Source organism: Prionailurus bengalensis, chromosome A1, assembly GCF_016509475.1.
Source record: "Prionailurus bengalensis isolate Pbe53 chromosome A1, Fcat_Pben_1.1_paternal_pri, whole genome shotgun sequence".
NCBI lineage: Eukaryota > Metazoa > Chordata > Mammalia > Carnivora > Felidae > Prionailurus > Prionailurus bengalensis.
The window spans coordinates 6,917,738-7,060,111 of record NC_057343.1 but is presented as its reverse complement, the minus strand read 5'-3'; the positions used below and the strand labels follow the sequence as shown (position 1 = coordinate 7,060,111).

The window sequence follows — 142,374 nt, the reverse complement described above, 5'->3', positions numbered from 1 at the left end:
TAGACGAGGGGCGCCTGGGTGGCGTAGTTGGTTAAGCGTCCGACTTCAGCCAGGTCACGATCTCGCGGTCCGTGAGTTCGAGCCCCGCGTCGGGCTCTGGGCTGATGGCTCAGAGCCTGGAGCCTGTTTCCGATTCTGTGTCTCCCTCTCTCTCTGCCCCTCCCCCGTTCATGCTCTGTCTCTCTGTCCCAAAAATAAATAAACGTTGAAAAAAAAAACATTAAAAAAAAAAAGAAGAGGGTAGACGAAGTGTGAGCATTTTCCGCTCGCTTCTGAAACCCCAATAAACAGACTGAACGGACATCTTCCCCAAAAGCACATTATCCCAGAAGGACAAGAGAGCAAGAGACAAGATTGCGGCCACAAAATTTGGGACGCTGCGAGGCAAGAAATTTGGCTGGTGACTGATTCGGCAGAGTCAAGAAGCCAAAGGGAAAATTAGGTGGGTTAATGCAGGGTAAGTACTCAGAACGGTCACATGCAGTGAAACCATTTTGGAGGCTCTTAGGCTGAGAGAGAAAGAAAATACTTGGGCGATCATGAGATAAATCCAGACCTCCTTAAAAAAAGGACAAGTACCAGTGGACACCGTCTAGGAACTGGGGGGTGGAGGGGTGAGGGGGTAGGCTAACATTCCTAATGGAAAGCACGTTGTGATCACGTTAAGTTGGGGGGGGGTTGGGAAAAGGACCATCTTCATACAAACAGCCAAAGGGAGTAAGTTGTATATTCAAAATTATATATAAAGTTTCACCACCGTTGTACATGGGGGGAGGATTTCAGGCAGTGCACCTCCCGTCTGGAGGCTGACGCCACATGGAATCAACACGGATCCAGCACGCGGAGGGAAGCCCAGGGCATCGGGGACTGGAGTGAGGGATTTCTGATGGGGCTTCACTCGCCCAGGAAGGGGGCTGAGGTCGCTGGCTCGAGTTGCCGGTCCAGCTTTGATAATGGTACCCACCCACCCCCACCCCGCCCCCACCGCCCAGGGCTCTCCCTCTTTGCCCCCCCTGACTTTGCCCTGGAGCCCGCGTTGCTCCGAAGGAGAAATGGTACAGAGCCACCTGGTGGTGGAGAAAAGACACACAGGCTCCGGGTGAAAAACCACTGTATTTTATGACATCAGCTGGTGGGAATACACCTGCATAGTCGCGTACCCTTGATCCCTCCCAGGCGGGCAGGCAGCGTTTTAACACGGTCAGCAGATGTTTACAGCGATCTGTACTTGTCCCGCTAGCACAGTGACCACAGGTAATTATCTTAACTACCTGATAAAAACGTAATTGGCATGTTGTAATGCCAGCTATTGTCCGAAAAGCCTTTGACTGACCGTCACTTGTGACGGCTCCTTCGTTATCTTTACAGGCACATCATCGAATCCAAAGTTGATCACTAGTTTGTGCCTTGGTTAGAGTCAACAGCCAAATCGCGTCATCGCGGTCCTGAAAGGTTGGCTATCTGCCTCAGCCATGCGGTTTTGATTTTGATATTGCTAGGAAATAAGAGGTTAGTCCGATTCCTGCCAAACGCCCTGCAGCCACCCCTCTGTGCCAAGGATAAGCCTAATCTGTCAGAGGCTGCACGGCACGGGTGTCCGTTTGCAGGCTGCCTGGATTCCTGTTGCCTCTTCCGGACGCCCCGGTCATCTCATGCGGGCCTTTTGTCACGTTGCAAACAGCAGCGACGCACGGCTGCCTTCTGAGAGCGCGTGGAGCGCGACATCCGGCAGCCGGGACGGGCTTTCGGAGTGTGGGCGGCCAAGCAGGTGCTTCCTGAGCCCGGCCACCCGCGGCTGCAAGTCTCACCTGCGTCTCCAGGGCTGTTGCGAACAGGCCAGGACGGCGACAAAGGGCTTCCTCGCCCGGTCATCAGCTGTGACTGCAGACGCACGTGCGCTTTTCCGCCTTCAAATCTCAGGCCCCGTGGAAGCAACCAGCCTCCTGCCCAAGCTCCGGGGGATGCTCCCATCTTGGATGCTCAATGAGACAGAGACAGAGAGACAGAGAGACTTTTTTTTTTTTTTTAATGCGATGACCGATGAGGGTCTGCCTCAACTTGCTTACGTGCTTCCGCCGATTTGGGCGATGTCTCGGCAGCCTGCCCAGCGTTGGGAAAAGGTCAGCTTCTGGGCTGTGTTTAGGAAAGCCAAGACTCAGGACCACACACAGCAGCACCGTAAGAGCCTCAGCATGGTGAGAGACATTTCCAGGCGCTACGGAACAGCCCCCGACCAGACGGGGATGATCTTCTAGAAATGGCTTCGGCCGCGCTCTTGAAGTCAGCGAAGACAGAATTCGGCGCGATCCTTAAAACCGGCACTTTTCCCCATGTCCTCAGGGCAATCTGGGATGGATTTTCTGCTCATCTGAGCTCATCCAGCCGCCACCCCGCACCGACCTGATCTTTGCCCAGCAGACACGCAGGCGCCTTCCTGACCTCAGCCCTTGGCCCTCGAGGGCCTCTGAGCCCGAGGACTTCCTGCCAAGGCGTGCCAGCCCAGCCCATGTGTTAGCTCCCGGCTCTGCTGGTCTCATCCTGCCGTCTCATTGTTTCACGAGTGCCCCGGAACACCCGTGGCTGCCTGGGAAGGCAGGGGGGGGTGGGGTGGTGAGTGCCGCAAAGACAGGGGGGCAACAAGTGTGAAACGGGTGAGAGGATTCATCTGGTCGTTTGCCAAGTCCTCACCGAGCGCCCGCTCTGTGCCAGGCGCGCTCTAAGCGCTGGGATGGCCGTGATGAACAAAACAGGCCAACGTCCCGCTCTCACGGAGTTTCCGTTCCAGTGGGAAGACGACGAACCACGATGTAGAACCCGAGGCGCGGTCCAAGGGCACCCGAGAGTCCAGGGGCCAGACAACGGGAACAACGCCAGAGCCTCCAAATGATGAAAGCGAGTCGGCCTCCAACCTCAGCGGGCACCACTGTGCATGATGTACACGCATCAGCCCGTTGGCAGCAAGGGATGGGCTCTGGGAAGTGAGTGCCTTGCTGACGTGTTGGGTCCTCTGGTCTCAAATCATCCTACCGGAGGGACGTGATGAGAGTGGTCCTGGGCATGACAGGGCTGTTTCCGGCCGCCGGGTAACACTTTGCGGCGCTCACCTCGACCCAGCAGCCCGGCAGCAGGAGGAAATCAAGGTCATTTCTGCTTCGGAGTTCACATCACCCTTGGCAAATACGGTCCACTTTATAGAGCAAACAGGATCACCCAGTTAACTTACGGGGCGAAAGAGAAAGAACTTTACTCACCATTAATGTTTTACTACCTTTCTCAAAAAGTATAGCCTTTAACCCCCAAATCAACCCGGGACCGAGGCTGAGGAGATCGGGCCGCTGGGTCAGTTCCGGGTGCCGTCTGTCACTGTTCCATCAGGAGAACAAATAAACAGAAAGATAAGCTCTTTAAAGCGCACCATGAATGAAGCAGACCCAGAATTTCCCAAGAGGAGATAACCGTCCGCTGGGCCCTCATCTGATAGGGGCCTGTCTGCCCAAGCGCCTGGCACGGACCCGGGCCTTTGTGGTGACCGGAGGGAGGGTCCCCTTCCGCCCGCCTGGGGAAGAGGGTGGCCTCTCGGACTTGGCCCCAGCACCAGCTGACTCTCCGAGGGCCTGACGGAGTTGATGTTTCCACAGAGATCCCCGCGCCCTGCCAGTAACTACCAGCAAGGATCCTAACAGAGCACGAGGACTCCAAAGTCTGAGTCGCCCTTGGTGGACAGAGCATGATCTCGGACGCCACAGCGCTCCCTAGGATGCGGGACGTCTGGGCTCACCTTGTCACGTGGCCCTTGTGCTGAGCCAGGAACTGAGGTGACCAGTCAGTTCCTTTCTCCCTTGTAAATGACAGGCACTTACAGTTTGGGTTTCTTTTTTAACATTTATTCATTTTTGAGAGAGACAGAGCATGAGCGGGAGAGGGACAGAGAGAGAGGGAGACACAGAATCGGAAGCAGGCTCCAGGCCCCGAGCTGTCCGCCCAGAGCCCGACGCGGGGCTCGAACTCACGGACCGCGAGATCATGACCTGAGTCGAAGTCGGGTGGCTAATCGACTGAGCCACCCAGGCGCCCCAAGACACTCACGTTTTTATAGGTGACTAATGCCTAATTATTTGTGATCTAAGCCACGGGTCACCAAGAGCGAGCATCGTTTGTCATTCACAACCAAAATTAGCACAGGACTGAAATATACTGACAGGTCCCCTCCGCTCCTCCCCAGGGCTCTGGCTGCCCAGCAGGGATTAGCATGTGCCGCATAGCTGGGATTCCTGCAGTTTGGGGGACGCACGCTTTGTTATCAGCACCGCCTTGAGTTGGTCAGGCTTTACAAGTGCGGCCCTTTTCTTGGTCTTAAATTATAACCCACTGTTGGTTTCGCCTCCTTACCGTCAACTTGGCTTGTTGTCGGTTGTTTGATGAGCCGGGCTGTGTGGGGTGGGCGTATTTCAGCATCCTTGTCTACTTTCCCAGTAGTTACACGCACACACGTCAATGCACTGAGGTTCAAATGTAAACCACCCATGTCCCGATTGCTAAATCAAAAATGCGCATAATTCTGCCGACCGCACTCGAGGAGATCTTTTTCTACACCGTGCGGAAACTGTTTGAAGTGGGCAGGCCACGTTCTTTCGCTTGTCAAAGTGGGCTGCTGTCCAAAAATTTCTCAAGCCACTGTCCTGGGAGTCTGGAGTCACAATGCACCAGTGTGCATGTGTGTGTGTGTGTGTGTGTGTGTGTGTGTGCGCGCGTGCATGGGTGTGCGTCCTATGTTCAACATATGGCTTTATCACAAACGGTACCGATGTACAAGTGTGGTACACGACCCCAACGTACAAATAAGGAAACACACACCACTCCCCATCGGAAATTCCACAGAGCCGGTGGGTTCTCACAGAAAGCTTTCAGTGGATGTTTCTTGAACTCTTGTACCCGGGACCAAACTGTAGTCGCAACCAAACAAATGCGGTTCCAACACACATGTTGGTTGATAGGTTTTAAGAGTAAGACGGGAGTAAAACAACAAAGACTCTGTCAGAGCGTCAGTCATCTACCAAGGATGCGTGTGACTGCTACATCAGGTAACGTTTTCGAATACCGGAAGAACAGATTTTTAATTTTTTAGCTATCCGCAGCTGCGCGGCTAACCCATTGACGCACTTTGAAGTTTAATCCGCGTCATTGGCGCTTTCTCCGTCAGCTTCTTAAGCCTAGACGATCAAAGAAACAATAAACCAAGCGCTGATTTACAGCATTTAGCCGACTTCCATGGCGAAAACGCTCCCGTCGTGGCTGATTTCGATCGACAGTGCCGTGACGTCACTGAACTAGCGGGTGGGAAGATACCCGCTTATACACCCTCAGAAGGTGTCTACGGTGCAGCCACAGCGACCCAAACAACCTGGGGGACGCAGATGATAGTAAAATGTAGTAAAAGCCAACCGGGAAGTGATGATCTTTGAGTATTGTTTGTCCTTTGTTTGTACGTACTGTAGTTCCCAATAACGGTTATGTTCAGTAACCGGTTTGATAGCTGGCAGGTTCCTGCGAGCCTGCACCAGCCGTCCTGGCGCACCAGGGAATGTCCTGCGCGAAGACGGCTGTGACTTAAGGAAGGTTAGTTATTGTTTTCAGACACAGTGATTGTATTTTTCGTTCTCGCTTCCCTCAGTTTGTAATCTGGCCAGCAGCTAGGCCTGGGCTCACCCCGCCCCTCAGCGTCAGCCCCCCACCTGGAGGCCCTGGGTCCCCCCCCCTCCCCGAGGGCTGCAGCCAACCCTTCTGCAGGGACATGGGCCCAGGCAGGTCCGCGCTGGCGCCCTGCCGGAAGCCCAGCCCCCCACCATAAAGAGGAAGTGTTAGAAGCAGTTTGAGAATTAGGAAGAGAGTGCCAGCCAGTGACTAAGAGCCTAGTGCAGCCATAAAAATCTGCCCCGGGTTATGTCTTGAGAAACAAGGTGTTGGCTTTTAAAGTGTTTAATTTTCTTTCCCTTAAAAACTGAACCAAAAACTTCAATTACAGGCAGATCGTAAAACCCCAAATTCCAGTGTCGGGGGACACGTCTGAGGATATGTCTTCTACATGTGACACAAGTCACACAAATGACTTCTACGTTTTTTTGTAAGGCTTTATCAAATCACCAAACATGTCCTTCTTTCTTTTTTTTTTTTTTTAATGCTTTTATCGGTCAAGTGTGGAATTTGTTGCTTTTCATTTTTCACAAGATCTAATTCTCAGTGATGACCTTAAATGCCTTTCGAAAAGGGTCCATTCGCTTAAAAAGATAACAAGACAAAAGCATTTCTCCACCCCCCCCCCACCCCTGCTTTTTTGTTGAAACAAACGAAGATTCTGGGGATCCCAGGGGAGGCTACATCCCTGCCCTCCTCCCATCTGGGACCGTTTTAGATCTGCTCCCAGTCTCCCTTCCTACCCCCAGTCCGGTAAGGAAGTCTCCTAGACTTTGAAACTATTCTCTTCTCAGAAGAACCCTCACCCTGACCTTCTTGGGAGAAAAAAGTTCAAAGAAACAAATTATTTGATTTGGAAGCCATCGTAGAGTTTTGAGCACTAAACTCTGCCCTTTGAAAGGCACGATGGGAAAAACATATTGAGATACGCGTGCTAATAAGTAATTCTATGCTATAAGCACCTTTACCCAGAACTGATATTTCGTAACAGGTGGGACAAAATGAAAATAAGAGCAAACTCTACTTGACCCAAGAACCCGGAGAAAAGTAGGCAGCCTCAAAACTTCCTTTTTTTATTAGGGGAAAGGGCAATGTTGAGATAGAATGATCTGGTTTCCAAGAGGCACCCGGAGAGGTTGGAATGCAGGCAGCACTGGCTGAACACAACTGTCACCTGCGGTTTGAATAACTGTAACGCGAATAGCATTTGCGTACATTCGGATGAACTCGTTTCTTTGTGCCCAGATGGCGTATTGACATAACCTCGTTGACGAAAAGGTCTTTTGACGACAAAAGCATTTTCGTTTTAGAAGGAGGAAGCGTTCCTCGTTGGGCTTAATTGATGAGGTTTAAAGGTCCCCTTTTTTCCTAGTACATCTAGCTCTCAACTCGTGTCCTATTGTTAGTGACCAGCGTGCAGGGTGCAGGGGACAGGCAGTGAGGGGTTTTGTAGGGCGCACATCTCCCTGGCCTCCCTGTCTTGACCCACTTGGGTCTGCCCCCTCTGTATCATCTGTTTGATGGGAACCCAAACGTAGCAGTCACTTCCCTCCTGTTCCTGGAGAGGCTGTGAGAGACCCGTAGGAGAGGGTGTGTGGGCATGCATCATCTGGAACAACCTATGGCGTCCATTCTTTCTCGGATTTCCCGCAGCCCCAGCCCAGGCGGGGGCGGCGTTCTACAACGGGCCAAGAACGGAAAACTAGCTAGTTGAACAAGGTCTCGTGAGCTTATGCAAGGTGTCTAGTGTTGGGCCCCCGTTGGTATTTTGTCTTTATTTTTTCATTTTTATTTTTAACATTTTATGTGTTTATTATTTTTTGATGTTTATCTATTTTTCAGAGAGAGAGCACGAGTTGGGGAGGGACAGAGAGAGAGACAGACAGACAGACCGACAGACAGACGGAATCCAAAGCAGGCTCCAGGCTCTGAGCTGTCAGCACAGGGCTTGATGCGGGGCTCGAACTAACCGACCACCGCGAGATCGTGACCTGAGCCGAAGTCAGATGTTTAACCAACTGAGCCACCCAGGCGCCCAGTATGTTTGTCTTTAAACACCAGAAGTCAAGTTCCCTTCGGAGGCTGGTGGGTAAGGAGGAGGAGGGGGAAGCTGGAACTCCTTCCCCAGCTGTGGAACTGAGTGAAACAGTCTACTAACAGCGCCTTGGGGGGACTAGCTGTGAATCCTAAAACATCATTTGTTTAACGACGAGTTGCTGACTCATCGGCTGGGAGGCTCAGTTGGTCAAGCGTTGGACTTCTGCCCAGGTCATGATCTCATGGTTCCTGAGTTCAAGCCCGAATCAGGATCTCTGCCGACAGCACAGAGCCCGCTTTGGATCCTCTGTCCCCCGTTCTTTCTGCCTCTCCCCTGCTCGCCCTCTCTCTCTCTAAAAAGCAAATAAACATTAAAAAAAGAAAGAAAGAAAGAAAGAAAGAAAGAAAGAAAGAAAGAAAGAAGTTGCTGACTCGATAATCCTTAACCCGAAGGAGAAACCTGTCCTCTGAACATGTGCCCTCAATAATTATAGATCAAATGGCTAAAGTAGTTGGAAGAAAATTCTTACTGAAATGTTCCCATCTACATTTTAGCCAGATTTCACCTCGGAGGATAAGATGATGTATTATACCCACAACGGCCTGGATGGATAAAAGTGGGGGGGGAAACTTGAATGGTCACCGGAGATTTCTGTAACTTTTCGGAACTCAGAAATGTGGGAGATGTTAGGTGAGACATCACCTCCAGGACCTGGAATTGGGAGCCTTTCCTAAGACATTAGGAGTAGGTAGATCATGGCCCGAGCCCAAATCAAGAGTCAGACGCTTAGCCGACGGAGCCACCCTGTTTTCAAAGACAACCACCCGGACTACAAGGACCAGCACACAACAAAAATGGAAGTTTAATAAATATTTGACACACATTTTTCATGCTAATGCTAACAATAAGTGTTTCTACGTTTGGATCAGCATGGTAAAGTACCTATAGGTGTCTAGCCGCCGAGAGATCACCAGTTTAAGGTGCAAAGAAATATAATACTTCACATCGATGTGTCTACAAGATACACTATAGGGCTCTCACACTCTCTACATATGTGGGCATATATCACACTTTGTGCTTTTAAAGCACAACCCCATACATTTGCACTTTATACAAAAAAACCCAAACAAACAAACTAGAGAACCTGTATGATTCCCGGTTTATAGATAAATAAGTTCAGATACGGAAGGTTTTCTTAAATGTTGAATGAATGTGGGGGAAATGATTTCCCGGGAGCCACACAATTCTGTGGTTGAGCCGAAATGATAACCCGCATCTCCCGGCTTCGGGTTCGCTGAACTGCCCACTCTGCCTCGGGGGTGCTTCAAAAGCACTCCCCCGAGATCCCTCGCAGGCAGGTGGGGGCCCGAAAGAGATGTGGCCCTCCCCGCACCCCCTCTGACTCATCCAGTGTCCGCTGTCCTGGGAATCCAAGCCAGGAGGGCAATGGATTTCACCGGAGACAGTTACAGGGGCTCCTTGAAAACGGGACCCACAAAAGGTGGGTTTTTGCAGAAGGAAGCCATTGATCACTGTAGCTGAGATGATGCATTTTATCACCCTGGTGACTGAGAAGTATTTGCCGGGGATTGCGTGCGCACACACATAACAAGGAACGGAGGAGAGTGACGGGCGTGGAAGACGAGGGGGGCGGGGGGGGGGGGAGAGATGTTCTGTGGAGTGGGAAAGAGCAAGAGGAGGAGAGATTAGGAAATTCACACCACGCGCTGGGCTCCAGACATCGTGGGCAGCAATCACCACCAACCACCTCCAGAACGTTCTCATCTTGCAAAACTGAAACCCCGCGTCTAGTGAACACGAAGTCCCCCGTTCTCTCCTCCTTCCAGCCCCGGCAATCACCATTCTCCTTTCTGACTACTTTAGACACCTATATAGATCGCGCCTGGGTGGCTCAATCAGCTAAGGGTCCGACTTCGGCTCAGGTCACGATCTCACGGTTTGTGGGTTCGAGCCCCGCATCGGGCTCTGGGCTGACAGCTCGGAGCCTGGAGCCTGCTGTGGATTCTGTGTCTCCCTCTCTCTCTGCTCCTCCCCTACTCTCGCTCTGTCTCTCTCTCTCTCTCTCAAAAATACATAAACATTTAAAAAGTATACAGGTACTTATATAGGTGGAATCATACAGAATTTGTTGTTTTGTGACCGGCTTATTTTACTGAGCATAATGCTCTCAAGGTTCATCCATGAGGTCCGTGTGTTAGAATGCTCTTTTTAAGGCTGAATAATAAATATTCCATTGGATATGTGCCACATTTTTGTCTATTCGTTCATCTGCCAACGGACAACTGACTTATGTCCACTTTTTGGCTATTATGAATAATGCTGCTATGAACATGGGTGTATAAATATCTGTTCAAGTCCATGTTTTCGATTCTTCTGGGATATACCCTAAAGTACAGTTCCTGGATCATACAGTAATTCTATTTTTAAAAAATTTTAATGGTGGTTAAGAAAAAGAAACCCACAAAACGTAGAATTTATCACTTAACAATTTCTAAGTATACAGGTCAGTAGCGTTAATCTGTCTCTAATTTTTTGAGAAACGACCATACCGCTTTTCATAGTCTCTCATACATCCTTGTAGTCGTCGGCAGCAAACGAGATAACACGAATGAAGGTCTCCTAAGAGTAAATTGAAAGTCGATACATATGAACTCACAATAACAACAGCAACACGAAAAACAGTAAAGACGCAATTAAGGGACAATTTACAGGGGGTTTTTATTGTGGGCCACTGTGCCAGGCACAATGGATCGTGTAAAAACATAGGGCACTCTCTTCGCCTTCTCCCTAACTATAAATCTCCCCGGAGAGACAAACTTGTGGGCATCTAACTCATAATTTAAGCAGAAGAAACACAAGGACACGCAGAAATGTGCTGGAACAAGGGCCTGGCTGGGCAACAGCCCATCTTATCAACTCTGGGTTCAGTGACGTCTCAGTGGTGGTTTGAAGTCAGCCAGAGTGTTTATTCCACGAGAATCACAAACACTACAAATCAGGGCTCATTCTCTACCCATCCCCCTCCCCCCCCCCCCCCCCCACTGCCGCCAAGATCTGGTTGTTAGACATTTGTCAGCCTACCAGTGAGCACACGTAATTGAAGAGCCCAGAAAAGAGCATTTTTGGACTGGGGGATATCGAGGACTTTCACCGAGGACAGGATGTTTGAACTGCATCTTGTAGGCAGAATGATACGTGTTCTTGGCGAAACCTACTCATGGACTCCGCTCTCTCTTGCCATTTTTTTTTTTTTTTTTTTTTTTTTATCCATGATGGATTTGATTGATTCGGCTCTGAAGGAGAAATGCCAGTAGGAACAGATCTTGGAGCACCCAAAACTCTTGCATGTATCCCTCTGAAATCAAGCCAGAAGTGCTTATTGAAGACCCTGTGCGCTGGGATCAAAGTGCTTTAAACTAAGAGCGGACCGTCTGGAAGGTGAGAGGAACACAGCAAAGAGCTGATAAAAAAATGCAGCGCTCGGACGGAAAAAATTCTCCCGCTCCTGGACATTTTCCGTTCAGTTCAACCCAAATTACCAAAATCACTAAAACCACACTCTCCCTTCAGAGATGATCGGATTTAACGATTTGCATTAAAAGAAAAGAGGCGTCTTCAAAACCGTGCTGTTGCAAAGATCGCGTGAGCTGACCGTACGTCAAAGAGAGTTACAACTTGTAAAGCGCCATACAAAATCAGAACCCCGATAATAACATATTTGTGAAAGCAAACAAACGTGAGGGTCCACATTCTTCATTAATTTCCTTTCCTTTTTGCTTTACTTACATAAACTGCTTTTAAAACAACTACGGAACCCATGATACGTTTACGAAAGAGAGCTGGTGGCCGAATAAGACGCTGTACCGTTTCGTCTGGGACGTGCCCGGTCTTAAATATAAACGCGGAGAAATCACAGTTAACCTTGGAAAAATGTGAAAAGCACGCACGCTTATACATCCTCAGCCAGAGGGGTTCTAGCCAGCTGGAGCGTCCGGTGAGATGGCTAAAATGTTCTCAGTAACCACCCATATCTGACTTTGACTTTGGCACCTTTTTAAAAGTCAGAAGAGGCATTTGCAAGGAGCCATAAAAAGTCATTACGTATGCAGAACAGTTGAGGCTCTTCAGCATCTGGGGAAGGAAACACATCTGCCTTCTGTCTGTTTCTTCCCGAAATGTCTCCCTGAATCGACTTTTATGGGGGTGGGGGAGGTAAGAGGAGGTCGTAAATATCCCATTCTATTGGAATCCAAGAGTTAACAATACCCCTGTGACTATAAACACAAGATGTTGCATTCAGGAAAGAGGTGCAGTCAAGTAAGCAGAGATCTTTGTGACAGTGGTCCCGGTGTGGGCCACAGGCCAGCTAATCACATTACCGTGAGAGCCAAGAGGTGGCCTGCCGACAGTGAAATAAAGAAGAGGGGAAAAGCAAGACTAATCTCGTTAAAAGGAAAGCTAAGATAGACGCTGCGTTTACATAGCTGCTTAAAACGCCCCGTTTTCCCAGGACTGGGTCACCTGTGCACCCTCGGGGGCTCGGGCTGGTTTCGTGGCATTGTTCAGTTCGGCCAAATGCTGGGGCCTCCTGGGCTCACTCAGACCTCGTCTTCAGAGTATTCTTTTTAAGAAAAAACAGACATCACCCCCTCTCCCCACCAAAAAAGCCTTAAGGAGGTGCCATTTTCTTTCATTACCGTATTTTCGGTGTGCTATCCCCTGCGCTGCCTAAGAGGACAGAGCCCTCTAAAGACCTGGACGAAAAGTCAAGCTTTTCCTGTGCTCTTGCAACTCGGAGGAAAGAAGAACATAAATGAGACGTGAGGAAAGCCACTAGATCCGTGGTTCTCAAAGTGAGGTCCACGGATCCTTGGGGGAGCCCTCACTTCCAGGGAGTCCTCCGGGTGTCCCCCCGCCATGGCAGTGGGAGGTTGGGTTTCCTTTCGTATATCAACCCAACCAACAGATTAGAAGAGACTGACGCAGGCACGAGAACCCAGCTGTTAAAAGAGATTTGCAAACTAGAAAGCAAGACATTTAAGGAGACTTGGAAAAATGGAAAAATGGAAAATGGAAAAAAAATGGAAAGCAGAGCTACTCTTTTCACTAAATGTTAGGTTGTTTCAGAAAATGGAACTCTTTTCGGTAAAAAATACTTACGCTAAATTGTAAGGGATCGATTCCTGTTATTTTTAAGCGAATGAATACAATATTTTTTAAATGCCTTGGTTTTTGTTTTAATATGGTAAATATGAGTAGGCAGAACCCAATATAGAGAAAACTCCTTTGGGGTCCTCAGTAACCTATAGGGATCTAAAGGGGTCCCGAGACCAAATAGTTTCAGCACTGCGCACGAAAAAGACTCGAGAGCATTTCACTGTAAACATGGCTCGTTGCTCCAAATCTCCATTTTTAAGACGGTGGACGAAACCGTGGCACGTTTCCTCAAACTTCTCCTCAGGCTCCCGACAGCCAAAGCCTTAAAATAAGCCTGAAATCAGAGACACATGACATACAGAGAAGGAAGGACTGGAGAAGTCCAGTGAGCCCGGGGAAATGGCAAAAAGCCGGGTAGGTCATTGACCAAAAAAGATGAATCTCTGGGGCTCCATCCAAGTTGCTGTGTGTCTCCGTGGTGTATTCCTTTTTTTATTGCCGAGTAGAATTCCACGATACGGATGTACCTGGTTTGTCTGTTCGCTTATTGAAGGACATCCAAGTCGGTTGCAGTTCGGGACTATCACAGATAGACGTTGGCGTCCGGGCTATTGCGTGAACGTAAGTCTTTATTGCACCGGGATAGATTTCCAGGAGTGCGAGTGCTGGGTCATAGGTGAGTTACACGTTTAGTTCTTACGCCAAACTGTTTCCAGAGTGGTGGTACTATTCTACGTTCCCGGCAGCAGTGGGTGAATGATCCAGTTTCTCTGCAACTTCATCGGCATTGGGTGTTGGCACTGAGTTTCGTTTTTACCGTCCTGGCAAATGCAGCGTGGGATCTCACTGCGATTATACTTTGCACTTCCCTAACGGCTAATGACGTTGAGCATCTTCCCATGGGCCTGTTTGCCATCCGTACGCCTTCGGTGCAATGTCTTTTGCCCACATTTCAAGGAGATTGTTTGCCCTTTTTCACTGTTGAGTAGTAGGGGCTCTTTATGTATTATAGATAGTAGTCTTTTGTTTAGATCTAGGGTTTGTAAATATTTTCTCCCACTTTGTAGCTGGCTTTTGCATCTTCTATTTTTTTTTTAATTTTTTAATGTTTATTTTTGAGAGAGAGAGAGAGACAGAGTGCAAGCAGGGGAGGGGCAGAGAGAGAGGGAGACACAGAATCCAAAGCAGGCTCCAGGCTCCGAGCTGTCAGCCCAGAGCCCGATGTGGGGCTCGAACTTGTGAACTGTGAGATCATGACCTGAGCCGAAGTGGGACGCTTCACCGACTGAGCCACCCAGGTGCCCCCTACTGCCTATTTTAACTTTTTAATTGAGACATGCAAACCATATCCACAAAGGTGCATATAAATAAATGTTCAGTTTAATAAGTCTCTTTACATTGTAGACCCATGCATTTACCAACCAGGATGATCAGTTGGACCTTTCCAGAACCCCAGATGTGTCTATGTGTCCTTTCTGGTTTCTCTCCCCCTCCCCACAAGACGACCACTATCCTGTCTTCTATGATGATCACATCCTTTGTAGTTACTTATAGAGTTTAACACATTTCTATTTTTCAGTATTCTGATCACTGTTTTCCCTACTGTAACATCTCTGCGTGATCCGCCAGCAACTTGGTCCAGAAATAATTCAACTATATTCTTGTTTGTCTCGCTTCCTCCCCCAACATCACTTTTGAACTATTGATCCGTGTTACTGAGTGTAGCCATGGTTTATTCATCTTCCTTGCTGCGTGTTTATCCAATGCATCAATATTCAAGTATGTATTTATCCTTTTCGTTGCATTTATATTGCATCTTCAAAGTGTGTTTCAGGAGCTGGGTTTGTGGGTCATCGTATCTCTGTCTTTACTATCAGGCAATACAGAGCTATATCTCAAAGTAGTTATATCGATTCCTGTTTAACAGGTAATATATGTAGCCAGGATTAAATTTAAAAAGGAATCAAAGGGAATGTATTTATTTCCCTCCTCCCTAATTCCAACTATCCTGTTCCATCTGTTTTTTTTTTTTTCCTCACACAATCTCTTAAGTTTTGAAAAGGACTGGCAAAGTGCTAACTTCTGGCGAGCTAAGACCTCAATCTCCCAGTCCTCAGACTATGCAATGGACAGAGGGTACCAATCAGTGGGATTAAATGCTGGTTTTAAGCATTGAACAAAAATTGGGGCGCCTGGGTGGCTCAGTCGGCTGAGCGCCCGACTTCGGCTCAGGTCATGATCTCACAGTTCTTGAGTTCAAGCCCCATGTCGGGCTCTGTGCTGACAGCTCGGAGCCTGGAGCCTGCTTCGGAGTCTGCGTCTCCCTCTCTTTGTGCCCCTCCCCTGCTTGCACTCTGTCTCTCTCTCTCAAAAATAAATAAGCATTAAAAAAAAAAACACATTGAACAAAAATCACCTAAGTGCTGAAGTGTGGAAAGGATAAATTAGGAGGTATACGGTCTACAGCTTATGATAGCTCTTTGTTTTGGAAAAATACGTCACTGAGAAGTAAAAAGAGTTCCATAAAAGGGACACTTATGACATCTTATTTGTTCTGTCCTTTTGAAACACTTACAAACTTCAAGCACCACCCAAAGCGAACGTCTGGGCCACATGCGAGGCTAACAGAATATTTAAACCCAGCTTTTCGGGAGCTCATCGGGTGTGTGCATCTGACAGGCCTGTATTGGACCTTTAAGTCCCAGGAGAGGATGTAGTTCAGTTACAGGTAAATGTTTAATGGCGAGAACGACTAGCAAGTGTACCTGACCCTGGGCCATGTTAGCACTCTGCCCACTGCAAAGCATTTCCTCTCTTCTTGCGACTTGTGTCGTACCCACTGCTGACTGCAAATTTCCTTAGACAGAGTGCCCACTCTTTGCTAAATCTGATTTTTGTAAGTCATATATATTTTTTAAGTTTATTTATTTATTTTGAGAGAGAGAGAGAGAGACAGAGAGAGAGCGAGCATGAGCAGGGGAGGGGCAGAGAGAGGGAGAGAGAATCCTAAGCAGGCTCCGCACTGTCAGCCCAGAGCCCCATGTGGGGCTCGAACTCACGAACCGTGAGACCACGACCCGAGCCAAAACCAAGAGTTGGATGCTTAACCGACTGAGCCACCCAGGCGCCCCTAAAAAAGTCCTACACTGTTCCACGCTTCAAAAAATTCAGAACTTGAAACCCCTTTCTCTTTTTAAAGCTTTTTGTTATGGGAAATTTTAAACAAACATAAACATTAATAGAATGATAAAGTGAGCTCCAAGTACCCCTCACTCAGCTTCAATAAGCATCAGTTTATGGCCATCTTAATTCATCTATCTCCCTTCCCACCACCACCAGGATTACTTGGAAGCCAATGTAAATCACGATTTAATCTGTCATCACAGGAAAAGAACTAAAAAAAAAAAAATAGCTTCTCAATACCATTATCAAACACATACACACACACACACACACACACACACTCCTTAACTTAATTAAATGCACAGCATGGGCGTTCCCCTGGTTTTGATACAAACCTTTTTTTTTAATAATTTTTTTTGTTTGAGTGAGGGTCTAACCAAGATCCGTGTATTGCAATAATGCAAATCCTTGTTAAAACTTTTAAAAATATGGTTTGTACACAGGCAGTAATAACTGGGAAAACGCTGGAAAAGATCCACACTAGGGAGAAGACAAGAGTAGCCTGACCATATAGTAGGGTATATTATAAAGCTTCTATCATAAAACAGTTTTAACTTGGGGCCAAGAATAGGTGGGCAGACCAAAGAAGTAGGAAAGAAAATTCAGACACGGATCCAACTGCATATGAGAACTTAGCCAACTGTGATGGAGACATCTCACATCCACAAGCCAGAAAGTTCCCTAACTCTGATTTAAACCCAGAAGTACTAGACGACTGGTAAATTTGCTTATACAAAATAACAGCAGTAACAAAATACTTTTTACGTCGCATGAAACCCTGTCATAAAGTAAGAAGACAAAAGGAAAAACATTTACACCCATATCCCAGAGGGTTTCGAGGCCAACAAGTCTATGGGAAAATGGAGGGGAAATTAGAACTCGTTTCCCAAGAGCCTCAAGAGGCTCTCAGTCATCCAGCGGCCCCCCACCTCCCTCGTACGCAGAGAACCTCAAAGTTGAGTGGTGCTGAGACATAATCTCTCGGCCAGCAGGTTAGCAGAAGTTCATTTGCCACTATGCAATGCTAACAAGGCTGTGAGGAAACAGCTTCTCCTATACTCATGGCGGGAGGGGCTCGGGAAATGTGTGGGGGAAAAATGACACGCGTTTACCTTTGACCCAGCAATGTCCCTTCTACGAATCTATCCCAAGAGCAGACCGGCCAAAAAAACGAAAATATATATGCACTATTTGTAACAGCAGCGATCTAAAAATGACCCGGGGTGGGAGGGAGGAGAGGGTGGGTGATGGGTATTGAGGAGGGCACCTTTTGGGATGAGCACTGGGTGTTGTATGGAAACCAACTGGTCAATAAATTTCATTAAAAAAAAAATGACCCAAGTGTCCGCCAGTGGGAGATTGGTTGATGGAATTATGGTACCCTGGGCCAGCGCAGCCTGCAAATGAAAGAGGAAGTTCCGTACCTCCTACCACAGAAGGATCCTTAGGGTGCGTTAACACAAAAAACAAGGCAGAGAGAAGTGTTTGTTATATGGCGCCGCTTAAGACAAGGTGACGCACATATATTATAAAAGAATGAATTTTGTGGCATGTAAATTATATCTCAATACAGCTCTAACCAAAACATACATATAAAAGCACGTAAAAATGGAAGAATAGGGGCGCCCCGGTGGCTCAGTCGGTTAAGCGTCCGACTTCGGCTCAGGTCATGATCTTGCAGTTCGTGAGTTCGAGCCCCACGTCGGGCTCTGTGTTGATGGCTCAGAGCCTGGAGCCTGCTTCGGATTCTGTGCCTCCCTCTCTCTCTGCCCCTCCCCTCCTCTCGCTCTGTCTCTCTCTCTCTCAAAAATAAGTAAACATTTTAAAAAAATTTTAATGGAAGAATAAGCCATCAATTTTCAACGTTTACCAATAAAGGCAGGGAGAGGATAAGCTATAGAATGCAGGGATAAAGGTCGACTTTTTGCATACGCCAAGTTCTCCAAAACTTATTTTGGAGCTAGAAGTATTTTATGTAATTTTACAAAACAAATCAAAAACCAATGCTGAGAAACTGAAAGAAAAAGGGAACAAGGACCAAAGGGACTTTTAAGTGCTGTCATTAAAAAAAAATTTTTTTTCTTAATGTTTATAAACTTTTTGAGAGAGAGAGAGACAGAGTGCAAGTGGAGGGGGGAGGGGTGGGGGCGGAGAGAGAAGGAGACGCAGAACCCGAAGCAGGCTCCAGGCTCCGAGCCGTCAGCACAGAGCCCCACACGGGGCTCGAACCCACGAACCATGAGATCAGGACCTGAGCCGAAGTCAGACGCTGAGCCGACTGAGCCACCCGGGCGCCCCCGTGATTAATCTTTAATAAAGAGCACAAGTCTTCCAGCTCTGTCCATAAGAAAGGCCTGGACACAAAAACCTGCCCCGGGGGGATTAGCTTTCCCAGCACTCAGACTGTAATCTCTAGGTAGACTCACCCACTAAAAATAACCACGAATCCTTGAGGAACCCCACTGCAGGGCTGGGACAGAAAATGTACCCTATTCTTTCATATCAGAAAGCAAAGAAGCTATCAAAGTCTACTCAGGTGACATCAAAGTGCTTGGAACCAAGGTTGAAAAGGCTCTCATTGGCCAAAGATCGGACAGTTTAAATATTTCTGGCAAGGATGAAAAGTGCAGTAGATTGAAGTGGGTCCCATATGCTTAAGTCCCTGAGCTCACAGAGTCACAAAAGCCCAAAGCGGTAACTTGTCCTTTATTTCCTACACAAGCTGGACCTCAGGATAACCAAAGAGTGGATGAGGGAGGTCTTGCTTCGTAGTACGCCAACCAGTAGATGAAGGAAAGACGGCATTTGAACAGCAGCGTTTTACAACTCCAAATAAGTCAATAAGTCTAGACAGTGGTCATCGATGGTTAGTGACACTTCACGAGGAAAAGAAAATGAGGGGCAGGAGAGGTTGTGGGGACCTACGGATTACAAGCTACGTAAGAGAGGTATCTCGATGCACTGACGTCACGTGGATCCCAAACCAAACACACTGTGAACGAATTCTCAAGGAGTCAGAGAAATGTGCACACTGACTGCCTATTTGAAAGATACTGGGGGATTATTATTCACGATGTAGATATAATATTACTGTAGCTATGTTCTTGGAGAGTCTTTATGATTTAGAAATACTTATTAAAATATTTACAAACGATGAGCTCCCTGGGGACCAGCATAGAGCCTGATCAATACACATGCAAACAAATATTGAATGAAGGAATGACCTTCAAGGCGGTGGGGGGGGGGGTTGGAGATGGGAAGCCCACTTAGCATATTTCAGTCAAGAGATAACAGATCCTTAACTGCTCGGATAACAATCTCAGCTCAGCCACTGAGATGCGTTACTTAGATACGGGAGCTGATTACAGATGAGGTAAAATAGGTCAAAGTTGCCTTAGAGATAGATACCAAAAACTCGGTTTCAGCTTTTAGGTGCTAGAAACAGCACTTGCTGCCCCTGTTCCACTGTGCTCCCCCTCCCCCTCCACTCTTCCCCTCCCCCTCCCTCTCTCCCCACTCCCAGTCTTCCCCACTGTGCCTTCGTCTTCCCCTCTCCTCCTCTTCCCCCCCTCTCTCTCTTCCTCCTCTCTCTCCTCCTCCCCTCCTCCCCCACCTCACCTCTCCCCTCTCTCTGTCCCCCAGTCTTTACTCACACCCCCTGCCCACATCAGCAGGGGCACCATAGCCCGGCCCCCTCCCCTCCTCCCTCCACACCCGGGTCCTCAGCCAAGATGGCAGCAGGGAAAGATATCCAAGGACCTTTTTTACAAACCCGAGAGCAGGTGTCTGTTCCTCAGCCTTTTTCTCTCTGTGTATCTGTTTCTCCTTAGCATGTTTCACTGAGGGTCCAAGATCAAAGGGGAGGACTCTGTTGTCCAGGAACGGCGCCTCGGCCCCTCAGCTCCGGCATCTGTTTGTCTCTCTTTTCTTTCCTTCCCCTTTTTATTTCATGTATTCATTTTTTAAGTTTATTCATTTGTGTTAGTAATCTCTACACTCCACGTGGGGCTCCGGCTCAAGACCCTGCGATCGAGAGTCGGGTGCCCTTCCGGTGGAGTCAGCCAGACGCCCTCTTTTTATTTTTATTTCTATTTCTTTTACGATTCAGGTTAGTTAACATACAGTGTAGCCTTCGGGATAGAACCCAACGATTCACCACTTCTGTGTGACACCCAGTGCTCATCCCGAAAAGGGCCCTCCTTAATGCCCGTCACCCGTTGAATCCTCCCTCCTTCACGGCCCCCCATCACCCCTCAGCTTCTTCTCTGTAGTTAAGAGTCTCTAATAGTTTGCCCCCCTCTCTGTTTTTGTCTTATTTTTCCTTCCCTTCCCTTATGTTCATCTGTTGACTTTCTCAAATTCCACATGTGAGTGAAATCTTACGATACCCTGTCTTTCTCGGATTGACTTATTACGCTTAGCGTAATAACCTCCAGTTCCATCCATGTTGTCGCAAACGGCAAAGTTGCGTTCCTTTTCATCGCTGAGTAGTATTCCAGTGTGTGTGTGTGAGTGTGCGTTTAAAGCCACTGGTGTTACTGCGGCTGGGACGGGCATGTTACAAATGATCAGGAAAGCCACGCTGAGATGCTTCAGGACTTGGAGTGGAACCCCGTGGGCTCCAAGGGAGCAGCATGAGGCCGTGAGGATGTGTCCCCAAGACCATCCTTGGCTTCTGGGCTGCAGACACCCACTGCTGTCCATGCAGAAGAAGCCAGGCAGGGCAGAGGCAGAAAGCAGCTTAAAAAAAAAAAACCAAAAAACAGGGGTGCCTGGGTGGCTCAGTCGGTTAAGCATCCGACTTCCGCTCAGGTCATGATCACACAGTTCGTGAGTTCGAGCCCCGCATCGGGCTCTGGGCTGACAGCTCGGAGCCTGGAGCTTGCTTCTGATTCTGTCTCCCTCTCTCTGTGCTCCTCCCCCACTCGTGCTCTGTCTCTCTCTCTCTCTCTCAAAAATAAATAAAGATTTTTAAAAAAACAACCCACATGACACTGCCCCCCTCCCCTGCCCCAGCTCCTTGATCATCACACACCGGTGGCTGCAACCCACAGAGCTTATGGTTACGTGGCTGAATCGTGTCCTCCCAAAGTTGGCACGTTGAAGTCTTATCCCCCGGTATCTCACAATGTGACTGTATCTGGAGATAAGTCTTTCAGGAGGTGATTAAGTTAAATGGGGTCACGAGGGGGCCCCAATCCCATGTGACTCATGTCTTAATGAGACGCGGGCACAGATGCGAGCCAAGAAAAGATCTCACGACACCCGGCGAAAAGACAACCACCTACAAGCCGAGGAGACGGGTCTCACGTGAACAGAACATGCCAGCACCTTGATCTTGGACTTGCAGCCGCCAGAACTGTGTAGAGAGCAAATGTCTGTCGTGTCAGCCATCCGACCAGTGGCACCTCGTGACGGCAGCCCGAGCCGGCTAATACGACGACACATCGGCCACGCACGGTTCGGAAGTTGACACGAAGCTGGTGACACATCATGTGATTTCGACGACGTTGGACAACTCGGTCAACTACGCGGAATTGCTAACCCACAGAGCAATGAGCACTCATTCTCACAACAAGCCTGTCGCTGAGGGACCCTTTGAGGAACGAGGAAAGTAAGGCCCAGGGTGGTCCTGGAAGGTCGCGTGGCCAGAAAGTGGCGGAACCAAGGTCTGAACCAGGCTTCGTTCCAGAGTTCATGCTCCCAGCCCTTCGCTACTCCCATGGCCAGAGGCGGGTCCCCACTGCCACCCTCACCAAATCCGGCTCCGTGCCCGGCTTCCCCGCTTTGCCATTAGCCGTTCATCTCCCCCCACCCCCCCACCCCATCCCCTGCAAAACAGCCCTTTCTCCCCTGCAGCCTGCCTCTTACGGTCCCTGGCACACATGACACGGTGAGAAGGCTGCCTCCAACCCAGAATGCCCACCCGCCTGTCCTCGCATCACCCTCCTCCCCTGGGGAGTGCTCTTATGATTGCTGACCCCCAGATCTCTTGCTCTCCAAAGTCCCCTGGGGTTTGCTAATGGTTCTCACATCATTCAGCTCTTGGTTAAGTCACCTCCATGCCTGATCCCCGCTGATGTGTGCGTCCTGCGATGCTCAACTGAGCGTGTGGGCCGATGGCTCTGACTCAGAGGTCCCGGAGCGGGGGACCAGGAACACACTTTGGGTACAGAGAAGGACACAGCCTGGGAGGGCGCCAGGAGAACTCGAACTGTCTTTGAAAGATTACGTTTCATTTTTAACAGCCACGTTCACGTGGCATTCCAGTCTGTAATAGAGGTACGTGTGATTTCATATAAAATGTAAGTTTACATCATGTGCCAGAATGAAAAGAGAATCGATCAAAAGTTAATTTTACACATCGTTCGTGGAAATTCACCCCCTCATTAGCCGGCTGGCTTCTGGGTCCCCGGCACAGTACCCCACGGCACAAATATCCTGAGGAGTAGACAGCGCCCCGCTCGGGAAGCACTGGGTAGGCTGTGCAGGCAGGGTCTGAGCTTGGCCCCCCGGCTGCCCCTCACGCACCAGGTCTTGGGGACAGCTCTCTCCAAGCCCCAGCTTTGCCGACTATAGGAAGGCCCACCCCCATCGCCAGGGTCCATGTGACAGTTAAGCGGGATCGCACTTGGCTTGTGTAGATAGATATTGATAGATATTGGATCTCACTAAAATTGGATCTCACTAAATCTTGAATCTCTTCGTTTCCTTCTATCCCCTGCAGCTCATCGGAGGTCAAAGCACAGGCCGGGACCCCCAGAGGAGGCTCAAGAAAAGAAATCACCATGTGAAACATGGTAGAAAGTTGGCCAACGTGAGGCAACGCCTCTGGGTCAACGCCTCTGGGTCAACGCCTCCTTGAGAATATCAAAAGCTGGGGCGCCTGGCTGGCTCAGTCGGTTGAGCATCCAACTTTAGCTCAAGTCGTGATCTCGTGGTGTGTGGGCTCGAGCCCAGCTTTGGGCTCCATGCTGACGGGACAGAGCTTGCTTGAGCTTCTCTCTATGCCAGTTCCCCCTGCCCTACTCTCTCTCAAAATAAATAAATAAACTTAAAAAAAAAAAAAAAAGAAAGAACATCGGGGATGCCTGGGTGGCTCCGTTGTTTGAGCGTCTGACTCCGGCTCAGGTGATCTCATGGCTCGTGAGTTCGAGCCCCGAGTCGGGCTCTGTGCTGACAGCTCAGCCTGGAGCCTGCCTCGGATTCTGTCCGGGTCTCTCTCCCCCTCTCCCCTTCGCACACTGTGTGTGTGTGGTGTGTGTGTGTGCGTGTGTGTGTGTGTGTCTCCCTCCTTCTTTCTCTCCAATATAAATAAGCGTTAAAAATATTAAAAAAAAAAAAGAATATCGAAAGTTGTCATCTAACCTGCTCATCCTGACCCCACTCCTCCGTCAATTCTGTAGGGAGAGAGTTTCACTGCTATGCTAAGCACTAGTCCAAAGCTTCCCCAGAGAAAGGTCGCTGCTGCCTCACGAGACCCAAATGTTGTGGCCCTGATGGTCTATATGTAGGGTCAGTGGAGGAATACCGGCCTGCAAAGGAGGGTGCCCCCTAAAATAACTTAGTGGCTCAAACACTAGGAGCTCTGGAAATGAGAAGTCGCACATCCTCGCCACGCCTTTTAGGTGCTGCCAACGCAACACCAGCAGCTTTGGCTCTCCAGTCAGCTTTTTGCTTATTTATTAGAACTCAAGCCCCGATGAGAAAAAGGTCACTTTCTTATTCCCTCTCTCGGCACCACATCTCCACATCTGGGCGGTTTCAAAAATAGGAATCCGGCTAACGTTTGTCAAGAGGACTTACAACCGAAATAATTCCTACCCAATCTCCCAACAAGTGTTCCTAAGTTAGCCTTGCTGATAATGCATTTGACACACCTTGAAATTTTAGAGATTTCTTTTCGTTTTGTTTTTTTTTTAAGTAAGTAAGTAAGTAAGTGATTGATTTATAGAGACAGCAAGTGTGTGATCAGGGGAGGGGCAGAGAGAAGGAGAGAGAGAGAGAGAGAGAAACCCAAGCAGGTTCCCCGCGCTGTCGCCGCAGAGTCTGACGCGGGGCTCCAACTCACGAACCGTGAGATCGTGACCTGAGCCGAAAGCAAGAGTCAGATACGTAACCGACTGAGCCCCCCAGGCATCCCTAGAGATTTATTTTGCACGGAAGGCATCATTTTCTCCAGAAGATTCCTAACCAGGAGCCCCATCTCCCCACCCCCAGTTTTACCCCCAAGCGAGGAAAAGTGGCCCCCTGCTCCAATTCCTCCAAAATCCTTTGTGCCTTTAAAATTTGCTTCCGTTGGGGCGCCTGGGTGGCTCAGTCGGTTAAGCGTCCACCTTCGGCTCAGGTCATGGTCTCACGGTTCGTGGGTTCGAGCCCTGCATCCGGCTCTGTGCTGACAGCCCAGAGCCTGGAGCCTGCTTCCGATTCTGTGTCTCCCTCGCTCTCTGCCCCTCCCCGACTCATGCTCTCTCTCTCTCTCTCTCTCTCTCTCAAAAATGAATAAACGTTAAACATTTTTTTAAAGAAAATTTGCTTCTGTGTTCATTTGTCTTGTGGTTAGGGGCCATGTCAGGGTTCTGTATCTCCACTTTCTACATCAGGGCGAGCACAAGGTAGGTACCAACGTCCCAAACCAATTCCGTTCGGATTTTATGGGAGAGTGAAATTCGATCTCACTGATGAAGGAATTTGACGGGTTCATAAACAGACAAGAAGGGCTCACCTGTTGCATTTGGTGCTTCGATTACCATCATTTTTTCATTTTTTACCACCTGTGGGGAGGGACACTAAGTTCTCCGTCACTGGGAAGGAGGGAGGGAGGGAACCAGGGGGGAAGGGAGAAGCCATAACGCCCGGAGCTTCACCTACATCATCTCACCTAATCCTCATGAGACCTTGGGTCCCGGAGGAGGGTATGACTGCCCTCCTGGTACAGATGAGAAAACAGAGGCTTTGAGATGTTGAGTAACTTGTCCCGTTGCTAAGTCCAGGGGATGGGATTCAAAACCGGCTCTCTGATTTCAAAGCCCCTGCCTGTTTCCTCCTCCAACAGAGAATTGATTTGTCGGCACTGAGGGGGCGCGATCCCCACGGACTCGCTTCTCTTAAGATCTGAGCCCGGTGAGCCGACCTCCATCAGGGCCTCTTGATGGTGGCGTCCTTCCCTGGTCGGCGGCTCTCCGCCTGAGCCACCTGGTCCTGGATCCCCGCACACCTTTCGTAGGAAACCTCGATGACTCGGCCTCGTGGATGAAGGACCCGCGGGAGCCGCGCCTCGTGAAACCCACCGGACGGTCCCCTCCGGAGAGACAGCTGCCGTCACCCTTTGGACCTCAAAGTTTAGGGAGGGAGGGTCTTGGGGCCTTGTCCCCCCGGGGGTAGCTGACCTCTGGGAGAGCAGAACAATTTGTATCAAGCCCTGAGACGTGGGCACCCGTCCTTCCGGCTTCCGCCAGGCCCCCAGGGACAGTTGTGTGTTACCCAATGCCCAGAGGGTGTGAAATGCTTCCTGCAAGTGGCCATACGGTGATCCCCCCCTCCCCCCCAGTACAGTCAATCTCGCTCCTTTATTTACTCAGAATCTTCCTTGCTCAGTTTGGTTGTTTCCTGGAAGGGAACCCACAGATCATAGAACAGCCAAGTTTACAAGTGAGAAAGGCAGTCCTGGGGAAAACATCGCAGCGTCTGAAATCCATTTACAGGAAACGAAGGCATTCGGCAGACAGGACACGCTTCGTCGCCACTTTCTTTGCCGGTTCCCCTGATGGGGAGAACGTCCTGAGTGTCACAGAACAAGGCTCCCCTCTTGAAGTGGCAAGACTGAGCCAGGAATGGAGGAGAAAGTACACGAGTGTCAGAAGAGACCTCTTCAGCCGGCCTCTTGCTCTCGGGAGGACCCAGCTTCAACACATGCTGTCAGCTGAAGGGTTACAACAAACGTGTAAAGGGAAAAAGGACCCACCCGATGGATCTTCCTGGTGACTCATTTTCCTTAGTATGAAGGGGACCTTAGTGTGATTTTTTTTTTATGTTCATTTATTTGTGAGAGAGAGAGAGAGAGAGAGAGACAAAGCACAAGCAGGGGAGGGGCAGAGAGAGAGGGAAACACAGAATCTGAAACAGGCTCCAGGCTCCGAGGCATCAGCACAGAGCCCGACGCGGGGCTCGAACTCACGGACCGCGAGATCATGACCTGAGCCGAAGTCGGACGCTTGACCGACTGAGCCCCCCAGGCGCCCCCTTGGCGTGGTTTTTCTGCAGAAGAGTCGGGCGGCCTTAACCTTGTGAGTGTGACAGCACAGTGGACCGCCAAGAATCATGTTGGCTTTGTCTAGCACTGCCATTCTCCAAAAAGAAGATGACAGGGACGCAAGTGTCCTTGGGGCGAAAAAACCCGGGATGCGTATGGGCGGGGGATGGCCCACCTCAGGTCAGGGACCGCGTCCTATACCTGCGTGGCCCCCGCCCCGACTCCCTGGCCTACGGTTCGTGTACCATTGCATTTGGTGAATGAATGACTACACGATGTGTATGTGTTGCAGGCCGGTACACAGAGCAGGGGATGCAAGCCAGTAAAAGGCGTTCAAGGCCCAAGAGGCGTTCAAGGCCCAGTCCGGGCCGAGGTCCTTCAGCCGTTTCAGGCATCACCACCTTCTGCCTTCACAAACACATCTTGCTTGGGCCTCAGGGCCCGCAGCCTGCGAGAGACTGCCCTGAGGAATGTCTCTCCCTGGGGCCACACTCCCCACCTTACGCCTTTCCTGCCTGATACGTTGGGCCCAAGAGGCATTTCTTCCAGAAAGAACTGCCCTGCAACCCTCTTATTAATGCAACCCCCTCGAGTCCATTATAAAGGAATTCGCAGAGGAGTGGAGAAGCTGACTGAGCTCGCCTGGCCCCAGGCGATGACTCTCTGGAAGTCACAGAGGCCCGGCACCCTGCCCTCTTCTCTCCCCTAGGTCGAAATGGGGGACCGGCCCCCGGGGGGGGGGGGAGGAGGAGCACCCGCCCCCTCCCCAGCATCTGCCTGGTGTTCCCGTGTGTGATGTTGGAAGGGGCCCACGGAAGCCCCTTCTCTGAGCGCAGGCCAGGCTGCCCAGGCCACAACTCCCCCCGCCGGCCCTGGCCAAACAAGCCCCGCAGCCCTCCGCTCTCCCTCGCTGTAAACACTTTTATTTTCACTTGGGTTTATGGCCTCTCTTTCCAAGGGACCGCAACTTGTTTAAACCAGCTCTAAACAAAGGGCTCTGGTGATTACAGGCATGCTGCTGGTTTTATGGTGGCCTTCCTTTGTCTCAGTTTCCCCCCACCGGCTTCCTTCCTCCCCACCCCCCACCGCCAGGTACCCGGTCTTCTAAGGAGAGGCCTCCAGCAGCTGCTGGCCAGGGGGTTCCCACCACCCCCGTCTGGTTCCCCTCAGCTGCAGGCTGGCGGCCGTGACAGGACGTGGCGGATAAAAGGCCCGGAGCCTGAATGTTTCCGAGGTCAGGCTCCAGCACGCCCTGCCCCCAGTCGCGGGGGGTGGGGGGGACCTCTGGCATCTCTGCCCGCTGCCTGGGGGAGCCCAGACGTGCCTGCATAAACAGACATCCCAGCCCGATGCGGTCCCCTCATTATCCTAGCAAACCCACGCTCCCCTCAGCTGTTCGCCCCAAGGTCAGCTGGGGACTGTGCCCATGGCGGGGACACCCAGCCTCTGTCGCAGACACTGGCACAGGCTCCCCCCGGAGTGAGCTGCAAACTGGCTCCAAGCCGGCATCCTTCCAGTCGTGAACTGGCCTTGACGATTTCTTTCAGGTCAGTGCGAATTCCCTTTCCTGGGCTGCCTCTTGGTGAGGTGGAAAGGCAGAAGGTACTGAGGGAACCTGAGGGTCGGAGGATGTGAAAGTTCCCTGGGGTCGCTGGGCTCACCAGCACTTGGGAGAGTGGACCCGGGTAGCATTTGTGGCTCTGGGGGACACCTCCCACCATGCCGATGATGGGGGGGGCCCCCTCCGGGGCCCCAAGGATGCAGACAGAAGGAAAGGCAATGACCCATGAAAAGGAAATGTTGTAGGGTCCCACCGACCTCCCTTTGTTTCAGCCTGGGGATTCCTCTTTAGCAGAAAGTATTTGTTCAAGAGAGTCCAAAAGAGGGCCTTGGTAAGAAGGGTCTAGGGCTGAGGGTGGTGAGGGTATGGAGAGGAGGCTTCAGACCCGCAAGGTTTCTGACCGAGCTTGACTCCGAGAGGAAGAGGATTGTGTCGTGTGGGCCCCAGTCCCACGAACACACACAAACGGCCCCCGCTCAACTCAGAACACGCTCCAGGGAACAGAAGAGGGACAGTCACGTGGGAAAAGAAAGTCCTTTCCCCACGGGCAGTGCCTGGTCCCCTTCTCTCCGGCTGGGACGTTCTCCACGGAACCCGTGCGAGGACAGATCTACCCAGAACTGGGCCCGGCACACGGCAGGCGTGGTTGAAAACTAAATCGTCATGCGATTCCGTCCTCAGCGTCCAGGCTACGAAGGGAAAGATGTGAGCAGGCCAACCCACGAACGTCTCTGCGGCCCCTTCTCACCCTCTCCCTGAACTGCGGCCCCTGAGTTGGAAGCCAGCGTCAAGGAAGGAGGAGCCTACCGTGACCAGATTCCAGAGTTGCTCCCGCATTTTGAAACCCATGTGGGCTGATTTTGCCCCAGTGCCTGCATGCGTTTCTGCTCTTGGTATAAGAAAAGCCCTGAATTTCTGTAGTAGTTTTGTTGTTTTCAGTTGGCGAATGCATGGTCTCCTGTCACGCTCAGGATTGCTCCGTGAGTATTGTTGGCTTGTGTTTTGGTTTTTGGTTTTCGGTTTTGTTTTTGTAGAAGAGGAATCTGGGAAAAGGAAAGGCAAACGGGTCGCTCCGCGAACGGATCTATGGATCGGTATAATCGAAACAAAAACACCAGCGGTTCATTTTCTTTTAGAAATCGACAAGATGTTGGGGCGCCTGGGTGGCGCAGTCGGTTAAGCGTCCGACTTCAGCCAGGTCACGATCTCGCGGTCCGGGAGTTCGAGCCCCGCGTCGGGCTCTGGGCTGATGGCTCAGAGCCTGGAGCCTGTTTCCGGTTCTGTGTCTCCCTCTCTCTCTGCCCCTCCCCCGTTCATGCTCTGTCTCGCTCTGTCCCAAAAATAAATAAACATTGAAAAAAAATTAAAAAAAAAAGAAATCGACAAGATGCTTCCAAAGTTCATGTGGAAATAGAAAGGCCCCCAAATAGCTAAGACAATGATAAAGAACAAAATTGGAGTCTCTACGCTACCAAGGGTCAAGACTTATTGTAAACATACGGTATTTAAGATGATGTGGGATTGATGGGACAATAGAGAACTAGCCAATGGCACAGAATACAGTCCAAAAAAAAAAAAAAAAAAAAGATCTACACATCAGTAGTCACTGGATTTATGTCAAAAGGTCCAGCCCAGAAGAGTGGAGAGGATGGTCTTCTTAATAATCAGTGCTGGGACAACTGGATATCTATATTTTCAAAAAAAAAAAAAAAAAAAAGGAACAAATTTCGCTTCTGTCTCACACCATACGCAAAAATCAGTTCCAGATGGATTGGCTGTCTAAATGGGAAAAATAAAACAAAGTTTCTAGAAGAAAACAGGAAAATATCTTCCTGACCTTGAGCTAGGGGGAAAAAAATTGTAAGCAGGACACCCTAAAGGAAAATCACAAACCATAAAGGAAATAGATAAGTTGAACTATGTTAACATTAAGCAATTCCGTTCGGGGCGCCTGGGTGGCTCAGTCGGTTGAGCGTCCGACTTCGGCTCAGGTCATGATCTCGTGGTCCGTGAGTTCGAGCCCCACGTTGGGCTCTGTGCTGACAGCTCGGAGCCTGGACCCTGCTTCAGATTCCGTGTCTCCCTCTCTCTGACCCTCCCCCCGTTCATGCTCTGTCTCTCTCTGTCTCAAAAATAAATAAACATTAAAAAAATTTTTAAAAAACAACAAATTCTGTTCATTGAAACATAACAGAGACTGAAAAAGCAAACAAGCCAAGGGTATAAGATGATATTTGTAAGCAAATAACACATAAGAACATGTATCCTTAATATATAAAGAACTCCCACGGATCAACAAGAAGAGACAGACCACTTGTCTGGCCCCCTAATGTAGGGTAGCACTGGGATAGGGACAGGCACTTTGAGGGTCCTGCTAAGGAGAAGTTGAGTAGGGATAGCTTTATCTGGGTTTACCAGATGTATCTCTGTGGTTCCCAGTCATTTCTGGTGCAGTACTGTGTATTTACTTCTGCGTAAGCTTTTGCTGGCTCTCCTGGTTCAAGAATGGCTTTGAACGATATGTTCACTTCCCACTGTATTTATGTGCTTAGCATCAGGACGCAAAGGTGAAACATTCTTTTGCTCACCAGGCACATAACATTTTCAATGGAGAAGTTGGTTCGCAGAGACACCGAGCTCAATAAGAGTCCTCTCCGCTCAGGAATCTACCCAATAGCACAGCTTTCGGGTATACACCCAGAAGAAGTAAAAGCAGGGATTGGAAGAGGTGTTTGTTCACCCAAGTCCAGAACAGCATTATTCACAGCAGTCAAAAGGAAGCAACCCAGATGTCCATGGCTGGATGAATAGACAATCCTACAACAGAATATTCCTCAGTCTTTTTTTTTTTTAATGTTTTTTTTTTAACGTTTATTTATTTTTGAGACAGAGAGAGACAGAGCATGAACGGGGGAGGGGCAGAGAGAGAGGGAGACACAGAACCAGAAGCAGGCTCCAGGCTCTGAGCCATCAGCCCAGAGCCCGACGCGGGGCTCGAACTCACGGACCCCGAGATCGTGACCTGAGCTGAAGCCGGACGCTTAACCGACTGAGCCACCCAGGCGCCCCTATTCCTCAGTCTTAAAAAGGAAGGGAATTCTGGCACCGGCTACGAATAGATGGACCCTGAAGGCGTTATGCTAATTGAAATAAGCCAATCACAAAAGGCCAGTATACTGTACGATTCCACGTCTAGGAGGTCCTTAGGGGAGGTAAATTCACAGAGACCCAAAGTATCTGGAGATGGATGGTGATGACGGCTCAATAGTGTGAAAGGACTTAATGCCACGGAATCATACACTTAACTACGGTTAAAATGTAAATTTTATCTTGTGCATATATTACTGCAATTTTTTTTAAGTTTATCTTGAGAGAGAGAGCAGTGGAGAGGGAGGGAAACACAGAATCTGAAGCAGGATCCAGGCTCTGAGCTGTCAGCACACAGCCCGACACGGGGCTCGAACCTACGAACCACGAGATCATGACCCGAGCTGAAGTCAGACGCTGAACTGACTGAGCCACCCAGGCACCCCTACGATTTTTTTAGATGAAGGAAGAAGTGTTATAGAGGTATATTAGCTAGTTCGTTCATTAAACATTATGTTATTTTCCTGGATTTTTGAAGTGTTTATGGTATTGATTTTCTATGATTTTATAATTTTTATGATTTATTTTACAATTTTTATGATTTCTTTTCTGATTCTAAATAAATTTTCACTTCTGCCTCATGGTTTTCAGCGTTGTTTATTATTTATGTGAAATTTAGTTCCCTCTTAAAAACGAGGCCAATAACATATCTTACAGAGTTAGTAAGAATGTTGAATGAATTAATATATAAAATAAATATAGAATACGTGTTGTGTAAAATACCCAAAATTTAAAAATGTGAAAAATAGATGCAAATATTTTTAAGACAGTCATGCATGACTTATTGCCAAGCACTCCTTTGTGTTATGATAAAGGAAGAGAGTTATAAAATAAAAACAAATGCCAAAAAAAGTGCTGTGAAACCTGATGGCTGAGCCCCCTCTTGTGTGATATTTAAAATTTCCAAATCCATCAGCAAATACATTCTCAATATATTGCTTCCATGCAACCTTGATCACGTTTCTTTGGAGGTTCCAGCTTAGTTGAGGTCCCCTGTATTTGTGGACAGCCTCTGACTTACCACACTGTGTTAGACATTGGAAATACACAAAAATATAAGTCCTACACTCTCCCTGAATGCGGAGACAAAGAAACCGTTTCAATACAGTGGTGTTGATGGGCTGGGTTTTATTTCTTCTGTTGCTCCCCAAAACCTTCATGGCTAGATCACAGCCTGGATGGTTAACAAGCAAAAGAAACCCTTTTGTGTGAAGGTACTGGGGAAGGGGGCAGGGAATCTAAGGGGAAAGGAAGGGAGGGGGGGGGGTCTAGGGAATTAAAACAGAAGGGAAGGGGCGCCTGGGTGGCGCAGTCGGTTAAGCGTCCGACTTCAGCCAGGTCACTATCTCACGGTCCGTGGGTTTGAGCCCCGCGTCGGGCTCTGGGCTGATGGATCAGAGCCTGGAGCCTGTTTCCGATTCTGTGTCTCCCTCTCTCTCTCTGCCCCTCCCCCGTTCATGCTCTGTCTCGCTCTGTCCCAAAAATAAATAAAAAACGTTGAAAAAAAAAATTAAAAAAAAAAAAAAAAACAACAGAAGGGAAGAGTGGAGCCATCTGGTGGGGAGATGGGGTAAGAGCTGTCAGGGAACGTTTAAGGCCCATCAGCCCATCCCGACATAAACCTCTGGGAAATCAGAAGAAAGCTGATTTTTCAGGATTCTCTTTTTTCTTAGAAAGTGGTGTTGTTTCAACACCCACTCCCCTCTCCTGGTCCTAGCATGTCAGCTTATGGCTTGCAAAACCCTTTTCCACATACCTAATTTTATATCATTTCTGCTAACATTTGTTTTACATCACTGAGCGCATTGGCTAGCTTTTTTTTTTTTTTTTACATAAGTTTAATGTCATACGCAGTGCAGAGCCCAGTGCAGGGCCCAACTCACGACCCCAAAGCAAGAGTCAGAAGTCCAACTGACCGAGCCACCCAGGCGCCCTTTTTTAAAGCTTCTTTGTTTTGTTCTCGATAATCAAAATCTTAACGTTATTCTTACCAAAATTTCTTCTCTCCCATGTTAGGCCATCATAGAAATTAGACACAAAACTGAAATACTGTTTTCTAGTGTTTTTCTTCAGGAAATCTGGATTTTTTTTTGAAATGCCCATGAGATATTTTGTTTTTATACAGTATATTTCTTATTGTTCGCAGTACCTACACACACACACGCAGTTAAAGCTTTATGTTATATGGGAAAAGAAACCAATTTTCAGATTCATTGAGGAATTACAGGAGTATAAAGAGTTGGTGTCACCATCACCTGCTGATTCCACGCAAATCCTTACGTCGACTGTCACTTCGGCCCCAAAGAACTAGTCACCCATCGCTTTAACCAGACAAGATCCTGCTGAATGCACGACCGTGACCCTGTGAAGGAGGTGTTGTTACACAGCAGTTTCATCCGGATGTTCTGGTCCAGATAATAGATTCGGTTCCCGACGTCCGTAGAGCCCGGCTCCACTGTGCAGGTGGAGGGATGGCCAGGTCGCAGAGGATCGGGAAAAGCCTGTACCAAGAAGCCCCTGGGGAGATGTGGCTACACCGTGCTCCCTCCTGGTCACTGCAGGAATACAGAAAGCCTAGAGGAAGTAAGGACAAGAGCGTGCTGATTCCCGAGCCTGTAAGAAATAGAGACGGGCTTGTGGCTGGACTATTTTTTCTGCACCCTATGAGCATAATGCTCCCGGGGATTGGCTGCATCTATAAATACGTATCAGATGGAAGCCGTCAAATCAAACGGGAGGCTCAGGGCAGGTGCTGCCTCCACTAGAGCGGGGTCTGGGCTAGAGTCAGGGAGAACAGTCCCGTTGTGGCTGGAGAGGCCTGGCACCCGTTTGCTCACTGGGTCGGGAGCTGATTGAGTCAGCGACCGCAGCTTGAAACTAACCCTCTCTTCGCCTTTGCCAGGAAATGACACTTGCAGGCACCAGAATGTCTAGGGCCAGCCTGGAGAACCGGGGCGTGACAAGCCTACTGCCCGCTGACAGCTGCCTCACCTTCCACTCCTTTCCAAAGAAGATTCGCTGGGGCGTTTCCAAGCCCCTCCCTGGCCTGCCCGCCTGGCCGAGCCTGCGGGATACGGCTTGTCCAAACTGCACACAATTCGAGTCTGAGGACGAGTTCGCCACCCTAGTGGGCCTGGTTCGACGAACTCTATTCTATCGTGCTGCTGATGAAAGCTTTGCAACGGTCGAAGGCATTGCCCGCTGTCCCTCGGGCAAGATCCCCAGAAGTCTCCCGGGGAGAGCCAGTTTAGCGCAAGCTATCCGCCTGGTAGGTTCAGGAGGGAGCAAACCTTTGTAAACCCCAGGGAGTTGCACAAGCGTAAGAGTTGTGGGAAATACGGACAGACGTTACCCTCCCTGGGCCAGAGAGCAGTACGTTTGCACAGGAGTCCCCTGGGACGAGAGACCAGAAAGGTCCCTAGGACGCGGTGGGGCCGGGAGAGGGGCCGTGTTGGATACTCGACGGGGATAAATGCGGCAGAAATGAGACCAGAACCAGAATGCCGGCAGCCAGTTGTCTTGTCCTGTCTTGCCTCTGGGCGTAGGCCTGTTCCAACCAAACTGCTACGTCTAGAGGTCCTGACAAGCATTTCTGGCCGCCGGTTTCCTGCCTGGAAGGATCCTTGAAGCTGGAAATAACCCATCACCACCGCCACCACCACCCAAAGCCTCGTAACTCAGTGTTGTTTTAGCTCGCGGAAAGACAACTAGATTAAGTATCTAGTGAGAATTTATCGTGTGCGAGACTCTGTCCTGAGCACCTTAACGTTTTGGCTTATATATAGTCCTCCCGACAAGATTCTTAGCCCCATTTTACAGGTGAGGAAACTGAGCCGCAGAGACGTCAGGTCGCTCTCAGGGGGCCCCGGGATACGAATATGGGCAGCCTGGCTGTGGAGACTGGGGTAAACGTCTCTTTACCCAGAAAGAGGGAAGGGCTTCTGGAACACGGGCCGGGTGCCTCCCACCTGCACTTATATGACTGTGCTTTGCACCGTGTGGAGGTGTTTTGGGACGCTTTTGCGTGAATGCTTGATTTCTTGGTATCTGCTTTTGAAATGCTGCACCGAGGTAGCCGTCTGATAAGGAGAAGCCAGGAAAGCCTTCCGTGCGCCTGCTGCTTTGGTCCCGGGGCCGGGAAGTACCCTTCCGTGGCTCGTTCGGGGCGGTCTGTTTGCCAACAACACACAGTGCAAACAAGGGCCCCGGTGGGGACGCGAAGGGAGCAGCTGCTCAGTGTCTAGGAGAGCTCGAGTGTGGTTTGCAAAGCAAACGGACTCTAATTTGGACAAATACCGCCGTGGCCCGGGACCCGAGCAAGATAAGGCGGCGAGGGTGTGTTGAGATAGATATTTCCATGGGCTGACGTAAGGGAATAGAGCGGTGGCCCAGGAATGTGAGGGGTCCTCTCTCCTCGAGAGCAAGCTCGCGGCTGGCAAGGACCCGACGGCCAGGACTGGAGGGGAAGTCAGTCTGAAGCCCCCAGTGTTGACGGGGGAGGGCGTCGCCGGGCGGAAGGCAGAGGCCACTTGGGGGCGAGGTGGCCTTCGATCCAGGTGTCGTCGAAATGCTTCTATCAGCTCTGCGGCCTTGCAGGTCGGTAGGGGCTCGGGTCTCAGGCAAGCAAGCTGGCGAGAGGAGATCACACCAGTAAGAATTGTTCAGAGAGAGAGAGAGAGAGAGAGTCTCAACGTGCACCATCCAGTCCAGAGCATCGCAGACTACTCTGTGTGTCTGTCACCCGGGATAAAGGCAGGCAGGTCTGGGTCTGAGCCTTGATGCTGCCACCCCCTAGCTGTGTGTCTGGGGTAGGTCACCTGGCCTTGCCGGACGACAGTCTCACCATTGGTACCTGCCTCCCAGGGTCTCTGTGGAGACAGACCGAGTTTGTGCCCGTGAAAGGCAGCTGGCTCTGTTTCCTACATTGTTGTCCACAGGTATTCCCTCCACAAACACGCAGCTCTGCGGTGGAACTTCTGGGTGCCCCCCGAGCGCTCCGAGTGAGGGCCACCTGCTCACACAGCCGCTCCCTCCCCCGGAGAACCGCCCTCCACCGAAGGGAACCGAATCACCTGGAAATAACTGGAAGGTTGCACCCCCCACCCCGACTGACTCATCCAAGGGCCCCGCCCCCTCGCGCCCGGTAGGATGACTTCGTGGCCAGGTTCATGTGCCAGAACTTGTCATGGGAGCCGACGGAGGCCGGACTTCAACCGAAGCCCCATTTTTGCTCGCGTCTCTCCTGCCTCGTCTCCCTCACCTCCCCGTAGGGTCCCCCCCAACCGAAAGCGCTTACTCAATCAGCACGGCGCTCGCCTCAGACTCTGCCTCTCTGGGCCCTGACCCAGGTGTCGACCGTTGCCAGGCACAGTGACACAGCAGTGAGGATGGGGGGGTCCCTGCCCGAAGGGGCCGATGTTCCGTCGGGGAGGTGTGACCACCTGGGAGAGGTTAGAGGCAGACATTTCACAGACACAGCTCTGAGGCATCGTGAGAGCTCAAGGCTGGGCCTCCACCACAGGAGAAGGGCTTTCGGGAGGAAGAGACACCTAGGCCGGAGTCACCGGGCCAGTGGGCATTAGGCCAACAAAACCTGGATGTGCTGGGAGGAGAGAGGTCCAGGGAGGGAGCTGTAAAGATTTGAATGGATCGAAGATTTGAATAGTGGCCCAGGAACCAAGGAGGGCATTTGCCAGCTCCAGAGTTACCCATAATCCTTTCTTCCAGGACCGCCGAAGTCACCCCCTGAGCAGAGTCACCGTGGCAGAACAGCCGTCCCTCCCCGAGGCTGTCCCGTGGGACTATTCGGTCGGGATCACGTCGGTGCAGCCAGCGCCCTGCGCACGGTTATTCCTTCCCCAGGGAGTGTCCTTCCTGGGCTCTGACCGCAGTGAAGCTCTGCCCTCCTTGCTCCCCACCTCCCGAGGCACAAATACCGTGTGTCCCTCGAGCAGGCAAATTCAGAGAGACCGAGAGCAGGTCGGGGATTGCCAGGGGCTGGGGACAAGCGGGTGGGAAGTTAGTTTCAGGGAGGCAGAGTCCCAGTCGGGAATGATGAGCGAGTTCTGGAGACAGCGGCACAACAGTGGTAATGTACTTCATGCGACTGTCCCGTGCACTTCAAAGTGATTAAAATGGCCGGGGCGCCTGGGTGGCTCAGTCGGTTAAGCGTCCGACTCTTGGTTTCGGCTCAGGTCGCGATCTCACAGTTTGTGAGTTCGAGCCCCACATAGGGCTCCCTGCTTGGGATCCTCTCTCCCTCTCTCTCTCTCTGGCCCTCCTCCGTTTGTACTCTTTCTCTCAAAAATATACATATAAATAAACTTAAAATTTTTTTTAAGTGATCAAAATGGTAAATTTCATGCTATGTATATTTCACCACAATAACAATACTGAAAAGAATAAAGCTATTGCCTAAATCTAAACTCCGGGCGTTGAGTGGTGCTGTTTCTCACGGTATCAGACTAAGAAGTTACTTGAGATGAATTTGTATTTATGTATTTTTTTTGAGAGACATTTTTTAAAGCCCCATTCGGCACCAGAAAGTGGATGATGAGATGTCTTCCTAGAATCCGCGATAAGGAAAATACTAACAGTGATTCCTACTTTGAGCTCCCAGAACATCTATGTTATATTGGGAGGTTCGTTTGCTACATCCAGAAGAGAAACAATGACACTATCTTCCTGCAGCCCTGGGGGCTCCAACAGAGCCGGGGCAAAATCCTTATGATCTCAGCCCCCAGCCCACCCCCAGTCCACCACAGGGACTGACACACGGGAGGTGCTCAGGGGAACGTGTCAGAAGGACAGAAGGAAGGAGAAGGGAGGAACAGCTCCCAGAAGGCCCAGCGCCTAACTCCTCCTTGTTCAGATAAATCTGGTCGAAGACCGAGAGGTTAAGTCCAAAGCCACATGCTTGAGTTAGGTAAGCGATGACCCTGGCTAGGGTCAGAGCCAGGCCTCCTGGTCCCTGATCCAAGACCCCCAGAACGTTATCCTAAAACTTGACACTTGTGACTCCATTCGATGACTTTGGTTAAGTCTAATGAACTCCCACCTGGAATAATTGAACTTTTGTGTTTCTCTTATTTGTTTCTTTGATACCTGGTGTTTGCCCAAGTAAAGTAAACTTTTTAAAGATACGGGGCAGGGTCAGAGGCCTTGCTTTTTACACAGTGATAAGTATAGGAGAGTGACTGTGTCTCCGCAGGGTTCATTTGACTAATAAATTGTGGTTTCGTAGATCATGCGGTAGTCCAAACTGCCTCCCTTGTGTTTGGGCCAAAGGGGAAAACAAGGAACAAAAAGCTATTAAGCTTTGCCAAATGTTGGCCCTGCGACGACACGACACGGGCTTTAATCCTCCTGGAAATCCAGGTGTGTCATTATCTCCACGGTCACAGGCGAGGCAGGTGCGCCTCGAGGGCCTTCGGGAACCAACCCAGACTCACCCGTGGTTGCCTTTGGGCGACTGGCGTGGCTGGAATTCAGGCAGCACGATGCCTGGCATTCAGCGGGCCCTCGACGAATGTTGGTTGAATGAATAAACAAACGTATGTCCATCTGTCTGCAGACCTTGGAGATTGTCCTCGGTCCCGAGCATCAGGGTGACAATGGGGTCAGATAAGAGATAAAAACACCTGAAAGAGGAAAAGAATAAGCAAAATGGGTTTTATTAATCATTCCAACAGTGAAGAGGGGGAGCAGAGGTGCCGCACAATTAGCCCGTTAATCTGTGTGAAAAGATCAAATTTTGAGGCAATTCAAAGATAAAAGAGCATGGCACCAAGCAGTCATTGCTTCTGTCGCAGAGGGGAAGGACCAAGGATGCTTTAAGGCAGCAAAGCAGCCCAGGCAGGGGGATAACAGACAAAACAGGGGTCCTCTGAAATATCGCCCGTGGTTCTTACCTTTCCCCACTCCCTGGACAGAGTTCAAAAGAGTAAGAAGTTTCAGGGCACCTGGGCGGCGCAGTCAGTTACGCCTCTGACTCCTGATCTCGGCTCAGGTCGCGAGTTTGCGAGTTCGAGCCCCGCATCGGGCTCTGCGTTGATGGCGTGGAGCCTGCTTGGGATTCTGTGTCTCCTTCTCTCCACCCCTCAGCCGCCTGTGCTCTCTCTCTCTCTCCAAATAGATAAATACTTTCCTTTTTTTAATAAAATAACATAAGATAAAATAAAAGAGAAAGACGTTTCGTAAAGACTTTGAGGTCTCTCCAGCTAGAGAGGCTCTCCAGGCCTGCTCACTGCCTTCCCACAGCAGGGATGCTTTCTGTTTCCAGGGCTCTGGGGGCGGGGGTGGGGGGGGAACCTCCGGGCTCCTACTGAGGTTTACCGTAATACTGTCCCAGGGGGCGGAGAAGTGATCCATCAGGGAGAGCTACCTCGGCCGCCTACCAGATGTTCCTTTCCTGGCTGCCCTTCCCCAGGACTCAGCTATTTATATCCCTGGCCTCAGGCAATCTTGGCAGAGTTATTTCAACTGAAGGAGGCTACACGCCAATTCCGGAGAAACCTAGTCAGGACCAGGAGCCAGGGGAGTTTGGCAATGATCAACGACCCCCCAGGGCAATACTTTAAATTTGTTTCAAAAGTGGGGTGGGGGGGGTGGGAGAGATGGTGAAATCAATGCTTCCAGTTCATTCTGATTGGACGGGCTGTGTGCGTTCTTTTTCACCCTAGCCGTTGTCTTCCAAGCTGTTTATCGAAAGGTTGTTGCCAATATGAGGCGTCAGCTCCCGGGCCTTTAATAATCCACGGGACGGAGCCGGCTGCATTCCAATTGATTTTTGAGTTTGGGGGGGAATGGGAGATTTCTTGGTGCAGAGATGAAAGTCCCGGGGGGGTCGACACCGCAGTGGGACACGTTGCCTCCGCTGGCACCGGTCCTACGGATTCGGGAGACGGGACATGACAGCGGCACCATTTGCTGTCCATTCTGAAGGAGCCCGGGTCCCCGCAGCAGCTCTGCGGAGGGAAGGAGGAGTCGCCCACAAATGTTCGTGTGGCGGGGCCGGTGCAGCGAGTCGGGGGGACTCTGGCCCTGCCTGCCTACCGATGGCGAGCCAGGAAAAAAAAAAACCCAAAATGGGCACGCGTGAGAAGTGAACCATTAATCCCAAACCTCTGCCCCTCTGTGCAGTCCCTCCAAAACTGTTAGGCGGAATATCCTGAGAAAAGGGACGGAAGGAAAGCGGTAGGGGGCGCTCGTGAGAGGTGGCCACTGGCAAGAGGGTAGCTCAACCTTTGGGGCCTCACGGGATGTAACCTGGAGCAACTGAATCTCTTTGATGTCCTATTACGGTGACTGTGAATTGAGGACGTCACTAACAAATCGCCTGTTTCAGAAAACAAGATTTTGTCCAGTTAAGAACTCGTATTCTTAACAGGGAACCCATCAGACCTAAGGTGTCCAGAATGTCCCATTCTACGGCTCCAGAAGCAGGCCCGACATCAGAAATTTCCAAAGAGGGGTGTCTGGCTGGCTCAGCCGGTGGAGCGTGTGACTTTGGTCTCCAGGTCGTAAGTGTAAGCCGCATGTCAAGACCTCCCGGGCACAGCCCTCTGGCTCCATTAATTCAACAGAGTCACTGGCCATAGGTCCACCGGGGAAGCTCGCCGAGGCTGCTGTCTGCAGGTCACTGTCCCCATGTCGTTCCCAGCGGGGAGTCTACCTTGGGCACCACTCACGGCCATTGCTATGAACGGTCACTGCCCCTGTCCTCTCTGTGGGTGTTCTATGCAAACCCCTTCCCATCCACCACCAATCGCCTCTCGTATTCTAATTTCCACCCTGGGTTTTGAGGTATTCGCTCCCTCCGGGTGGGCCAGGGTAGAATTAGCAATTTACAAGGAACCTACAGAACAAGAAGACGAAGACTGGGCAAAAGGTTGACATTGTGGGACTCCAGAAAGAAGACAGCCTCAACTGCTCAACTCTCTTGCTTCTTTTTCTCTTTGCAAGGGGGGAAATGAACTCGAGGAGCCAAGAATGGGGCACACGTGACACAGCGGGTGAGGGCAGAGCTTTTTTTTTTTTTTTTTAATTTTTTTTTCAACGTTTATTTATTTTTGGGACAGAGAGAGACAGAGCATGAACGGGGGAGGGGCAGAGAGAGAGGGAGACACAGAATCGGAAACAGGCTCCAGGCTCTGAGCCATCAGCCCAGAGCCTGACGCGGGGCTCGAACTCACGGACCGCAAGATCGTGACCTGGCCGAAGTTGGACGCTTAACCGACTGCACCACCCAGGCGCCCCAGGAGAAAATACTCTTAACACATTGATCTGACAACTTGTATCCAGACTATATTACACACCAATAAAAAGATAACCAATTTTTTTTTTTAATTTTTTTTTCAACGTTTATTTATTTTGGGGACAGAGAGAGACAGAGCATGAACGGGGGAGGGGCAGAGAGAGAGGGAGACACAGAATCGGAAACAGGCTCCAGGCTCCGAGCCATCAGCCCAGAGCCTGACGCAGGGCTCGAACTCACGGACCGTGAGATCGTGACCTGGCTGAAGTCGGACGCTTAGCCGACTGCGCCACCCAGGCGCCCCGAGAAGAGCTTTTTTTACTCGAGGCTCGGCCCCTTACTCCCGTAGTCCAAGGCCCGTAGGGAAAAGACAGGAGTTGTCCTTTGACCAGTGTCTTCTGTATTCTAGATGCCTCGTGCATTTTCCCAGTCAGTCCCCACCCCAGAGGAACTCTGATCCCATATTCCTGCTGAGCGAACGGAGACTCAGAGAGCAGGGAGCCCGTTGTCCACGGTAGCAAGCGGGGAGGCGGGTTGTTTAATTTCAGAAACTTGGCGTCGGGGGGACCTGGCTGTCAGCTCAGCTGACCCCGTCCCTTTTGTGTGGGGCTGATTTCGCTGCCCTGGGCTCTTGGAGGGCAGAAACCCTGGCCTGAGCTCAGAGACCGCACCTGCGCTGCACCGACCAGCCCAGGCCTGGAACGGAGTGGGCGTTCGACTGGCATTTGCCAAAAGAACAACGTCATGCGTAATAGCCAAACGAAAGTGATTTTACACCATGCGAATAGAAGCCCCAAATCCCAAGATCAAACCGTGGCTAAGTTTGTGTGTAAATCTGGGCAGGAACGGTCTGAGATGTGCCCGGAGGCCGGCAGCCAGGATGGGCACAGGAAGGGACTGACTCGGGTCTTCATCTGGTGAACTGAGGTCCCGTTAACGTGGGATGACAGAATAGAGCGGACTTTCCGCTTCCAGTACACTTTTAAAATACTTCTTATATTTTAACGACCATGAGAGAACCCTCCTGTCCTTAGAAACAGAGGTCTATGACTGTTAACTCTATCGGCCCAAATGGTTTAAAAATCTCAACGGCAGCTTTACTGAAAGTAACGCTTTTGCTAAAAGTACAAAACACGAATAAGTTACTTTATGTCGTAAGTTTCCAAGTAAAGTAGGTGACCTTAGATGTCACATCCCCTCTCAGGGATTCAGTCTCCTTTCTTGTCCTAGATTATCTAGGGGCCCTTGTGAGTTCCAAGATTGTAGAAATCAACATGAAACGCACAGGATCTTCCTTACTGAGGACAGCATTCTAAGCTGGGAGACGGCAAAGAATTAGCTCTCCTCCCTCCCACCTACCTCCGTCCCTCCCTCACCTCTCCCTCCTCCTGCCCTCCTTCCTTCTTTTCTCTTGCATCCATTTCTCTGGCTAGGGACATGTATTGTCCACGAGTCAGGAATACAGACGTTCTTTCTGTAAGCTTCTCTCCTCCAGAAGATGTCTGCGCCCTTGGGGTGAGCCTCGGGTCCCCTCAAGCCATCCATCCGATCGGATGTGTGGTGGGGCCGGGTGCAGGGCTAGGATGTGCACGAATGGAAGCAATGCAGCAAGCTGGGCTGAGAGCAAGGAATACACCTGCTGGCAGGGCCCTCAATGATATTCATCCGCAAAGGAAGTCAGACACTGTCCCGCCCCTTTCTTCAAGGACCCTCTCGATGTCTCTGCCTCTCAGAGACCCTTTTTGTTTAAAGTTTTTTAACGTTTATTTATTTTTGAGACAGAGAGAGACAGAGCATGAACGGGGGAGGGTCAGAGAGAGGGAGACACAGATTCTGAAACAGGCTCCAGGCTCTGAGCCGTCAGCACTGAGCCCGACACGGGGCTCGAACTCACAAACCGTGAGATCATGACCTGAGCTGAAGTCGGCCGCTCAACCGACTGAGTCACCCAGGCGCCCCTCAGAGACCCTTTTTAAAGGCGACTGAGCCAGGAGTGACTTTCCTCCAGGCTCAGAGCTACCTCGCTCTATCAGGAGCCATAAGAAACCTGGTCCATTCTTAAATGTCGATGCTTCCATGATCTTAAGCAAATGTGACGTCTATTAGACTTTCGCTGCTCTACCTTGGAGAGCTGTAGACCCTAACAATGGATTGTCTTTGGGGATGTCTGTTTAAAGTTAACCCTGGAAGCATTATAAGGCTCATGAAGGGGCCCAGAATCTAGTGAATGTTTCTAGGAAATGTGTCCTCTTACATCCATTTATTGCTGCAGGGGAGGTGGGGAAGCAGTTCGTCTCAGACCTACCATCACCCATATTACAGATGACAGGGGTGGACACACCGGAAAGCCGGGGCCGTCCCTTGGAAGCCTATCCTGGCATACCCGTCATGGCCCAATGGCAAGGTCACTGGGGCGAGGCCGCCCTGGTGCCTCGGACTCTTGGTGAACTTCGTTAAATGGCCCCATCACCCACCCAGTGCACAGCTTATCAGGGGAATGAAGATCTGACCTCCCAGGACAGGGCAGAAGAGTCAGGGACCCAGAAACCTCAGCTCCCAGAGAGCTGCCCGCAGGGACTCTTCTCCCAGCACAGGTAGGGTGGAACCAGATGTCAGTTCTACGGTTCGGGGAGGGGAGGGAAGTCAGGACATACCCGGTGGGGGTGGGGGTGGTCTTATGAGATGGTTCAACACATGGGTTGTTGGGGACAGACATGTGGATCTGCCCTCCGTCCCCTGGCCCACGGAAGCACCCACCAGCACCTGAACCTACATCTCCCCTAGGACATTGTATCATGACGTGTATGTTCCATAAGTTGTCAGACACGCAGGACAAATTGCCAGCCATGAGGGTCTGGAGGCCCGTCAGGCCTTAAGCAAGGCCTTGACCCGGGCAACCAGCTTCCTCTCCCTTGCAGGGAACTTGCCCCAAGGAAGGAACAGCTCTATGAGAGGCAGGAAACAGTTCCTCGGATAAGACAACACATATGACTGGAGACAAGGACGCCTCTGTCTGCAGAGGGGAGTCTAACCAAGTCGCAGATAGCAGCGACGTCCGGGAGGGCCCTACAGACCTACAGGCAGGGAGGACCCTGTGACCACGCAGCTCGTCTGGGTGGGCTCCAGGCAAGTCCCAGCCCCGACGGCAACCAGGTCAGCCCCCTGCACCGGTCAGGGCTGGCCGCCCCCAGAGAAAGCGGTATGACCATCGCAAAGAAAATAAAGGCAAGCACATCCACATATAAAATTAAAGTAGAAGAAAATAAGAATAAAACCTACTAAGCTAACTGACCGACGAATCCTGACTCCCGGGAAGTTAGCAGACCAGATGTGGACTCATTTCCTTCGACAAACTCCGGGAAACGAATGACCCCAAAGAGGCCCTTGCTCAGGATCGGCGTCTCCCAAGCATCCTCCCCACCCCCATCCCCAGGTTTGCCAGTGGGTCCGGGCGCTTCATGTCTTGTGGAACGGTGACATCTGCTGGCGGTCGCTGTTACTAGAAGCAAGTTCTCAGACGTGTGTGTGTGCGCGCGCGCGCGCGTGCGCGCGCCCTGACGAGCCACGCCCTCTGTGTAGGGTGAGGGGAGGAAGGGCATTTTGTTAGGAACACACACACTCACCCTCCGTATTAGAGACAGGAAAGGCCCAGTGATGGCTGATAACGCTTGGAAAAGGCTATTGAGAAGGGATGTGAATGTCCTCCCAGCAGAAGCGAGACCCAGCCTCATTCACTGATCCAGAACCATCTGCTCGGTGACTTAACAGTGAAGTTCGTGATCTCTCGAGAGATAAGCCAACCCACGTACTCCAGGCTCTCACTGCTTCCTGCAAAACAACTGTTTGAAGGAGATCACGTGTTTTGGCACTGCTCTCGCTCCCTGGTCCCTGAGCCAGCAGATGGCAGGGAGGGCTGCGGAGCTGACAGAGGAGTCCGGCTGTGAAAGATAAAACTAATCACTCGACCAACGGTTGTGGAGCGCCTCTACGCCTAGGCGCCTCGCGGGGCCAGGACAGCGGAGGACAGGACCCGTCATGGAAATGGGAAATGTCGACGACGCTCTAACTGCAGTTAGGAGGGAGACGCCCAGGAAATACCTAGACAAAGATACTTCCTGACGTTATAAGGGACAGTAAATATTTTGTGACAATCTTAGCATTGCAAGGGGTCCCCTGGTTTGGTGCAGCTCGGAATGACCGTGAGAGGCCAGGCAGGAAGGGGGAGACCATTCCCAGAAGACCAGCAGGTGCACAGAGGTGAGGTGGGAGAGCACCCCTGCAGTGGGGCACGAAATGACTGCAAGCAGGATACCCGTGCAGGAATCATCCCAAAAGGTTTATTTTTTAAATAAAAAAGAAACGGGCACCGCCCCCCCCCCCCCCCCCCCCCCCCCCCCGCATAATAGGGAAGAGTAGGAGACGGCGTCAGATTTACGCGTCCAAGTGCAATTTCCCCTTCTGAAAAGAACGTTTCGCCCAAGATGAAAATCTCATCAGCACAGGAATGAATACAGTTTTTCAGGGCTAATGGTTTCCTACAGGGAAAGAAAATTCAATGTTGTGTTTAGTCTTGTAATCATGGGCAGATTCTCGCAAATTCAGGGATGGTCTGGGCTAGGACAAGATGGATGGCTGTGTGAGCATGCCGCCACCAGGTGGCGGCGTAGACTCACAAAAGCGGGGCATGGTCCTCCGCCCAAGAAAATGGAGCCTGGAATCCGCATCTTCTTCCCTTTCCCCAGAGGGAAAGCTGAAACACATCCCTCTCAAATATTAACACAGGCTTGCTTTTGCCTTTTCAAAGCACATGAATTCTTTCTATTATTTTCTTTTTTCTTTTTTAAAATTTACATCCAAGTTAGCATATCGCGCAACAATGATTTCAGGAGTACATTCCTTAATGCCCCTTCCCCATTTAGCCCATCCCCCCACCCACAACCCCTCCAGTAACCCTCTGTTTGTTCTCCAAATTTAGGAGTCTCTTCTGTTTTGTCCCCCTCCCTGTTTTTATATTATTTTTCTTTCCCTTCCCTTATGTTCATCTGTTCTGTGTCTTACAGTCCTCATATGAGTTAGGTCACATGATATTTGTCTTTCCCTAACTAATTTCACTTAGCATAATACCCTCCAGTTCCATCCACGTAGTTGCAAATGGCAAGATTTCATTCTTTTTGATTGCCGAGTAATACTCCATTGTATATATTTACCACATCTTCTTTATCCATTCATCCATCGATGGACATTTGGGCTCTTTCCATACTTTGGCTATTGTTGACAGTGCTGTTATAAACACTGGGGTGCGTGTGTCCCTTCGAAACAGCACACCTCTGGGGCGCCTGGGTGGCTCAGTCAGTTAAGCGTCCAACTTTAGCTCAGGTCATGATCTCTCAGTTCAGGAGTTCGAGCCCCGTGTCAGGGCTCCGTGCTGACAGCTCAGAGCCTGGAGCCTGCTTTGGATTCCATGTCTCCCCAACTCTGGGCCCCTCCCACGTTCATGCTCTGTCTCTCTCTGCCTCTCAATAATAAATAAATGTTAAAAAAAAAGAAAAGAAAAGAAGAGAAACGAAAAGAAAAGAAAGCACACCTGTATCCCTTGGATAAATGCCTAGTAGTGCAATTGCTGGGTGGTAGGGTGGTTCTATTTTTAGTTTTGGGGGGAACCTCCATACTGTTTTCCAGAGCGGCTGCCCCAGCTTGCATTCCCAAAAGCACATGAATCCTTGATTTTCCTCCTTTCATATCACCTCGTGTCCGGAGGCCCCCTCGGCACCAGCAACACCGGCCATGTGTCCCCAGGAGTGGGAGGGAATGCGAAAATGGGAAGGTTAATGAAATCGGCCCTTCTGGCCCCCTGGTGAAAGCCTTGCTGAAGCCCGCTCCTTGGGGGGGGGGGGGGGGGGGGTAAAGAGGTGTGAGGTTTGAGCACAGAGTCCTTGACAGAGAAGAGTTTTCTGTAAGAAGCATTTGGGTGGAAGAGAAGAAGCAGGCATCACCGGAGCCCTTAACATGCCCAGCACGTTGTTGATGCTTTGCAAACACTACCTCTTTGTAACTTTATGACTCCATCAGTTAGGTCCTGTTAGTGGCCCCAGTACAGATAAGGGATCTGAAGCTCCAAGAACCACAGTCACTATCTGACCCCAGACACTCTGACCCCAGAGCCCAGTAAATCAACTACCCCATGTGGAAACAAGGACAAAGCAGGGTGTTTTTTTTTCTGGGTACAAACTGAACGCAGGCTAATAAATCAGCTAATGCACTCCTTGTGCAGAACAAGAGATACGTTCGCCCCCATCAGACACATGCACGTGTGCACACACACACACACACACGCACGCACACTGCTGTTAACCACATTCTCTGCTGACCTACTGCCGTGGCTTGGGCTCCACCTCTCATTCATAGGGCTGCACTGATTTACCCGCGTTTCTCCCCTATTTACTGAGAGTTCAGGGATGGCGGGTGCCGTCTTGTTTATTTTTGTATCCCCAGGTATCGATGGGGGGTATCCATCAAATTAATAAATTAATTCCGTTGGTTAGATTTATTAATTAAGGGTTAAATTTATTTCGGCGTGTGGTAAAACACACGTAATACAAAGTTTACCGTCTCAGCCATTTTTAACCTCACAGTTCACAGCCTGTGGTGTGACCGTCACCACCGCCGGTCTCCAGAACTGTTTTCATCTTGCAAAACTGAAACTCGGTCCCCATTAAACGACAATTCTCCATTTCCCCGAGCCCCCCGGGAACCACCCTCCGACCTTCCGTCTCTATGAATTTGACTCCTGTCAGTACCTCGTGTAAGGGGAATCATACAGTGTTTTTGGTGACCGGCTCCTTTCAATTTGTTCATGTGGTCCGGGCTCATCCATGCTGGAAAGGAGATACTTCCTTTTAAAGGCTGAGTAATATTCCATTTATGTATATGACATTCCATTTTAACTTCTAATTTCATTACGGAAAATTGCAAACATGCACAGTTTTCTAAAGTAATTTAACAGCCCCACATGTATGTATGTATTACTCCGTTTCAATAATCATCATGTATAGATTTTTTACTGTTTATTTATTTTTGAGAGAAATTAAGAGAAAGAGGGGCAGAGAGAGGGGGACAGAGGATCCAAAGCAGGGCTCTTTGCTGGCAGGAATGCCCCTGATTGAGTCTCAAACTCACAGACCATGAGATCATGACCTGAGCCCCGGTCGGATGCTCAACCGACTGAGCCACCCGGGTCACCTAAATGTTTATTTATTTTTGAGAGAGCACAGGTGGGGGAGGGGCAGAGAGAAGGGGACAGAGGATCCAAAGCGGGTTCTGAGCTGTCAGCACAGAGCCCGATGTGGGGCTTGAACTCACAAACCATGAGATCATGACCTGAGCCCAAGTCGGACACTCAACCGACCGAGCCACCCAAGTGCCCCTTCATAGCACATAATTTTAAACAACAACAACAGCAAAACAAACATCTATTGAATGTTACCGGGTTGTTAGTACTGTTCTTGACGATTTTACGTCCATTAACTGACTTGAGCCTCATAACAGCCCTGCGTGGTAAGTGTTATTGGGGTCCCCGGTCCCAGATGAGGAAACAGAAGGCCGAAGTTGCATCATCAGTAAGGGGTAGAGACAGGATCTGACCACAGGCTGCCTCACTCTGAATTCATGCTCACCATTGTCATTGTCACGTCACATTGCTTGTCTTAGAAGGCTTGAGGAATGCCTTCCGAGCAGGATTGAATCGAATTAAAATTATGCCTTAGCAAGGACCATAAAAATAAAATAAGGTAACCAGCTTGGTCACAGTCATGGGAAGGTCGCCTAAAAAATACTTAAGGGATGTGCAAGCGGGAAGTTGAAGAAGATAACGGAACTGCGCTCGGAAGAGGCATGCGACCCCTCGTGTGGGGCTACAGTGGGGAGAAGCAGGAATGATCCAGGAATGTCGCAAGATTCCCGGTCTGCGGGCGGGTGGATTAGGAGACACCCAAAGTCCCTCCCAACTGCAACAATCCGCAGCGTGATGCTCTGTGTGTGTCAGGGTTGAGGGGACGCAAGGCGGGAGGAATGTATGGTGTAGACCTCGGTGCCTGGAGGGGAGGTAGCAGGGCCGTCCCCGGAGACAGGTTTTGGACAACTGTGTTCCCTTTGGATGTTTTTGTTCCCTGAAGTATTTTAGGAGGTCTCCCCTGGAGGTGAGGGCTGAAGAAAGAATAGAGAAAGGATGGGAGAGAGGAGCGGGTCGGGAGGGAGCCCCGCCCGGGCAAGGCTGAGTCTTCCCTGGGTAGAAACGGCTTTGGTCAGCAGTCTGCTGTCATCGGCACGCTGCTGTCACCCCCCCTGCCCTGTCCCGCCTTACTGCTGTCTGCGGCCTCTGAAACTTTGACTTTCCCACCTGGGCTGAGTCTACAGAGGCCTGCGCTGGTTAAAGGAGAGGCTAGCTGGGCAGGGGTGGCGGGGGCGGGGGGGGGGGTGGGGGTGGGGGCAGGAAATCTGCCCAGCACTGGCTGGCTCTCAGGTGACAGACAGTCTTGGGCACCAATCATCCTAAGCCAGGAAAGGGTTGGAGCGGGGAGCTGCGGGGTGCAAACCAGCCTTCAGGAAACAATCCGGGGGTTGGGTCTCAGATTGTGGGGCCAGACTGGGAGCTGGGGGGGGCGGGTTCCCAGAAGGATGAGTGGATTAGTGGTTTCATGTCCGTGCCTCTCCTCCTGACTGAATTGCCCCCCCTCCTGCCCGGTCTGCCCTCCCCCCTGGGAAGCCCCCCGTCCATCTGGAAGATTCGGCTGAGGCTCTTCTCCCTGGAAAAGCCCCAGCCCAGCTCCCAGGCGCCGCCCGGCCACAGCTTAGCCCGCAGAACTGCATTTCTTATTTTTTTCTTTAAACAAGTCTATCTCCTTTCTGGACGGTTAGCAGCTTGAAGACCGGGGCTGTGTTCTAGCTCTGTGTGTCACCCTGGGGCTCAGCGCTGAGCGGATGGAGAGTGATGAAGAGGGGAGGGGCTGGGGGAATGAATGAATGAACGAACGAATGAATGAATGACATGTCATGCTAACCACCCTGACTGGAGTGACGTAAGGATGTTCAGGAGCGTGGAAGCTCTTCCCGGTCCCTGTGTGACCGTCCTCACAACCGGGTCGTGGCCGTCCTTGGGCCGGGTGGTTCCGGGCGACAGGCAGACAGCAGCAGCAAGAAAGCAGAATGTGGCACCTGTCTGTCCTCTGCGCCAGGACCCGGAGCTGCGGGCGGACCAGGATTAAACCAGCTCGTCGGTAACAGCTCTGTGCTCCCCGCCAGGGCCACGGGCCGTGTGACTTCCCCACCTCTGGACCAGTGATTTTCTTTTAGGAGACAAATCTCAGCCACTGCTTCTCATGTAAACCATCGGTTGTCCGCCTGTCCCGTTTAAGCGTGTGCTGTTGGCTTGTCACACACCCGGACGCTCTCTACCAGTGACACCAGTCTGCATCGACACGGGCCTGTGCTTTATCCGACGGACGCTCCCTGAGCCCTGGAAGGTACGGTTGGTGGGTGTCTGCATCATTTCCTTCTCTGGGAAAAACAGAACACCAACACGAAGAAAACTCCAGAACAGGATGTGGCCTTAAAGGGCACCCACGGAGAGCTGTTTCCCTAGTTACTTAGCCTTGAAGCCTGCCCGCTCGGGAGGAGGACTGAAGTGGTCAGTCCATCCCAACTCTGCTATTCGTTGGCGGGGTCACGTTGGGCCAGTTACTTACCTCCTCTGGGCCTCGGCTTTGTCAGCTGCCAGACTGAGGTAATGACACCCACAGAGAGACCGTGTGCGGCACTCTCTCTGACGGTTCTCGAACGCGGATCGCGGCGTCTGGGTTTGTCTGGCAGTGACCCCGGCTTTTCCTCCGTTCACCCCAGCGTTCAATCCGGGCGCAAAAGACCTCTCCAGGACACTGTCCTTGAGAGGTTGGGGTCAGGCCTCCAAACCCACATCTTTCCGTGAGAGAGGTCTCGTTCACCCCTGCCCCTAACCGCCTCGGACCTTATTTGCTTTTTCAAGCCGGACGGCATGAACATGAGATTAGATGGCAACCGGCCAAACAGCGCCCGGTCTGAGGCACACCCACGGCCCGGGAGCATCGAGAACACGCAAAGCCCAAGGACTCTCGGCAGATATTTATTAAATGCATCACGCTGATGGCACAGGCCTTGACTGCAGCTCTCTCTGGAAAATCATTATTATTTCCCCAGCCGGTAAGTCGGCGTGTGTTTATCTTCCGCGTATTTTTTAACCGAGATACATTACGGTTTCCCTTTATGGTGGTTAATGCTCAGCGTGCCAATTACTTCGGATTTATTCTGTTTGACATCATTTCCTAAATTGGATTTTTGCCTCTTTGCGCCCTGATAACTCATCCAGGCATCCACTTTATTGCTTCTGTTCGTAATACCTGAAGCTGCGCGCTTATTAGTTATCCAGACCATTCCTTGGCGTCCCCGTTTCCGCGCAAGGAGCTGGCACAGATCTTCTTGGGCTGGTGGGACGGGTGCCCTATCTTGCCTTCCTGGCTGCAAGGTCCTCTCCGCTGACCAAGACTGTGCCTAGAGGCTACGGTCCCCGGGCAAGCCGACGTTGTCTGCTGTTGGGGACAAGTTTCCACCACTCAGCAAGGCTGGTCCTACTGTTCCAGGATACATCTCTCAGCCGGTGCGGTTGCCTCCCGGGTGGGCTCTTCCACTTCCCGGATGTCTCCCCCAAGCCAGGTTGTCTTTCGGGGTCGCGAGGCCACGCAGAACCTGGGCAGGTGCACCAGCACCCCTGACAAGAGGCAGCCTGTAGGGGGACGAGCACGGGTCCCTGAGCCAGGCGTCGGCCTTGTGACTCAGGGCGAGCGACCTGGCCTTCTCGGCTCCATTTCCTCCCCCAGCAAAATGAGGGTAATAAAGAGAACCTACCTCAAAAGGCGGATGACACATTAAAGATAATTATGCTAGGTCTGGGTCTATGCCGACTAAGCCTTATGTAAGCCCCTAAATCAACAACCCTTGGTATTTCCAAAGCATGAGTTGTGTGGCCCTTCCCTCTCCACCAAATGCTTTTCCAGCTGACTCAGGTCATGCCCCAGCAGGGACCCTCAGGTCCTCATGAACGGCACCCCAGCCATGGTGTCCGGCATGTCCTTGCGTCTGCCTTAGCCTACTTTGGTGGGATGGGACACGTAGACCACGGATGCTGGTCTCGAAGCCTCAAGGACCCCCAAAACTGAGGCCATAGAAGAAACCCAAAGATCAAGGCTGTGGAGGGCACAGATCCACCTCCCGTGGCCGCTGAACTTGCTGGCCCCGTGGAGCCTGTTGTGGTCATGCTCTGGATGGCCGGGGGCACTTCTCTCCACTTCCATTGGCCATTCCATTGTGCCTCTTCCACTGAGGCTACGTTCAGGGTGGGCAGGCAGATGACAGGTGATGGATCCCAGAAGGTCTTTGAACCCGACCTGCTCCTCCCCGCCACCACCCCCCCCCCCCCCCCCCGGCCAGCCCCAGCCCATCCATCCACTGTTTTAACCACTCCAACTCTAGCACCTACAATTCCCCAGGCATCATGCTGGGCCCTGGGGATACAGTGGTGAACAAAATCAGGGCAGTCCCTGGCCTCGTGGAGCTCACAGGCTGGCAGGGGACAGTTGTAAGCCACTGCAGTAAATGCTCCGACAAGGGCGCATAGGGCGCTCCGTCTTGGGCTCACTGGGCACCCGTGAGGTCAGGAAAGGCTTCCCAGAGGCTCCAAACTTGGCCAGCAGCTCTCTCACCTCTGGGAAGCCCTCTTTCCAGAAGCCTCCTCAAACAGACTCCCCACAGGGCACTCCACGGGTCGCGCAGGCAAGTCAGACAGCCCTCCATCCTGGGGATGCCCCGTGCGGGCTTGAACTGGGAGCCTGACGCACCCAAGCAACGTGCCCAGCACCCGCCTGGCCCACAGCAAGTCAGTGAAAGGAAAAGGGAACTTTTTTAATCCTTCCAGGCTTTTAGCCAAAGAGAGGGGCTTATCTGATTCGGGTAGTCATTTACCAAACACTCCTTCTTCCATGGACTCAGCAGAGGTGCGGGTTACTGACAGAAGTCACATGACAGCGGACCCAGGACACCTGCAGGGACACACTTCCCTTGAGACCCCTGGGCTTCCCATGAGGGCTTATGAATCTTCGCCCGCGGTGATTTCTCGCAGCTTTATTTTGCTGACGAAATAGCGGTAACTTGCCTTTCCCGTAGCAAGGAGGTTTTCTTTCTTCCCCTCCTCTTCTTCTCATTTGCCTCTGTGTGTTTTCCTGTCCGCCAACATCCGCTTCTCTCTTGGCTCCAAAGTAAAGCAAATTAACCAGGACGAAAATGCTCTGTGAAGAGGCATCCTCATCCAGCAGCAGCTCCCAGCAAAGGGAAATTTGCATCTCTTCAATTCCTCCTAATTATCCATCTTGAACATAATGGCTGCGCGAGGAGTTTCTCCCTAGATGAGAATCTGAAGCAGCGAAGGGGCCAGTAATGACTCAGCCTTCTTTAGAGGTGAGGGAAAAGAGCGGACGGGTGGGCCTGAGTGATGTTCCCCCCAAAGCGTGTTGTCGCGCCGTTATCGCTTTGCTGTCGGATATTTACTGCCCACTTATAGTGCGTTTGGTGGGAAGTGGAGCCACGGAAAGTTCAAAATCAATCCTGAGAACAATGCTTTCTCCAACTTGCAGCTTGTGGTTGAGGTTTGGTTGCACGTGCATTTACAGGCGGTGAAGGTAAGCGGCTGGATCAAATAGCCGGGCTTGGAACCTGCCTCCCTAGAAGGCAGCTCCCCCCCTCCCTGCCCCCCATCAAACGGAGGTCACAGACTTGCCCCGCCCACCCCCACCTGCTAAAACTGGAGCCCGCCTAGCCGTTAACATGGTAACGATAGGATCCACTGCATTTTTTTTTTTTAAATGGGTGACGTTTTACTGCCAGTCACTGCCTCCAGTTCAGACCCATCCCAAGCTGCAGACCTGGAGACAGAGTTGCTTCCTGGGCATCTGTCTCTTCATGGGGTCACCCAGTCACCTCAAACCCAACCCGTCTGAAGCTGACCGAGAGCGTTCCCCGCTAGAACCTACCTGTGCCTCCTTCCAGCCGCTCGTCGCCTGCAAGCACGATGGAGTTGGATAGACGGCACGCCTGCTCAGCTTCTAGAAAGGAAGACGGGAATTAGGTTAGCGGAACAGCGACGTTTAAGAGAAGGCCAGCGAGGGCTAAGGGCGCGGTGCCCTTCAAACATTTGCGTTGGCTGCTTGCGGGAAAGCCAAAGTCATTCAAGGAAAAGCCATTCGCTCATCATGGAGAAGTGTCCACGGCCATGGTGAGCCCCGAGAGCTGGGTCACACAGGAACTGTGGACAGCTACCCGCAGGGAGTGACATGGCCAGAGTGAGTCCCTTTGTCACCGACCTGCCGGCAGATGGAAGTGCAGAGAGTGAAAGATGGAGGGGGGCGGGGGGGGGTGCGGGGAGCAAAAGCTGTTCTGGAGACTTCCAAAATGGGAGCGGCTGGCCCTTGGGAAATCCGTCAGCAATGGCCTCAGGACCATCCCTGCCTGGTCTGATGGCCTCCCACCTGCCCCCCTGCACTATTGAGCTGTCTATACCAGAGCCCCGGAAACGCCCCCACAACTGTGACCCCAGCCCAAACCCGGCCCTGGATGCGGAGCCAAATGCCTTCCACCCTCCTTGGCTCTCCTTCTGATCGGCACTGGAGCTCTTCAGTCCCCCCCTGCTGGCCCACGGCGCCATCATAATCTCGAGGGATGCTTTTATCTACCCACCTTGGTAGTGCTTTTCCTGTTAGCCTTACCCTCCTGAAACAATGCATTTAGAGAGAAATGCAGAATCGGAAAGCTACGCATATAGCATCCAGAGCAAAGCTGCCTGAGGCCTGAGCTGGAAGGATCACCTCAAAGCCAGCTGCCCTCTGATATTTAGAAGTTTCCTTACGAACGGACAGCTGCCCCCCCCCCCAACCCCCGCACCTGCTGGTGAGCACAGCCACGGAGGCACCGGGCTTTCCTGCCACCCGGTGAGCAGAGGGTGGCCTCCCGGAGGTCCGGACAGGCAGGGCCCCCGGCAGCAATTTTGATGGCGTGGAGGCAGCAGGGGCAGGGTGACGAGAACCAGCCCAAGTTCACGGTGGCCTTTTGACGGTGACCTAGATGTACAATCATGAAGCTAGAGGCTGGCTGCCTGCTCTTCAAGGGCTGAAAGACCTGTCCTGGGGTGTGACCCGATTTATAAGCCGCTTTCCATGTGGCACTGATTCTGTAAGCAAGCTAGTATCCTCTACGGGGCACCTTTCCGACGAAACTCACTTGGGAGGATTCTGTCCTCTGCAAGTCCACCCTGAACCCAGACTCAGGGTCTGCAAACCGCCAAGCTCTTGTGTGCATGGCATTGAAAGAAGAGATTTTAGGGGAAAAGGAATTACGTATACAGTGCTGTCTGTGCGTGCGTGTGTGTGCGCGAGCGTAGTTTAGAAAATCACTTGTTACATGACAAACATATATGAGCCTTCAAAAAGACAATTTGTTTGAAGATAGTCATTATACAGTAGATGACTCAGTCAACACCACGTCCAAGTGATGGAAATTACCATCCCCACTGAGGCGCGACAGACATCGTGTGCCCTCGGCTACGAGGCTTTGGGAAGGACATAATGTCACTTTTTCCATCGCCAGTGGAGGATTCACAGCTTCGATCCAATCATGAGGAAACACCAAACAAACCCCAAATAAGTGGCATTCTATTTACAAGGTGGGGAGGGAGGCGCTGGTGAGGAATTGAATTCCTTAAAAATGTTGCTGTCATGGGTGGCTCAGTCGGCTGAGTGTCCGACTCTTGACCTCCGCTCAGGTCTTGATCTCAGGGTCGTAAGTTCGAGCCCCGCCTGGGGCTCTGTGCTGGCTGTGCCGCCTACTTAAAACAAAATGTTGCTGTCATAAAAGATAAAGGCTGAGGAAATGTTCCAGATTAAAAGAAGCTAAAGAGACATCACAACTAAACAGAATACCTGATCCTAGGCTGGAGCCTGGCCTGGAGTAAAGCCCATTATAGGTATATATATATATATATATTTTAATGTTTATTTCTGAGAGACAGAGCGCGAGGCAGGGAGGGGCAGAGAGAGAGGGAGACACAGAATCGGAAGCAGGCTCCAGGCTCTGAGCCATCAGCACAGAGCCCGATGCGGGGCCCGAACCCGCAAACTGCAAATCATGACCTGAGCCGAAGTCGGTCGCCTAACCGACTGAGCCACCCAGGAGCCCCTGGAGTAAAGTACATTATTGAGCCAACTGACAAAATTTGGGAGATGAACAGTAGACTGAGTTAAAAGTATGAAGCTGACGATTCCGGGTTTGTGTAAATGAATATCCTCGTTCTTGGAAAACACATTGAAGTATTCCAGAGCAAAGGTCCTTGGTGTTATGTAGCTCACTCCCAAAGGGTTCTGAAAAAAATTGAGAGAAAGGAAGAAAGAAGGGAGCAGGGGGACAAAGAAAATAGGACAGTAAAGCCGATGGGTTAAAATGTTACCAATACGGCGACTCTAAGTAAAAGGTGTGTAAGACATCCTTTGTACTATTCTTATTTTTTGCAGTTTTTCTGTAAACTCGACATTACCTCCAAGTAAAAAGTTAAAACAAATGCCGTTTCTCTACCTCTGTATTTTAGATCTCGCCAGAATTAGGATGCCTGCCTCCTCGGGGCCAGGCCAGCTCAAATTCTCTCGGTGGGAAGGAGACAGAGCCACAGACACCCCGGGGTACAGCCCACAGCTCCTGTCCCTCGATGTCCCGTGAGCACACTGCCGAGCAAAGTCCAGGTTGACTCGCACCACGCCTGTCCTCTGTCTGAAGGGAGCCTTCGAGCACCCAGCCTGTCCTGGACCCCATGGCAGGGGCCACTTTCATTGCCCTGGAAGAGACCACAGCACATCTGTCCACCCCTTGCTGGGCCGTGGGCACAGGGTGGGGGGAGCACAGTGGTTCCGCTCAGTTTCTAAAACTGTCAGGCCTCTGGTACTAATCGTGATCTTCCATTACCCTTTTCAAGAGACTGAGTGACAAGCCTCCTCCTAATTAAAAAAAAACATTAACATTTCTTTTATTTCTGAGAGAGAGACATAGTACGAGCAGGGGAGGGGCAGAGAGAGAGAGGGAGACACAGAATCTGAAGTGGGCTCCGGGCTCTGAGCAGTCGGCACGGAGCCCGACGCGGGGCTTGAACTTAGAAATTGCAAGATCGTGAGCTGAGCCGAGGTCGGACGCTTCACCGACTGGGCCACCCGGGCCCCAAACCTCCTCTTTGTTTTAAAGAAACGTAAGACACGAACAAGCAGATTGTTTATCTTAGGACTCTGTGAGGCTTTGTCCCCAGGATGTATGTCACTGTTAGGACAGCAGAGGGAATCTTGGGAAAGAAACCCCTGGGAAAAGTGATCCAAAACCAGATGCTGAAAGTAGGTTGAAGGCAGCAAAGTGTGAGGTTCCAGGGACACAACGGTAGACGAGGGAGGTCCAACCGAAGAGCTGGTGTCCCCACAGTTGGGAAGAGCCTGGAGGCCCAGGGCCAGCGGTCACCCCAAGGAAGCCAGTCAGAAGAGGCAAGACTTGGCCACACGTCTAGGGTGAGAAGAGGCAAAGCTGCAGCTCAGAGCCTCGAGGACCCTAGGCCTGCCACACAACGGGGTCCCAACCCTGCTGCAGGATTGGGCCCCAATGTCAGGGTAGAGGGGCTACCAAAAGACCTTGTGCTGAGACTGAGTCCACTAGGAGTTTTCCAACTGCAAGGAACAGAACCCCACCATGACCTAGGGGAGCCCAGGATGCTAGGCTATCCGTGGAAACCAAGAGCAGAGTTGATGCTGGACCCAGGAACCTAAACTGGAAATGGAATCATGGAGGAGCTTCGACACCACCCCCTCGGGTCCTTGTCTCTGCTTCCCTCTGCAATTTACTTCATTTCTCTCTTTTGGATCCGCTTTCTCTGTCTCTCAGACCCCATAGCTGCAAACGGAAGTGGCCAACAACGTCCACACCACGGTTAGCCGCCCAGAGAAAGAGAGACTGAGTTTTCTGTCAGGCCCGGTGGTAAGCTCCTTTGTGAGGGGATGGCTCAGATTTTGTAGTTTGCCCACCCCGGGGGCTAAGTGACTCTAGAAGGAAGCCTGGTTGCATTGTTAAAAACATGGCGGCCTCTGGGGCGCCTGGGTGGCTCAGTGGGTTGAGCATCCGGCTTTGGCTCAGCTCATGATCTCGCGGTTCGTGGGTTCAAGCCCCGCGTTGGGCTCTGTGCTGGTGGCTGAGAGCCTGGGGCCTGCTTTGGATTCTGTGTCTCCCTCTCTCTCTCTCTGCCCCTCCCCTGCTTCTGCTCTGTCTCTCTCTAAAATAAATAAACATTTTTAAAAAAAAGGTTTTTAAACATGGTGGCCTCCAGGGATAGATGGATGGATGCATGGACAGATGGATGGATGGATGGATGGATGGAGTGTGGGCGTGGCAGTTCCCAAAAAGACTGAGAAGACCACCCAACACAATACGGTCCAGAGGGGGTCTGCTGAGGCAGGCTGCAGAATTAGGGGACTTTGTTATATGTCTCGGCTTCAGGGCTGCTTCTTTGGGGCTATTCTGACAAAGCCTGAGATGGGTTGTCACTGGGCATGTGATTGATAAAGGGTCTGATTGACAACCAAAGCCTGTAACTCAAGAGACAAATGTGAAGCCCAGGGGTGAGGATTAGGCGCTGACTTCTCTTAGGACCAGGACTTCTTAACATCCCTGCTCTCGCCAGTTAGGTGAACACATCAGGAATGGCCCTGTCGTGTGCTTCCGTGCTCAGCGCTTGGCACTCAGCACTGCCTGGGCTCTCCTGGGAGAGAGTGGGGAGGCTTCTCCCTCTGGGGTGGAAACAGCCTGAGAGGCAGGCAGTGGGCAAGGTTTGCTGGGGGGGAGGGGTTGGAAAGAATCCAGCGAACGGGGGCAGAGAGGAGAGCCGCGCAGGCAAGACCCGTCCCCCCACAGAGCCCAGCCAGGAGAAGGTTCCAGGGAGGCTGGAGGCATGCCTGCAGAGAGCAGGGAGAGCCACACTACCAGGTGGCTTGGCCCCTGTGACCAGCTTTGTCCCCAGCACCCCATTCCCGGGTTGCATCCCTACATTACAAGGGGCAAACGGCTCGGCCCTGAGAGGTAGCCACTCATTCATTCATTCGCCATTGAACTAACATTTTTTAATTCACGTATACATCAAGCTCTGTGCTCTAGCGAGCATTCTGGGATGAAGTCGGATGAGACAGCCACAGAAGCCTTAGCACGATCCATACTTTAAGGTAAGGATGAGCAGAGTGCCCGGGAGAAGAGGGGGAGTCCCAGGGGCACCTGGGTGAACTGGGGACAGCTTCACGGAGGAGGAATTTTGAGCCGAGTTGTGAAAGACGACCCCACAGAGTGTGCTACAGCAGAGCGAACCCTGAATGCGTCTTCGGGATCCCTGGGTTTTTGCCCTGAGTCTGTGACCACGGCGTGGGGGCTAAGTCAAGGCATGAGAAGGGTCAAGGGTGCAGAACATAAGGAGACATCACTGTCAGGGTCGTGCAGACGCAGGCTGAGCAGCTCCCTAAGTCGGGAGCCCCAGGGCCCTGGCTTCGCCACCCCTGCCCCAGGCCCCAGCTCGGATTCCACCTCTAGCTTTGTCTTCTTAGCAAGTCACTTCGCGGGCTGGGCTCCGCTTCTTCATCGAAAGGCCCTGGGCTGGCTCGGGAGGTGGAGGGAGGACCCCTCTCTCTCTCAAAGAGCCCATGATCGTTCCTCCCCAGGGTGGCAGGTGCGTTAGCGGACCTCACTGCGGAGTCCCAGGTAGGTGCCCAAAGAACGGACGGAGCCCCCCTCACGCCTCGAGCCAGGCCCCGGGGCTCTCTCTTTTCTTTTCTCTTTTCTCTTTTCTCTTTTCTTTTGCTCGCTCTGCTCTTCCTGCTTCCTGGTAGCTTCAGGCTCCCTCCTCCAGGTAGCTCGGGAAGCCGAAGCCACTGCATCCCTGTTCACAGTGAAGGAATTAGATTTCTAATAAGGTTTGTGTCGGAAATGAGCTTCTTAAACACCAGGCTGAGCAGTTCCACATTATAACTGAGGGGAAAAGAGCCCGAAAAACCATTAAGCTCTGTGTTTGGGGAAAGGAAGATGAGCCACGAGAGAAGGCCCTCCCAGGGACTCCGTCTGCAAAATTATCGGTGTGAGACGAGGGGAGGGGGATGGATTTTCTGGCCTCTCCTGTCAAGTAGAAAGAAGGAGGTACTCGGGGCAATGTTTAGGGGTTGGACACCTTGCAATGGCAGCTGGCTTCTGGCCCTGCGGAGCTCAGATCCTTCTATCTGACCGACTACTGAACAATCCATTCGGACGCTCCCACGAGGACCCCAAATTCAACGTGCCCTAAACAGGATGTATCAACCCTTCCAAACCATTACCCGGCCACGCTCCCCACCACGGACCATCTGGTCTCCTAGCAGGAAACCACGGAGTCCCTAGATGTTCTGGACAATCCCCTGGCGCTCATCCAGTGCAACACCTGTTGCTGAAGCCCTGGGGTCGAGCCCCCGGGGGGTTCACGGTGCCCTTGCCTCTGCGTTTTCTCCCCCCTTGCCCTCATCACTTCTTGCCTGGATCATGCAGTGGCCTCCTAACCCACCCCCCTCTTCAGCCCAGCTCTTTCCCAGACAACCAAACTCATCACCACCCAGATTAAGAGAGAGAGAGAGCACCGCCCTTTCCTTAGTGGCCCCTGCAGCCCTCCCTGGGCTCCTCGCTCCCCCCGACAAGGACCACGGTCCCGACTCTCACTAGGCTTTTGCATTCTCTACACACATTCCAGAGTCAGATTCTGGGGTTCTGGAGAACTAATCTGTTTTTTTTTTTAATGTTTTATTTATTTTTGAGAGAGAGAGAGTGTGTGAGCGGGGGAAAGGCAGAGAGACAGGGAGACACAGAATCTGAAGCAGGTTCCAGGCTCTGAGCTATCAGCACAGAGCTCGACGCAGGGCTTGAACCTGCAAAGTGCGAGATCATGACCTGAGCCGAAGTTGGACGCTTAGCCGACCCGGCCACCCAGCTGGGTTTTTTTAATTGAGATTTTATTGACTCCCTAGATTAACTAGAGTGAGATTGACATCTTTAAAACATCTAGTCTCTAATCCACATCTGTTCTTTTTTTTAGTGCTTATTTATTTATTTTTGAGAGAGAGAGAGAGAAGGAGAGAGAGAGAGTGTGCGAGCAGGGGTGGGGCAGAGAGAGAGGGAGAGAGAGAATCCCAAGCAGGCTCAGTGCTGTCAGCGCACAGCCTGATGCAGGGCTTGAACTCATGAACTGTGAGATCATGGCCTGAGCTGATACCAAGAGTCAGATGCTTAACTGACTGAGCCACCCAGGCGCCCCTCCAAGTCTGTTCTAATCTGTCTGTTCCTCTGGGTCTGCTTTCACGCATTTCAATAAAGACCACAGAAGTCTTGTAAACATTTAGTTTTATTTGTTTGGGGGATTTCTGTGCCGTCCTCTGTTTGTTGCTATTATATCAAAATGTAATTGCTTTTATATTGATCTTGGATCCAGAAGCCTTTCATTTCATTTCATTTCATTTCATTTCTGCAGAACCTACATGGTTTTTTGAGCAGCATTACCAAACGTGTGTTCCTTTATGGGGCGCCTGGGTGGCTCAGTCGGTTAAGCATCGATTTCGGCTCAGGTCACCATCTCACGGTGCGTGAGTTTGAGCCCCGCATCGGGCTCTGTGCTGACAGCTCACAGCCTGGAGCCTGCTTCGGATTCTGTGTCTCCCTTTCTCTCTGCCCCTCCCTTGCTAATGCTCTCTCTCTCACTCTCTCTCAAATAAACATTAAAAAAAATTTAAAAAAAAAGACATAACAGGATAAAACCAGGCCATGGGGCGCCTGGCTGGCTGGGTCGGTTAAGCGTCCGACTTTGGCTCAGGCTCCGATCTCACGGTTCATGATTCGAGCCCTGCATCAGGCTCTCCGTGTGGGGCCCATCCAGATCCTCTGTCCCCCTCTCTGTACCCCTTCCCCACTTGCGCTCCCTCATAAAAATAAACAAACATTAAAAATAATAGTAATAAAAACAAAGCCGTGACATTCTGGAGGCAGATAGTTTACAGATTACCCACACAGGCATTTTGCCTTTTGACCTCTCCCTCCTATCCCCCTTGGGACCTTGCCACTGCTGTTAGGCGTGTTTTCTAGAAGGCAGGAAGAGAACGATTTTATTTTCCACAAGCACCCCTGGTAAGCATTTAGAAAAAGGTAAAAGTTCAAACTTGCCTAAAATGGGGGTTTGGAGCAACCTTTTAATGCCAATCAATTCCCTGTGTTTTTCCAGATGAATTCCTCTGCAGCCTTTGGTGACAGCGCTCGGTCCGTGTGAATGTAGCACCGGACAGGGGGGAGCGGTGTCCAGCCAGAAGCTTCAGGAACTCCCGCTCGGGCTAGGAGTTCACGTCAAGTATGTTGGGTGTATCCCCCCAGATGTCATACTACAGTTACCTCCTAGAAGAGAAAAAATATTGGGGGAATCAAACTGCCTGACTCGGAAAGCTGATTGTTTTCCTTCCTTTTATCTGTTTCTTGGAGGAAAAAAAGAGTTCTTTTTTTTTTTAAGAGTTTATTTTTGTTTATTTATTTTTATTTTAGAAAGAGAGAGAGAGAGAGGGAGGGAGGAAGAGGGAGAGGGGCAGAGGGAGAGAGAGAGAGAGAGAGAAAATCTTAAGCAGGTCCCACACTCAGCTCAGAGCCCAACACAGGGCTCAATCTCAGGAACTGTGAGACCATGACCTGAGCCTAAATCAAGAGTCAGATGTTTAACCAACTGACCCATCCAGGAGCTCCAGGAGAAAGAATTCTTTAAAAAAAAAAAAAAAAAATCCATGACTAACCCCCAAGCAGCTATGTTCTAGAACAAGCACATCCAGTATAATACGCCTGATAAGCTATAGCGTTAGACCCTGACTCGCTAGCCTCAGCCAGCGTCCTGGGCTCAAGCACCAGAGAATTCCTCTCGAGTCACCTCTGCTGTGTTGTGTTTGCTGTCACCTCCCCGGAACTCAGCGTGTTTTGACTCCATCAGCTTCTAAACCGATGCCTCCCACACCATGCCAGGGCATGGGTATGATCGTTTCCTTCGGATGGGACAAACGTCTGAGGGCACGCTTACACGGGGGCGCCCCATCCTGGAAAACCTACTGCCCCCTGGGGGTCCCCGGAAGCAGCTGACACTTGCCACAACAGCAGGGGCGATTTCACAAAATTGCGTCTCCTGGTTAGAGCCGCACCTAACCCTCACTTGCTCATCAGACCAGCGACGCGACGGAGGAGGGATCGTGGTGGCCTCCCACCTCGCCTTCACTTTAGTCGCCCCAAGTGATTAACAGATTAGCCCTCCCCTCCAAATAAAATAAGGAAGGGGATCTGAAGGGTTTTGCGATGATGTCTGCTCACGGCCGCGCCCCTGCTAACTTCTTTCTTTTCAGTCTAATGAATTGTTCGTCATTCTTTTCCTGCCACTCAAAAATGTTCATGCTTAGGGATTTTTGTTTGTTCGTTTGCTCTGTTTTTTTATGGTTTCCAGTAAAAACCATGCTTGTTTTCCAGGACAACCTCTCTCCAATGTTTTGCCCCGAAGCCTGACTCAGCATTTCATTGAGTCAGAAGTGGCTTCTCGTTTTTAAAATAGAGGTTTCCGGTCTTCCTGGACGTTCAGAGCTAAGTTCTTCACTAAACCTTAACGAGATTCTGAATCGTGGTTTTCATTTTGCTTGGTTGACTACTTGTGTTGCCGCGATACCGCTCTGAGAGTTTTTACGTCGGTGCAAACCAGAAATGGCTAAGTGCACGCAGCAGAGAGGGTAAGTCAGGCAGAGAAGATCCGTACCAGACCGCCGATAGCACTGAAGGGTCGTCAAAAAGCGTGGCTATAAAAAAAAGAGTGTTCTCAACAATAGCCAAATTATGGAAAGAGCCTAAATGTCCATCAGCTGATGAATGGATAAAGAAATTGTGGTTTCTATACACAATGGAGTACTACGTGGCAATGAGAAAGAATGAAATATGGCCCTTTGTAGCAACGTGGATGGAACTGGAGAGTGTGATGCTAAGTGAAATCAGCCATACAGAGAAAGACAGATACCATATGGTTTCACTCTTATGTGGATCCTGAGAAACTTAACAGGAACCCATGGGGGAGGGGAAGGCAAAAAAAAAAAAAAAGAGGTTAGAGTGGGAGAGAGCCAAAGCATAAGAGACTGTTAAAAACTGAGAACAAACTGAGGGTTGATGGGGGGTGGGAGGGAGGGGAGGGTGGGTGATGGGCATTGAGGAGGGCATCTTTTGGGATGAGCACTGGGTGTTGTCTGGAAACCAATTTGACAATAAACTTCATATATTGAAAAAAAAAAGTGTTCATTTTTATTAAGAATTAAGTTAGGTACACTGATCTCTCTTTTGCAGGTAGGTAGGTCATGTACATGTGCTTAAAATGCACAGAAAGGGGGCCTGGGGGACAGTGGTGACAGCTAGGGAGTTAGTGTGGAGGCGGGGAATCAAGGGTTCCTCAAAAGAATAAGAATAAAAATATACTATGATGCAGTAATTCCATTACAGGGTATTTTTACCCAAAGAAAACGCAAACACTAATTCAAAGAGAGATATGCCCCCCTATGTTTTTTCCAGCGTTATTTACAACAGCCATGATATGGAAGCAACCTAAGTGTCCACGGATAGATGCGTGGATGAAGAAGGAGAGGTACATGTGAGTGGTATATATCAGTCATAAAAAAAAAAAATTAGATCTTGTCACTTACGACAACGTGGATGGACCCAGAAGGCACGCTAAGTGCAGTCAGACAGCGAAAGACAAAAGCCATATGATTTCATTTATATGTGGAATCTACAAGCAAAACAGACCCACAAATACAAAGAACACACCGATGGTTGCCTGCGAGGGGAGGGGGGCCGGATATGGACAAAATGGGTAAAGGGAAGTGGGAAGATACAGGCTTCCAGTTATGGGATGAGTAAGTCACAGTGATGAAAGGCACAGCAGAAGGCATATAATCAGTGGTATTATCGCTGTGCCGCGTGGGGACAGGTACCAGCTACAGTTGTGTGAGCGCCGCGTAACGTACAGACTTGTCGAATCGCCACGCCGACACTAATGAACAACGTGGGCCAACTGTGCTTCAGGAAGAAATGATCAAGAATATGGGGCACCTGGGGGGCTCAGTCAGTTAAGCATCTGACTCTCGATCTCAGCTCAGGTCATGATCTCACGGTTCGTGGGTTTGAGTCCCGCATTGGGCTCCGAGCTCACAGTATGGAGCCTGCTTGGGATTCCCTCTCTCTGCCCCTCCCATGCTCTTTCTTTCTCTCAAAATAAGTAAATGGATTTTTAAAAACCTATAAAAATAATAATAAAAAGGGGGAAACTTGGACACAGACACAGAGGGAGGACCATGTGAAGACACAGGGAGACCCATCTACAAGCCAGGAACGCCTGAAGCCACAAGACGCCAGAAGAGAGGCACGGAACAGATTCTCCTTCACAGCCGTCAGAATCCTGCCATCACCTGGATCTCAGGCTTACGGTTTCCAAAAGGTGAGACAGTATATTTCTGTTGTTTAAGCCGGAAAAAAAAAAGGTGGGGGGAGTGAGTTAAATTTCACTTTGATTACTTCTATGTCCCTGGATCTATTACAAGAAGAATGAATTACTTAGGTAATCTACATACGTGCTCATGCCTACACACATCAGTCTGTCTGTTTGTATATAAAAGAGAACAGTGACTTTAAACTTTATTACACTTCCACAAAATTCATAGAGTAGTAGACTCACTCCTAGAGGGCTGAAGATTCTTCCTAAGCTTTAGCTTCTGGGCTTTGGAAGGCTGCCATGATTCTCAACCTCGGATGAATGCTGGAGTCATCAGGAGCTTTCAAATCTCAATGCCCACGCCATAGCCTGGACCAATGAAGTCAGAATCTCTCTAAGAGACACTGGCTCCAGCCTTTTTTAAAGCTCCCCAGGCAGTTTCAGCCTGTGACCAAAGTTGAGAATCAGTCTTACCCGGTAAACTCCTCAAGGGGAGCGTCTATGTCTGGTTTGTATTTCTGTGCTCACAGCACCGAAGTTAGTGACTTCTGTTAATATGGTGAGGAGATCTGGACCGTCCAATATTCTCAGACGGGGTAAAAATCACAACGACCGGAAACTGAGTAATGTGTTAGAACTCATGCACCCAGATTCATAAGTTCCCATAGACAGCATCATGCCCCTTTGGTGCCTTCAGAACATGCATCTTTACACACACACACACACACACACACTCCTGTGCTGGGTATCTCCTCTGAGCCTGGGAATTTGGTGGGGGGGTTTCTTTGGTCAGGTGATATAACCCAGTAGAGCAAAGTGAAAGCTGTCAACCAGCTGTGCATGGACGTCAACAAGACTGTAAACTGAATTTCTAAGTCACGGCTGAGCAGAAGGCCCCGTGGGAAGGACCCCTCACCCTCCTCGTGAAATTGATGACATTCTTCCTGAGACATTGCCCGATCTTATCAGGGCCAGCGAGCTCCTTGGAACTTACCAACAAATCCTCACGAAGGGAGAATTTGGACATTTGAAGGTCTTCAGATGTATTCGGGGTTTTTTTCTCGCAGATGGTGCCAAAGTCTTCCGCTTCGCCCCGCACAGCTGGGGTTGCTGGCTCCGGCGGCTTCCTCAAAAACTCTATAGCTTTCAATGTTATTGACCCTTGGCCCTATCAGGTCTGTTACAAGGGAGTTAATGCTGAGGGCGGAGGGTCCATTTTCATTGGGCAGCACATCCGGAATTACTCATGCTTGATACGGCCCTCTGAGCAGCTCGGGTGGTTATATTAACTGCCCAGCTGTCCATCTTTTGATGACAAGACCTCAGGGATAGAATGTCTGGTGTATGACTGGACTATAACTCTGTTATAAATATCCCTATAATATAGTAATGAGGTACTTTAAAAAAGAATCTACACCCGCGTCAGGCTCTGGGCTGATGGCTCAGAGCCTGGAGCCTGTTTCCGATTCTGTGTCTCCCTCTCTCTCTGCCCCTCCCCCGTTCATGCTCTGTCTCTCTCTGTCCCAAAAATAAATAAATGTTGAAAAAAAAATTAAAAAAAAAAAAAAGAATCTACATACAGGGCGCCTGGGTGGCTCAGGCGGTTAAGCGTCCAACTTCGGCTCATGTCATGTTCTCGCGGTTTGTGAGTCCGAGCCCCACGTCGGGCTCTGTGCTGACCTGGCGGCTGGCAGCTTGCTTCAAATTCTGTGTCTCCCCCTCTTTCTCTGCCCTTCCCCGGCTCACACTCCGTCTCTCTCTCTCTCTCTAGAAAACAAATAAACATTAAAAATATTTTTTTTAATATCTACATAATGCTCTACCTTGTGTCTTTCTTTAACAGGTATGAAATCTCTGCAACATTATTCCATTTCAAATCTTCTTAGGGTGCTATTGTTTTTTTTAAAAATCCCCTCAGGCCATAGCTCCACAACAGATTTTGTGAAATCCTGTTACTTGTAGAACCTCTAAAATCAACGATCTTTTTTTTTTTGAAAAAAATTTTTTTCAACGTTTTTATTTATTTCTGGGACAGAGAGAGACAGAGCATGAATGGGGGAGGGGCAGAGAGAGAGGGAGACACAGAATCGGAAACAGGCTCCAGGCTCCGAGCCATCAGCCCAGAGCCCGACGCGGGGCTCGAACTCACGGACCGTGAGATCATGACCTGGCAGAAGTCGGACGCTTAACCGACTGCGCCACCCAGGCGCCCCTAAAATCAACGATCTTAATGTATTTTTAAAAAATCAAGAGGCTCCTAATTATTTGCAAGGGTGTCTGCATTTTACATCACTTAGGAGCACATGTATTTCATGAGTTGACCGTTCCAAATGTAGAATAAATAATGGTATTAAGTCCCTCTATTTTGGAGACAAACTACATTAAATCAGCTATGTAAATTCTGGTATTATGAGTCAGATTATTTCCTCCAGAACACTCTAAAAGTTGCAAACTTTTCATCAAGACAGAAACCAAAAGAGAGAGAGAAATTGAAACTGGGGGAACACTGTGGTCCTTTTGGCGTGTCCCTGTTTAGGATGACATTTCAGAGCCCATCCCTGCTGGGCTGGTGTCTGCTCGCCCGGCCACACAATCGCGTTTCTTCACGTCAGCTCTGGCCCCGATCTGCATCGTGTAAGGCACACACTTCCTGCTTCGTTCATTCATTGGTTACGTCATTCCGGTTAGAGTGGTTTCTAGAAGTTGTGATAAAACACGTCTTCCCTTCCCTCCTGGTTCTCTCCATTGGAGTCCAGCCTGCTCGCCCCTTCCCCTCCCTCCCTCCACTGCTCTCCTTCCCTGGCTTCAGAAATCCTGGGAGAGGCTGAACAGGTATCAGCATCAGGGGCCCAGGATGGGAGAAACCCCTGTGCTCAACGATGGGTGAACTCTACGGCCAGCAATCTGCACACGGGCTGCCTCCTTACTTAGAGCCTACATCACTCTGCCTTCCATAAAGACGCCACTCAACAGACACTGGATAAGTAAATGAAGGAAGAAAAAGCCAGCAGCAAATCGTGACTTTGTGCTCGTGGGCACAATTTTGGGTGAACAGCCCAAATTCTCTTGGTTCCGATAGCTCAAGCAGTATCTCTCACTGTGGCCCCACTTCTCCTCCAAGGAGAAGATCCAAGATGGCGACCAGTCCCTCACCCTGGGCCAAACATGTCACAAACAGCACCTCTGTTGGTTCTCAACGTGACTCTACCTTCAGAGAAAAGAACGAAGCCTCCGAGGGGTTAAAGACTTTCCTGCAGCCAGCCAGCAAGCAAGTGGCAGGGCCAAGATTCAGCCCAGATCCGTTTGACTCCAAAATCCACGTCCTCCCCGCCCCAACTCCCGCATCACCCCGTGTCAGTACAGGGGGAAATGTGGCAGGCGTGTGCCAGCCTTAAATCTACACATTAAGTGAAGATTTAAGTACCATGCAGCCTGGGGCTCCTGGGTTGGTGAGCATCCTTCTCCTGATTTCGGCTCAGGTCATGATCTCACGATCCGTGAGAACGAGCCCTGAGTCAGGCTCTGTGCCGACAGCACAGAGCCTGCTTGGGATTCACTCTTTCCCTCGCTGTCTGCTCCTTCCCACTTATGCACACCTGCGTGCATGCACCGTTTCTCTCTAAATAAATAAATAAATAAATAAATACATAAGCAAAAAAGAAAAAGAAATCAGCCTTTACTCTTCCTGTTTAGGAGATGCAGCCCCAGTTCATGAAAGAAAAGTCTTCTTCACCAAAGAATGCCGGCTTCCAACGGTAGAAGAAATGATAGAATTGGGAAGCCACCATTTTGCAAGCCCCCATGAAATAATTGATTGGGGTAAGAGCGATCAACGAATGCCACAAGCACACGCCACAAGGTTGTGGGACGTAGGATCTTCGGCCATTACCCGAGCGTCACCCCAGGGGTGACTTGCCAATTCCAAGAGAACCATTTACTTTCACAAAGGCGAGTGCTGGCAGTCGACGGCGCCACCAAGGGAACAAATTCAGCATCCCCAGCAATGGCCTCCTGACAAGGATGCAGCAGGGAGTATCTAGTATCACCTGTGCAGTATTTTTTCCAGATGTGCTTAACCTGCATTTAACCAAGTCTTTAGAGGCAACCTCCAGCGCACAGGAAATTCAATAGCCAGAATATGGAGGTAATGACACTACAAGGAAACAATTAGACATGTGGGATGTTTTACAAGACAAACTGGCCTAGTCTCTTCGGAAAATCAATAGGATAATGGAAAGCAGATCAATGCTTGCCTGGAACCAGGAGCAGAGAGGGTATGACTGCAGAGCGACACCGTGGGGCTTTCTGGGTGATAGAAATCTGTGTCTTGTTTGGGATGATGGTTCCCTTGGCGTATACAATTGTTAAAACTAACGAACAGTACACTTACGGTGACTGAATTTATTACACATAAGTTATACTTTGATACAGTTGATTTTTAAAACCGAAACAAGTGATCAGCATCACACAAAAAAGTGAAACCACCAGTCCATATTTAAATTGGCTAAAGAGCCACCCTAACCAGATATAATGAGAGAAGCTTGGTTAGATCCGAGCTTGGAAAAAAGGGACAACTAAGAAAGATATTTGGGGGATAATGAGGGGAATTGAAACATAAACTAGATACTAAATTGTATTGAGAAATTAAAAAATTTTTTTCTTCCGGTTTATGGTAGGACAATGTTCTTATTGTTAGAAGATGCTTATTGAATGATTTAGGAGAGAAATGTCATGAGGTCTGTAAGCTTAATTCCTTTTAAGTTTATTTATTTATTTGGAGAAAGAGGGAGAGAGCACAAGCGGGGGAGAGGGGCAGGAGAGAGAGGAGACAGAGATTATCAAACAGGCTCCGCACTGTCAGCACAGAGCCTGACGCGGGGCTCGATCCCACGAACCATGAGATCAGGACCTGAGCTGAAATCAGGAGCCGGACATTTAACCAATGGACACACCCAGACGCCCCTGTAGCTTAATTTCTATACTAAAAGATATATATGAATATGTGGAAAGACAAAGCAGGTATAGCAAAAAGTTATCAATGGTTTAATTCTGTAGAAAGAATTGACTGATGATGTGTCATGCTAGGCTTTCAACAATTTTGTACTTCTCAAATTTCTAATAATAAAAATATGGGAAACAGTGAATGCCACCCAAGTGGTGATGGCTCCTGTGGTTTGGGGTCAGTGTTCAGAAATCCCGGCCTTTTGGTGAGATTATCTTTTACGTCAAGCAGCCACCCCTTTTCCATGGCTTCTTATTTATTTATTTATTTATTTATAAATAAATAATAAATAATGGAAGGAGAGAGAGAATCCCAAGCAAGCCCTGCACCACCAGCACGGAGCGCAACGCAGGGCTCGAACTCGCAAACCGAGAGATCGTGACCTGAGCCGAAACCAAGAGTCAGACGTTTAACCAACTGAGCCATGCAGGCGTCCCTCCATTGCTCCTTCCGAAGGAGAAAGGACTCTAGAGAACCCCCAGCAAGGCATTTATGTAGCACTCTGTGACCTGGAAGGACCTTGGGCTCCTCCCCAATCCTTCACTTCTCCCCATCACCATGCTTTGGGGGTGAATGATTCTGTCAATTGCTAGAGAGTATTTTTTCCATAAGACTAAAGCGAAAAGATAAATTCGCTCCTGGAATCTGTCCAAGAGAGAAGAGAGTAGAAAAATATGGGTCAAGAACAAACACACCGAGATTCTTCCTCCCCGAGGACCCTCGGGATGTTCCGCCTGAAGAACTACGGCCACACAGATGTTCATTCCTATCGTTTCCTCCTCAAATCTCACCTCATTTCTTCAGTGAGGCCCCCCCTTGCTCCGCCCCGCCCCATTGGCTCCCAGTGCCAAGTGCAAAACCCACAGCGCCTGCTTTGTTTGATTAGTTTGTACCTGTGCACCTGTTTTTGTCCTCTCGCTTTTGATCTTTCTTTTCTGAAGCCAGCAGAGAACCAGAGTCTGTGAATTTCCTGATCCAATTTGCCTTCTGCTCCTTGGTATGTGATTGAGAATGTGGTGGAACTGTCCACGGGAGCGCTCACGCAGGTGGCCTTACTTCGACTGTGTGATTTTTAGCTTTCTGTTTATCGTGCGTGTTTCATGTTTCTTTCTTCTCCTTTCCTACCTATCATTGACCTACTTTCTTTATTCTCTTATTTTCGTCTTCCCGTTTGAAAAATATATACTCGACTTCTATGACTGTAGCGTTACCCTTAATTAAGACTTCTAAGCGTGTGTAACTTAGCAAACGTCTCAAGTATCTCACGCCTTCCTCCTAGAGGGCAGGACAAGAACCTCATTAATCTTTCATGCTAGCCATCATCAGTCACGCTGATGATGCACATTATTATTTCATTCCGACTTGTCATTAAAATCCCCCAAACCTGCTTTCTTGTGTGTTTTACCGCTGATGCTGATTTAGATTTCCCAACGCGTTGACTAGCTCCTTTGCTCATCCGGCTTTTTGTTTCCCCTTCGTCCCTTCGGGTCCAATTTTCTTGGGCTGGAAAACATCCCTCGGCAGTTCTTCCGGTGAGGTTTTGTGAGAGGAAAGTTCTCTAGGCCTCAGCGTCCGACGGTGTGTCGATTGCGCCTTAGCATCCCGGGCATAATTCACGGCTAAGAAATTCACTGGCATACGGTTCTTTTCCTCGGCGGTTTAAAGATGCCGTTCCAGTGTCGGTGCTTTTCAGTCTTTCTAGAGGCTTTGAAGGTTCGGGCTGTGCTTTTGATGCCCTGTCGTTCTCTGCCTCGTCCGTGTGCGGACTTATTTGTATCTAAGACCCGGCGTGACCCTTCGATCTAAATGCTCGGCTTTTCTTTTCTTTATTTTTCTTTTGATTGCTGTGGCTATATCTTGCAGTCAAGAGTGCCTAGACTATGAGAAATGCAGTAAGCACCCATGTGTCTACCACCAAATTAAGAGCTAGACCTCTACCTGTGCCTTAGAAGCCCTTCTGTGCTTCTCCTGGATCGCACCCCTCTCCTGCCTCCAACAGGCAGCCATACACCTGAATTTTAAATCAATAATTCCCTTGTTTTTCTCGAAGGCTCTGCCACAATCGGATGCGTGTCTACACAACATGTTTTGTTTTGTTTTGTTTTTAACTTTGCGTATTATTCTACTTTATATCACCGGAATCCTATATTCTCCATTCTTCTATGAGTTGCCTTTCTCATTCAACAGCATGCCCTTGAGATACATCCTTCTTAACGCATGCAGCTGTAGTTGGTTTATTCTAAACCAGGGTGTAGAATGCCACTGCGCAAACGTTCCAGAAAATAAATATGTATGGGGTGAACGGATACGTGAATAAATAAATATACTCTCACACCCTGCCCCATTTTTCGACAACTGAATTTTGCTCTGAACATCAATTTTGGTTCCGTCAATACTATTTGGTTTTTCCCAGCCGTTGGCCCTATCACAGCCTCTACATCATGCCCAGCCCAGTTTCTCAACTGGTATCTGACCCAGCTCCTCTCCACCTTAATAAATCCCTGGGGGTTATTTCACTTAAACTATAACTTACACTTAGGAAATCTAAATCTAAGTTACACTTGGGAAACCTTTTGTGATTAACCAACCAGCCAATTATTTTTTTTAATGTTTTAAGTTTTTATTTTTGAGAGAGCACAAGCAGGGGAGGGGCGGGGGAGGGGGACAGAGGATCTGAAGCAGGCTCTGCGCCGACAGCAGTGAGCCCCATGCGGGGTTTGAACTCATGAACCGTGAGATCCTGACCCGAGCCGAAGTGGGAGGCTCAGCCGACTGAGCCACCAGGTGCCCCAGTCAATTACTTTTAAAAGAAGAAAAGACTGTAAAGAACACGTAACTCGATACCTATCTAGTGAGACACTCCCCTCACCACACACGCGCGCGCACACACACACACACACACATCCGGCAAATGAACAGCCAGCCACCTGCTAGAATGCATCGAGTATTAAGGAGCCCACGGCTTCATAAGGACACTCACTCCACTGATAACTTTCACCTTGAAAGCTCTCCTTCTACTCAGCTGAAACTCACTCTGGGAACCTCCCACCTTTGGAGGGTTAGTCTGCATTCTAGAGAGACACTCGAGAAATCTGTCTCCTTTTCACGGCCCTTCTGAAATGCCTGCAAGTTGCAAGCAGGTGCCTTTTGTCCCCGCTCCCTCCATACGCCCTCCACCCAAGTTCTTCCCTTTTCCGTGGTCACAGTTGTCTTCTCCTTTTGTCATTTCTTATTTACTATGATTTCTAGGTTTCTCTTAGTAGGCTGACCACTCTCCTCTGAGCTCCGTCCCATCTACCCATGTGATGGATGACATGATCTCAGGGAATGATTCCCCTGCCCCCAGAGATGTCTCACTACTTGAGTATTTGTAATCTGTACTAGTGCCTCACTACACTTGGTAGAATATTTTAGATGTAAACATGCACAAGAAACAGTAGAACGCTGAGTAATTCCTCTGTAAGCACACCTTGGACATCCTAGGTATATGCATATGGGGAAGAAACAAACATTAGAAAATCCTAAAGGTTCTATGCTGAGATGCTATGATGAAGTTCAGCTTCTTGTTTAGGTAAGTTTGCATGAAATAATTGATCGTTTTGTGTGCTTTTATTTATGCATCTAACTCATTTTCACACTGGAATTCCAGGCTTGTAATAGTCTGGGGCTACAATTAGTCGAACCCTAAAAGTTTTTCTTTCTGCTATAGTCTCTTAGACACCATATGTGAGGAATGTTTTTGTTAACAGCGATTAAAAACTATTCTAGTTTTTTTCAGAGCAAGGGCGAGTTGACCATGCAACCTACTGACCCATTTATCTCTAATTGTTAGTAATAGCAGCTAACATTATTTACACTTATACTGGGTAAGTTTGATTGTGATGAAATACAGAAACCCTTGAAGTGCACCATTGCCAGTGTTGGTGGTGTGCGTTGTGTTGACAGTAGCTATCCTGAAAGTGAAGGAAAGGTTTTGGACAAGGACCAGTGTGATCAGATCAGACCAGACACTTTGAAGTCAATTGGACATTTGAGGCATTTGGCAGAGTTGAAATTGAGGAATGGGTCAATTACCCCATGCTCTGTTTAAGAACATATGCAGACAGGGGCGCCTGGGTGGCTCAGTCAGTTAAGCGCCCGACTTTGGCTCAGGTCATGATCTCACGATCCGTGAGTTCGAGCCCCACGTCGGGCTCTGTGCTGACAGCTCAGAGCCTGGAGCCTGCTTTGGATTCTGTGTCTCCCTCTCTCTCTCTGCTCCTCCCCCATTCATGCTCTGTCTCTCTCGGTCTCAAAAATAAATAAACATTTTAAAAAAATGTGCAGACAATTGGGGCATCTGGGTGGCTCAGTCGGTTAAGCATCCAACTTTGGCTCAGGTCATGATCTCACAGTTCGTGAGTTTGAGCCCCGTGTCAGGCTCTGTGCTGACGGCTCGGAGCCTGGAGCCTGCTTCGGATTCTGTGTCTCCCTCTCTCTCTCTGCCTCTCCCCTGCTCATGCTCTGTCTCTCTCTGTCTCTCTCTGCTTGGGATTTCTCTCTCCCTCTCTCCCAGAATAAATAAACTTTATTTTAAAAAAGAATTCTAGGGGGCACCTGGGTGGCTCAGTTAAGCATCTGACTCTTGGTTTCCCCTCAGATCATGATCTCGCAGTTCTTGAGTTCGAGCCCCACCTTGGGCTCTGCACTGATAGTGTGGAACCTGCTTGGGATTTCTCTCTCCCTCTCTCTCTGCCTCTCCTTGGCTTGCTTTCTCTGTCTCTGTCTTTGAAAAAAATAAATAAATAAACATAACATTGTTTTAAAAAAAAAACAAAAACATTGAGAAAGAAAGAGAGAAAGAAAGAAAATTCTATTCATCAAAAGACACTACTAACAGAGTAAAAAGTGAATCTATATATTGGAAGAAGATAACTTGCAATACAGGCTCAACAGAGGACTCATATTTTGAATAGAAAAATAACTCCTTCAAACTGATATGAAAAAGAGAGACACTCCAACAGAACAAAGTGAACAAACGACTTGAACAGAAACTTGACGACAGAGGATATCCAAATGGCTGATCAACATATGAAAAGTACTCCACCTCATCAGTCAGCAGGAAAATGCAAATTGAAATGAGAATGTGACGCCATTTTATACCTGCCAAAAAAGCTCAAAGGAAAATACCAAATCTTGCCAGGATTCAGAGCAACTACAACACCCACATACTTCTGGTGGGGGTGTAAATTTGCAAGACCGTTTTTGAAAACCGAACATAAACTGAATCAAAGCTGAACATATGTTTACTCTACAATCAGGCAATTCTGCCATTAGGTAGAGACGCAACTAAATGCATACACACCACATGCAGTGCTATCTCAGTCAAAACCCCAGAAGCTTACTTTGTGGACGTCACAGACTAATTCTAACGTTTATATGGAGAGGCAAAAGGCCTAGAAGAGGCAACACGATGTTTAAGGAGAACAAGTCTGGAGCACTGACACAAGCTTCAAGAGCTACCGTAAGTAACTACTAACTGTTGTTGGCAATCAAAATCATGTGCATCGGTGAAAGAATAGCCAGACAGAAAAATGGCAAAGACTGGAGAGCCCAGAAATAGAGCCACACAAATATAGTCAACGGACCTTTGAAAAGGGGCAAAGGCAATTCAACATAAAAAGGACAGTCTTTCCAACAAACGGTGCTAGGGGAAAAAAAAAAAGCATCTAAACACAGACCTTATACCCTTCGCCAGAGTTAACTCAAAATGGACCGGACACCTAAATGTAAAATGCAAAACTGTAAAACTCCTAGAAGAGAGCATAGGAGAGAATCTAGACGACCTCGGGTTTGGCAATGACTTTTTGTTCGTTTTATACGCGACACCGAAGGCGTAATCTGTGAAAACAATTGATAAGCTGAACCCTCCATTACAATTAAAAACTTCTGCTCTATCAAAGACACTGTCAAGAGAATGAGAAAGCAAGTCATAAACTCGGAGAAAATAATTGCAAAACACATATCTGATCAAGACCGGTATCTTAAATAGACAAAGAACTCTTAAAACCCAACGATAAGAAAACAAAAACCCCAATTTTAAAATGGGAGAAAGATCTGAACAGACACCTCACCAAAGAAGATATAATGATAACAAATAAACGTTAAAAAACAATCAACATCGTAAGTCAGTAGGGAGCTTGCAAATGAGAAAAAAATCAGGTGTCACTGCATACTATTAGAATGACTAAAATCCAAACGACCAAATACTGACAAGCATATAGAGCAACCAGAAATCTCACTTATTGCAAAATGGTGGGAATGTCACATGGTACAGCCACTTTGGAAGACAGTTTGGAGATTTCTCATAAACCTAAATATGCCATACTATACGATCCAACAATTTGTACCCCTTGGTATTTACCCACAGGAGTTGAAAACTTATGTCCATACAAAAACCTGCACACATACTGTGGTAGGGTCCCCTCCTTACGGAGAAGGGAAAAAAAGAGACAAAGAGAAAAAGAAAAACAAAAAACAAAAAACAAACCAACCTCAAGGTAACCTGGCTATGCGCCTACGTGACAACATCCCTCGTGACTTTGTAACATGAGACCACTTAATCAGACTACATATTTGTGTGTGTTACCATATATGGAAGATAAAGAAATAGAAAACGGATTACAAAAACTATGCCACGTGATGTTCGGCGCTCAGTTCTTTGGGTACGAACCCAACTGAGCCGTGCCGGCACCAATAAGGTTGCTCTCTCGAAAGAAAAGCCTCAACGTCACGACTCTCTGTGCGAGAATCCTGCTACAATGTTTACGGCAGCTTTATAGCTGAAACTTGGAAGCAACCAAGATTTCCTTCAGTGAGTGAACGGATACACAAACGGTGGTACATCTCACAATGGAATATTACGCAGCGGTGGAAAGAAAACAGCTATCAAGCCGTGAAAAGACAGGAGGGAAACTTAAATGCATATTACTAAGCGAAAGAAACCAATTCTACATGCTGGATTCCAACTACATGTATGATATTTTGCGAAAGGCGAAACTATAGAGACAGTAACAAGATTGGTGGTTGCCAGGAGTTAGGAGGGAGGGAGAGAGGGACGGATGAACAGGCAGAGCACAGGGGATCTTCCAAGGTAAGGAAACTATGCTGTGTGATCCTGTAATGGTGGACATATGTCATTATACATTTGCTAAAACCCATAGAATGCACAACAAAAATGGCAGTCAGTTAAGTGTCCAACTTCAGCTCAGGTCGTGATCTCACGGTTCGTGGGTTTGAGCCCCGCATCCGGCTCCGTGTTGACAGCTCAGAGCCTGGAGCCTGCTTCGGATTCAGATTCAGATTGTCTCTCTCTCTCTCTCTCTCTCTCTGCAAAATGCTATAAGCGTTCAGATTCTGTGTCTCCCTCTCTCTCTCTGCCCCTCCCCTCCTGCACTCAGTCTTTCTCTGCTTCTCAAAAATCAACCAACGTTAAAAAAATTAAAAGGATGGACAACACTAGGAGTGAACCTTAATATAAACTGCACTTTGGTTGATAAGGATGATGTGTAATGTAGTTTCATCAGTTGTAACAAATGCACCCCTCTGTGCAAGATGTTGTTAGTGGGGAGGGGGTTCTTTACGTGTTGGGGGCCAAGGAATACATGGGAATTCTCTCTACTTTCTGCTCAATTTTCCTGTGAATCTATAACTGCACTAAAAAATAAAGTCAACTGAAACATTGTTTTAGTAGAAGAACCTGTAACGTTTCACAGATGGACAGTATCCTCACCCCAAGATTGGGTTGGAGAATCGTCCTAAATTAGCTTTATCCTCATGGAAAACCCCCCAACACTACCGTAAAATGCAACTTGATGTGAGTGATAAATGAGAAAAGACAGAACCTCTTGTCCAGCCTGCATTTAAGATGAGCAATGAATGATAAAAACGACCATTTGGACCAATAACATGGGAAATGGTTTTGCTAAGGAAAATCTTGGGCAGAGCAGCTGATCTGACAAGAACTGTTGTTATGTGATCTTGCTATTAGGTTCTCATTCATTTCAAAGTCTCTTACCATTTTCTCTCTCTCTCTCTCTCTCTCTCTCTCTCTCTCTCTCTCTGCAAGATGTTTACAAGCGTTCCAATAACAACAAAGAGTTCTTTAATCCAAATGGGACACACTTGTACCACCTTGAGACTTCAGTCCATTGTTGCTTGTAACTATCTTCTCGTGGTTCCTGAGTTCGAGTCCCGCATCGGGCTCTGTGCCGACAGCTTGGAGCCTGGAGCCTGCTTCGGATTCTGTGTCTTCTCCTCTCTCTGCCCCTCCCCTGCTCACACTCTGTCTCTCAAAAATGAATAAATGTAAAAAAAAAAAAAGTATATTATAAATAACTTTTTTTTAATGTTTTTATTTATTTTTGAGACAGAGAGAGACAGAACGTGAGCGGGAGAGGGGCAGAGAGTGAGGGAGACAAGGAATCCGAAGCAGCCTCCAGGCCCCGAGCCGTCAGCACAGAGCCTGACATGGGGCTCGAACTCAAACCGCGAGATCATGACCTGTGTGGAAGTCGGACGCTCAACCAACTGAGCCACCCAGGTGCCCCTAAAAGTTACTTATGATTTAGGGCTAATTATAACCAAACTCTCACAAATAATTTGATGATACATTCCAACTATTATCTGGATCTTCTTTGCCCAGGCTTGGTTTTCCCTGATGAATGACTAGAACTCATCTTTCTTTGTCATCTAGGATCTTCCAGTGCCCACAACTTGTCCCCAGCTCTTGTTAATTTCCTGACCAGCGGATCCCACTGCAGCCAAAATGACCCTTCGTTTAATGCACGTATGATCTGGGGCGCCTGGGTGGCTCAGTCGGTTAAGCGTCCGACGTCAGCCAGGTCACGATCTCGCGGTCCGTGAGTTCGAGTCCCGCGTCGGGCTCTGGGCTGATGGCTCAGAGCCTGGAGCCTGTTTCTGATTCTGTGTCTCCCTCTCTCTCTGCCCCTCCCCCGTTCATGCTCTGTCTCTCTCTGTCTCAAAAATAAATAAACGTTAATTAAAAAAATAATAATAATGCATGTATGATCATGTCACAGGCCCCCCAAAACAGTTTAGGGGCTTCCTATTTGGGCTTTTATAGCAGAGCCCTTACCACCCTATGAGCTTTATGAGAAGAAGTTGGGATGAGTGTTTGGTGAGCCAGGTGAGATTATCTGCTCCAAAGAGATACAGCAGGACAGAAAGCAGGGACAGCCCACAAATCTCTTGGCTTCATATTGCAGAAGCCCAAGCCCTTAAAGGCTACCAGAAGATTCTGTATACAGATATAATGCCATAGTGAGGCGCATAGAGGTTATGTGTTTACAATGAGGAGAAGATTTGGGGAAGACAGATGATCTTTTGGGGAAGCTAGGGTATGGTAGGAATTGGACTGTCTTTATTCCTACACCAAAGCAAGGGTCCCTTGACTCGAGGAGTCCGGGGTGGGGGCGAGTAGTGTTGCAGACCAGGCCTCAGGGCAGGTGGCTGGGCCCCAAGGGGAAACGCTGACAGGCACAGCAATCTTCAGGAAGAGGGTGTTCCCAGCCCGGCACAGAGACCGCAGGGACCCAGCAGGCCCACTGTCCCACAATCACGACATCTCAGAGGTAACCAGCCAGGACCTGTCCCTGGTGATCAGACAACCCCACCCATAGCTCCCTTGTACCCTCTCTCACCGGTGGGCAAAACAGCACCGGGCCCTGTTACAGGGAGATAGCCATTCGGTGTGTTTTAAATGAGTGAAGGTAGAGAAACACCACAACAGTGACTTTTTATCATGGATGCTTTGACCCCAGATTACCTTAAACTTCTTTCTCTCTGCTGATACAGAAACACAACGTATCTCTTAAGAAAGGCAGACTTGGGGCGCCTGGGTGGCGCAGTCGGTTGGGCGTCCGACTTCGGCCCAGGTCACGATCTTGCGGTCCGTGGGTTCAAGCCCCACGTCGGGCTCTGGGCTGATGGCTCAGAGCCTGGAGCCTGCTTCCGATTCTGTGTCTCCTTCTCTCTCTGCCCCTCCCCACTTCATGCTCTGTCTCTCTCTGTCTCAAAAATAAATAAACGTTAAAAAAATTTTTTTTTAATAAAAAAATATATAAAAATTAAAAAAAAAGAAAGAAAGAAAGGCAGACTTGTCCACATAACCATTATCCCACGGTTTTCACATCCTGGGCTGTGACTGTGACCAGTTTTCTAAGAGGCTCCGGCCCCACCCTGTCAACTAGCTTAATATTTAAGCGGATGTATCATGGTCTTAAAACAAAGGGCTTTCGGGGTGCCTGGGGGGCTCAGTCGGTTAAGTGTCGGACTTCGGCTCAGGTCATGATCTCGCGGTCCGTGAGTTCGAGCCCCGCATCGGGCTCTGGGCTGATGGCTCAGAGCCTGGAGCCTGCTTCCGATTCTGTGTCTCCCTCTCTCTCTGCCCCTTCCCTGTTCATGCTCTGTCTCTCTCTGTCTCAAAAATAAATAAACGTTAAAAAAAAAATTAAAAAAAAAAAAAAAGACACCAGGTCACTGATTTACTATCTCTCACCACCATGGCCAATGCCACTTCCCAGTGCCTCAGCACTTTGAAAAAGTATTGAAAGTTATAAAATAACTCCTCTAGAAAAATGCTCTGCACAAACAATTCCTCATTCACTGGGATGTGGCTGTATCCCATATTAGGTGGGGTAGATACAATATTAGAAATTGTATTCTAGGGGCGCCTGGGTGGCGCAGTCGGTTAAGCATCCGACTTCAGCCAGGTCACGATCTCGCGGTCCGTGGGTTCGAGCCCCGCGTCGGGCTCTGTGCTGACGGCTCAGAGCCTGGAGCCTGTTTCCGATTCTGTGTCTCCCTCTCTCTCTCTGACCCTCCCCCGTTCATGTTCTGTCTCTCTCCGTCTCAAAAATAAATAAACGTTTAAAAAAACAACAACAAAGCGCTTTCCTCACACGCACACGAGAGATACGTGACCTTATTTACCTGGGCTCTGGTCCCTTTGGTGGGGTCAGCAAAGGGGGCTGGGGCGGAGAAGTAGGTGTCCCATTTACAGGACAATTCTGCGAAGCACGGGCGGGGGATGGGCTAAGTGGGGAAGGGGGCATTAAGGAATCTACTCCTGAAATCGTTGCACGATATGCTAACTAATTTGGATGTAAATTCAAAAATTAAAATTAAAAAAAAAAAAAGAAAAAAGGTAAAAGAAATCCCACTTCCACCTGAAACAAAGAAGGAAAGAAAGAAAGAAAAAGAAAGGTGTGCAAAGCACCCAGGTACACTCGGCGACTTTCACACACTCTTTCCCCCCTCCTCCCCTGCCCTCCGTGCTGTGCGGTCACTTAAGGCAATTAGCCCAGCACCCAGAAGGTCACAGTGAGTGCAGTCAGATGGAAACCCCATCCGGGCCATTCCGTTCCCACAAGGGGCCTGTGATCCACTGTCCTTGCAGGGGAGGTGCCCAGCCTGGCTTGAGGAACTCAGGCGTTGGCGCCTTCCAGGCTCCTGCTTCCCACTGAGCACAAGACCAGCGCTGTAGACTGCGCCCTGGGCTCTCAGGCCCTGCCCAGCACGTAGGCAAGGTTTCCCCTTCCTTAGGAGGCCTGGGGGCGTCCCTGGGTGGGGGGGGGGGGGCCTGGGTGGCCCAGTCGGTTAGGCCTCCAACTCTTAATCTTGGCTCGGGTCGTGATCTCACGGTTGGTGAGTTCGAGCCCCACGTCGGGCTCTGTGCTGACCGCTCGGAGCCTGGAGCCTGCTCCCCGTTCTGTGTCTCCCTCTCTCTCTCTGCCCCTCCCCAGCCCCTGCTCAGTCTCTCTCTATCTCAAGAAGTAAATATGAAAACATTTTCATACATAACTTATAATAATATAGAAATCTATTTTTATAAAAGTATAAATATCAATGTAAAAAAGTAAACATTAAGAAAATAAAAAATTTGAAACAAGAGCAGGAGGCCTGTGCCTCACCAGCACATTATATTACTACACAAGTCACCGGGGGGCCTCGCTTATCCCCTCGCTTATCCCCTCAGTGGAGAAACAGTGACGTCAGAAGACAGTCCTGGGAGGTCTTCCTCTGAAGGGGCAAAGCACAGACAGCCGTCCTTCCCAGCGCTCTTGGCAGGAGAGCGATCCTCCCCACCACTCAGGCATTTCTTCTGGAATCTTCCGGGCTGGGAAAGACTCAGCAGTGTCCCTCAAGCAGGGTCATTGAGAAGCCACAGGGCTTCTCTGAAAGGCCAGCCTCTAAGCTCTCAGGAATGGGGGGGAGCCTTCCTTAGGCAGAGACAGCCACTGGCTGTCCAATGCCCACCCTCCTGTTCTCCCTTAGTGACAGACCTCCAGTATCACGAGGAGTGTCCCTACACCCAGAGAAGAGACGACATTTCCCGGGCCTCCCCTGCAGCTGGGAGTGACCATGTGACGAAGCGCATGTGTTGGGTTGGACTTCTAGAAAGGTGAATTAACGAAAGCTAGGCCACCTGGGATGCTCCTTCCTGCCTCCTGGAACTTAGATGGCTGGCGCTCCAGCAGCCATCCTGGACCACGAGGTTGACCTGGAGGACGAGGGCGACGCACACGAGAAAAGCTGAGTGGGAAGTACGGAGTTCCCACGTACCCTCTTCTCCTCCCCACCCCCCCGCCCCGCCACAGTTTCCCTTATTATTAACATCTCGCACTAGGGTGGTATATTTGTTACCCATCAATGAACCAATACTGATGCATTATTATTAACGAAGGTCCCTCATCAGGGGTCACTATGTTGTACATGCTGTAGGTTTCGACAATGACAATGACAGGTGTCCACCAGTATAATACCAAACAGAAGAGTTTCACAGCCCTGAAACTGCCCGGTACACCCCCTGTTCATCCCTCCCTTCCCTGAAGGTCTTCTTACTGTCTCCATAGTTCTGTCTTTTCCAGAATGCCACGTGCTGGGAAGCACACAGTACGCGGTCTTCTTAGCAACTTGCACATCGGTTTCGTTCGTGTCTTTTTATGGCTCGATAGCTCGCTTCGTGTTATTGCTGAATACTGCCCTGCTGTCTGGACGGCCCCCGGTTTAATTTGGGGGTCTTCCTTAATTTTATTCATTCACCTGCCGAAGGATGTCTGGGCTGTACCTGCCCCTCTAGGCTGCTGGCCTTCTCTGCAAACGTCAGCCTCGGTCCTGTGTCGGGCCAGCCGGGAAGTGGTCAGCTCAGTTCTCCTCTCCTACAGGGTGAGGAAGGGTGAGGGTGAGGGTCTGTCGGTCCCACTGCAGGCGACAGTGGGAGGTGTTGGGAGATGAGGAAGGTAGGAGAGTAGGCGCGCACACACACACACACACACACACACGCGCGCGCGCGCGGGTTCCTATGTCTGTGATGCTGTTGGCCTCACCACCTGTCAGCCCTTCAACATGATTTTCAACGTTGCAGCCTCCAGCCTTTCTTCCTGCACCCACGGCCTTCGCTGCGACGAGACCATACTTAGCAAGGGAGAGGCGTTACCATCCCTTTTTCTTTTCTGCTGTGCTTGGAGCGCTTGTGGGGTGATGCTTTATCTGACATGGTTTTGCTCCCTTTTTCCCGGTCATTATTAACGCCGTGGTTGTTCTTCCTTTGTGAAAAGAAATCGCCCCAAGAGGGACTTTCGCTTGACGAATAGGACGAGGCCATTCTAGAAGAAAGACAACTGCATCATAAATTCCCACCTAGTTTAAAAAGATAAGACTGGGGGGGCGCCTGGGTGGCTCGGTCGGTTAAGCGTCCGACTTCGGCTCCGGTCGTGATCTCGCGGTCCGTGAGTTCGAGCCCTGCGTCGGGCTCTGTGCTGACGGCTCAGAGCCTGGAGCCTGTTTCCGATTCTGTGTCTCCCTCTCTCTCTGCCCCTCTCCTGTTCACGTTCTGTCTCTCCCTGTCTCAAAAATAAATAAACGTGAAAAAAATTTAAAAAAAGAATAAAAAGATAAGACTGTGGCTACTTTGCTCCCCAGAGACTGATCCTTGTAACAGCTTTACCGTGGCGGTGCTTTTGAAGGGTCCACCGGCAAAAAGGTGGCAACGCAGAACTAGAAAAGGAGAGATCGTCGGTGTGGGGTCTGACCTCCTCAACGTTAGGCCCACGACAATTAATCCCGCACAGCTTCAGTGAGACAGCTGGGTGTCCCCACACGTCCTCGGTCTGCAGTGTGTGAGCCAGCAACTGATCCCTCCCCTTCCTTTCACGAGAAGCTGGGGTTAAGAGATATGCATATTTGTAGGTCCATAAGGGTTAGAAACTCTCAGAGAAGATTTATGCAAATCAGCCCCATAAAGAAACACATTGCTAACCATCCTCCAGAAATTGTGTGATAGCAATGAACAGCCAATAAAAATTCCCAGGTACTTATAAATTTTTTTTTCAACGTTTATTTATTTTTGGGACAGAGAGAGACAGAGCATGAACGGGGGAGGGGCAGAGAGAGAGGGAGACACAGAATCGGAAACAGGCTCCAGGCTCTGAGCCATCAGCCCAGAGCCCGATGTTACCATGGAAGTGTTGTATTGTTTTCATTGTTGCTTTTTGAGTGATCTTTGTGAACAGCAAACGAAAGTGTATTTTTAGGTGTGGTTAGTCTTTAAAGGAGCAGGCTTTGAGTAGAGCAGATTTCCCTCCATCCTGCGGGTGGGCCTCATCCAACCAGTTGAATATCTTAAGAGCAAAACTAGGGATCCCCAAAGAAGAAAAAATTGTCCTCAAGACTACAATGTAGAAGTCTTTCCTGAATTTCCGGACTCTGAGTCAGGGCTACAATGCCGACTCTTACCTGACTCTCTAGACTGCTGGCTTGCCATGCAGCTTTTGGACTTTGAAGGTCCCCACAATCCTATGAGCCAATTCCCTCTCTCTCTCTCTCTCTCTCTCTCTCACACACACACACACACACTATATACATACATTGTTATGTGTCTCTGTATAATATTTATAATGTATATGTGTATGTATATGTGTGTGTGTCTTCTGTTGGTTATATTTCTCAAGAGAACCCTGACTAATAGATGTTTTATGTCATACTTAGAAAGACCTTCCCCATGCTGAGATTATTAAAACCATTTTCTGCCATAAATTTTTTTCACCCTTTTTATGGTTTCCTTTCTTAATGTTTAAGGCTTTACCCGTTTGTTTTTTCCTTTTGGTGTAAGATATGACTAAGAATACAACTATATTTTATTCCCAGATAAGGAAATGCCATTCTGATTTATAAATCCGGTATAAATATAAAGTAATGAGACTGGTTTTATTATACAGTTTGTAGCCTGGCTCAGAGAGCACCTAGAGTCGTAAAACACTTTAGAGAATTTAAGCATCTTTGGGGGAAATATATCATTGTTTGAGCACTACTTTTGAAGCCCAAAACACACTCAGATATAGGAGGCCTGAAGTGTTTACTTAAAGAAGAAAGCCAATAACTCAACAGCGATGCCTCCTTTATCAAATTATATTGCCACAGGCGTCGCTCCCGGGCTGAGGAAGGTGTTTTGCCCACGAGCCTTTAATATCACTGTGTACCTTGTGCCTGGTTTTGCACCAGAAACAGCGACAGCTTGACTCAAGGCACTTGGGAACTCACACACAGTATTTCATTCTGCCCTGTTTTGAATCCTAACAGGCACTGTGGAATGCCCTTTGGCAAAAGACAATTTGTAACCCAATGGGAAGATTATTTATTGGGTCAAAGTCCTTGAGGTACTGATTCAAGAGGTATGACTATTCGTTGGGGAATGTAATTTGTTCAAAAGGCAGTTTGAACACCATAAACACTTGAACATCGGGGGACGGACTGCTTTTCCGGCAAGGTGAAAAGAAAAAACCAGTTCTATAACTCTACAAAAAATACTACTCACAGGGTTTACAATAAGATCTTTTGTTTGAATTCAAAGTCAAAAGTTAGCTTTAACAAGCGTGTTTTCCTCCCTAAACTATTTGACATTGTCAAATGAATCCACATTTCAGGAGGGGAAAAACAGGACTCAAATCAAGCGTCATCTGAATGCTATACATTTGAAATAACTAAAATGCGTACGAGCGGTTAAGGCACATACTATTTCAAACCACCAACCCTACCGTAGGTTGAAAATAGTACAAAACTTGCAATATTTAAAGCAGTACATGAAGAAAAATGCAAAACCCACAAAAACTAGAATTGGGGTATTTCTGGGTTCACGGGACTTGAACACAAGCACGTCAGAGGGGTGAATGGGTACGTACCTTAAGGGTTTTGCTCTTCAAAGAAATGAACCGGAGAGAACCTCTCTGGAAGGGATAGACAAGGCACTCACTGGTGGAGTGGAGGTTGGGTTCAGGGGAGTGGTCCTGGTGGCTAAAGAGTCGGAGTTAGGAGGGAGATTGATCGCTCACTTCCTATCAAACACAAAAAACGATTTCGGAAGAAATCATTGTTGGGAACTAACAATCAGCGAGACAGACCACCAAAAAGAAATGCTGTTGGGGTTCCTGGGTGTCTCCGTCAGTTACGCATCTGACTCTTGATCTCGGCTCAGGTCATGATCTCACAGTTTGTGAGTTTGAGCCCCGGGTTGGGCTCCATACCGACAGTGCAGAGTCTGCTTGGGATTTTCTTTCTCTCTCTCTCTCTCTCTCTCTCTCTCTCTCTCCCTAAATAAATAAATAAGCATCTTTTAAAAAAAGAAATGTTGTGGAAGAATGGCCGAACTGCCATGGACAGGTGACGCTGTTGACCACACCCTGCGACTTGGCGCTCCAGCCTTCCTTGATTTCCGGAACAGTGTGCTTCTCTAGCTCTCCCTCGATCTCTGACGTTCCTCCTTGGTCCTGTCCTGGGCTGCCCTTCTTTGCTCGCCCATTAATTCCCACAGCTCTGCCACGGCCGGATTCTGGACAAAGGGATTCACTCCCAAGTCTCTCCCCAAGCTTCGAAAGGTGGAACCAAGGGCCCCACTAGCTCAGCTCACGTGCCCTGCAGGCTCCTCGGTCTCAACACGCCCGCTTCCAGATGCATCTAAGAGCCAAGCGAAGCCTTTGGGAGGCCTCACAGAGCAAGCTGTCCACGTGGCGCCATGCTGGGACAGGCTTGCCTGACCTGGGAGACAGGAAGAGTAAGCAGGAATCTGTGCCTGTGTTCATTCAGCACTGCATCTCCGGAAGCTTCTAAAGCACCCCAACACCTCAGATGCCACGAACATTTGTTGAGAGGAGGAAAGGGTAGGAGGAAAGGAGAGGGGGGTAGGGAGCCCAGGAAAGAGGGAACAAAGATGGAAACAATCTTGACTCAAAACCCAGCAATTTATACTAAACTTATGGCCTTGGGTAAGTGACTCAGCCTCGCTGACTCTAAGCCTTGATGTCCTCGTCTGTAAAACAGGCAGCCACTCCACTCAGGGTTGTTGTGAACACTGAATGAGATAAATATGGATAAAACGCTTAGCATAGGGCCCAACGTGTAATGAGTGGTCCATACATGCTATTGTTGTGACTCTTGATGAGGGTCATAGAGCTGGTGAGGACCACGGGCGTAAAACACGCCTGTTAGCTCAACATCCGAGCCCCTTCTCTCTGCTCTCACCTCCACCTCCAGCCATTTGTGTAACAGACCCTTTCCCAGCCAGCCCCAGTGTCCCACTGTCCCCTGAAGAGCCCTGTCCCCAGCCACACAGACACCTGTCCCCTCTGGTGAATGCAAATCCACTAACAACAAGCAGAGGACTACCAGGATCTGTTTCTACTAGCTTGATAAAGCCTCTTCAACAGCTCAGCTGTCCCTGACACACAGAAAAGGAGCGGGCGGAACCATCAGGATGCACTCAGCCTGTTCTAAACCTCGAGGCAGTCAGCCTGAATCACCGTCCTTGTCAACAGCGCCTCTCAGCAGCATGGGAAGATTCTGTTCTGGGCTCTGGACCAGATTGCTCAGGAGCAAGAGGAAGCAGGAAGCTCGAGCCTCTCGCTCTCGCTGTTGCTGACCACGTGGCCACCGGGTTGGGGACACTAAGCCACAACCTTAGCGGGAGGGACAGCAGCTGAGGAGTCTGGTTCTAGACACAGAGCACTCATTTCTTCTCCAACGCCCTTCGATGCTCTCTGCCCCTCCAGCAAGTAGAAAGGGGTGGCAAGTAGTGACCTTCCTGGTCTGCGGATGTCCTTGACCACAGACAAAGGCTAATCGAAAGAGATGGCTTTGCTTGGCAGCTAAAGGAGTATTCTGGAGCCGTTCAGCCTGGGTGTCAATTCCGAGTCTGCCTCTTACCGGCCATGCAACCTTGGGCAAGATACTTAACTTCTCTGAACCTCAGTCTTCTCGTCTGTAAAAGGGGGGTGATAATAAGACTTCGCTCATAAGGGTGTGATGTAATGCCGCAGTAAGGGGAAGACAGAGAAGCAGTGGTTCGCGTCCACCTTCCCAATGTCCCTCTTGGTCAAGTCCATCAGCACAGGCATCCCCTGACATTTGACATGGATTGGGCGTTGGTATGAGTCCTCAAATGGCCCAGACTGAGTAAAAAATCTATTCCATGGTGGAGGAAAGATGTTTGCTCTTTCCTGATTGCCATGAAGCCCCAGTGCCCTTGGGCCGCCATCTTGCCTCCAAGAAGAGAGGAGCCTTGGACTGATGTTGACACTGAGGACAGAATGAAGATGGCTCAGTCGGTTGAGCGTCCGACTTCGGCTCAGGTCATGATCTCACAGGTCGTGGGCTCGAATCCCACATCGGGCTCTGTGCTGACAGCTCAGAGCCTGGAGCCTGCCTCGGATTCTGGGTCTCCCCGTCTCTCTCTGCCCCTCCCCCGCCCATGCCCTGTCTCTCTGTCTCTCTCTCTCAAAAATAAACAAACATGAAACAACAACAACAAAAAGGCTATTTGCCAACATCAGACTTCTGGTTCCTGAACAAACTTAGGGTCAGCAAGACCACATCCTTGACCGCGTAAAACAGAAGAACCGGGGCCACGTGCCCTGCTACAGCATATCTCCGGGTCCAGCTTCCTGGCACAAATAGAATAAGAACATGTGAAATTGATTCAGCCCAGCCTGTGACAACCATCAGCATCCCATGGATTGGATGCCCCCCAAGACCACTTGTGCTCAAATCTTCTGCCTCTCTAATCAGTGTCTCCAGGCAACTCAGGCAGTGAACATTTTGTTCTTTCCTTCCCTCCCTCCTTCCCTCCCTCCCCCAACACGTATTGATCAAGCATCTACTATGTGCTTGGTGCTCAGGGTGGAGGGGGAAGGAGGTGTGCGGAGGGTCCGTGGAGGAAGTGGCGTTTGAGTTTGCCCTTGCAGACTGGCTGAGATCTGGATGAGCAGAAGGGACTCCAGGTGGACAGAGCACATGCATAGATGCCAGGAAACAGGAAAGACAAACCAGGTTCAGGGTCAGTGAGTAGATAAGGTCTCTCGGGAATGGAGGGAGGATTTCGTAAGGGCAGCCAGGGAGCCAGTCTAGAAGGGTAGGTAAGATGTGATTGTGCCTTAGAGGGGTACCCCCCCTCACCACCTGCCCTTCACTTCCCACAAGTTTGAAGTCAACCTTCAGAGACCAAGGAGAAGGGGCGGGAGACCCGGAGGCAGGCAGGTCGTTCCCCCTTCCAGGGAAGGATGGAGACAGGAAGGGAACAGTGACAATCACATGGTGCTCTGACTATAACGGCCAAGTATCCCTCTATTTGGAATGTATTGTACCTGGACTCTGACCATCCTGGTGGGCGTTCAGATTTGCATGGCAGTGTGGGAAACGTGACTTGATTGTCTATGGTCGAGTATCTAAATCTCTCACCGGGTGAATGATTTTGTTTGTGTACCATTCACCGGATGGTATACATGTTCGTGCAGATGCTTCCTTTCAAAGCACAGTTAGATAGCAGCCAAGAGACGCTTATGCTTAGATTGGCTTCTTAGATGGGAGTTAGTTCCTATTATAAGACAGCTCCCCACCCCCACCAGCCAGTTCTAGAACAGAATCACAGGTGAACACGTTGGCTTCCTAAAGTATCTTGGGGTGGGGGTGGGGTGGGACAATGAAAAAGAGGGGTCTGTAGACTGCAGAACAGCCCCTTCTGCGGGGAATTTGAGAGGACCGATGGGGTTCCCGGGAAGCCTGTCCTAAGTGTTCAATGCAGCTGGATGATTCAAGTAAGCAGGGGCTTCCTGTCCCAAATTGTCAACCAGGCAGCTCCTTCTGGCTTGTCCGTGGGATTCAGGGTCTTCAGGGCACCCAAGAAACAATAACGGGAAACTTGTAAAATGTTTGTTGCTTCCCTTCTGGAGTACGAAAACCAAAAAGGGGTGGACTGCTTTGTGCCAAAGTGAGACACCACCATACTGGAAAGATCTGGTGATGCTGTTCAGGTAGGTTGTGTTAAGAATGCAAAACACTACTTGAAGTACGTTGTTTTCTAAAAATGCCTCCGTCAGGAAATGTTGGGCTGGGGAAGAAAGGAATCTCAGAACGTTAGAGCTAGATTAAGGGAGGCTAAGACCTGATAATTGAATACATCGTGTGTCTGGATCTTCTGCTAGAGATGGAAAAAAATGCCATAAAAATATTACTGGATACTAGACCCTTACCAAAATCACAGTAAGAAACTGCTGCACACACAGTAGGATGGCTATAACCAAAGATAAGCACGTGTGTTGGCAAGGGGGTGGAGAAAATGGAACCCTCACACATTGCTAGTGGGAACGTAACATGGCGTACCTAGGTGTGTACCCAAGAGGAATGAAGACATATGTCCAGACAAAAACATGTGCGCGTACGTTCGTGGCGGCATATTCATAACAGCCCGAAAACGGAAACAGCCCAAATGTCCATTAACTGACAAACACACCGATGAAAGGTGGTACGCCCAGGCAGCAATAAAAAGAAATAAGCTGGGGCGCCTGGGTGGCCCAGTCGGTTGACCGTCCGACTTCAGCCAGGTCACGATCTCGCGGTCCGTGAGTTCGAGCCCCGCGTTGGGCTCTGTGCTGACGGCTCAGAGCTTGGAGCCTGTTTCGGGTTCTGTCTCCCTCTCTCTGCCCCTCCCCTGCTCATGCTCTCTCTCTGTCTCAAAAATAAATAAACACATTAAAAAAGAAAGAAAGAAAGAAAGAAAGAAAGAAAGAAAGAAAGAAAGAAAGAAAGAAGCTAATAGGCCAGGAAAAGACACAGGAAAACCTTAAATGCATATTCCTCAGTGAAAGAAGCCAATCTGGAAAAGCTATACACGCGCTAGGATTCCAACTCTATGACATCCTGGAAGAAGAAAACTATAGAGACGGTAAAAAGATTTGAGGTTGCCAGAGGTTAACAGGGAGGGAGAAGTAAAGAAGTATTTTTAGGGCAGTGCAACTATTCTGTTGTGATTCTGCAATAATGGATACACATCACTAAACGTTTGCCAAAGCCTATAGACTGGACGACATCAGGACTGGACCCTGGTATAAACCATGGATTTATGAGTGATATGCCCACGCAGGCTTTTCAGTTACATGAAATGTACCACTTTGGTGCGGGATGTTGACGGCGGGGGGCTGGGCATATGTGGGGACGGGAGACGTACGGGAGAGGTCTGTACTTTCCGATCAATTTTCTGATGAACCAAAAACCTCTCTAAAAATAAAGCCTATTTAAAAAAACAAAAAACGAAAGGCGACTCCCAAGCCAAGAAACGCAGGCAGCCTCTGGAAGGTGAAAAAAGACACATGGATTCTCCCCAGAGCCTGCAAAAGACACACAGCACTGCCAACACGTAGATCTGAGCCTCGTCGTGAGACGATTGATGAGGCGTCGAGCCCCAGCTCTGCCCTCCAGACTGTACGGGAATGAATCTTGTTTGCAGAGCACCGAGTTTGGGTGATTTGTTAACAGCAGCCGCAGGAAACTCCTGCGGTAGCGTTGTCTGCTGAGTGCAGCGTGGTGGTTATGATGACGTTTGGGGGTGATGCTGGGGTTCACGGGGTCCGGAGCCGACGGCCAAGAAGGAATTCTTGAAGGCGTCTTTGGTGCATAAAGGTGATTTCATTCAAGTGCGGGGACAGGACCCGTGGGCAGGAAGAGCTGCCCGGGACCAAGAGCAGAGACTGGTTATATACTACGGAGCTGGGGTAGGTCAAGTCCAGGGGAAGTTTCCGGTGAGATTTTCATATGCTAAAGAAGACGCACTCGGGGTGCTGGAGGCCTAGCTATTGCCCAGCGAAGGTGGTTTTTCCCTCTAGCAAAGCATCAACATTAAGACACAGGGAGTTCCTGGAGGAGCATTTTACTCGCCTGCCTCAAGTATCTGTCACTGGGCTGAGGTTATGAGGAAATGTAAGTCTACCCACCATTTTCTTCTTGCCTCTGGTCCCCACATCACTATGGAAGGGTGACGTTGGGGCTCCGGGGAAATGCAGTCCACAGGTCACTGGACATTAGGCTATGGATAAGATTGCCTCTTTCTTGTAATTGACTAAGATACTTGGAAACTGATGGAGACCCACTTCCTGTAAGACTGTGATCTGCATCTCGGTCATCTGTTTTCTTTCCTTTCCTTTGTTCTTGGGTGGCCAGGAGGGCCTGAGGGACGTCACACAGATCCCACCTGGGGTGGTCGGATAATGCCAGCTTGTGTTTGGCCCTCAGCCCGCCTCACTCACCCTCCCTCATCAGTTAGGTAAGAGGATAGCAGTAGAAGCTGATGGAAGGATACACTAGCGCCCTCTACACCAGGCGCTCCCGCAAACCTAAAAGTACTTATGTGTTTCCTTAAAAGAGGCTAAGATTGGCCAAAGACCAACAGGCGAGGCCCCTTGTGCACAGTCCCAGTGTGGCGGGGCCCTGCGGTCTTCTTGCTCCTTCCTGCTCACAAGGAGCCAGGACAGAAAAACCGAAGACGAGGAAAACCAACCATCTCCTGAGGGCGCTGCCCAGAGGGGATCCTCACCACTGATGTGAAACCGTCAGTTTCCCGGAAGAGGTCAAGTCATCTGCAGCAGTGACCCGTGAGCCCCTTGCAAGAGAGAAAATGGGTAATTGTGCAGGGATGCCGAGGTCGAGCGGTGACAAAGTAGAGAATGTGCCAAGTGTCTAGCACAGGCTGAATAAATACGTGTTACGGAAAACGAGGACACTGTGCAAGCGGCCTGAAGCGTCGCTTAGAAAACATAGGCATTGGGGCGCCTGGGTGGCTCAGTCGGTTAAGCGTCTGACTCCTGATTTCGGGCTCGACCCGTGATCTCGCGGGTCGTGATCTCGCGGGTGGTGGGTTCGAGCCCCGCATCAGGCTCTGTGCTGATGGCTCAGAGCCTGGAGCCTGCATCCAATTCTGGGTCTCTCTCTCTCTGCCCCTCCCCTGCTCATGTTCTCTCTCTCTCTCTCTCTCTCTTTCCCAATCATAAATACATGTTTAAAAAATTTTTTTAAAAAGAAAACATTGTTTTTATAGATTTTTTAAAAAAACACAAACAAACGCTGCTTTCTGTGTACTTATTCCTTATGCTGAGAAAAGTAGAGTCTTAACAACAACCTAGTTTCTCCTTCTTGAAAGTTTTATTATAATTACTATAAAATTAAGCGACTTTACAGAAAAAGATCGACATTAAATTCTAAGCCAGGGAACATGACTCTCTTCGTGGGCAGTAACTTCTGCTCCGGGGCTACACAAGTGCCCACTTCACATGGACGAGCGCCTCCCCAGGCAACTCCTCCCGCTTGTCCCCGAGTCATCTTCCGAGGTGAGGGCATCTTCACATCTCCTCGACTGAACTCTCTGCTCCACCCAGCTCTCTGGGGCTGCCCTCGTTGGTAAAGAGTGTTTCTTTTCCTCCAGTTGTCCCCCAGTTGTCCCCCAGTTTCTTTTCCTCCAGTTGTCCAGTGGACCCCACTTTTGAGCCACCCCCGTCCCACTGCACCTGCTGCCTCCTGCCCACACCCCTGCCTCGGCCCAGAGATTAGAGACAGTCGAGATGGCACGGCTTCCTGTGACCAGCTCCCTCCCGCCTGCGGGATGAAGTCTCCACCTTCCCGACCTAGGAGATCATCAAGTTCCTCACAGTCCTGCTCCCAGGCTCACTTCACCTCCACCCCCCCCAGCCCTTCCCCCCACCTTCCCCACTCCTACCCCTTCCCTTCTTGCTTGGCCCCCACACACCCGCCAAACCATAGGGCCTGTTCCTTAGAGTAGGCAGGTCCCATGAGCACCCGGGACTCTGGGCTCAGGCCCCTCCCTCAGCCTGAGGGTGCTCACCTCCCTCCACCCTTGACAAGCTCATGCTTTCTTTTTTATCTATTTATTTTGTATTTAAGTATAGTTGATGACATGGGAAACAAAGGCAGAAGGAAATGGCAGATAAAATTAAATTTCCTTATAACCTGCTGCCCGTTGACAAATAACTTGGGCTGGCAGAGTAAAATATTCCTCCAGAAACTTCCTACTGCCTTAATGTTAATGCTTTGCTAGAGGGAAAAGCCACCTTCGCTGGGCAATAGCTAGGCCTCCAGCACCCAGAGTGCGTCTTCTTTAGCATATGAAAATCTCACCGGAAACTTCCCCCGGACTTGACCTACCCCAGCTCTGTAGTATATAACCAGTCTCTGCTCTTGGTCCCGGGCAGCTCTTCCTGCCCACGGGTCCTGTCCCCGCACTTGAATGAAATCACCTTTTTGCACCAAAGACGCCTTCAAGGATTCGTTCTTGGCCGTTGGCTCCGGACCCCGCGAAAACCCATCACCCCCAAACCTCCTCAGTTGACGCACAGCGTGACAGTTTCAGGTGTACAACATAGTGATTCCACAACCCTGCATGTCCTGCTGTGCTCGCCACAGTGCAGCCGCCACCTGTCACCAGACAGCTCTATTCCAGGGCCACTGACTGTATTCCCTGTGACTTGTTCAGTCCATGACTGTATCTCCCACTCCCCCTCACCCGTTTTGCCCGTCCCTCCTCCTCGCTGGCAGCCGTCAGTCTGTTCTCTGTATTTATGGGTCCGATTCTGCTTTTTGTTTGTTCATTTGGGTTTCTTTCTTGCCTTCTTTCCTCCCTCCCTTTCTTTTTCTTTCTTTCTTTCTTCCCTCCCTCCATCCCTCCCTTTTTCTTTCTTTCTCTTCTTTCTTTCTTTCTCTTTCTTTCATTCTTTCTTTTTTTCTTTCTTTCTTGTTCCCTCCCTCTTTCTTTCTTCCTTCCCTCCTTTTCTTTCTTTCTTTCTTTCTTTCTTTCTTTCTTTCTTTCTTTCTTCTTCCCTCCCCTTCTTTCTTTCTTCTCTCCCTCCCTCCCTTTTTCTTTCTTTCTTTCTTCTTCCCTCCCTCTTCCTTCCCTCCATCCTTCCCTTTTTCTTTCTCTTTCTTTCTTTCTTTCTTTCTTTCTTTCTTTCTTTCTTTCTTTCTTTCCTTCTTATCTAGATATAGACAAGAGAGAGGAAGAAGACCAACCATTTCTTGAAGGTTCTACTCAGAGGGAGTCCAAACAACTGATTTGGGCCCATACACCCAACTCCTTCTCAATGCCTCCTTCTCTCTGATGCCTACTTGCACCCCTCCTGTCAGAAAGACTGGAACCCCCTCACTGACCACCCCCTCTGTTCCCAGAGCACATTGCTTGTCCCTTTCTGGTTGCTTCTGTCGGGTTTGCCCAGTACTCTGTGAAGTGTCTGTCTATCTTATCTTTTTTTACCAAAGTCATCCATTCAGGGTGACTGTGTGTATTGAAGCAGCCAGCAGAATGGGTGGGGCGTGGCTGAGGACAGCCTCTTGGGAAAGCACTAGCTGAGACCCACAGCCAAGGTCGACTAGGCCTGGTCACAGCTCTGCCTCTCCCAACGGGGGCGTGACCTGGGACAGCCTCTCCGCAGCCGTGTGCCTCCATTTGCACATCTGTAACAGGGGATAATCATCGCTCATACTATTAATAATGTACTGATAATACTAATTAGCCCTAATGTACTAAGAATAGTATATGTCACGGGATCGTTGCAGGATAAAATTAGTTAATCCACGAAAAACTCTTTTAAGTAGTGTTTGGCACACGGCAAGGACTCAGCAGGTTTTAGGTATTTTTGTTGGGCAATTTCCACGTGGAATTTCTGTATCAGAGTCTCTGGGAGTAGGCCCGGGAGACTGCATTTTAAGCAAGCACCCCCAGGCGAGTCCACTGCATCCTGGCATGTGTGGACCGCTAACGAAACCCAAACCTCTCGTTTCATAAACGAGGAGCTTGGAGACCAGCGAGGGGAAATGACTCACCCAGGCCCCACAAGGACTTGCATAAGCCACTGTTTAGTGTCTCTTTCATCATTCAGGAGCTTGAACGCTCAAGAAGACCAACTTTTTTTGGTTTTCAGATGCTTTCCCCACCCAGGGCAGCCCAGAGGGGACCAGGGCCACAGAACTGGCCTGGGCAGGAAGTCCAGCTTTGGCCGATACACTCAACTCCTTTCCTATCTGCAGCCAGAGAAGCAAAGCCCACGAATTACCACTTACTCCATTTCCTCTGTTCTAAGCTCCTCAAGTTCATAAATAAGAATGCCCTTGGGGCGCCTGGGTGGCTCAGTCGGTTAAGCGTCCGACTTCGGCTCAGGTCATGACCTCGCGGTTTGTGAGTTCGAGCCCCGCGTCAGTCTCTGTGCTGACAGCTCGGAGCCTGGAGCCTGCTTCGGATTCTGGGTCTCCCTCTCTCTCTGCCCTTCCCCCACTTGTGCTCTGTCTCTCTCTCTCTCAAAAATAAACAAACATTAAAAAAAAAAAAAAGAATGTCTATCAGACCGTTCGTCCGTCTGACCCTGTCCCTCCAAGGCAGAGGACCTTGCTATGATTTGTGTGCGTGGCCTGGGAGAACCTGAAGTGGCTTCCCAGAGTCCCCAGGCTTCTCAGGTACCAGGAGCAGACAAGCCATTGAGAGGACACTGGGCAGAGCCATTTGGGGGCAAACTTCCCCTTCCTTCTTCAGCCAGACATGAAGAAAGTTCTTCCCTTCTCTTCCTTGTCCTTTACCAAATCATGAAAACCCAGAGAATGAATCTGTCCTGAGGTGGATGTTGTAGCAGTGACCATTAGCTGTCTCCAATATCCATTCTCTGGTCCCTTAAAAAATGGAAGTCGAATTTTTAAATTTTATTAGAGAGAGAGAGAATGAATGGGGGAGAAGGGCGGGAGGGAGAGAGAGAGAGAGAGAGAGAGAGAGAGAGAGAGAATCCTAAACAAGCTCCACACCCAGTAAGGAGTCTGATGCAGGTCTGGATCCCATAACCCTGGGATCATGACCTGAGCAGAAATTAGGGTCAGACGCTCAACCGACTGAGCCACCCAGGTGCCCCCGGCAGTGGAATTTCTGGCAGGGAGCAAACTGCCTAGCTGAAGTCTGCATCCCTCAGTCACACGAGGGAAGGACAGCAGAGGGGACGGCCTGGACTTTTGGGTCTCCACCTTAAAGAGACAGAGCCTCCTGTCTTGGCCCCTTCCTGCTCTCTGGCTGCAGACTGGCTGAGAGGCATCATAGACCCCGGAATGAGGGTGACACCAGGAAAGGCAGAGTGACAGAGAGGTGGAGACTGGGCCCCTCCTGGGCCTCCTGGGCCCCTGGAATGTTGGAACAGAGCCACCCACCCAGCGTGAACTGCCCGCGTGTGGGAGACGCAAACTGTCTCTCCTCAGGCCATGCAGATGTCAGGGCAGCTAACCCCAATCCTGACACAGACGTGGAGAACTGTACTTGGAGGACAGAGCCATGGTTCCCCCTGCTCTGGGCTGCCGTGCCTGGCCGCAAGGGTGCGGTGGGCAGAGCCCCGGCTTTAGGTTCAGACTCAAATATGGGCCCAGCCGTCTATTAACTGTACCAGTCAGCTCGGGCTGCCGTAACTAAGCACCCCAGCCAGGTGGCTTAAGCCACAGAAATATATTGTCTCCTGCTTCTGGAGGCTGGACGGTTGAGGTCAAGTTGGTAGCAGGGCCACGCCTAATTCTGATTCTAAGGAAGGATCCGTTCCAGGCCTCTCTCCAGCTTCTGGCCGTCCCTCGGCTTGTGGGCGTTCACCCCAATCTCTGCCTCCACCCTCACAGGGCCTTCGCCCTGCGTCTCTTCTCATCACCTTCCCTCTGTTCACGTCTGTCTCTGTGTCTTTTTTAAACTATAGGGGCGCCTGGGTGGCGCAGTCGGTTAAGCGTCCAACTTCAGCCAGGTCACGATCTCGGGGTCCATGAGTTCAAGCCCCGCGTCAGGCTCTGGGCTGATGCCTCAGAGCCTGGAGCCTGTTTCCGATTCTGGGTCTCCCTCTCTCTCTGCCCCTCCCCCATTCATGCTCTGTCTCTCTCTGCCCCAAAAAATAAATAAACATTGAAAAAAAAATTTTTTAAAAATAAAATAAATAAAACTATGTATGTATTCACTTCTTTAGTAAACTCGATGCCCAACGTGGGGCTTGAACTCACGACCCCGAGATCATGGGTCCCATGCTGTACCGGCTGAGCCAGCCAGGCCCCAGATTTCCTCTTGTTATAAGGACACCAGCCATTTTGATTTAGGGCTCATCCTAATGACCTCGTTTGAACTTGATTAGCTCCCTTAAGACCCTATTTCCAAATAAGGTCACATTCTGAGGTCCTAGGAGTCCAACGTATGGGTTTTCTTGAGGAACACAATTCAGCCCACAACACTCGCTTTGCTCATAAAATTTGGGTGTTTACTTAATGCCTTATTGCCTGTTTCCCCAATGTCAGGTTTATATATTCATTCTCAAGGCCTAGTATTTAGGAAGTCCCCAGGCCGTGCCTGGCCTGTGCCAGTGTCTGGCCTGTGCCAGTGTCACGTCTACATTTGAGGACAGGCGCCCCTTCGCATCATCTAATCATCAGACGTATGTAGTGGCCTTTGCCAACTTTTCTGCCTGCTCGTCCCCCAAGCCCCTTTCCAGGGTCTGGGGGGTGAGCCTGTACCTTACGCGTCGGGGACAGGGACCATCTGCCACAACAGATGCTGAAAATGCCACCTTCTCGGCCTCCCTCGTAGCTGCACAGCCCCAGCTGTGGTTCTCCAGCTCACCCGGTGATGCAGTAATGACTCACTAGCCCTTTTTTATTGATGAGGCAGAGTCTTCCCTAGTGATACCCCGTGGCATTTTCAAGGCCAAGATGGTTGATCAGGAGAATGTAGCAGCTTCCAGGTGACCTCGGGGTGCAGAGAGTAGGACCGTTGGCATGGGAGGCAACACAGTGTGGTGGCTTCCAAAGCAGAAAGCTGTGGATTGATGGGGCGCCTAGGTGGCTCAGCCGGTTGAGAGTCTGACTTCGGCTCAGGTCATGGTTTCACGGTTCGTGGGTTCGAGCCCCGCGTCGGGCTCTGTGCTGACAGCTTGGAGCCTGGAGCCTGCTTCGGATTCTGTGTCTCCCTCTCTCTCTGCTCCTCCCCTGCTCATTCTCATGCTCTGTCTCTGTCTCAATAATGAATAAACATTAAAAAAAATTTTTTTTTAAAAAAAGAAAGCTGTGGATTGAAATCTCAACTGTGCCCCTTACTGGCTGAGAGACCATGAGGAAGTTGATGAGCCTCTCTGAGCCTCGTTTTCCTGGTCTGTCAAATGGCGATGGTAATACTCAGCTGCTCAGAATTGCTTGGGAGGATTAAATGAGATAATACGCCTGAGACTTTTACTGCGCCGTGACGGTTACTTTGACCTGTCAACTTGACGGGGTCACGGGATACTCAGATACTTGGTCAAATGTTATTCTGGGCGGGTCTGTGAGGGTGTTTCCACACGAGGTTAGCACCTGAATGAGTGAACTGGGAAAAGTAGACTGCCCTCCTGAATGTAGATGAGCCCCCTCCGGTCCCTGGGGGGGCCTGCGTAGACTAGAAAGGCTGACTTCCCTCTTGTAAGCGGAGCTCCTCCAATACATATATATATAATTCTATACTATATGTATATATAATGCTATATATATAATGCTATACTATATATATTATATAATATATACTATATAATATAGTATATATATACACTATATAATGCTATACTACGTATATATAATGCTATATATATGCTATACTTATATACTATATATGTACTATAATACTATACTATATATATACTATATATATACTATACTATGTGTATGTAATGCTATATATATAATGCTATACTATATATATTATACAATATATAATATATAATATATAGTATATATATATACACACTATATAATACTATACTATGTATATATAATGCTATATATATGCTATACTATATATACTATATAATACTATAATACTATACTATATATACTATATATATATACTATACTATGTATATGTAATGCTATATATATAATGCTATACTATATATATTATATAATATATAATATTATATATTATATACACTATATAATACTATATGATACTATATACTATACTATTTATATATAATGCTATATATATGCTATACTATATATACTATATAATACTATACTATATTTACTATATATATATACTATACTATGTATATGTAATGCTATGTATATAATGCTATACTATATATACTATATAATATATACTATGTAACATATAGTATATATATATATACACTATATAATACTATACTACATATATATAATGCTATATATATGCTATACTATATATACTATATATACTATACTATGTATATGTAATGCTATATATAATGCTATACTATATATATTATATAATATATACTATATAATATATACTATATATATACTATATAATACTATACTATGTATATATAATGCTATATATATGCTATACTATATATACTATATAATAATATAATACTATACTATATATATACTATACTATGTATATGTAATGCTATGTATATAATGCTATACTATATATACTATATAATATATACTATATAACATATAGTATATATATACACTATATAAAACTATACTACGTATATATAATGCTATATATATGCTATACTATATATACTATATATACACTATACTATGTATATGTAATGCTATGTATATAATGCTATACTATATATACTATATAGTATGTACTATATAATATATGGTATATATACACTATATAATACTATACTATGTATATGTAATGCTATGTATATAATGCTATACTATATATACTATATACTATACTATACTATACTATATAATATATAGTATAATATATAATAATGCTATACTATACATACACTATACTATATATATATATTTTTTTTTTTCTGTTGATTCTATTTTGCTGGGGAATCCCGATACACTGGAATACATGGAACAATAGTGCCCATTCAGCGATTACAGTAGCTGTTTGTTGCGTGAGTTCTAGTATTCTGCTACAAATAAATGATGGAGCCAACACACAGCCCCAGCAAAGCCCCCTCGAATATCGCCATAGCAGCCTCAGACTTTGCCCTGCGCCACACTGAGTTGGGGTGGGGGGCGTCTTCAGCTCCCGGATGTGCACTGGCAATTTCTGCTTCTGGCACCTTCCCTACACCGTTGGCTCCCACAGCCCCCTGGGACGCTGACATCAGCCGCCAGGTGCTCCAGGAGAAAAGAGAATGCCTGAATCTCTGGGGGCCGCTGTGGAGGCTGCTTCTCAGGGCCCCGGTTGGAGAAGAGCCTCAAGAGACAGCATGGCCGGGGGTGGGGTGCCCCGGGGCCTCTGACTTAGTGCCCCCGCCCCCCCCCCCCCCTGCCCCAGATGGCTTCCAAAACAGTGACTCTGGGAGAGACCCTCCTAGCCTAGAGAAGACTGCACTCTACCGGATGGTGCTGAAGACAGAAACTCAGCAGAGCAGCCGGCCCCGGCCCCCTAGGCCAGCCACGGGGTCCCCAGCCCGTCCTTGTGGCATTCCTGCCCTCCCCTCCAGGTGCCACTTTCCCCTGGGGAAATAGGAAGTCGGGATGATCTTGCTGAAACCTGCAAATGTGAGATATCTGGCCTCCTCCTTACCACTCAGGGAGCTCGTCAACAAGCAGACTCCTCCTCCACAGACCCACAGAATCCCTGGAACTGTGCCCCGGGATCTTTGCTTTTAACAGCTTCTCCAAAAGACGTGGGCCTGCACGCGTTTGGCCAAGGGAGACAGCCCTGAGCTGAAAGGCACTCTCTCTCCCTTCCCCGGGGCCAGACCTCCTGCTTCCTGGGTTTATATGGCTTGTGGCCATCGCAGGACCTCTCTGAGCCTCAGTTTCCTCATCTGAAAGATGGGAGTGATCATGGCTCTTCCTCAAAGGATTCAAGAGAAAATAAAAGTGCTCGGTGCAGAGTCAAGGATCAGTAATTGTTAGGCATTATCACTGAGGGAACAACAGCTCCCCTGCAAACTTTCTTTCTCCCACATGTGAAATGGAAAAAGTCATGTCTTGCTGAACACCTACTATAGTTTTTGGAGTACACGAGCAAGCTCAAAAAGCACTCTTTTTCCAAAAGCAGCTTCGTAAATGTACCAGTGTACCTTTAAAAAATAATAAAAAGCTGAAACTATTAATAATAATAATAATAAATTACAACTTCCTGAATGCCTTCTATGTGTCAAGCTCTGGCAACAATCCTGCCTGATGGGTACTGTTATGCCCGTTTTAAGAGAAGGAAACCCATACTGCACCTTGACCCAGGTAAAGTGGGCTTTGAACCCGATCTCAGTCTGGGACCCACACTGTGCTACCTTCATAAAGCTGGTGAATAACTGTCTCATCAGCAGGAGCTCCCTAAATTTCCCTGATTTTCCACAGTCATAAATACACGATAGTATTTCCAGGCAAAATTTGTTTATGTAAGTAAGCTTTGCTGTTAACGTTTCTTTTTTTTTTTAATGTTTGTTTATTTTTGAGAGAGAGTGACAGTGAAAGCGGGGGAGGGGCAGAGAGAGAGAAGGAGACACAGAATCGGAGGCAGGCTCCAGGCTCCGAGCTGTCAGCACAGAGCCCGACGCGGGGCTCGAACCCACGGACCGTGACATCATGACCTGAGCTGAAGTCGGACCCTTCCCCGACTGAGCCACCCAGGCTCCCCAACACCCTGAGATTGGGGTCCGAATCTTGTTTTCGCCTTTCATCCTCCCGAGTCCCACCCTCAAGGCAGACTCCCTAGAACTCCCTTGGGACTGTGTTTCCAGAGAGGGACAGCTCTCTTGATCACAATGACATCTGGCACAGAGCTTTGTAGGAAGCAGGTTCTCCATAAATGTGATTTGAAACCGTGCAAATCACTACCGTGGTGGTCTTTAGAAAGATAGGAGGAAAACCAAAAGCAATAATACTCATTTTGTTCACGTAGCCACGCCGTGGAGAATGGGTAAAGGGCCAATTCGGATCGTTTGACAGCGGGAGCCCAGAATACAGATACACACAGCACTGCCCTCCCGGCTGCACCCAAGCAACTGGAAATGCTCCTTAAGTCTTCTGATGGCTCACCTTAGCAAACGTTGAGGATCCTGGCTTCTACCGGACACTACAGCAGGTGCCGTGGCTGGGGATGAGCCAGCAGACGAGCACTAGAGGAGCTCATTCCTCCTGGGGCAGAGGTGCATGCGGGCATCCGAAGGCGAGGGCCGACCGAGCCAGGATGGGCAAATTTCTGCGCGGTATATGGAAAACCGCTTTTGCGGTTGCCAACTAATCATTGCTTACGACGGTTCATTTTTCCTAGACCCCTAGAGAACTTCAGGGTGGTTGGGATTTTTTTTTATGTATCACCCCTTTCTCACTGCGTGTCCGAGTGGCTGAAGACCAATTTTAACAAAGTCCTGAAAAAGACTCCACCCTTTGGAGAGGGGTCAAGTGGTAAGAATAAGTTATGCGTCATCCCAAATTTCATCGCATCGTAAATTCGGACTGGTGACTGTGCACGGCGAGAAGCCGAAATGACAACACACACGTGGAACAAAAAAGCGATTCGAGCCCCAAGTTCATGACTAAACAGTCATCTTGTCTCTCCCATCTGCTCCATTGCCTTCCACGGCGACTTATTTTCATCCGTTCCTCCAAGGAGATACGAATAAACTTCGGGACTTCCGCTGTGCCCTTCACCTCAACCCAGGCAAAGCAGATTTATCTTCTGAGGCTATAATGGGTCTCGTTTACCATTATTCGAGTTTGCTCTCCACGAGTGGCACATGGCGTAAAGAACGCTTCCCGGATGTACAGTGTAGTCATTTGGAGCGTCTCCATTATCTCCAGGACCATTAATTAAATAGGCTCATTAATTAAATCATTCTGCAGTTTCAGAGCAGCATTAGCACGGAGCCTTGACCGGAAGGGGGATGAGTGGGGTCAGTGGAGACGGGGGAATCTCAAAAACAGACGTGGGGGGGGGGTTGGGGGTGAGGGGGGGGCGGGGGCGGGGCGTGAGGACGGAGGTGACAGTGAGGATGACACCCCGGAGGTACGGCACACCTACGATGGAGATGTAGCGAGTCTCCTCCCCACCTCCCCACCTCCCCACCTCTCCAATATTCTCCCCAAAACTCCAGGAGGTGTGTCCCCACCAGGGGCGAAGCGACACCCAGGGCTCTGCCTCCCCCACTCCTGAGGCAGAGGGACGCTAGCTGGGAGCTCAGCTTCCACTCTAAGGGCCTCCTCGGCACCCAGTCAAGGCCAAATCCTCACATCCTCTTTCCTGCACACAAATCCAACAACATCCCACCCTAAGTACCCCCCCCCCCATGAACTCCATGCTCCCCTCTCACATCTGCACGGCTGCTACTGGGGGGCCTTCTGGATGTTGCTCCGTGCACCTCGCCCCTCAGCAGGAGGTCTGGGGAACAGGCATGGAGGTCCCTGTGAGACCAGGGACCCGGGTTGTCCCCTGGGTCCGTTCTGGCAACCAGAAAGAGAGGAAGCTTTGAGGCCCAGGTCAGTTATTTGTGATGCCGAGGCCAGGAAAAATACCATGTGGGGTGTTTTCTGCTTGGCCCCGGGGTCCCTAGCAGCTCTGCTCCTCCCTTTGGAACTGCCCCATGACTTTTGACCCCTCTGGTCCACACTGTGCTCTCCCCTGGAGAGCTCAAGTGTACTTCCTGTCCTCAACATTCCGTCGCTTGGAACTTCTTCATAGGCAGCCTTGGGACATCTCTTGTGTTGTTCTTTCGCTGCTACAGTAGGGCTTTCCCCTTGGGATGTGGGATGCCTTATTCCCATGGGATTTGGGCTCAGCTCCTTAGAGGCAAAGGAGCCCCCTCCCTGCGCAGAGTGGAGATCTCGGCAGGCTGTGGGCATAGCAGTAACTAGCACAACTGTGGTTTTCATGTCCTAACCTCCGAAGGGAAGATGTATGGTTAGAAGCAGGAATGGCCGATGATAGAAAGAACTGCTTTAGTTCTGTGCTTGCGAATCAGCAAGGAGGAGTAGGCACTTTTTCAAACATAATAGAATCCAAAACTATATTATTTTCCCTTGATTATTTCGATGCTGCTTTAGGCATGAACTATCTAATTTGGGGGGTTTTAATTTTTTTATTTTAAAAAAGTGTCTTTTAATGTTTGTTATTTTAAGAGAGACAGAACGCGAGTGGGGGAGGGGCAGAGAGAGAGGGGGAGACACAGAACCCGAAGCAGGCTCCAGGCTCCGAGCTGTCAGCGCAGAGCCCGACGCGGGGCTCGAACTCACGGACCGCGAGATCGTGACCTGAGCTGAAGTCAGATGCTTAACCGACTGAGCCACCCAGGCGCGCCTTGAACTATCTGATTTTTGTAATCCTTCAATGCCATTTAGCACAGGTAGTCACCCCAGGTAGACACCCCTCAAGTGCAGGGAAGAATGGTGGTAACAGCACAGATGTGGACACAGGGGTCCCTGGAAGGCAGGGTAATGGTCTGAAATGACCAGAAGCTACACATGTGTCACTTTCTCTCTGTCGCTGCCAATCAAGTACCTCTAACTACTCGGAACACCTCCTTTCCTTATTCTGCGGAAGTGACATTGTTTCATCGTAACCTCCCATCACTGTCCCTTGGCATCAAAATCAACGCACGCAGCTCGTATTATTCATCAAATATTTACTGAAAACTTACCACTCTGTGTGCAAGCCGGAGGCCAGAAGCTTGGGATACAAAGTCATAAAATGCAGTTGCAACGGAGGTGACAAGTAGCTACATGGTGTGGCTGGGTTTCACACAAATGCTACAGGGAGACTGAGAGACGGCACCCCGGGAGCTGAGCCCAGCACAGGACTTGGGGCTTGAAAAATGGGTTTGTGATCTTTTCCGGGGGAGAAGAGAAAATGTATTCAAGGCACAGGGACTGGTTCGTGCTAAGGCAGGAAGTGTGACAGAGCCTGGTATGTATTGAGAACGGCAGACGGTTCTGTTGAATGGGCTTTCAGTCCATCGTGTGTGTGTGTGTGTGTGTGTGTGGGCACGCGCTTGAAGGAGATGATTAGGCTGGAGAGGTGGTAAATGATCTCATGCCTCATTTATATTTTACCCAGTAGATAAGGGGAAAACGGCTGAGTTTCTTTAGCCATGAAAATAAAGAGATTAGGGTTGGTTTTAGCCAGGTTGTCCTGATGTGAAGAAAGCATGCAAGGGGTGTCATTCCAGAAACCAAGGAACCAGTCTCACCTTCCCTGCCAGTCTGGGCGGCACCTGTACAGGCCTAGATTGTGGCAGAGTGAGGCTTTAGAGAAAAAGAGGAGAATGGACCCTTCAGATGCCCTGTCAGATGTGAGGGTCCGGGAGGCAGAGCAGGAAGAATTTTTCACCACTCTGGGTAGGGTGCGGTTACTGACCTAAGGCATTTTTAGTTTTTAGAGCAGGGTGGAGAGGATAAACGAGCATTTACACCAACAAATAAAACTGTTACTCTTGTTTGTAATTTTGTAGCACCAGCGGATAATGAACCCCTTTCCTTGAAAATCACATGGTGTCAATTTCATGCGTGTGGCAAAGCGCCCTAATTAAAGACATCCTACAGTTGCTCAAGTCTTTCCTCCTGCACATTCTTTCCTTTCTCCCACAACAGATCCCCCTACATCAACCCCCTTACCGCAAGACACCAACAGGAGTTCAGACTGAGGGCAAGTGTGGAGCCGTTCTGGGCTCTGGTGCAAGTATGATCTATAAAAAGACATTCAGAAAACAAGGACCCATGTTGCCATTTTGCCTTTAATGGAAAAGTGGCTAGCAGTTACAGTAAAAAAAAAAAAAAAAAAAAAAAAATTTAGTTTAATAAAAAAAAACAAACTATCCAACTTCTAGGCAATCACTGAATTTTCAGAAACACACATACACTCGAAAACCAACGGTCTGTATAAAAATAAACTTTGAATGTGCGGCTAAAAAGGGAGATCCCCAGTCTTTTCGGCTGCACAAACGCTCCGTAAAAAGGAGGCGAGTCTAGGTGAGCCGGGTTCACCCCAGCGCAGAGGGGGCTTTGACTTTGGAAGACAGAGCCTGCTTGAAGCGCCTCTTGAGGTCTTGCATGTTGGGAGAGCGCGGCCGGGGAATGATGGAGGCTCTCCTCCTCTCCCCGCTGACGCCGAGCGACTTGCTCACCTCTTTGCAGAGGTGCTGAAACACATCGCAGACGTCCTCGTAGTTTTCACTGGTGGAAATTTCAAGGAACAGGCTGCCCAGCTCGTTGGCTAGTTGAACGCCATCACACGTTTGCACCTGCCGGGCATGCAGAAGGTCCCCCTTGTTGCCCACGATGACGACGGGGACCCTGGCGTCAGGGTGGACCTTCCGGATGTGCTGGTAGAGGGGGCGGATGGCCTGGTAGCTGTCGTAGTCCGTGATGGAGTAGACCAGCAGAAAGCCGTCTGCCCACTGCACGCACCTGGACAGCGGATCAGCTACCTGGAGGAGGTTGTCTTGGACCTGAGAAAGATCAACGCGAGTCTGGATCAAGGAAGCCCGCAGTGGGAGCAGACGCAAAATAAGATCAAAGGGACCCTCGGGAAAACAAGTTCGAAAAAGAAATCGTAAGTACAGTTTTCAGACTCCACCTAGCTTCTGCGGAAGGCGGCTCTGGCTGCGGGGAGAACAAAGTCTCGGGCCAGCTCCCTGCCTGGGTTATTTTATTGGCTGCCACTAATGCTCGATCTTTCGGCCCCCTGCTTGGCAGGTATTCTGTGGTGAGCCCTGGCTGACTGAAGGATCACTTCAACGAGAACTTTCAAATTAGAATGGCGCAATCTTTAGGGAACTGGGAATAAACAAAACTTTGAAAACAAGCCAAGATAAATATCTTTTCCCAAGCCCATAAAAATATTTTTAGCATGCCCTTGTTGAGCATGTTACAGAAACAAATTCCTTCTTTCTGTTCTTCCACTAGACCTTGCCTCCCTAGAAGGGAGCACAATTAATAACTTGTTAATCAAGTTAAATTCCTGACTGCTTGCCAAGGGCTTATCTGGTTGCAATTACTAACTTGAGGGAACAGTTAGAAGCACGTCAGCAGTCCCTGCTAGGGGAGGAGCCCCTCCCCAGAATCCCACCCCAATAGTTTTGTTAACGGTTTCCTGGCCCAGTTCTGGAAGATGGGGAGGACCCATCCCTACAAGCAGTGATGCCCCACTAGGGTTGTAAAGAAAGGTCACGTATCTCTCTCCTTTGGAGGTGACGGACACCAGGATGCTGCCTCCCTAACCATCCACCCACCCTGCCCGAGCACCCAGGAGGGTTTCTAAGCCCCCACCTGGGGACAGCCCACTTCTATATCTAAAGGCAAAACGGGTGTGTTTGGACATCTTGCTCAAGCCTGGGAGCCCTCCCCCGCCCCCGGGTGTGCAAGGTGGTGAGCTGTTTGCTTCTGGCAGTCCTTACCTGGATGCCCCCGGGGGTGTCCTGAATCTGCAAGGATAGCTGGTCCCCCTCTACGTAGACGAGCCGTGAATACAACTTGCCTGGAGAGTGAAGGAGAGTTTGCTTTTAAATTCCTAGCCTCCTATCAGGAGAGAGAAAGCCGGAGCTCGGAGCATGCAGCCACGGAAGCAGAGAGCACGAAATTATTCTAACCTGTATTCGGTTCATAATCGCCGATGAATCTCTTGGTGAGGAAGCGCACGATCATTGCTGAAAGGGAACCATGGGGAAGTCCGCTAAACGACTGGCACCAAACAGTCACCCCGGACGCTCTCGAGGAAAAGGAGGGGGCGATGGGCCGCAGGACAGCGGGTACTGCCCCAGTCCTCCGGCTCTGCAACCCCCAGGGTGCGGCCGTCGCGGTCTCCCGCGCGTCGGGGTGTGACTGCAGGTGCCCGGCCTGCCGCACCAGCCCCCCGCCATTCTCCAGCAGGTGCCAACCCGGGCGGGAGGGAGCCCTGGACTAGACGCCCCGGGGAAGCAGCGGGAAAAGCGGGCTGGCGAGGGAGAGCCGGGGCCGGCGCCGAAACTTCCAGGTTCCTCCCCGCGCTCCACCCCGCCTCCCGCCGCTCCAGAGCTCCGGCTCTTCCCCGAAGCCCGGTTATCCCCCACCCCCGGCGCGGCCCCCCGGGCACTCACCGCTCTTGCCCACGCGGCCGGCGCCCAGCACGGCCAGCTTGATGTCCTTGGGCGGGAGGCAATCGGAGGCGGACTCGGGGATGGGCGCGAGCAGACAGTGCCCGGACATGCTGGGCGGCCGCATGGAGGGCGCGCCGGCCGAGCGGGACCCGCCGCCGAGAGCGCAAGCCTGCCGAGCCCGGCCGCAGCGCCGCGGCGGCCAGCAGAGCGCGCGGGGACGCGGGAGCGCGGGCAGCGCGGCGGCCGGCGGAGCGCGCGGGGCCCCGCGGGTTTTAAAGGGCTCGGCGCGCGCGGTGGGGGCGCGGCGACCGCCCCCGGCTCCTCCTCCTCCCGCCCCTTCCCGCGGCGGCCGGGAGGGGACGCGCTGGCAGAGCCGAGGGGGCCGGTGGCCGCGGGCGTGCGCGCCGCCTAGGCCCTTGACGCGCTGTGCGCGGCTCCCGCCTCCGGCCCCTGGAAGGACCGCCGCCGTCCCGCGAGTGCGTGGGAGGCCCCGCGTCAGGCTGTGCCTGCGTAGCCCTGGGGGCCCCTCCTTCCCGCGGAGACGAACCCGGGTCCCTGGGGCGGTGGGTGAAGCTGAGAGCCCCAGGAGCTGGAGGAGGGAGGAAGGAGGGAAAGGTGCACTCAGTCGGGTGTCTGCGCAACGACGGGAGGGATAAATTCCCGTTGAGTGCAGTGGCCCTGTTTATTTCCAAAGGTGCTAAGGGATGACATTAATAGGGAAGAAAGAGGGGGGTGGAGTCCTGAATTCGTGTCAGTATAAGGGAACTCGGTCACGGTGACCTGGCTCCGGATATGTGAAGGGCCCTTCCGGGCAGTAATTGTTTGCAACTCGGCCTCCCGGACCCTCGCCCCTCGCCCCTCGCCGCCGGCCTTGGCTGAATCCACTCATTAGGGAACCCTCAATGCACATCCCGTCGCCTGGGAGCTTTGGCTCCGGACTGATTCTCCATTGCTGTCTGCACTTGAGCCAGGCATTTGCTTTATTACTCAAGTACTAAAATGAAGGTCGGTGCGGATGGGGAGTGGAAGAAGAGGACGCAAAAGGGAAACGTGGCCTGCTCTCGGGTGTGGGGAGCCCCCCGTAGGAAGGCAGAAGCCTTGGGATTTTATCCTTGTAGGTTCAGAACTTCATGCTTCTGGCCTCCTGTGTACCCACCTCAAATGTCCAGTTGCCTATTGGGCGGCCCCTCCCTTACTCGCCCCTTTCTCTTGGTTGAGTCAGTTGGCTTTGGCTGCATGACAAACTGCATGAAACTTAATGGTCTAAGGCGACAATCCCCCACAGTTGCTCACAAGTCTGTAGGTCAGTGGAGGGGTTATCCTAATCTGGGCCAGAATCAGCTGACCTAGGCTGGGTCCTTTCACGTAACTGCGGAGAGCTGGCAGGGGGTGGGTGGTGGCGGGCAGGCAGTCAGCTGTGATGGGGGAGGGAGTCACAGGCCTCTCCCCACCCCGCAGGCTGGCCCCAGTTTGCTCCTGTGGTGGCTGGGCAGCGAGTGGAAGCAGAAGCAGAAAAGGCCTCTCGAACCCCAGGCTCCATGGTGGAACCCATCACCCCTGCTGCATTCTGTGGGCCAAAGCAAGACACAATGCGGCCCAAATTCAAGAGGGGAAGACACACCCCACTCCTTAGTGCAGGGAGCTGAAGTCACATTTGAAAGGGCTGAGGGTACGCAGGCAGGGGTAGAGAGTGGGATCCATGTTGGCAACCGACCACGCTAATGCATGTTCCTTCCGTCTCCCCACGTGTCCAGACCGGCCACCTGTGAGCCATCCTTGATTCAAACCACTCTCGCCTCCGAGTGCCACCATTTCTACGGCCTGCACACCTGGGTGTCTCCCCTCTCCATCCCACTGCTGTCCTCGCTTCTCAGTTGACTTCTTCCGGGCTCCTGCAGCAGACTAGGAATCTCTCCTCTCAGACTTCTTTGATCATTGCTGCCACCCCCACCCCCGTCTCCCAGTTCCTCTCTCTTGGGATGCCCTTGGCAGCACGGGTCTCAGCTGTCACTTTCTGTTGAACTGGTTTCCTGCCTGTCTCCAGGAGGGCAGAGATGCCTTTAGCATCAGCACACAGTGGTAGCTGGGACTTACAAGGTCCTTTGTTCACTGACCGACTTTCTGAATGAGTAAGTGAGTAAATGAAGTCTTCCCTGTGTGAACTGGAAAGGGCAGAAATCGTAGGTACAACCATCATCCAAATACCTCGGTTTTGAAAGCAAAATGCTCTCAAGAGAAAGTGTTCCAGGAAGTGTCCTGAGATGAACTGCCGTATCTCAGTTGCACGGACCTTTGCCGGCTCACAAGGCAGTCTTTTAAACCTCAGTTTAACTGGAAAGATTTGAAGCAGGGCGCCTCCTTCCTCGACGGGGAGAAGGTACCATAAAGACAGCTACTATTTACAAAACCTTGAAACTATCTGGTTCCAAGGGTCCTTCAGCTGCTCAGTAATAGGGGTCCAAGTCGTTGTCTCCCAGATTCTCTTGGCTCTCCTTGGACACAAAAGGGCCCCTGCTTCACCAAACACCAAGTCCTCAGCAAAGCAGGGAGGGTGGGACTCTATTCTTTGGTCTCTTTTTATTATGACAAAATAATTCTCAGAACCCGCAGACTTTCTCTTATCTCTGAATCTCCAGAGCTGAGACGTTGAGAGTTTATCCAAGTATCTCGAAAAGACTGGGACTGCCACTCCCTTAGGACAATCGTCGTCCCTTCCTAGGAGCTAGCAGGCACACTGCTTCCCCATTAAAAATCAAGAAATAGAAGAGGGGATCACTGCGGAGGAGTCCACGGGACCTGCCACAAACACCCCTCACTTTCCCATTAAAATGCAGAACTCTCAAGGGAAAAGAGAGCACTTTCTTGGCTGAATCTTGGACTTCTCTCTTCACCTCACATTCCGTCAGAAATAAGATCGTTTTAATTTAAGGTCACCCAATAAGTAAGATTCCTAAGACTGTTCCTCTGTCCACTGATGATTATGTTCCATTTTGCATTCATGTTGCACCTTTGCTCAGAGAGCTCAAAATGTTATTCTTTGCATTTGCAGATAGATAATCCATGACAGACAGTATGTTACCGACTGTTACTGAACATTATAAATAGCCTTCCTTAAATGGTTGCAGCTTGTGTTCTCTTTCATTTTGGATTTCTTTGTGTCCAGAGTGATGTAAAATTGTACTGCAACCAATATAACACAGGCATACTGAAGTGGTTTTAACATGATAATGGAGATGCGTAGGCACAGATATAGATACACAAATCCTGTGGGTGTTGAGAATACATGTGAGTGGCAGAATTCGGTAATTTGCAAATATGAGCCTCAGGAAGTTATTAACCCTTTACCAGCCAAGTAAGCTTGATTTCTAGCCCTCAGGCAAAACTTTGCTGAGGGTACTTGTCTAGTTCAAGAACATCTCTTCCCCCACCATCCATCATCTCCTAATATCAACTGTCTTTCCTGCGTATCCTAAATCCTTGAACACTGAGCTTACTGGAGACTCACAGACTACCTTTTGGTAGTTTCCCCAGAATAAAAACTGTGCTTCTGTACCAGCTCCCTACTTTATTTCAGTCTTCAAAATTATTGAAAATCTACTCATTGCAAAGCTCTATTAAGTGCTGATACAAAACACAGAGAACAGCTTTGTTACCATTTACTGAGGAGACAAAGTAGAAGACATTCCTGCCTGCCATCACAGACATCCCTAGTGAAACAGTGAAATTAATTCCCTTTTATAAAATTGCTTAATGTACAAAAAAAAATTCGCATACATTTTTTCTTTAATCTTTTTTTTTTTTGGACAGAGTGTGAGCGGGGGAGTGTTAGCAAGAGAGGGAGACACAGACTCTGAAGCAGGCTCCAGGGTCCAAGCTGTCAGCACAGAGCCTGACATGGGGCTTGAACTCACGAACTACGAGATCATGACCTGAGCCAAAGTTGGGCGCTTAACTGACTGAGCCACCCAGGCGCCCCATTTCTTCCTTAATCTTAGATTAAGCCTGTAAAATGGGTTCAATATCTCCTAAATTGAGATTCAGACAAGTTTGGTACCTTACCCAAAGTCACAGAGCCATTCAGCAGTAGATGCCCCAGCCCCTCTGATGTCCAGTCTTGGCACTTCCCATCAAGGTAGAGAGCAGGATGGGAAATGCGCCAGTCGTGGACAAGGAGTGACAAAGCAGGTCAGGGTGCCAACTCCCAGTAGAGCTACAACGGGAAGAATTAAATCTGAAGGGGGCGGGGGTGGTGGTGGTGATCAGGAAAAGCTACAGGGAGAAATGGCCCGGTCTCCGAGCTTCAATGATATTTGATAGGTGGAAGCACAGAGGGCAAGAGATAGCATGTCAAGCTGAAGGAAGATCATGAGCAAAATCATGGAGGTAGAAAGTATAATTCAAGTTCGGGGAGCTGGCAGACTCCAATATTAGGATGTAGCGTGATCCAAGAAGTTGGCGACCCCGCCACGGATGGCAATGAATGCTACCCTCGCTCGGGAATGTATCTGGAGCCCATGGAAAACCACTGAACTGTTCTCGAGGAGGGAACAATATGTAACTGTCAGTGCTAGGAGCGTGTGAAAAACAGAGTATCATCTCTGCTCCCAAGGATCTTGAAACTATTTACTCACTCATCTCCCAGAAGCAATTCTTCTGGATCTCCTTCTGGCTCAGGGGCAAAAAGTTCAATCACGTCTTCCCTTGAGCTGAGCCATCATCATCACCCCATTTCAGAGACAACAGAGTACCTCACTGCATTTCTTTTCCAAGTCAAATGATTTCCATACATTCCAGTCTTGCTAGCCAAGGACGTATGAGAGCATTTTCTCTGTGCTTTTCCCATTTGGGGCTTTATGAGCTAGCCTGTCGGTTACGCCTCACCACACACTCTGGCAGTTTGGAAAGAATCACAACACAGAAACCCCGGGCTGCTTACTCCCTCCTCTGCACACGCTTTCCACCTCAGCAAGAACAGCAAGCAGGTGCTGCCTCACTGTTACTCATAACCAAATAACCTGTCGAGCACATTCCGTGGAGGTTTTCGAACGAACAATACCAACTGTTTTCCTTTTCGGTGGGGATGGGACAAATACTGGTCTTCCAAAACCAATTGTTTAAAATTATTTCTCTTGCGCTCAAAAAATAAACCTGCTTTGTTTATATTTTAGCAACATTGTTTATATTTTATGTATTTCTTTTCCCACCAGAGCACAGAGAAGATGCTATAGATACTAGTGAGAACATCAAAGAGGTATCAAACCGTGGGGTTTTTTTTCCCCACTACCACAGAGTATGACAAATTTTATTCAACCCTTGGGATTGGGCTCAACTGAACAAAAACAGAGGCCTTAAAAGACACCTAGCTAGATGAGAAAAGAATTAAAAGTTCAAGGAGCCAGGCACCTTCACTTATGGTCATGGCTCTAACTGAAAAACAGGGTGAAAAGTTTTACAGTTAGAACATTTTCCTTCATTCTCATCAAGTGTACGAAAAGGGAATTGCATGGTAAGAGATTCACTTACAATTTCACAACCTGTAACAATTACTCGTTTTTATTTTATTTAAAAAAAAATTTTTTTTAAACGTTTATTTATTTTTGAGACAGAGACACAGAGCATGAACGGGGGAGGGGCAGAGAGAGAGGGAGACACAGAATCGGAAACAGGCTCCAGGCTCTGAGCCATCAGCCCAGAGCCCGACGCGGGGCTTGAACTCACGGACTGCGAGATCGTGACCTCAGCTGAAGTCGGACGCTCAACCGACTGAGCCACCCAGGCGCCCCCAATTACTCGTTTTTAAAAGGACCTGCATTTCAAGGCGGGTACGTAATCTACCAGTGCACACACACATTACTCAAAGCTCAGGGAATTGGATGCAATTTATTTCACCAGTAATAAAACCCCTCCAAATGAATCTGTGTAGTCTATGCAGGATATCAAGATGGAGCTCCCCAAGAGGAAGCTGGAAATACGGTCGGAGCTTCAGAGAATGTGCGCTCTGAAATTGGAGTCTCAAGTGTATTAGAGAGGACTCAAACTTGAGCAAGCATCTCAACCACCCAGAGAGGCTGTGAAGAGTGCTGGGCCCAGCCCCAGAATTTGATTCAGTAGGCCCACATTCTTAACGAATTTCCAAAAAACGTAGGTGCCACGTGGGAGAGAACCACTGGCTTGGGTCATGCAGAAAATAGAGAGTAGAGACAGATGCGGAGCATCACGAAGCCAGAAACACAGGGTGCAGAGTCAGACAGGTGGAAAAACCTGGGTGAAGTACGATGGCAGAAGCCTCTGGAACAGAAAGTTAGTCGTGGGCACGTCCAACATCAAGGAGGTAAAATCAAAACTGACGTGTTTGGTGACCCTTGAGAGGAGGTTCACAGGAACGGTGGGGGCAGAAGCCAGATTTGCACTGGGGCGCTAGGAAATTAAGTTACAGCTGGGACAAGGCATGCACAAGAGAAGCGGCTTCATTTAACTTGCCGGCTGAAGTCAAGGAAAAGCAAGCGGAAAGGGTCAAGGGTACAAGATCCAGGAATAATCAACGAAACGGGAGCAGACGCAGGTCGACACCAACGTTCTCCCCTCTGCTGTCCCTTTACACACCGTGCCGTCCTAGTTACCTTGTTTTACACAGCTTCAAGTCTTAACTGCTCCTCCTAGACTGTCCTCTTTGCAGTCTGTCCCCACTTCTCTGGCAGAGTAGGTAACAAGTATTCCCTACCCTGGGAATGTTAAGTTGATAACCACCCCAACAAAATGCACCAAGTCCAAAAGCAAGCGTGTAACTCGGCCTATCTGAGGCGCCGCAAAGGTAGCGTAATTGAATTGGACCTTGGGGCTCAAGGAGTAGGAGGTCAGAAAGGCAGGCACTGACCAGACGATGTGGGTTTTCATAAGGCCCTTGAGAATCTGGAGGTCGGAAAGGTAGTCAAGACACAGCAAGGACTGCATTAAGAGGCAAAGGGAAACCAGGCAAGTGCTGCAGGAGGTGAAGCCAAGTCCATAATGAACGCAGTATCCTCCCACCGAGTTAGCAAAGACTGAATGAGAACAGTGCGGACACCGGCATTTTCATTCACGGGAGGGCAAACTAGTATAATGCTTCAGGAAAACAATTTATTCTCAATGAATCGGGAATCTGGAAAACACACTTTAGACTCCCCGCTGTGTGCGATGAACGATCTTTAAAGCGTAATCCGAAAAGCCCCAATGCCTTACGTACATTCGCAGGACCACCGCTGCCACGGACTGCACTGCACCCCAGATGGGAGCTCGCGGGTCCCGATGAACTGCCCGAAGGTAACTCTGCCCTAAGCCCGCTCTCCTTGCGGCCCTTCCTTCCCTCAACATTCAGCCTCGCCAGCTCTCCCGCACCGAGCGCATCTTGTCCTCCGCCAGGCCTCTTCTCACAAGTATGCCATGGGGGTCATGGTTTAACAGGAAATCACAGGCCCTGAGTGCACAAAGGACCTCCGGGAACCGTGTGGTCCAATCCCTGTACACCTGTGGGGAACACCCTCCTTTCACAGGGGCCAACAGAAAGTGAGGTTAACACGAGCTGCTGGAAGACAAGCCAACAACTGTTGAGGTTTCCACAGTATGTGGGAGATTTAAATAATCCCGGAAAACAAGATTAAACGAATGAGAAAATGCACATCAAAAAAAAGACAGTGCTTTCCTCATTAATCCCAAGAGCATTTATTAAATGCTTACTATGTGCCAGGCCTTAGGAGTGCAAAGTTACTAAGACAATCTCTAACCTCAGGTGTAATGGGGAAGACAAGTTTTTAAAAATTATAAACACTGTAATGGGGCGCCTGGGTGGCGCAGTCGGTTAAGCGTCCGACTTCAGCCAGGTCATGATCTCATGGTCCGTGAGTTCGAGCCCCGCGTCAGGCTCTGGGCTGATGGCTCAGAGCCTGGAGCCTGTTTCCGATTCTGTGTCTCCCTCTCTCTCTGCCCCTCCCCCGTTCATGCTCTGTCTCTCTCTGTCCCAAAAATAAATTAAAAACGTTGGAAAAAAAATTAAAAAAAAAAAAAAAAAAAAAAAAAGCAAACACACCTGTCGTGGTAATAGATATAAGGGATTTAATTCTATCATCCCAAAGCAGATTTTCTCCTTTGATTCCAGTTTCATTCCTCTCCTTTCTCCTTAAAATACATTAGGGAAGGTTCACGTATGACATGCAAGGTGAACAAAGGACAATCAGGAATTCACCAACTTGAGAAAGCATAGGCAGTCTTGGGCAAAGGCAAGTGCGAAGGACCTGGGGCAACAAAGAGCGTTTCCAATAAATAAATTTTTCCTAACACCATATAGAAAAACACTTAACAGGAAATGACAGGGAAAACAATTCAGTGGGAACCAGAATGCTTTAAACAATCTTTTTAACTAATAGGCTTCAAAGGGAAGTTCTTTATCCTTAAAACATAGCTACTTAAGACTTGATACAATTACAAGTACTCAACTTTCCGTGCTTAAATGCAATCTCAACAGATAACCTTTCATTTGTTTTTAAAAAATCTTTTTTCTTAGTGATTTAGAAGAACTATTTTCAAACTACTATAAAATATGTTATAGGTACTATCTGGCAGTTCCTAATCAATTGAGTATATTGTACAATAAACCACATCTTTCAGCAAAAACAAAACAAACAAAAACCCCATCATATTTTAACGTTTATTTTTGAGACTCTAGAGAGAACACAAGCAGGGGAGGGCAGAGAGAGAGGGAGAGACAGAATCCAAAGCAGGATCCAGGCTCTGAGCTGTCAGCCCAGAGCCTGACGCGGGGCTCAAACTCATGGACTGCAAGATCATGACCTGACCCAAAGTCGGATGCTTAACTGAGTCAGCCAAGTGCCTCAAAACCCACAAAATTTGAATAAAGCCATCCCCCACTGAATTTGGATATAAAGTTTGCTTTAAATACTTCTTTGGGGAAGACAATACCACGCTGCCACTCAATTAAAAGAAACATTTTTACAGTCTTGACGTCTTTTATTTTTTTTTACATTTATCATGCCATGAATTCATAGGGAATGGGTTCCAACAGCTCAGGCTCCTTTCCATTGGTTCTCACAAAGTGTGCTTCTCTGGGTGGGGCAGGCTAGTAAAAAAAAAAAAAAAGGCAAGGGAACAATCATGTAAACTACAATCATCAATCTCAAAGTACTCTAGAACCAAAAAAAAGTAACAGTCAATTCATTAACTTTCATATAAAAGAAAATGACCACTGAGCAAGTTTTAAAATTCCCAAGATCAATACCAAGAAGCCATCTGCCAAGCACTCACCTGGCGCTTCAGTTGAACCCAAGTACCTTTCTCCTTAGCTTCCTTCTTTTTCTGATCATTTTCCTTCACACGCTTCAGGAAGCTGTCTCGGCTCTTTGAGTGCTTAATGTGCTCGATACGTACATTAATTCTCTTAGCAAGAATCTTGCCCCTGGAGAACAGAAATCCCTATAAATGCTCCAGCAAAAATGTAACAAAGTCCAAAAGCACTTCTGCCAATTTCATTTATTAAAAAAAAAGAAAAAACAAACATTAAAGGCACCTGGGTGGCTCAGTCAGTTAAGTGTCCCACTCTCGATTTGAGCTCAGGCCACGATATCCTGATTTGGGAGATCAAGCCCCACATGCGCTCTGTGCTGACAGCGTGGAGCCTGGGATTCCCTCTCTCTCAGTCCCTCCCCTGCTCTCATGTGCTCTCTCCCCAAAACAAACAAAAAAACCACAATCCATTTAAAATAAATCAACCACGAACCTTTTACCAACAAATAGGATTAAACAGCAAGGTACAGCTAACTTACAATCATTTATTAATCGTACTGGAAGAGGCGTTGAGGCGAACACCCTCCATTTGTAAGCTTTCTTTTAACGAGGTGACAGACCTCACAATACTAAATAAGCAAAACCAAATCGCTAACTAGATTTACACCGTGTTACACATCCTTTTATACTCTGAACATCAGAGTTGCTTAACACCAAGTTCTAATGAACATTTTTCATTAGGTCTAGTTCAATTTGTTTCCTCTGACAGGATACAAGACAAACACCCAGTTTGCTTGAGTTTTGAAAGGATATTTCCTTTGCCCCACTTGAATGACCAATAAAGACATAAGTCCAATTGGCAAAGTGAAACGGGGGTATGAGGGAATACTAATCAGCTGGAAAGAAACCAGACATTACTTACTTCACTTGTTTGTTTACGACAATGCCAACAGCATGCTGGGTAACATTGTAGACTCTTCCAGTTTTGCCGTGGTAACATTTGTGGGGCATTCCTTTTTGAACAGTGCCCATTCCCTGTTAAAAGGAGGTCAAAGTTATGCCAGCAATTTTCCGTTTTTACATCCTGACTCTTATTAAAGTAACTAAGATACTCTTAGAATTTTTCTTTTAAATGGCAACTCCAGAGCTTTCAGAGCCGGTGAAATGGGTTTTTCACATCGCTTTAAGCAATCAAAAAGACAATCATCATTAAGCTCTAGAGTGCCAGGATTCTTTTAAATACCCATCACAAAAGAACGTAACTTTCACCGTTTTTTTAAAAAACAGCAATCTCCATCTTCATCAACAGTTAAATTTTGTACTAAGGTATTATTCCTTTCCACCTTAAAAAACCTGATTTTTCCACTACCTGTTAACAAACAAGTAGTAAAGTTTTCAGATTCAAGAATAGCACTTTAAAAACTGGTTTCTGGAAGTTAAATTAGCCATTCTACACTTATGAGCTCTTATTTAGGCCAAAAATTTCCCCCTATTTAGGAGAATAAAAAGTCAACAGGTGAAATACAATATACACTAGTATCCGAATTTCAGTATTACACTTTTCTAGCTTCTAATGTTGTTCTGTAGGTTATTTACCCAATTTTAGAATTTACCTTGATGTCCACAATATCACCTTTCTTGTAGATTCGCATGTATGTTGCCAAAGGAACAACTCCTGTCCCCCAAAAAATCAGTATAGTTAGTATCAAGATTAAAAAGTCCAGACTACAAAATACATGTAAGCTTACTAGCCTTCAACATACTCTTATCTTTGACAGTTGTATTTTTAAAATCTTGTTGCCAAAAAACAACTATATGAAATTTATGCTTTTCATTTACTACAAAGAACAAGTTAGGTAGATGCTGGTTAACTAACACCATTTATTAAAAACACATTATACGAATATATACTATGTTTGCTCTCAAGAAGGAAGTATCTACTTACCATGTTTTCTAAAAGGCCTAGAGAACATATAGCGAGTACCTCTCCTCTTTCCCTTTGTGTTGGTCATTTTGGCGAATTACTGAAAACAGTAAGTATAAAACGTCAAACAAAACCGCAAAATTGGTAATTGTCTTTTTAAACAACAACAAAAAAAACCCAATCAAACCCCATAAATTTCAAATGCTTGCTTTACAACAAAAAAATCTAAGCTGACTCACCAATTATTTCCCATAAAGGATAAAACCCCATCATTTTGGCATGTAGGATCCTCATGCAAACTGCCTAAGTGCTATTAACATTAAAGCTACGAAGACCTGGATTTTGGAACCCACACCAGTACTTTCCCTGTTAGAACATAAAACACAGAACTTCTACCCCACTTTTGTAGAAGCCATCTGAGAATGCCAAAGGCACTGGAATTACTAACGGACAGTAATTTACTGTTGGAGAGCAAAACAACTCAGCCCTGCCATTTTTACGTGGTAGATTAAACCCCTTCTCTTATCGAGGTAATTTTTTGGGAGGGTCATGTCTACAAAGCACTCAGCAACTTTTTTTAACATTGTGAGAGAGAGGGAGCCTGCAGGTGTGAATGGGAGAGGGGCAGAATCTGGAGCAGGCTGCAGGCTCCCAGCTGTCAGCACAAAGCCTGACGTGGGGTCCGAATCCGAACCCTGAGATCGTGACCTGAGTCCAAGTTGGACGCCCAACCAACTGAGCCACCCAGGCGACCCCACCGATCAACTTCTAGTGTATTGTGTTTAATATTAAGTGGTAGTTAATTTATCGTTATCTAAGAATTCACATATAGGCATTTCAAATAGCATCTTTCACTGTTCCCCAAAAGGTTGAAACAATGGCTTTTATGCTTCAGGTCGCTGGAGAGCAGAACTCCCATCGCTGGGAATTACTCCAACCACAAGGCAAAATATATGGAAGTCAGGCTTAACTTGATGAGACCCTAACATAAATCCCTTAACTTATGAACACTTCTTAAAAGAAAAGGGATTCCAAAGCACCTTCTTTGGGTAACTTGAGAGGCAAAGGGACACAATGTTTCACCCGACCCTGCTTGAATCCTCAAATTCTCTACATTTGTACCCAGCGCATACAAAAGCGTGAAGTTCATCATATATACAAGAGACGCGCGGCAGGTCCAAATCACTTCCCCGGGTCACAAAGTGGCAGATTTGATAATGGAAGTAATTTCGGACTCCAGAAACCATTCTTCCACCAGATCCATTTTCCCCAGGAAGAAATCACCCAACACACGCTTTCGAAAATGATACTTGATGTAGGGAAAAGTGATGCTTTCTTTAGAGTCTCCAAAAGCACCAACCTGCACGCCACCTGCAGTTTGCTCAGCTCTGGTAGCTACAATTAGCAAACTAACCCCCCCCCGCCAAAAAACCTAAGAGTAAGTGGTAATTCACTAACTCCTCCCCCTCCCCCCAAGAGTCTACAGGAGACACACAACTATTCGGGAATCCTTTCACCGGCTGCCCCGGCCTTAAAATACCTGCGGCAACCTGAACGTACTTTCCGTTTGTCCAAATGCGACTTGGACCTAAAATCTGTAACAACTGGGATAATTTCACAAGCACTAACGCCGAGGAGTCTGGGGTTCACATCCTGCGAGGCGACTAAGCGGGCATCTACTCTTTTCTCGGACCACGGGCCCGGGCTTTCACACACACCCCAAGGCCTCCTTGGAGGTTAAAACTCCTGACTTTAAGCCCGTTTTAAACCCGTCCAAAACGACCGTAAGTCCCCACCCAACCCATTACAAGTTTAGGTTGCACATTAGGGGCCAAAACTCCACACTGAGTTCCAAAGGCCTGCGTGGGCCACGCGGCCCCACAAAGCCTGTCCGAAGGCCCAGAGTACGGAGTCTAAAGCCCCGGGGACCCAAGAAAAACCAACGATTCCCTAAACTGACCCGAGTCGCCTCCCCGCTGTATCTCGACTTCGCTTCTCTGCAGCCTCTCCCCCCGCAGGGCCCCGGCCTCGCGGTCCGGTCCTCAGCCCCCCGGCCCAGACCCGGCGCACGCCGCTCCCGGTCTCATTGAACATGGCTCCACCGCCCAGGCCGGTGGGCCCCGAACAGTCTAACCAGTCCCTTTCAGGCCTCAATGCACGGCCGGAGCGGTCACAGGGTCAGGACTCAGGTCTGGGGGCCAAGCGGCACCGGGAGCCACGCGCAGGCCCTACCTGGAAGATGGCGGTTCCGGCCGAAAGGAAGGAGGCGGGGCTGCAGCGCGCTCCTTACAAGGGCCTACGGGCTGCCCGCGGCACTGCCTGAAAGAAACGCCAGCCGAAAGCAACTCTTCCGGGGAAAGGGATCTTCTCAGAGAACAAGGGGAACCCTTAGAATATTTTTCTTTTTTGTCCAAAAGAGGCAATAGACCTACACAAGCTGACACTTGGATCTTTCCAGACAGCCCGGAAAGGGGCCTTCAAGGACGTCAAACAGGGCGCCGACGTCCTACGCGTGCCGACGTTCGCCTTTACGTTGAGCTTACGCCGGAAGTGGGCGTGTATTGGCGTCTCCGGGCGCCGGGGAGAGGCTGGTCTAACGGAGTTGAAGCGTTTTGCGGGGCTCCTAGCAGTCGTATGTTTGTTTGCAGAAATGATTACGTGAGCACAGAGGGCAGATTACAATGAGGAAAGCATATTATCCAGTTTGTGTCTTTCAAAAGTTCTTTTTCCTCTATGAGTCACGGCATAACCACGTTCTTGCTGGTAGGTGCGTAAATGTTACATCCATTTTGGGAAGCACTTGGTCAGAATAAAGTAAAACCGCACATTTTCAAATACTGTATCCTGGCATTCTGCTTCTAAGTTTGTATCTTACAGAACCTTTGACATGTAGGCAAGAATGCGTAACAGCACTGAGTAGAAGCAAAAGATTAGAAACCTCCCCTGGTGAGAACAAATACATGAATGGGTTGCTCATATGAGGGAATATTATATGCCAGTAAATCAGTACTAAACCCAGAAATATGAGGCCAGAAGAGGAAGATGTAGAATGTATATAGCATGACAATTTATATACATACGATCTTAAAACATGTAACACTACCGTATGTTGCTTAGGTATATATGCATATGTATTGGGAGTACTCAAGAAATAAAAGGGGGTAAAAATCGAACTTAGAATTTTTACCTCCAGTAGGAAAAGAACTGGAAAGTAGTACAAGAAAGGGTTTTGCGGGCGCCTGGGTGGCTCAGTGGGTTAAGCATCCGACTTGGCTCAGGTCACGATCTTGTGGTTAGTGGGTTCCAGGCCCCGCGTTGGGCTCTGTGCTGACCGCTCAGAGCCTGGAGCCTGCTGCTTGGGATTCTGTGTCTCCCTCTTTCTGCTCCTCCCCCACTGATAACTCTGTCTGTCTCTCTCAGATTCTGTGTGTGTGTGTGTGTCTGTCCCTCACCCGCTCACACTCTATCTCTCTCTCTCAAAAATAAATAAGCATAAAAAAAAAAAAAAGGATTCGATAAAGACTGTCTTCTGATTCCTTAAGTTCTTGAGCAAGTGAGCTCAAGGCAAGAAACTACAGACAGAATGTATAAATTCAAAATTTTGAAGCCTATGCAGTTTTTAAAAATTACAAAGTCCAGATGCATTGGGGTTGTAAGTCAAATTTCAAAATCAACGGAATAACATTATTTAAATTCAAGCAGGTTAAGATTTTTGTTGCTTAGATTATTTTTAGAAAAAAAAATCATAAAAATAATACAATCATGAGAAAAGGATCAGACAAATTCCGCTATTGGGACATTCTACAAAATACTGCCCAGCATTCCTCAAACTGTCAAGCTTGTAAAAAAACAAGGGTAGTCTGAAAAACTGCCACAGCATAAGGAGACGTGATAATTACATGTGATGTGGTTTCTTGGGTGGGATCTTAACAGAAAAATAATATTAGGTAAAAATTAAGGAAGTCTGAATAAACTATGGCCTTCAGTTAAAAACACTGTACAAAATTTGGGACACCTGGTGGCTTGGTTGAGCATCCGACTCTTGATTTTGGCTCAGGTCATGATCCCAGGGTCATGGGATCAAGCCCCACGTTGGGCTCCACACTCAGTGTGGAGCCTGCTTAAGATTCTCTCTCCCTGCCCCTCTCCCCTGCCCACGCTCTCTCTCCCTCTCTGTCTCTCTAAAATAAACAAAAAGCCCTCCCCCCCCCTGAAACTCAACAATGTACAAAACTGGTCCACTACCTTCACTGTATTATACCCTCCTTTGGTCTCTATATTCTTCTTTATCCAGCTTCATTTTTAGTAGTTCATTGTTACAGTCACTCTATCTCAACTAACTCAAATCAGTCTTCCATATCACTCTCCTAAAAAATGTACCACCTTGGATAAATGCAACCTGTTTTCTTCAACACATAGAGTGTTTTTTGTTGTTGTTGTTTTGTTTTTTAGAGAGAAAGAGGGCATGGTGAGCGAGGGGCAGAGAGGGGGAGGGAGAGAGAATCCCACACACTGAGAGTGTGGAGCCACAAGTGGAGCTTGAACTCACCCGATTTGGGACTCAAACTCATGAACCGGGAGATCATGACCTGAGCCTAAGTCAGATGCTTAACTGACGAGCCACCCCGGTGGCTCACAGAGTGTTTTTTAAATTAAGGTATGTTACATAAAAATCAAGATTTCTGGCTCCTCTTAAATCAGAGGATGTGACAACATAGGATTGGCACTGTTGGTGGCAGCAGTCCAGTGGCCACCCCCTTGAGACTGGATATATATTCTTGAGTTTCATGTCCACTCAGCCTGCTTCAGGTTCACTTGTCTTGGCCCCTGTAGGCATTTGAGCTTTTAGCCTGTGCCACAAATTCATGGTCAACAACTCTCAAGTGGTGCCTAACATCCCCACTGCAGTTCAGTTAATTTATGTTCCTACTCTCTGTGAAGATTATTTCATGTTTTTTTTCTTCAGTAACCAAATCTTCCGTCCCTTTCAAAACTTCACCCTTTTTCAGCTGACAGTTGCTTCATTTTTATCAATGTACAAACACGCTTTGGTCTTTCCCCTCTCCTTCCGGGCCCTACTTGACCTCATCTTCCCTTCTATGTTCTTCCATCAAGCTCCTTAGAAAAGAATCATGGGAAATTACTGTTTTTGTACATCAGAAACTGTCAGAGTTCAGCAATGTCCTATGATTTAACCTAATACGTGATCATTATGATCTCTTCCTTACATCCCATTCTGTTTCCAGTTTGATCTGACTTCTGCCCCAATCATGCTCTTCAGACTGCTTCCACGTTGCCAAGACCAAAAGGTAGTCTATGTTCATGGTTTTCTTAATCTCTGAGAAGCTTTGGCCACCCTCTCCTTGAAACACTACCCTTTCTGACCAATCCACCGCCTGCTTTGCTGGTCTTCTTTTTCTTCCTGTCCTCTAAAAGGCTTCTTCAGGATTTGGAACTGGTTCCCTTCTCTTCTCTTTCTACACCCTCTTCTTGGGGAAATCCACGTATACCTATAATTTTAAATTTCGTCTCTATCCTGCTTACTACCACATTTATTTCTTTTAAATTCAAGACTCTTCTCAAAACTATTCAGCCTGACATCTCTTCTTGGATACATCTTGGCATCTCAAAGTTAATGTGTCCAAAATAAAACTTACCTTTCCACCCCCAAACCTGTTTTCAGTGCAGTGTTTCCCATGTCAGTAAGTGGCATAAGCCAGAAACCTCAGTTTCATTTTTAAGTTTTCCTCCCCCCCACTCCCATATCCCATCCATCAGCATATTTTTTTCCATTAATACCTGTAAAATATATCTCCGGATGGCCTACCTCCTCCCATCTCCACCACCACCACTGGAATCTCTCCCCCAGACCAGCAATGGCCCCATTAAGGTCACTTTTTTCTCTCTTGCTTCTGCTCTGTCCATTTTCTACATGGCAGCCGGAATGATCTTTTAGAAATGTGAACTCAATTGTGTCATAACCTTGCTTAAAGTCCTCCAAAGGCTTTCTGTTGCTCTTAGAATAAAATCTATACTCCTTACCTTGGTTTACAAGGTCCTGTATAAACCAGTTCTGGGTTATCTTCTCAGGGTCACTTGGTTTCCCCGCCCCAGCTCATTTGTAGCCTTCTGTGGTTCCCTAACCCGGACCAGGGCTTTCTAGTCTCGGGTTTTATGCACACTCTTCCCCTTTGCCTTTCCCATGGCTCATTCTTTCTCATCTTTTTTGCTTCCTAAGCATTAGCATCTGCATAGTTAGGAATTTAGTAAGGTGTTTAAATTATAGAACAAATCCAGATGCTGTGACCAAAGTATTGGCAATTACTGTGCTTCTATTTTAGGTAACTCTTTAAAAATCTTTTTTAGAGATTTTAAAGATTTTTGTCATAGGAAAATATAATTGGAAGGTGGCAGTTGTTTTTTAGCGTAGTTTTTTACGTCACTCATCAGTTGGTCCAGGCTAAGTGTAACCAGAATCATATTACTTTTAGCCTAATAAAATCATAATTAAGAAGATAAAAATAATAGTACAACAAATCCAGAATTAATGTGTTCTTGGTGTGGCCCACCATTTTAGACTTTGTATATTGTTCTTGACTATCTTGAATAATAAATAATTGAACCCCAGTATAATGTACGTATATGTGTGTATACACATATGGACACATAGGTATATATGTGTGTATACATCAGAGAGAGAGATTGAGAGATTTTTTTAAAAATACATACACTAAAATGCACACATCTCAGTGTATACGTGGATGGTTTTTGACTAATTTTTATAACTTTACAACCAGTATTTATGACAAAGGTATAGACCATTGCCATCCCCGTGGAAAATTCCCTGATGATCCTTTCCAGCTAACCCTCCTCCCCACCACAACCATCTGATATCCTGATTTCTACAATTACAGAGTAGTTTTGCCTATTCTGAAATTTCACATAAATGGCGCCCTACAGTCTGCACTCTTACTTACCTTCTTTTGTTCAGCTCAGTGTTTTCAAGATTGCATCACGTCATCTGGACCAATAGTGCAATTCCTTTTTCGTTACTAAGTAGTATTCCGCCGTGTGAATATACTACAAATTATGTAGACATTCTTTTCTAGAGGGAATGTGGGATGTTTGCAATTTTTTGATACTATGAATAAAACTGTCGTCAACATTTTGTGAGTATGTTTTAATGTCTTTGGGGGAAATACCTAGATTTAACGTTGCTTGACCATAAGGTGGGTGTATCTCTAACTTCATAAAAAATTGCCAAATGGTTTTTCCAAGTGAACCCCATTTTATTTATTTAGCATATTCCTCCAAAGAATGTAAGGCATTTATTTCTACTGCAGGCTTTTAAAATCGGTTTGTGTCACTAGCTCTGTCATACACATCTGAAAAACAAAGTGGTTTCCTGAGTCTCTAACAGTCAATTTGTCTCTACTTTGAGATCATTAATGTAAAGAATAAGAAAAACATTGAAACTTAAAAAGAAATGTGCAGTAATTGAATGTGGAAAGAAGGAAAACTCGAAAGTCATTCAATATTTATTAGCATCCAGATTAAGTCAGGTGCTGTGCTGAGTGATGAGACTATAAACATGAATAAAACATGACCCTTGCCCTCAAGGACTCCACAGAGAGTTTGGTGGAAGAAAAAGGTGAGTGTGTTCCAATATTCTAAGTGGTCTAGGAGAGGACACTGAACACGAGCAGTGCAGGCATTATGTGGATGACACTGTGTGTGTACGTTAGAAGGGGGAGTGGATGAGAGACGAGCCCCCCGACAAGAAGGAAGCCTCACGGGGGAGGTTGGACTTGAGGAAACAGTAACGCTTTGACCATAGAACAAGTAGTAAGGGTATTTTATTTAAAAAAAAATTTTTTTTTCAACATTTATTTTTTTTGGGACAGAGAGAGACAGAGCATGAACAGGGGAGGGGCAGAGAGAGAGGGAGACACAGAATCGGAAACAGGCTCCAGGCTCTGAGCCATCAGCCCAGAGCCCGACGCGGGGCTCGAACTCACAGACCGCGAGATCGTGACCTGGCTGAAGTCGGACGCTTAACCGACTGCGCCACCCAGGCGCCCCAGTAAGGGTATTTTAGGTAGAGGGTATTTTAACTTTTTTTTTTTTTAAGTTTATTGGTCTTGAGAGAGGGGGGGGGGAGAGAGAGAGAGAGAGAGAGAGAGAGAGAGAATGCAGGTAGGTGAGGGGCAGAGAGAGAGGGAGAGAGAGAATCCCAAGCAGGCTCTGCCACCAGCACAGAGCCCGACCTGGGGCTTGAACTCACAAACCGTGAGACTAAGACCTGAGACGAAATCAAGAATTGGACGCTTAACTGACTGAGCCACCCAGGCGCCCCAAGGTATTCTAACTTTTGTAAAAGCACAGTTGTTTTGAATAACAACTTTCAAACCTCGGGGAAATGAAGGTCATCCAACAGCTTTAGAAAATAAGGTCAACAAATGAACAGGAACATGACTTCTTAAAATGAGGGAAATTAGTTGTGCACCAGCCTTGAATAAAAATACTAAACAAAACCCATAATTTTTGGTCATTAAGCTAAAGTCATAAGCTAAAGCTATGTCCATTTTCACGTTTTCTTCTGTGAAGGAATTTTAATGAAGTTCAGTGTATGTTTTGTTGTATTTTGGTTTTCAGAAGACACTGGCAGGTTAACTCCAGCAGGAAAAACTTTTCCAAGCTAGGAGGGAACCTGGATCCACCTTCTGTGTGAGGCTGTGGTTAGGAAGTCCATATGAGTCTCAGTCGCCTCCTTTTGATTTGCCCTTTGTCTTGGTAGGTTGGCAGGAGAACAATTTCGAATGAGAACTGATTAGGAAATTCTGGGGTAGAAAGTATATAATGAGAATTCTTGTCTCCAGGGAAATGTCAGTAATGATAACTGAAGTCCTGGGAACTGAAATACTATGAGTAATGGGAAAATGTATAGTGAAGAATAATTATGTAAAAGAATCATTTTTTTCCCCATAAAAATTTTCATTTGAGATCCTGAGAAGCGAGGGGAAGGGGGAGGTGGAAATGAACAAGATAAAATCTATTTTTTTCATCAAGGAGGCAAAGATTGCACTCTTCCAGAATTTTTCTACCTGCAAACAGTGAAGCATTACCAGGCTTGTGACCATGTGATTGGACATTCTGATTGAGTCTCAGCCCTCTAACCCAGGTCTTCGTTGTCTGTCTCCAGATGTGTCTGTTCCCAAATCCTGCGTTTGCTCCAGCTTCCAAAATACCTTCAACTACCTTAGACTTTAAGGCCAGTGCAACATGAGGAAGAAGCTAGTCAAATACCAGAAGTGTTCAGACAGGAAGAGTGTTGCAGTGAGTTACGGAAGCCTAGTTAGTTACCTTTAGACAGTCAAGTACAATTTGGAAAAGTGGGAAAAGATACGATGTAGAGTGTTGTAGTAGGTAGGAAACATCTAGTGGGCAGTTGAACTTGTAATAAATTCCAGGAGACTCATCAGTTGGGGTCAACAGTCCTTGCTCTTAATGATTATGTTAGTTGTTTTGTTTTGTTTTTTTCCTAGGTAATTCGATCACTTGGAGCTGTGCACATCTCTTCCTGGCAAACTTAGTAACAAAGGAAGAGGTTCGTGCTCTGTTCCCCCATACTTGCCGCATAATGATATAGAAATGAGGGCTGACAAATTTCAAGTCTGTTGTTAGCTCAGATTGATTGATTGATTGATTGATTGATAATGGCTACCTGGACCTGAGTTGAGATGTTTCTGAGGCCAATTCCAGGCTAACTGAAAAGTAAAGATTATTACTTTTCCGGGGCTTATGGGCGGGGGGCGGGGGGAAGACCTCTTATGCCTTATTCTTCTCACTTCTGGCTTAGATAACTAGTATAAGAGAAGTAGTTTTACTGCTAGAGGAAAAGGTTTGCCCAGACTTGGAAACAGGTTAGATGGTAGTGTGGGGCATGGCTTATCATGGTGGGCAGTCTGCAAGAGGGTCCCTAAATCAAAGCTGGAAAGAAGGTATCTTTTTCCACTGTGGAGGCGAAACATGAGTTTTGGAGCCCGACAGACTAGATTCTACGTTCTGTCACTTCCTAAAGCCTGTTTCTTTGTCCTTAAAGTGGAAGCACAGATACTTGTTGAAGAGAATCTCGGACTTATAAGCCCACCTGGGATAATGAATGTAGAACATCTTTTCCATTTTGTACAGCACTGGCACCTGGGAGGCCCAAAGCATGTCCTCTCCCTTGCTCTCCTTTGGAGTCTGGTCTGTGGGCCCCTGGGTGTCTCTGGGACCTTTGTAAGGGATGTGTGAGGTCAAAATTATTTTCAGAATGGTGTTAAGACGTTATTTGCCTTAAAAATTAAAAAAAAAAAAAAAAAAAAAAAAGGGGCGCCTGGGTGGCGCAGTCGGTTAAGCGTCCGACTTCAGCCAGGTCACGATCTCGCGGTCCGGGAGTTCGAGCCCCGCGTCAGGCTCTGGGCTGATGGCTCGGAGCCTGGAGCCTGTTTCCGATTCTGTGTCTCCCTCTCTCTCTGCCCCTCCCCCGTTCATGCTCTGCCTCTCTCTGTCCCAAAAATAAATAAAAACCTTTGAAAAAAAAAAAATTAAAAAAAAAAAAAAGACGTTATTTGCCTTTTTTACTGCATTGCCATTTCTCTGGTGATGCAAAAGCTATAATGGGAAAAACAACCTAGTGCTTTACCACGAATCAAGGCAGTGGCACTGGCCATTATTGTACTTTTCGCCACCATGCACTCCTAAGATAAAAACATAAAAGCAGTTCACTTAATAATAGGTGTGATGAGGGCAGGAGGTCTCCATATCTGAGTACACATCTTTTAAATAAACTGTGTGACAAAATGGGAACTGTGGGTAAGACATTTGTGCTATATAATCAGTACAATGATTGTCTGGAGGAAAAGCACCTGTTCTGTTGTTTGAGTTGCAAGCTGAACTAACACCACCTTTCCCATTGAATACTATTTTTACTTGAAAGAACAGACAAACTAGGGTTATTCAGAGTTGAGTATTTGGCTGACATCTGATGGGCTAAACCAGACTACTGCTACTTCAAGGGAAACAACCCATGCGTAGCCTATGAAAATTTGAGCTTTTAAGTAAAAGTTACAGTTTGGAAAACTTGTATCCACCAGCATGAGCCTGACAGCTTCCTACAACTGAGATACTTTTCTGTTAAGATCATTGGTGATATGAACAAATGCAGTTTGTTTTATATAGTTAAATGTTTCCATATTTCGATTATCTGCATAAGTGAACCATATTTTCAAATGATCAGTACATGATGTTACAAAGTAAGAAATGGGAAAAGATCATTTGAAGTGTAAGATAGGCCAATGGAATTAAAAAACTTTTTTTTTAATGTTTGTTTATTTCTGAGAGAGAGAGAGAGAGAGAGAGCGCGCGCGCGCATGAGCAGGGGAGGGGCAGAGAGAGAGGGAGGCACAGAATCTGAAGCAGGCTCCAGGCTCTGAGCTGTCAGCACAGAGCCCAACGCAGGGCTCGAACTATGAACTGCTAGATCATGACCTGAGCCGAAATCGGAAGCTCAACCAACTGAGTCACCAGGCACTCCTACGTGGGCCAATAGAATTTAATGTACCAGTGTGAAAATGTCACTGATACTATTTAGATTTCACGTTGCAACTACTCTTTTAAAAAAAATCTGTCACTGTGGAGTGTTGGTGTGGTATCAAATAAGATTAGCCACAATTACCTGAAAAAGTTATTAAAATACTGCTCCCTTTTCTAGCATACCTGTGTGAGACGGTTTTCTTCATATACTTCAACCAAATGCATATGGCAATAGATTCAATGCAGAGGCAGATGAGTGTCCAGTTGTTTTCGACCGAGCTAGACCTTACGGATGTCACAAAAAGGTAAGACAATGCCACACTTCTCACCAAATGGTGCAGCAAAAAAGAAAGGCAGTGAAAAAGAATTTATTTTGGAAAACACAGTCACTTGTCATAAAAATATTTATGTGACCGTGTATGAGGTTTCTATTATTATTATGTTTATTTTTATATAAGTGAATGAGTATTTCTAGAAAGTCTTCATTTTAATGTCTGATAAATATTGATAGATGAAAATCCACATAAATGAAAGTTCAGTGATTTTTAAGAGGTAAAGGGGTCCTGGGATCAAAAAGCTTACGAACACTGTCCTAGTCCCCTGCTTCTGCTACCGATGTGCTCTGATCCCCAGAGGAGAGCCAGAGATGTCCCTGCAAATTCTGGAAGTAATCCCTATTTGTCGCAAACTTTGACTGTTACACTATTTTTTTTTTTAACGTTTTATTTTTGAGACAGAGAGAGACAGAGCATGAACGGGGGAGAGGCAGAGAGAGAGGGAGACACAGAATCGGAAGCAGGCTCCAGGCTCTGAGCCGTCAGCCCAGAGCCCGACGCGGGGCTCGAACTCGCGGACCGCGAGATCGTGACCTGAGCTGAAGTCGGACGCTTAACCGACTGAGCCACCCAGGCGCCCCGACTGTTACACTATTAGGGTGGGTTCCCCGTCAAAATATGCATGTTCCCACAGTAATCTTGCCCTTGCAAAGTAACTCAGAAACATGGGCACGTGGGATTATTTTCCATTTTGCCCTGTGGATTCTGAACAAGCTTTGGTACAATTTTGCTGACTTGCCTTGAGCTGACGGTCTGCAATTGTTAATTTATCCTGTAACTAAACTGATTTTGCTTCGCTGTTACCCTGTCATGTCCTTAGATTTCCAGTGCCACTGCTGATGAAGTCAAGCAGGTCAAGTTTTGAGGGACAATCAGATAGGGGACTGGCACTCTGTTGTGCCTGTTAAAGTTAAACTTGGAAACACTTTAAAAAGAAACCCACAAAAGTGTTCTCAAAACAGCCATTCTGGTTGTCAAATGAAATAGGGGAGCAATTAGGCCTCTGTCCTATGATAGATTCAAAATTTTCTGCTGACTGGCAGTGTCCTGTTTCTACCTCCGAACTATTCTGCAGGTACTTGGCTGTACTCCAACGGGATAAGAAGATTCTGCGGTTGAAATATTTTAACTACAGTCCTTGCTGACAAAAGACTAAAACCTTTTTAGCCATTAGAAAAATTACTCTGGCTACAGTTTCATATATGCCCGGAATTATTGAAATAAACTCTCTTTTTTTTTTTTTTTTTGGAAAACTGACAATAACTTTAACCATTATAATGAACCACAATGACATCAAAATATTTCTGCAAAATAATTGATACAAATGCTTTTAAAGGTTTTAGCGCTGGGATTTATATAAGCCGAAGCGTAAAATTACATGAAGAACCTTCGTCAGATAGCAGTTTCATGTTGCTAATTTGCACTCAGCTTTCATATTGTATGGACGCGATCCCAGTGCTATCTATTCAGACTAGTTTTTAGATATCTGCGGTGCTTCAAGCTAGGTTTCGGTGGTCTTTGAAAGCTGGTTTATGTGCGTGAAATTGGACAAGATTGAACTGAAATAATTTGCTAGGATTCTAGTTAATTTTAGTTGATCTGAGAGAAGATACTTGAAACTGGGGAGAGGTAGTGGTCTGGTGACTTTCACACGGTGAATTTCAGAAAACTGTAAGCTTCGTAAAGGTAAGGACTTTGTCACTCTAGGCCTGTCACTTTGTATCCAGTGCGTAGCATACCGTATAGTAAAGGCTCAAAAATATTTGGAAACCGAGATGGAAAATACGGGGAAAAAGGGAGCAGCAAGCTGACCCCACTGAATCAGTGTTAATAGGGGTGATTTTAATAACATGAATGGAGTTTGAAGAAAATGATCATTCACAGTAGCAGCATCTTTTGTAACAATGATTTGATATTTAGGATCCATTTGAGATTGACAATTAATCCAACTTAGTCTGCTGCCCAGCTGACGGGTTTCCTCAAGCAGTGCTCAGGGCATTTGTTCATTCAGTCATTCATGGAGCATACATTCATTGGGCACCTACTACATGGCAGAATGCTAGAGATACAGGGGAATAAAACAGACAAAAATCCCTATCCTCTCGAAGTTTACATTCTAGTGGGGGAAAGACAGTAAACGGTACACTATTTACACTATTGTGTGACAATGTGTATATTCTGACAGATGGAGACAAGTGCCATAGAGAAAAACAAATCAAGCAGGAAAGAGGAAATGAGATATCACCGTTTCAAATAGAGTGATTGGGGGGCGCCAGGGTGGCTCAGTCGGGTAAGCTTCTGACGTCGGCTCAGGTCATGATCTCACACTCCGTGGGTCCAAGCCCCACATCGGGCTCTGTGCTGACAGCTCGGAGCCTGGAGCCTGCTGCAGATTCTGTGTCTCCCTCTCTCTCTGCCTCTCCCCCACTCACGTTCTGTCTGTCTCTGTTTCTCAAAAATGAATAAATGTTAAAAATAAAATAGAGTGATCAGGGACACCTGGATGGCTCAGTAGGTTCAGCATCTGACTCTTGATTTCAGCTCAGATCACGATCCCAGGGTGAGTGTGGAGCCTGCTGAAGATTCTCTCTCTCTTCTTCTGGCCCACTTGCTCCCTCTCTGAAAAGAAGGAAGGAAGGAAGGAAGGAAGGAAGGAAGGAAGGAAGGAAGGAAGGAAGGAAAGAAAGAAATGTTATGTTATTGACATAAATTGACTTAGAATATTATATAGTTTCAGGGGGACAACATAATGATTCAGTATTTGTACATGTTGTGAAATGATCACCCCAACAAGTCTAGTTAGCATCCATCACCATGTAGTTAAAAAGATTTTGAAACACAGGACACCGAACTGAGAAACTCCTATGATTGTATGTAGTACAAAGCACACCTTGCCGCACTTGACAGTTGACGGGACGCTGGGAGGGAAACAAGCCCGCAAATGCCAGAGCCTCACATTCGCTCACCCTCAGTAGTACGCGCTCCTTTCTCCGTTCTCATTCTCTGCACAAGCCAGAAATAAGACAACCGACAGAAATTATGGAGTCCTTCCTTTATAAAATTCTCTGTGGTGTGACATATTTATTCATTAATCTTTTTTTTAATTTAAAAAATTTTTATTTTAAGAGAAAGAGAGTGAGAGAGAGAGAGAGAACATGAGCAGGGGAGGGGCAGAGAGAGAGGGAGACACAGAATCGGAAGCAGGCTGCAGGCTCCGAGCTGTCGGCACAGAGCCCAACGCCGGGCTTGAACCCACGAACTGTGAGATCATAATCTGAGCCGAAGTCAGATGCCCAACCAACGGAGCCACCCAGGTGCCCATATTCATTAATCTTTTACTAAGCATTTCATTATGTGCCTGCTTGATACTGGGACCCATTCCTGAAGAGGGGAACAAAGCCCGTGTCTTTTGGGAAATTATGTATTTTCCAGGGAGACAATACTGAACTAGTCATTGGGAGATAATTTAAGAATTATTTTTATATGTGCCACGAAGGACCAGCTGAGACTATGAGAACATTAAGGGCACGATCCTTATCCGGGAGATAAGGAAAGACCTGCTGGAGTAGGTGACAGACAGTATCGGCACATGTGCTCAACACGTTTTAAATTTTTTTTTTTTTCAACGTTCATTTATTTTTGGGACAGAGAGAGACAGAGCATGAACGGGGGAGGGGCAGAGAGAGAGGGAGACACAGAATCGGAAACAGGCTCCAGGCTCTGAGCCATCAGCCCAGAGCCCGACGCGGGGCTCGAACTCACGGACCGCGAGATCGTGACCTGGCTGAAGTCGGACGCTTAACCGACTGAGCCACCCAGGCGCCCCTCAACACGTTTTGATTTGTGTTGATTTATATGATTATATCTGTACCCTTCAGAAGTATACGTTTCACCATAGGATACAAAAGTGAGTAATCATTTTGGCTCAGTAGTGTATGGTCTAGGAAAAAGACTCACAAATTTCTGTGGCTACATAGATTTTTAAGAAGAATTATTAACTGAATTTTTCAGTTTACTAATGTTGTTCTAGCTTGTCAGTTGTTTTTTATTGTTTGTTGGTATGTTTAACAAGTCATAAAATGTATACACCTTCCTGTCTCTTGTGTGTGTGTGGAGGTGTATTTGATCACGTTTAGAATAAAATACAGAACCACAAACTAAATTTTCCGGTTCAATAGCAGACACACTATACTTTCTGAGGCGCTTTCTACAAAAAGTAGGTACAAAATAAAATTTTGTTCAATTTTTAAATGAACGTGTAATGTACAAAAGTAACAATCTGAAATCCTAAGTCCTACATACATTGGTGAGCTCTTTGCCGCCTTTTCTTTTCTTTTTTTTTTTTAAGTTTTATAGATTTATGTATTAATATTTGACCTTGAAAACGTACACAGAACTATAGCTTCTCTTCAAGTCTTTTGAATTTGAGGTTGGATGGATTGTTTAGAGTGGTCTTTATAACTTTTATTTGGGGGTAGACAAAAGGTTTTACCCAATTCTCCCTATTGATATCCCCTAGGCCAGACCACACTCACTTACAGGCTCTTTTGGCTGCAGGCGCTAGAATCCTTATTTATTTATTTATTTACTTACTGACTTATTTAAAAAGTTTATTTATTTTGAGAGAGGGAGAGAGAGTGCACTCACAAGTAGGGGACAGGCAGAGAGAGAGAGAGAGAGCGCGCGCGCAAGAATCACAAGCAGGCTCCACGCTGTCAATGCAGAGCCTGATGTGGGGCTCAAACTCATGAACCATGAGATCGTGACCTGGGCTGAAACCAAGAGCCAGATGCTTAACCCACTGAGACCCCCAGGTGCCCACAGAATCCCAATTCAAGTGAGGTTAGAAAGAAAAGTCAGTTTCCCAACAATAAAGGATTGTTTGCTCCACTTTTTCTGAGTATCTACCTCATTCTTCTCTCTCGTTGCAAGCATTCTTTCAACACATGAGAGAAACCTGACCTCTGACAGCTCCTGAGCTTTGCAGCTGACCAAGTTGGCCACCTGCAGAGAAACCACCTCAACTCTCTGGGCCCTAGGTCCAAGACCAGTGGGAACACCCTCTCTGGGCCACAAGAGCTAGACACAGCAACTGTGATAGGAGGAGGAGAGATGTGTGTGTGTGTGACGTTGTGTCATAACTGGAGATCCTGAGAGAACAATTTGGATAGGATGACGGGAAATTGTTCTCAGAAGAAGGAGGCAATCCTGAGAAAAGAATGACATGTGAGCCTACCATGGTATTGTTGGAAAGAAGTGTGAGAGGATGGGACTAAACGCTGAATAAGGAGCTAATGTTGGACATTTTCTGTGAGGGAAAGGGAGAAAAGAAGGTCAGGGGATTGCCCTGAGAAAGTAAGGAAACATGAGAAACTTTAGCCAAGACGAAGTGGGACATAACCAGAACGATGACAGATGTTACACCCCGTTTACTTTCAAACACTTCAGTAAAAAACAAATAGATGAAACAGAGATGGCAAGATGTTAATATTAAAACTGGGCAATGTAGATGTTTTCTAAAAAGTGGCTCTCGGGGTGCCTGGGAGGCTCAGTCTAAGTATCTGACTTTGGCTCAGGTCATGATCTCACAGGTTCATGAGTTCGAGCCCCACGTCGGGCTCTGTGCTGACGGCTCGGAGCCTGGAGCCTGCTTCCAAATCTGTGTCGCCCTCTCTCTCTGCCCCTCCCCCACTCGCATTCTGTCTCTCTCAAAAACAAATATTAAAAAAAGTAAAGTTTTGTCTGTTAAGTCTGATATTTGGGCTTCCTCAAGAACTATTAATTTTTTTATTCCTATCAATGGTTCTTTCTTTCTTTCACATGTGACTTTGTAATCTTTCATTGAAAACTTAATATTTTGAATATCATCATGTGGCAACTTTGGAAATCACTTTTTCCCTCTCTCTCCATGACGTGTTGTTGCTGTTTGTTGTAGTTGTTGTTGCTTGTTTTTTAAATGGCTTTTCTGAACTAATTTTCAAAGTATATTCTTTGTCATGTGTGGTCACTTACGTTTCTGTTCCATTAGTTTACTAGTCAGCTAGTGGTCAGGCAGAGAGTTCTTTTAATCCCTGGAGTAAAAAAAAAAAAAGAAAAAAAAAAGCCCACTAAAAACTCTCTCCAGTCTTTTCAGATGGGCTCTGTGTTGTGGCACTCCTTGATACTTGGCCAGGCCATTTACTTCCTGCTTGCGTGGAGCTTGAAGGTCAGCCAATGAGAAGATCTTTGAATCTTCTCGGGTCTTTTCTGAGCATCTATCCCGCCCAGGCATGCATGGAGTCTTCTAGTTCTCTGGATTAAATGGGAGCTTCTCAAAGCCCTTATTCCCTGAAATATGCCCTTCTCCAGCCTCTTTCTTCCCAGTATTTTGGCTTTTCTGTTGCTTGCCCTAATTGTTATCCTTTGCCACAGATGGCAGGCGCTTCTCCATTTGCAAATGTCACCCGGGAAACCGCCTTGGAGCTGAGGCGTGTGAAACAAAGGCAAGTCCTTGAGCAGATCCTTCAGGGAGCTTACGGGGAGCTTCAGGGAGCGACTTAGGTCAAAACGTGGATCCGTGGTTCTTTGAGGTAAGTCTGTAGCTGTGTTGGGATGGTAACAAGGTAAGTTAAAATGCTCTCTTACCAAAATTCAGCTGGCTTTTTTTTTTTCTTTCCAGTGAGCTTTATTCTGGTTGCTGAAAGTTTCTTTTATTAGATTGTAGAGTTCTGGAAAACTTCATCGTGATAATTCTTGCCAGCTTGTTCACTGCTTTTATGAAGGGATGAAGGTTTGGAGTTGTCTACTCTGCTGTTTTCAGAGACGTCTGTCCTGTGGAGAGAATGGGTGACACGGGTGTGGTATTCCTGATTCCAACAAAAGGGCAGCATCCGGTCCAGATCCCTTCCGACTTATCTGGGAGTCTTGAGAGTTGGATGCCTGAGGAGATTTGTGGCCGAGCCCTGGAAATCATTGACCTGCCCCTTCTGTGGGGTCTACTCTGAGGAACCCTATTCCATAACGTGCGCACCTTCTGTCCAAGGCGCCTGGGCTCCTCGGTGATGCAGACTGACAGGAGGCTTTTCATCCACTCCGGGTGCTTTCAGTTCTCCCAGAAGAAGTCAGGCCAGGAAAACCTGGTAGCAGGACGTTTGGCGGACCTTTTCAGAGAGTTGGACTCTGGAGTCGAGCACTGAACACGGGCCTCAGGTCGGCAGGTTTGTGTGTGACCATGACAGAAAACCGGAAAAGACTCATCTCTTCCTTTTACCTGCACTGTTTTGAAGACCTCTGCTTGACATCTTGCAAACAACTTATGCCTCCCCTGCCTTCAGCATTTGGCGAGAAAGCAGCAGACGGGCTATTCATTTCTCGCCAGCCTCTTGACATTCCTCAGATATACGCAAGATCCGGATCAACACGGCCCTTGGGAGGGCGGCTGAGACGAAGGTGCTCACGCCTGCGCCAAGCCCGTGCTGCTGTATGCTCGGCTTTTATGTGAACGTGAACTTGGGTTCACTAACCACCCCCGACTGTCTCACATCCTCTGAGACAAGTGAGGTGTCAGAAGGGTATGTCTGCTCGAGTCCGGTAGAGACTCCTGAGACATTCCTCTCCACCGCTGGCGTCCTGGCTTCTCCACTTCACTTCTGGCCGCAACGATTAGAAGATGGAAACGGGAGGGAGGTAGAAATGGGATATAGGTGCTTGCTTGGCATCTGCCCATTGTCAAGGAACATTCCCTGTGTCTTCAGAGCTCAGATTTAGTGTTGGGAGCCTCACAGGAGGATGTGAAGTTGTGTTATCCGAACCCAGGACTGTTCTCCACATGCGCCGAAAGTTACAGAAGGTGAGCGTCTTCCTGGCTTGACCTAAAAGTCAACTCATTTTATGATGCCTCTGATGGTTTCCATCTCTTCACATTAAAAAAAAATGTGTCTACCTCAGGGCCTTTGCATCAACCCTCTATTCTAGGATTCTAGGGGTAAGAATGTGAAGATCTGTCCCAAGGGAGCCACAGATATTCCACTTTGGCCACAGTCACCCCAAGAAGACATGTAAACTCTGTCCAAAGTAAAGAGCAAATGGGAGAAAACTGTTGACTCCTATAGGCCCAAGATCTTTTGTTATTACAGGTGTTTATAAAGTTGAGAATACTGGGGGTTTTTTTTCTCCTGATAAGGAAGGCTTGTGATAAAAATTGCTAAAAGAAGTCATTAACTTAATTTTTTAATGTTTTTTTTTTAGAGAGAGAGAGAGAGAGAGCAGGGGAGGGGCAGAGAGAGAGAGAGAGAGCAGGGGAGGGGCAGAGAGAGAGAGGGAGACAGAGAATCCAAAGCAGGCTCCAGGCTCTGAGCTGTCAGCACAGAGCCCGACGCGGGGCTCGAACCCACAGACCGTGAGATCATGACCTGAGCTGAAGTCGGACGCCCAACCGGCTGAGCCACCCAGGCGCCCCAAGAAGTCACTAATCTAATGACTGGCTTACCTCCCACTGCTAGGTTTTGCTTAGGTTGAGCCACAACAAACCAAAGAGGTGGCATTACAAGTGTCCTTTTGTTTCCTCTTACATGTTTCTGAGAGGACGGAGCCGTGAATTGCTGCTTTAGAAGGAAACCAAGAGCTAGCCTGTGGACAGTATCCAGGAGGAATCTGTGTAAAATGCCAATGAAAATACTCCCAGTCAAAACATGAGGTGTGTGGGTGAGCTGCGAACAAAGAAGACGTCATCACATTGAAGGCTCAACGTGCCAAGCGAGAAAGATGACCAATAGGCAGATGAAGCACCCAACTGCACAGGCTAAAGGCGGACTCCGAAACAGAAGGCTTTCAAAGGGAAAGGATTTGCAAAGACAAGAAGGAAGTCAGATTTCAGAAAGATCTGCTCCCCCAG

The 142,374-nt window shown here is 48.5% G+C and overlaps 2 protein-coding genes, 1 long non-coding RNA gene and 3 other non-coding genes across 12 annotated transcripts; 1 reads left to right on the top strand and 5 right to left on the bottom strand.

Moving 5' to 3' along the window:
* Positions 1-99,353: 99,353 nt before the first annotated feature.
* Positions 99,354-99,426, bottom strand: TRNAM-CAU. Its single transcript has one exon. It is a non-coding gene; the product is annotated as a tRNA-Met (tRNA).
* An 8,609-nt stretch (positions 99,427-108,035) lies between these two features.
* On the bottom strand, positions 108,036-110,791 carry RASL11A (RAS like family 11 member A). Of its 4 annotated transcripts, none has more exons than XM_043575729.1 (4): positions 110,394-110,791; positions 109,908-109,964; positions 109,716-109,795; positions 108,036-108,767 (listed from the first exon to the last, which is right to left on the bottom strand). In XM_043575729.1, exons 1-4 carry the CDS (start codon positions 110,515-110,517, stop codon positions 108,300-108,302), a joined length of 729 nt encoding a protein of 242 aa, XP_043431664.1. In that variant the 5' UTR covers positions 110,518-110,791; the 3' UTR covers positions 108,036-108,299. The 4 variants fall into 4 exon arrangements, with proteins under 4 accessions (XP_043431664.1, XP_043431651.1, XP_043431657.1 ...); XM_043575716.1 differs by having other exon boundaries at positions 108,036-108,842; positions 110,394-110,658; XM_043575722.1 differs by lacking the exon at positions 109,908-109,964 and having other exon boundaries at positions 108,036-108,842; positions 110,394-110,635.
* Positions 110,792-118,461: 7,670 nt separating this feature from the next.
* RPL21 (ribosomal protein L21) lies at positions 118,462-124,099 on the bottom strand. 2 transcript variants are annotated; one of them, XM_043575755.1, is made up of 6 exons: positions 123,823-124,099; positions 121,612-121,690; positions 121,280-121,341; positions 120,589-120,701; positions 119,688-119,838; positions 118,462-119,502 (listed from the first exon to the last, which is right to left on the bottom strand). In XM_043575755.1, the coding sequence occupies exons 2-6, from the start codon at positions 121,676-121,678 to the stop codon at positions 119,413-119,415; spliced, it is 483 nt and encodes a 160-aa protein (XP_043431690.1). In that variant the 5' UTR covers positions 121,679-121,690; positions 123,823-124,099; the 3' UTR covers positions 118,462-119,412. The 2 variants fall into 2 exon arrangements, with proteins under 2 accessions (XP_043431690.1, XP_043431697.1); XM_043575762.1 differs by having other exon boundaries at positions 119,380-119,502; positions 121,830-123,831.
* Positions 120,418-120,544, bottom strand: LOC122496811. Its single transcript, XR_006300951.1, has one exon. It is a non-coding gene; the product is annotated as a small nucleolar RNA SNORA27 (small nucleolar RNA).
* On the bottom strand, positions 120,812-120,882 carry LOC122496730. The gene has a single exon (XR_006300917.1). It is a non-coding gene; the product is annotated as a small nucleolar RNA SNORD102 (small nucleolar RNA).
* Positions 124,100-124,138: 39 nt separating the features above from the next.
* On the top strand, positions 124,139-141,706 carry LOC122480887. 3 transcript variants are annotated; one of them, XR_006296693.1, is made up of 4 exons: positions 124,139-124,357; positions 133,346-133,472; positions 139,914-140,071; positions 140,161-141,706. It is a non-coding gene; the product is annotated as an uncharacterized LOC122480887 (long non-coding RNA). The 3 variants fall into 3 exon arrangements; XR_006296691.1 differs by having other exon boundaries at positions 124,141-124,353; XR_006296694.1 differs by lacking the exon at positions 124,139-124,357 and adding an exon at positions 130,928-131,197.
* The last annotated feature ends 668 nt before the right edge of the window (positions 141,707-142,374 follow it).

Bases quoted from the DNA above. Each gene is read 5' to 3' on its own strand.
- RASL11A (XM_043575716.1), bottom strand. From the start codon at position 110,517: ATGCGGCCGCCCAGCATGTCCGGGCACTGTCTGCTCGCGCCCATCCCC. The intron at 109,965-110,393 runs GTGAGTGCCCGG...GTTCCCTTTCAG, and splicing joins CGGCCGCGTGGGCAAGAGCG to CAATGATCGTGCGCTTCCTC. The intron at 108,843-109,715 runs GTAAGGACTGCC...TGTTTTCCCGAG, and splicing joins ACACCCCCGGGGGCATCCAG to GGTCCCTTTGATCTTATTTT.
- RPL21 (XM_043575755.1), bottom strand. From the start codon at position 121,678: ATGACCAACACAAAGGGAAAGAGGAGAGGTACTCGCTATATGTTCTCT. The intron at 121,342-121,611 runs GTAAGTAGATAC...TTTGGGGGACAG, and splicing joins TAGGCCTTTTAGAAAACATG to GAGTTGTTCCTTTGGCAACA. The intron at 120,702-121,279 runs GTAAATTCTAAA...TCCTTTTAACAG, and splicing joins GTGATATTGTGGACATCAAG to GGAATGGGCACTGTTCAAAA.